Source organism: Camellia sinensis, chromosome 13 (genome assembly GCF_055761805.1).
Source record: "Camellia sinensis isolate YWXY chromosome 13, ASM5576180v1, whole genome shotgun sequence".
Taxonomy (NCBI): Eukaryota; Viridiplantae; Streptophyta; class Magnoliopsida; order Ericales; family Theaceae; genus Camellia; species Camellia sinensis.
The window spans coordinates 138,699,025-138,821,801 of NC_138973.1; the positions used below are offsets into that span (position 1 = coordinate 138,699,025).

The 122,777-nt window shown below is 38.5% G+C and overlaps 2 protein-coding genes across 52 annotated transcripts; one reads left to right on the top strand and one right to left on the bottom strand.

Annotated features, from left to right (window-relative positions):
* The first annotated feature begins 28,524 nt into the window (after nt 1-28,524).
* On the top strand, nt 28,525-51,088 carry LOC114319254 (uncharacterized). Of its 2 annotated transcripts, XM_028266262.2 has the most exons (7): nt 28,525-28,929; nt 33,897-33,961; nt 38,165-38,205; nt 38,350-39,674; nt 41,212-41,301; nt 41,423-41,484; nt 50,781-51,088. In XM_028266262.2, exons 1-7 carry the CDS (start codon nt 28,675-28,677, stop codon nt 50,884-50,886), a joined length of 1,944 nt encoding a protein of 647 aa, XP_028122063.2. In that variant the 5' UTR covers nt 28,525-28,674; the 3' UTR covers nt 50,887-51,088. The 2 variants fall into 2 exon arrangements, with proteins under 2 accessions (XP_028122063.2, XP_028122065.2); XM_028266264.2 differs by lacking the exons at nt 41,212-41,301; nt 41,423-41,484; nt 50,781-51,088 and adding an exon at nt 39,829-40,038 and having other exon boundaries at nt 28,527-28,929.
* A 14,793-nt stretch (nt 51,089-65,881) lies between these two features.
* On the bottom strand, nt 65,882-97,357 carry LOC114319160 (putative aldo-keto reductase 1). Of its 50 annotated transcripts, none has more exons than XR_014349662.1 (12): nt 97,189-97,357; nt 82,499-82,592; nt 81,553-81,705; nt 71,180-71,289; nt 70,039-70,124; nt 69,582-69,638; nt 69,356-69,419; nt 69,017-69,227; nt 68,073-68,187; nt 67,855-67,992; nt 66,237-66,281; nt 65,882-66,158 (listed from the first exon to the last, which is right to left on the bottom strand). XR_014349662.1 is itself a non-coding variant. In XM_082903522.1 (7 exons), the coding sequence occupies exons 1-3, from the start codon at nt 75,765-75,767 to the stop codon at nt 69,141-69,143; spliced, it is 282 nt and encodes a 93-aa protein (XP_082759648.1). In that variant the 5' UTR covers nt 75,768-75,889; the 3' UTR covers nt 65,882-66,158; nt 66,237-66,281; nt 67,855-67,992; nt 68,073-68,187; nt 69,017-69,140. The 50 variants fall into 50 exon arrangements, 2 of the variants coding, with proteins under 2 accessions (XP_082759648.1, XP_082759650.1); XR_014349641.1 differs by lacking the exon at nt 69,356-69,419 and adding an exon at nt 71,465-71,642; XR_014349627.1 differs by lacking the exon at nt 69,356-69,419 and adding an exon at nt 71,465-71,689 and having other exon boundaries at nt 71,090-71,289.
* Between the last annotated feature and the right edge of the window lie 25,420 nt (nt 97,358-122,777).

Sequence of the window (122,777 nt, forward strand, 5' to 3'; positions counted from 1 at the left end):
AAAGTTGAAGAGTATTGCAAAGTGGAAGATGATGCCTTGAGAATAAAAGCCGGACAAATGTCCAACAAAGCGGCCCCCCCTGAACTTGCTCAACCAATAAGTTCCGTGCCACCTCCGAGCCCTGAGCCCTAACAACGCGCTAAACGAGACAAAAGGTGGGACTCTCGTTGATCAAGCGATCAATGCACCCACCGGACGAATGAACAACTGCAAGTCGACAGCAGGCACTCGAGGCGTGCCGACAAAAAGTACACAGAGTTGTCAGAACCAATCACTGCAATAATGACCAAAGTCCAACACCTCCCATTCTTCAAATGGCCGTCAGTGATGGTGGAGCCACCCGACACGCGAAGAAAGGATAGGCGGTGCAAGTATCACAAAGATCACGGCCACGAAACAGAGAGTTGTTATGCGTTAAAGGATCATCTGGAAGAATTGGTGCAAGACGGCCGACTGCAACAGTACGTGAGAAAGGGAAAGCCAATCAAGGCACTAGCCTTGAGGCAGGACTCACCTCCACTTGGTGTGATCCATATAATCTACAGCCTGCTAGCATCCCCAACCGTGCACATAATTCAATCGCATCTAATCCCCCAAAAGCAACGTATTCCGATCGAATGGCCCAGAGAAGCTCTAACAATTACTTTCAATGACTCCGATCTTAGCGACACAACAGCCTCCCACATCGATCCATTGGTCATCAAATTACGCGTAAATCGGTTCACCATTGAACGCATTCTCATAGACCCAAAGAGAACTACAGAGGTTATGTATTACAAAACTTTCATCAAACTCGGCTTCAATGAGTCAGATCTGTCTCCGGCGCCTCACCCATTGTTCGGCCTTAATACGAATCCTGAGCACCCGTTAGGGAAATCATACTACCTGTTCGAGCGGGCTCCAGAACGGTCGAAGTAGAATTCCTAGTCGTAAAGCTCCCTTCGCCGTATAATGTCATCAAGGGGCGAACCTGGTTACATATTATGAAGGCTGCTCCAAGCACTTATCATCAGCTTGTGCGCTTCCCGACAGCCCATGGCTTTGAAGAAATCTGTGGCTCCCCGCAACCGGCACAAGCAGAGATTTTATGAAAACCCTATCACTGACCCGACCTGTGGGCTTTAATACTTGTATATATATCACTTATGCAATGCAAACCATTTTTCTTCGTCGCTCAATTCATTTCTCAACCCCCATTGTAGCGCTCGTTATGGCAACGATTTAAAGCCCCCTTTGGTGCATGACACCTCAGGGCCGATTAAGTCTCCAGATTTGGAGCCCCCTTTGGTGCATAACACCTTAGGGCCGATTAAGCCTTCGGATTTGGAGCGCCCTTCATAGATATCACGATTGGCCACATTAAGTTTCCGAATTCAGAGCCCCCTTTGGTGCATGACACCTTAGGGCCGATTAAGCCTCTAAATTTGGAGCGCCCTTCGTGGATATCACGATTGGCCACATTAAGTCTCCGGATTCAGACCCTCTTTGGTGCATGACACCTTAGGGCCGATTAAGCCTCCGGATTCAGAGTGCCCTTCATGGATATCACGATTGGCCACATTAAGCCTCCGGATTCGGAGCCCCCTTTGGTGCATGACACCTTAGGGCCGATTAAGCCTCCGGATTCAGAGCCCCCTTTGATGCATGACACCTTAGGGCCGATTAAGACTCAGGATTCGGAGCCCCCTTCGGTGCATGATACCTTAGGGCCAATTAAGTCTCCGGATTCAGAGCCCCCTTTGGTGCATCACACCGTAGGGCCGATTAAGCCTCCGGATTCGGAGCGCCCTTCGCGGATATCACGATTGGCCACATTAAGTCTCCGGATTTCGGAGCCCCCTTTGGTGCATCACACCTTAGGGCCGATTAAGCCTCCGGATTTGGAGTGCCCTTCGTAGATATCACGATTGGCCACATTAAGTCTCTGAATTCGGAGCCCCCCCTGGCGGATGACACCTAAGGGCCGATTAAGTCTCCGGATTTGGAGCCCCTTTTGGTGCATGACACCTTAGGGCCGAATAAGCCTCCGGATTCCGAGCGCCCTTCGTGGATATCACGATTGGCCACATTAAGTCTCCGGATTCAGAGCCCCCTTTGGTGCATGACACCTTAGGGTCGATTAAGCCTCCGGATTCGAAGCGCCCTTCTTGGATATCACGATTGGCCACATTAAGTCTCCGGATTCGGAGCCCCCTTCGGTGCATGATACCTTAGGGCCAATTAAGCTTCTGGATTCAGAGTGCCCTTCGTGGATATCACGATTGGCCACATTAAGCCTCCAGATTCGAAGCCCCCTTTGGTGCATGACACCTTAGGGCCGATTAAGCCTCTGGATTCGGTGCCCCTTTGGTGCATGACACCTTAGGGCCTATTAAGACTCCGGATTCGAAGCCCCCTTTGGTGCATGACACCTTAGGGCCGTTTAAGCCTCCGGATTCGGAGTGCCCTTCGTGGATATCACGATTGGCCACATTAAGCCTCCGGATTCGGAGCCCCCTTTGGTGCATGACACCTTAGTGCTGATTAAGACTCCGGATTCGGAGCCCTCTTCGGTGCATGACACCTTAGGGTCGATTAAGTCTCCGAATTTGGAGCACCCTTTGGCGCATGACACCTTAGGGCCGATTAAGCCTCCAGATTCGGAGCGCCCATTGTGGATATCACGATTGGCCACATTAAGACTCCTGATTCGGAGCCCCATTTGGTACATCACACCTTAGGGCCGATTAAGCCTCCGGATTCGGAGCGCCCTTCGTGGATATCACGATTGGCCACATTGAGTCTCCAGATTCGGCGCCCCCCTTGGTGCATGACACCTTAGGGCCGATTAAGTCTCCGGATTCGGAGTCCCATTGGTGGATGACACCTTAGGGCTGATTAAGTCTTCAGATTCAGTGCCCCCCTTAGTGCATGACACCTTAGGGTCGATTAAGCGTCCTGATTCGGAGCGCCCTTCGTGGATATCACGATTGGCCACATTAAGCCTCCGGATTCAGAGCCCCCTTTGGTGCATCACACCTTAGGGCCGATTAACTCTCCAGATTCGGAGCCCCTTTGGTGCATGACACCTTAGGGCCGATTAAGTCTCCGGATTCGGAGCCCCCTTTGGTGCATGACACCTTAGGGCCGAATAAGCCTCCAGAATCGGAGCGCCCTTCGTGGATATCACGATTGGCCACATTAAGTGTCCGGATTCGGAGCCCCCTTTGGTGCATGACACCTTAGGGCCGATTAAGCCTCCGGATTCGGAGCGCCCTTCTTGGATATCACGATTAGCCATATTAAGTCTCCAGATTCGGAGCCCCCTTCGGTGCATGACACCTTAGGGCCGATTAAGTCTCCGGATTCGGAGCCCCTTTGGGGCATGACACCTTAGGGTCGATTAAGCCTCCTGATTTGGAGCGCCCTTCGTGGATATTATGATTGGCCACATTAAGCCTCCGGATTCGGAGCCCTGTTTGGTGCATGACACCTTAGGGCCGATTAAATCTCCAGATTCGGAGCCCCTTTGGTGCATGACACCTTAGGGCCGATTAAGTCTCCGGATTCAAAGCCCCCTTCGGTGCATGACACCTTAGGGCCGATTAAGCCTCCGGATTCAGAGCGCGCTTCCTGGGTATCATGATTGGCCACATTAAGCCTCCAGATTCGGAGCCCCCTTTGGTGCATGACACCTTAGGGCTGATTAATATTCCGAATTCGGAGCGCCCTTCGCGAATATCACGATTGGCCACGATATGATTCCGGATTCGGAGCCCCCTTTGGTGCATGACACCTTAGGGCCGATTAAGACTCCGGATTTGGAGCCCTCTTTGGTGCATGACACCTTAGGGCCGATTAAGCCTTCGGATTCGGACCGCCATTCGTGGATATCACGAATGGCCACATTAAGCCTCCGAATTCGGAGCCCCCTTTGGTGCATGACACCATAGGGCCGATTAAGACTCCGGATTTGGAGCCCCCATTGGTGCATGACACCTTAGGGCCGATTAAGACTCCGGATTTGGAGCCCCCTTTGGTGCATGACACCTTACGGCCAATTAAGACTCCGGATTTGGAGCCCCCTTTGGTGCTTGACACCTTAGAGCTGATTAAGCCTTCGAATTCGGAGCGCCCTTCATGGATATCACGATTGGCCACATTAAGGCTCCAGATTCGGAGCCCCCTTTGGTGCATGACACCTTAGAGCCGATTAAGTCTCCGGATTCGGAGCCCCCATTGGTGCATGACACCTTAGGGCCGATTAAGCCTCCGGATTCGGAGCGCCTTTCGTGGATATCACTATTGGCCTCATTAAGTCTCCCGATTCGGAGCCCCCTTTGGTGCATGACACCTTAGGGCCGATTAAGCCTCCGGATTCGGAGCGCCCTTCATGGATATCACGATTGGCCACATTAAGTCTCCGAATTCGGAGCCCCCTTAGGTGCAAGACACCTTAGGGCCAATTAAGTCTCCAGATTCGGAGCCCCCTTTGGTGCGTGACACATTAGGGATGATTAAGCCTCCGGATTCGGAGTCCCCTTTGGTCCATGACACCTTAGGGCCGATTAAGCCACCAGATTCGAAGCGCCCTTCGTGGATATCACGATTGGCCACATTAAGTCTCCCGATTCGGAGCCCCCTTTGGTGCATCACACCTTAGGGCCGATTAAGCCTCCGGATTCAGAGCGCCCTTCGTGGATATCACAATTGGCCACATTAAGGCTCCGGATTCGGAGCCCCCTTTGGTGCATGACACCTTAGGGCCGATTAAGTCTCCGGATTCGAAGCCCCCTTTGGTGCATGACACCTTAGGGCCGATTACGCCTCCGGATTCGGAGCGCCTTTCGTGGATATCACGATTGGCCACATTAAGTCTCCCGATTCGGAGCCCCCTTTGGTGCATGACACCTTAGGGCCGATTAAGCCTCCGGATTCGAAGCGCCCTTCATGGATATCACGATTGGCCACATTAAGTCTCCAGATTCGGAGCCCCCTTTGGTGCAAGACACCTTAGGGCCGATTAAGTCTCCGGATTCGGAGCCCCCTTTGGTGTATGACACCTTAGGGCCGATTAAGTCTCCGGATTGGGAGCCGCCTTTGGTCCTTACACCTTAGGGCCGATTAAGCCTTTGGATTCGGAGCGCCATTCGTGGATATCACGATTGGCCACATTAAGTCTCCCGATTCGGAGCCCCCTTTGGTGCATCACACCTCAGGGTCGATTAAGCCTCCGGATTCGGGGTGCCCATCGTGGATATCACGATTGGCCACATTAAGTCTCCAGATTCGGAGCCCCCCTTGGTGCATGACACCTTAGGGCCGATTGAGTCTCCGGATTCGGAGCCCCTTTGGGGCATGACACCTTAGGGTCGATTAAGCCTCCTGATTTGGAGCGCTCTTCGTGGATATCACGATTGGCCACATTAAGCCTCCGGATTCGGAGCCCCCTTTGCTGCATGACACCTTAGGGTCGATTAAGTCTCCAGATTCGGAGCCCCTTTGGTGCATAACACCTTAGGGCCGATTAAGTCTCCGGATTCGGAGCCCCCTTTGGTGCATGACACCTTAGGGCTGATTAAGCCTCCGAATTCGGAGCACCCATCGGGGATATCACGATTGGCCATATTAAGCCTCCGGATTCGGAACCCCCTTTGGTGCATGACACCTTAGGGCCTATTAAGACTCCGGATTCGGAGCCCCCTTTGGTGCATGACACCTTAGGGCCGATTAAGCCTCCTGATTCGGAGCGCCCTTTGTGGATATCACGATTTGCCACATTAAGCCTCCGGATTCAGAGCCCTCTTTGGTGCATGACACCTTAGGGCCGATTAAGTCTCCGGATTCGGAGCCCCCTTTGGTGCATGACACCTTAGGGCCGATTAAGCCTCCGGATTCAGACGGCCTTTCGTGGATATCACGATTCGCCACATTAAGTATCCCGATTCAGAGCCCCCTTTGGTGCATGACACCTTAGGGCCGATTAAGCCTCCAGATTCTGAGCGCCCTTCGTGGATATTACGATTCGCCACATTAAGTCTCCGGATTCAGAGCCCCCTTTGCTGCATGACACCTTAAGGCCGATTAAGTCTCCAAATTCGGAGCCCCCTCTGTTGCATGACACCTTAGGGCCGATTAAGTCTCCAGATTGGGAGCCCCCTTTGGTGCATGGCACCTTAGGGCCGATTATGCCTCCGGATTCAGAGCGCCTTTCGTGGATATCACGATTGGCCACATTAAGTCTCCGGATTCGGAGCCCCCTTTGGTGCATGACACCTTAGGGACGATTAAGCCTCCGGATTCGGAGCGCCTTTCATGGATATCACGATTGGCCACATTAAGTCTCCCGATTTGGAGCCCCCTTTGGTGCATGACACCTTAGGGCCGATTAAGCCTCCAGATTCGGAGCGCCCTTCATGGATATCACGATTGGCCACATTAAGTCTCCGGATTCGGAGCCCCCTTTGGTGCATGACACCTTAGGGCCGATTAAGTCTCCGAATTCGGAGCCCCTTTGGTGCATGACACCTTAGTGTCGATTAAGCCTCTGGATTCGGAGCGCCCTTCGGGGATATCACGATTGGCCACATTCAGCCTCTGGATTCGGAGCCCCCTTTGGTGCATGACACCTTAGGGATAATTAAGTCTCTAGATTCGGAGCCCCCTTTGGTGCATGACACCTTAGGGCCGATTAAGCCTCCGGATTCGGAGCGCCCTTCGTTGATATCACGATTGGCCACATTAAGCTTCTGGATTCGGAGCCCCCTTTGGTGCATGACACCTTAGGGCTAGTTAATATTTCGAATTTGGAACGCCCTTAGTGGATATCACGATTTGCCACGTTATGACTTCGGATTCGGAGCCCCCTTTGGTGCATGACACCTCAGTGCCGATTAAGACTCCGGATTCGGAGCCCCCTTTGGTGCATGACACCTTAAGGACGATTAAGTCTCAGGATTCGGAGTCCCCCTTTGGTACATGACACCTTAGGGCCGATTAAGCCTTCGGATTCGGAGCGCCCTTCGTGGATATCAAGATTGACCACATTAAGCCTCCGGATTGGAAGACCCCTTTGGTGCATGACACCTTAGGGCTGATTAATATTCTGAATTCGGAGCGCCCTTCACGGATATCACGATTGGCCACGTTATGACTCCGGATTCGGAGCCCTCTTTGGTACATGACACCTCATTGCCGATTAAGATTCCGGATTTGGAGCCCCTTTTGGTGCATGACACCTTAGGGCCGATTAAGCCTCCGGATTCGGACCGCCCTTCGTGGATATCACGATTGGCCACATTAAGCCTCCGAATTCGGAGCCCCCTTTGGTGCATGACACCTTAGGGCCGATTAAGTCTCCGGATTCGGAGCCCCCATTGGTGCATGACACCTTAGGGCCGATTAAGCCTCCGGATTCGGAATCACTATTGGCCTCATTAAGTCTCCCGATTCGGAGCCCCCTTTGGTGCATGACACCTTAGGGCCGATTAAGAGTCCGGATTCGGAGCGCCCTTCGTGGATATCACGATTGGCCACATTAAGTCTCCAGATTCGGAGCCCCCTTTGCTGCACGACACCTTACGGCCGATCAAGTCTCCAGATTCGGAGCTCTCAAACAGATTTATTGCATTGATTAATCTGGTCAGCCATGTTTTCAATCTAGGCCGCTACTGATCGGCCTGAAATAAGCCGATTGAACTATATTCGAGGGAAACACTATTCATCAGTTTACTCCACATACAAAACGCCGGTTACGGAGCCCCATCGGCACAGGATGTCTTTGGGTCGATTAAGACTCCGAATTTGCAGCGCCTCTAGCGCATAACTCCCTAGGGCAGATCATACCTCCGTATTCGGAGTACCCTTCGGCACAAACAAAACAAAACAAAACAAAACACGCCAACATCTAAAATAAGGTGCTTAATTAAGCATATAAAAAATTCAGAATAAGACGCAAATGTTTGAAATAAAACTTTTTATTTGATCAAACAGTTGTTATACAAACGCAACCCGCATTTGAGCATTACAATATCCATTTTCAACCTCAAAAGCTAAAAAGGAGAAAAGACGCATTGGTAAAGCGGCAGCGCCGAATCAACTCCCGTCACCCGGAAGTCCTCCATAGTTTGCAATGCCTTGAGCCAACTGTGCCCAAGCCCATGACTTGCGCATTGCCAAACTTCCCCTGATACCATTGATAATGTCAAGGCAAAGATTCAGGACAAGGAAGGATAAACCCAACAGTCGTTGCCTTTCCTTTCGGGGTGTGTAGACACCCCATTTTTGACCGTCCTCAAGACTTGGACGTCACTGTTTGAACACTCGATGATCATCTATGTTTGTGTTCGTCTTGAGTTCCCGGAGGTCTCGGCTACGCGCCTTGCCTTAGGATCTCTCGACTCGACTATTTTGTGTTTGGTTTTGCACCAAACACTTGTGTTTTTGCTTCTAAGGGTGGGAAATAGCTTGTTGGCCATCCCCACACCTCACCGGCCATGGCTTAAGGCCACCGGTCTTGTTTTGTTACTACCGGCCATTGGTGATGGCCGATCGGCACCTTTTGTGGCCGGCCGACCACTGTTCATCTGCTTTTGGCAGATATTTTGTGCCAACTGGAACAGTTGGCACCCACTTTGCACACCCTCCATACACGTGTATGGAGGGATTTCCCTCTTGCTTAGCTTGTTTTGTAAGCTTTGCAAGAGTTGGAATTCTATAAGAGGAGGGCTTCTCCTCCCTCCTCAAGGGTTGCAAGAAATTTCAGAGCTCTGAGATTAGGGTTAGGATTGTGTATCTATTCTATCTCTATATCTCCCTCTCTTGTGAGTTGTGCGTGTTTAAGTGAGTTTTTGTCTTACTATTGCACACAAACACATAGTGTTACACCATCCTCTTGGAGCTAAGGCCCTTGTAGGTTGATTTTGGTGTTCTTGGGTGGCTTTGAACTCAAAAGACCAACTGGAGCATTGTTCTTGAAGAGGTCTTCAAGGGTAAGAACTTTACCCCTTTATTCCCCATTTTTGCATAGGCTTTTAGCCATCCTTGCATCTGTTTTTAAGCTTAGCCTATAACTAATAAAAGTTCTTATTTTGAGTGCTTAAAATAGTTGTTTAAGGTTATTTTGGTGTTTGGGGTTGTTTGACCCCTCTTAGGCCTTGTTTGGCCTCATTTTTGTGCATTTTTGGTGAGCTCCGGGACGACCTTGTCTTGGGCTTCCCACCATTGAAATCCAGAGGAATTTCAGTGGTGGGGATGGTGCTTTAAGGTCCTAAGAAGGAGAGGGCCATCCCCTCTCCTTGTTACCTTAAATACTTGCCATTTTAGCCTCATGTGTGAGCACCTTTCTTAAGTTCATGTTGGCCATGTCTTAGATAGTATTTGTGCTTATTTTGCCATGATATAGCACTGTTTTAAGTTGGTTTAGATACACCATGCATGCTTTGCATACTTGTCTTGTAATGCCATGAAATTGCCTTAACATGCTTTGTTCTTTGAGCCTTGTTTTAGCATGATTTTGGCTTAGCTTTGTGAAGCTTTTGGGCATGATTTAGTATACTTAAGGTCTGTTTGGAGTTGTTTTGGCCATCCATGACATGCTTTGTATAGCCACCTTGCATTTTGGTTTGTTAGCCTTGGGTGTGTGACTGTTGACCATGCATTGCTTGGCTTGTTTCAGTGGTTTGGCGCCACTTATGGCATCATTTCAGTTCTTATGGTATGCTTGTATGCTTGCATTGGATGTTCCTTTAAGACCTTAAAGAGTTTGTGTTTCATGCTCCATGAATGTGTCATTGCGTATGCCATCATGTTTAGGCCTCTAGGATGCCATGTCAATGTGTCTTTGGCTTTGTTTTAACATGCTAAAACTCTGATTTTGGTTGTTCAAATCATGCCATGTTTGGTTTTGCTAAGTGTAGTTCAATACCTCTTTGTGAGCCTTAGGCCTTGGACCATGTTGCATGCTATGCTTGTCTTGTTTAGTCGGTTTGGCACCTTTTCTAACATGATTTTCAGAGTTTGATATGCATGCCATTTGTCCATATTTGTTTCCTTTTAGGTGTGCTTAAAAGTCCCCTCTTTATGCTTAAGTGCTGGACCATGTTTGCATGCATGTTTGTATGTAAATTTGCCTTCATTTCCATAGCATTTTGGCTACTTATTTAGACATGGCTGAGGCTTGTCCATATTAGTCTAAGTCCATCGTTTGCATGTTGCTCAAATGTTGTTAAATTGCTTCATGTTTGCATGCTTTGGTTGCATCATGTCTTGCATGCTCTGGTTGCATTATGTCTTGCATGCTCATTTGTTTGAATATTGTCATATGCTTGCATGTTTGCATGCGTGTTTGCATTTTCATGTTGCATACTTAGCTCGCATGCTTAGGTTGCATTGTGTATGCATCCCTTGCCTCTTGATCAATCATGATAGAGGTTGGGGCCCTTTATGTGTTTTGTGCATTTCATTCCATATTTAGTTGCACACTTGGCTTCTTTGGTCATCATGCATGGAAATGCATGATTGGTGGCCCGAGGGTCGAGAGCCACACTCCCTTGAGTTCACAACATGATAGGGAGGGTGGCCGTGCACACATTGCTTTGAAAACACCTTGTCATGTGCTGTCTGTCCTCTGCTGTCAAAACAGGATTCTACAGGAAGATTTGGCCGACCAACTACATACAGTGCCGACCGGCCAAAAATATCTGGCCGATGGCTTCACAACTGGTCGATGACCATTTATCAATGGCCGGTGGATCTTTACCTTGGCTGGTGGCATCTCACAATGCTCAGGGAGCAACTCAGAGGCATCTCCAGGATTTTCACAATCCTCAGAGGTGTAGAACAGTGCAAATAGAGGCAACAGTGGCATGGCAACGGGTTTCCGGGCGGGGCAAATCGAGCATACATCATCCAAGCATTCCGAGGCAGAGCTGCGGCCACCTCCTTTTTGTAAATTAATATGTTAATTAATTAGAAGTTTTGTAATATTTAATTAGCTAGGGTAGTTAATTATTTATTCGGTTTGTATTATTATTCGGACCCTCCGAGCGAGGGCGCAATTGTGCAATAAGTGTGCATGTGTGTGATGTATGTCTTCCAACCCCACATCTTTCTCCCTTTTATTTACTAGCTTATGATGGTTAGTTTAGGGCATGTTTCAATTAGCATACTTATGATAGCATGTTTGCATACATTCATTCGTATTGCACGCACTGGGCTTGGCGCATCATACTAATTGCATAGTATTTCAATTCCAGCTTGAATACGTGTATCGAGTTGTCGCATTTCATATGACATTCTTAGGGTAGCCAAGCCTATCTTGGTTTCATTTTGCATGCATTGCATTAGCCATTGCTAACATGAACTAGGATCATGCATGATTACTAACTAGTTTCTTGTTTTGGCTCGGAGTACACTGTGATTGTTTATGCTTCAGCATCTTGCATGTATGTGAATGTTAACATGACAACATGCTTGTCATGAGGCTAATTGCTTATGTGATATAACTGCCTGAATGCCTGTGGGTGATGGTTGGATTGCTTGAATTGGAACAATTCATTGGAATCCGTGTTTTAGCCTACTCACGAGTAGCAAACTTCAAACCATTTCCAAACAAACGGATATGCAATGCTTTGTTCCAAATTAGGCAATCTAGTCTATACTTGTTTTGCTGTGCGTATCACGTAGTAAAGATTAGATAATTAACCAGAATAAGAGCACATGTGTTTTCAAAAACAAGATATCATGCTTAGTAGTGGCCGATCTTTGATTAGGCGAACGGGGGTGCTCATAGCTGACCTTCCCCAATCGTACCCAAGTTCCCGAGCCGAGGCAACTATGGTGATGACGGACACGTGGCCTTAGGCAAACGAGTCAGGGTTTCCTAAATTCCCCCAAAATGAAATATTTAGATGGCGACTCTGTATCTGGCAAAGCAGTCCATGTTTGGCACTTCTTTCTAAAAATCAGTTTTCCAAAACGATTTGCCGGATTTGGACACTTTGACGATTCATCGGTCTTGCATTGCACTCTGCGAGATTAGATACAGGACCGTGACAATCGAGTCCGAACTGTGGCACAGAGAGCCCGAGGGGCGCGTCCACAGGGTGATCTGCTTCGACGACTTGAAGACTCATGCCAACTTTTGGACGCCCTACCTCTCATACGGATGGGTTCTCTGCCGCGCTCCATTGCAACACCAAGCTCGGCTGAAGTCCGAGCCTCTCTAACTAACATCCCCACTTATCTCACCTCACATAATAAGTGATTGTTTATCTGCGCAAAGCGCCCACTCCTTTTATTTTCAATACTAGCAGTGATCTCGAGGCCGCAATCCCGAGGCGATTTCATTAACGCTAAACTCCATGAGACAAACGTCGGTTGACATTTGCCACGGCCTAGTTATCCAAACGACTTTTTGAAGCACATACACTGGCCAAAAATCTAGGTCCCAAGCCGAGTCAAATTTGCCGCAGCCACTTTACTCACTGGTTTTCGGCTTCCTCTAGTTACAATGGCCTCATTCAGGAATAAACGGCTATCACGTATGGGTCGACCCTGCCTATAAATCGGCGTATCACTAGACACTTAACAGATACTCAGACCGATCAACGTTTATACATTCAGTCAAACATGTATACAATAAAACGAAACACGTAGATGCCGAATACAAACTGCAACGAAATATTTATAATAGAACGTTTTTATTCAATCAAACAAACAATAAATTACATAGTTTTGAACGTGATCTGCGTTCCAACCTTACAATAAGTATACTTATACGACGTCACCCTTATCCTCACTCTTCTCGACTTCAAAAATGGAAAACGAAAAATGTTTACTGTGGTAGAGTGGTAATGCCGAATCAATGCCCGATGCTCGAAGAGTTTCCGTGGCTTGAGATGCCTTGATCCAACCGTGCCTAAATCCACGATTTTCACATCGGCAAACTTCTTCGGCAAGTTTCTCCTTGGTCTTTTTTATTCCAACTTTTCAGCCTTCATGAAAACCTTTCTCATAGGCCCTCCCCTTCGCGGTCTCCATTGCGAACATACTCGCCGTCTCACGATCAGCGGGTGCGGTACTGATGAGCCGACTGGTAACCCTTTCTTCCACGATTGGGTTTCCCTGCCCGACGGGTTGTGCCTGAGCCGCCTTCGCGCGAACCTCCAAACTTCGAATACGTTCCTCCTTCTTCTCCATTTCTCTGCGAGCAGCGCACAGTCGCATGCCAATTTCATAGGCAGTGTAAAGCCCCTTCACCGCCCCGTGAATGCCTTCACGAAATACTTCGTAGTCCTGTCGACCTACCATCGATTGCTGAACCTCAGGAGGAAAAATTTGTCGAGGAAACTTGACCGCTACATTTAGGTCTCGAACGATCGAGTCCACCTCTGTCATGGGTCTATTCCCCACAAATACTGCAAAGCTTAATGGGCACGGATTCGCGTCAGATCCCCTCTTGACTCGAGGTTGAGGAGATCTGCCTTGCGACTGCTTGTCCCACCTGGGTGACCTGCTTCGACGTCGAGGAGACTGACGCCTCACTCGATCCCTGGAACTCCTACTCCCTGTGCGCAAAGGGTCACCACCTCGATTCATGTCTCCACCCAACTCAGCTAGTGTCCTCCCTTCCCCTCTGTTGTTAAAGAAGAATCTATTCGACATTCACACGATACCTTCAAAAGCTGGAGTCAATTGTTTACTGTGCTCATAAAAGTTGTACCTTTAATCATTTATCCTTTACAGAGGCGGCACCCTCGAGGCAATCTCATTAATTGTGTTAATCAATATATTCAGCTTAAGTGCTCCAGCCGGCCCATGAATCGACTTCAAAGCTCCTAAATTCGTCTCATCTGGCACTCGAATGATCATGCACTGCCTGGGGCAAGGGCAGATAGATTTATCAATATATTCGGCTTAAGTGCTCCAGCCGGCCCATGAATCGACTTCAAAACTCCTAAGTTCGTCTCATGCGGCGCCCGAATGATCATGCACTGCCTGGGGCAAGGACAGATAGATTTATCAATATATTCGGCTTAAGTGCTCCAGCCGGCCCATGAATCGACTTCAAAGCTCCTAAATTCGTCTCATCTGGCGCCCGAATGATCATGCACTGCTTGGGGCAAGGGCAGATTAATCAATCTATCTGGATTAAGTGCCCCAGTCGGCCCACGAATCGGTTCACCAACATAATACCCACGAACTATTCGGCATATGAATGATAAGTCAATATTGCCAAGATATTCCATCGTAGAAAGCTCAACAGAGTAATCATTTTATCTAAAGTAGTGAAAGGCAAAAAAATTTCACCAACATAACAACACAAACTGCGCATAAGTAGTAGTGAAACGACAAGGTAATTTTCATTAATAAATTGAGCGCAGACAATAACCAATTTAAACATGAAAACTACTCGGAACCAACAAAAGTCCTTAAAACAAAAACATACATCAAAAGGGAAAGCATTTCATAAAATTCAAATGACTCCCAGATCAATCCTCGGGGTCAGACTCAAGTGGCTCAACGTCTACCTGCTCATAAGGAATTAGCAAGGCCAATGTAACCTCAACGGCATCAAGGGCCTTAAGCCACCCATGTTTGAATCCCCGATTCTCAAACTTGGGACTTCATCTACGTATTCCTCAAAGGCGGCGTCTTTTCCTGCTTCGAATGAGGCAGAAGCCTCAGATTCTGCCTTTTCCTTGGCCGCCTTCAACTCTGCTAACTCAGTCTCCATCTTGTTAAGCTCCTCCTCGGCTAGCCTAAGCGATTCTTTGCTCGCGTTCGCCCTATCTTCGGCATCAGAACAGAGATGATCGGTAGTCTGAGCCCTTTCTACTTCGGCTTCGGCTCGCGCAGTCTCCATTACAGCTCTCATCATCTCAAACTCGGCCCTGCTCTTTTGATCGCCCACTTCTAACTGCAAACGGTCAATCCTCTCAATGGCATCATGTAGGCAGTGGCCCAAGTCGGCAATCCTGCCGACCATCTACAAAACGAGTTGGGATCGTTAGATGTCATAGGCAACCAAAATCAAAACAAGTCAAGTTCACCTACCAAAAGGGCCGACTGCGCAGATAGGGCTACGGCCACCAAATCCGGCACGGCATGAAAGGATGCCTTATCAGCTGGTAGAGAGACTGAAGCCGCCAAGCTCGAGGCTACCACTGGGTCGGTAATGATGGATGCGTCAGAGGAAATCGGCGTGTCTCTGATCTTTGGCTGAACAATGAAAGGAACAAACACGTCCGACTCTTCTAAGCGAGGCCTTTTGTCAACAGGACTATCTTCTGAACCGGCCTCTCCCTCGGTGCTACGCTTCTTGCCCCACTCTTCCGGAATCAACCGTTCTTCAATGACTGGTTGTTCAACCTCTTTCGCCGTTTCAGCCGCAACAATCTGAGCCGGCTCTTCAATAACGGGTTTGAAAGACTCAATCAAGGCAGGTCCAAAACGGGTGGCCTCTGCTTTTTCCGGGCGGCTATTCACTCGACATTTTTCTTTCGAGCCATCTGCATGAGGTTTTCCCCAGCCATACCTTCAAAAAAATCGCCGGGTAGGTCTCCCAAACTTCCAAAAATATCTCCAGAAGAAAACTCTGCCGGACCCAAAGTGGACGGTGAGGTAGGATGACTAAGTCTGGCTGCCTCAAACACCGAGTTTAGGGCCTCGTCAACTTCTTCGGCCTCCTCAGCAAACTCTCTGGCTGGTTCGGCGACTACCTCTACCACCGGCTCCACGTCTTGCCTCGAATCAGAAGCTTCGAGACCAACTTGCCTAAGGCTCTTGAAGTGAGGGAAGATAAGAGTCGCAAGGTGTTGATTGCCGGATAGAATCAGAATGTTGTCAGCGGCCGAAAAAGTAGTATAAGTAGGCTCGTATCGAAGAAGTATGTAGACCGCTCTCCCTTGCTTCTGTACGTTTGGACGGCTGAAGTATCTGAGTGCAATCGCAATCTGCACAAGGACTGCGTCGTCAGTAGAAACCAGAATCTTCTTCAATTTATTGCTTGCAAAGACAAAGGGTTAGACATAGAGAGAAGGCCGAGTAAAAGAAAAGTTCAATAAACGCAAGGAGACACATGACAACCTGGTTCACCCCTCCGTCTGGGAATAGGGTCTAGGCGACCCTCGTCTTCGCCAAATTCCCAGTTCCCTCGGACATTGACCATTACGTCATCCACACACTTACCAGAACTGGCAAGCATGGTGACCAAATGATGGTCTGTACCCTTGGCCCTAAGAAAGTACCGCCCAAGCCGACCGGAAGATTTGGCTAAAGCATAGCAGTGCCGAATGGCCGGAATGCCAAGATCGATCCTGAGGCGCCGGTTCAACTCTACGATCCCCATTACGATTCGAAAAAAGTTCACGTTAGGCTGAGAAGGAATCAGACCACAATGGCGGAGGACGGCCCTAAGGAATGGATGTAGGGGAAAATGGACCCCGCCCTCTGCAATGGATAGGAGAGGAAAGATGATTGAATTTCGATCCTCTCTCTCCATATCCAGAGTATTGTCCGTCATTAGAGATAGATGAACATCGTCGGGGATGGAAAAGTGTCGCCGAAATCCAGAAACACGACCCTCAGAAAGGAGGTTTTTCAAGTGTTTAGCCATTTTCGCGGGGAATCAAGGGTTTGCCAAAATTAAAATAACAAACAGAAAGTAGGATTGCAAAGAAAAGAGAAGAAGACTTACAAGGAGCAAGGGGGACGAGGGTAAACGGAGAAGAGTTGCGGAAAATGCGAGTCAGAGAAGGGATACCCGCTGGCGGTCTAAGAGTCTCGAATACTCGACGAAATGTGCATTCAAAAGGACTAAAATTTCAAATCGCAATAAATGCAAGATGCACAAATGAGGCGGAAAAGTGTAATGATGACCGAAAAGGTGTGCGCATTTTGACATCTGTATTGGGGTACGCGAAGCCGCCTGACCTATTTTAACTTTTCCAATTCATGACCAAACACGCCGCTTAACTACCGTCAATGGGGAGTTCGGGGGGCAATTGTGGGAGCCGAATATATGGCAAAATCAGAAGGTGCGTACCTTAGAAGACTGATATTAATCAGCTGTATCCTACAAGAATGGGACGCCGAATATAATATATGTGTCGAATAAGTGCAGATCCTTAGAGCCGAATAAGAGAAAGGACAATGATTAAAAAGTAGGCCCTGGCCCCGAGGATCAAAAGGAACATGTATAAATATTGGAACAATGGATTGAGAAAGGTATGTAAGAATCACTTCACTTAACTTAGTAAACAAGCTATCTTGAGTGTCTGAACTGACTTGTCCGTCGGAGTGCTAATTCCGGCACCCTCGACCGAAGTGTTTGTATCTTTTCAGGTGACTAGCTGAGGATCACTAGCGTCTCCCAGGATCTGAAGAGTATTTCCAAACCACTTCTCCACAAGTTGCTTCCTTGAAATTGTTCTACAAGGGTGAGTTTCTAACCCTTTAAACCTTTGTTTTTGATTGAGCTTTTGGCCCTATTTTCATGATGATTTAGGCCTAACTTTAAACTATAAAAAGTTCTAGTTTTAAATGTTTAACATGTTTGTTTAAGGCTTTGTTGGTATTGGGGGTGGTCTACCCCCTCTTGTGCCTTGTTTGGCCTTGTTTTGTGCTATCCTTTTAAGCTATTGGGACCACCTCTTTTGGACCTTCTCATCATTGAAACTTAGAGGAATTTTAGTGGTGGAAAGTGTGTTTTGAGGTCCCAAATAGGAGGGGGTCATCCCCTCTCCTTGTATCCTGGATGCTTGCCTTATTGGCCTCATGTTTGAGCTTGGTTTTCTAGCATGTGTTGGCTTGTTGTCAACTTGTTTTTGGTGTCATTTTGACATTGCATACCTCTATTTTAGCTTGGTTGAGTCACCCCATGCATGCTTTATACACTTGTAGTGTAAATTTTCCATACTAGCCTAACATGCTTGTGTTGATAGCTCATCTTTCTAACATGTTTTGGTCTTATCTCAGCAAGTTTTTGGTGTTATTTTAGCATGCCTTAACTCTGTCAAGGATTGGTTTGATAGCCTCTTGCATGCTCCTTGCACTTGTAGTGCAATTCCATTCACTAGCCTAACATGCATCATGCTTTTGACCATCATTCTAGCATGTTTTTGGCTCAACTCTAGCAAGCTTTTGTTCATGTTTTACCATACTTAAGCTCTGTTTTATGTTGTTTTGGTCATGCATGCCTTGCTTTGTATAGCCGTTGTGCATTCTAGCTCACTAGCTTTGAGTTTCCAAGTCACTAGCATGCATTGCTTAGGCTATTTGCATGATTTGGCATCATTTGGTATGTGATTTCAGTGCATGTAGTGTGGTCATGCCCTCACATCTTTCACTCATTCAATGCTTTGGAGGGTTGGTTCTTTATGCTTTAAAAATGAGCCATTGTGTATGCCATCTTGCCTCAGCTCTTTGGGCCACAATTTCAGTGTGTATTTGGTCCTATTTTGCCATGATACAACTCTGATTTTTGTTGGTGAAGTCATCTCATGCTTGGTTTTGGTAGGTGTAGTGTAATCCTCCTCACTGGCCTTGCATATTCCATGCTTCATGCCCTTCATGCTAGCTTGTTTTGGCTATACTCCGTCCATGTTTTAGCCTTGATTTGACATGCTCTAGGACTGTTTTGAGTTGTCTTGACTATGTGGTTCATGTATTGCATAGTTGTAGTGCAATTGGCCTTGATAGTCTTGAGTCTTGAGCACCATAGTATGACATACTTGAGATGTTTGGTTGCCATGGCATCATTTCACATGATATTTCAATGCATATAGTATTGTCACACTTCCATGTTTATCACTTCTTGATCATGTTTGAGAGTTATGCTCTTGTGCCTAGTTGATGGGCCATTGCATGAGCATCATTATCTTTCCTTTCATGCTAGCATTTCGGAGTATTTTGGCCACTGTTTTGGGCATGATTGAGGTCTGTCCATATTCAGTTAAAGTCCATTGAGCATGTTACGTGAATGTTGTTGCATTGCATTGTGTTTGCATGCTTGTTGCATTGCATTATGTTTGCATGCTTGTTGTTTGCATTGTGATCGGCATGTTTGAGTTGCATTGCATGTGTTTGGATTGGACGTCAATCCAAACACGAGAAACGAGGGACGTTTCATACTTGAAGTGATGAAGCGTGCCTCATTTCTCGGTCGCCGACGCTCTTGATCATGCATGATAGAGTTTAAGGCCCTTATTTGTTATTTGTGCATTCATTGACATTGAATTGTGCAAACTTGGCTTCTCGGCCATTGTGCATTGCAATGCTCGGTTGGTGACCCAAGAGTCGAGAACCGCACTCCCTTGAGCTTAAGAAATGATAGGAAGAGTTATAACGCCACAACCCTTCACATGCCATCAATATTGTCCACTTTGGGCCACGCCCGCACGGATTTATTCTTCCCAGTGGGTCACCCATCCTAGAACTACTCCAGCCTAAGCACGCTTGACTAGGGAGTTCTAATAGGGATCTCACTACCCGGGAAAAAGCCTCGATGCTATATAAAGGTCTAGGTTTTTACTTTTATAGCCCAGGAACTCCCCCTCCATTGCCGATGTAGGACACCAGGGCCTTACAATCCACCCCCCATAAGGCTACACGTCCCCATGTAGTAGCCTGCCAGCTCGCAAGCCCGCCCACATACATCGAGAGACGCTAGGGGCCCACACTCGGTACTCCGGAGAGTCGGCTCTGATACCATTAGTAACGCCCCAACCCTTCACATATCATCGATATTGTCCTCTTTGGGCCACGCCCGCACGGATTTATTCTTTCCAGTGGGTCACCCATCCTAGAACTACTCCAGCCTAAGCACGCTTAACTGGGGAGTTCTAATAAGGATTTCACCACCTGGGAAAAGGCCTCGATGTTATATAAGGGTCTAGGTTTTTACTTTTATAGCCCAGGAACTCCCCCTCCATTCTCGATGTGGGACACCCCGACTCTCCAGAGTACCGAGTGTGGGCCCCTGGCATCTCTCGGTGTATGTGGGCGGGCTTGCGAGCTGGTAAGCTACTGCACGGGGACGTGCAGCCTTATGGGGGGTGGATTGTAAGGCCCCAGTATCCCACATCGGGAATGGAGGGGGAGTTCCTAGGCTATAAAAGTGAAAACCTAGACCCTTAAATAGTATCGAGGCCTTTTCCTAGGTGGTGAGATCCCTATTAGAACTCCCCAGTTAAGCGTGCTTAGACTGGAGTAGTTCTATGATGGGTGACCCACTAGGAAGAATAAATCCGTGCGGGCGTGGCCCAAAGCGGACAATATCGATGATATGTGAAGGGTTGAGGCGTTACTAATGGTATCAGAGCCGACTCTCCGGACCTGGCGTCTCTCGGTGTATGTGGGCGGGCTTACGAGCTTGCAGGCTACTGCACGGGGACGTGCAGCCTTATGGGGGGTGGATTGTAAGGCCTCGGTGTCCCACATCGGGAATGGAGGGGGAGTTCCTGGGCTATAAAAGTAAAAACCCAGACCCTTATATAACATCGAGGCCTTTTCCCGGGTGGTGAGATCCCTATTAGAATTCCCCAGTTAAGCGTGCTTAGGCTGGAGTAGTTCTTGGATGGGTGACCCACTGGGAAGAATAAATCCGTGCGGGCGTGGCCCAAAGCGGACAATATCGATGGCATGTGAGATATGCAGATGCCAAACTAATAACCCAACAATCATTTTTCGCCACCAAAATGAGTTGTGTTTCCAAGAATGTATTTATTAAAATTAACAAATAACAAAAGATTAGCAGTCAAATCCACATCTACACAGTTTTAAAATAATAATGTGACTCCAAACATTTTCAGGTATTGGTAACACAATTTGAATCCAAACAACATCAAAAGAAAATATTAATAAATCTTAAAATTTTTAGATATGCCACATCACCCCAACTTGGCAAAGGGTGCAAATGAGTAGAAACATACGTAGTAGTAAAGTCAGCAAATGTATACTTTTGCATCTGAAGTGAACAAATAGATAGAAAAACAAACAAAAAATAATGTTTCGAAAGTCTCATAATTTCATCGAGTCAAACTCAACCAAGTCAAACTCAATCTCATAATTTCAGAAGCTATGAAATTATCCTCTCTCTTTTTCAATAATCAAACAGCCAGAAAAGCCATACAAAAAAGGAAAAAAAAAGTAATGGCAAAAAAAAAAGTCCAAAAACTAGCATATTTGACTATCCAAGCATATTGAAAGTTTATTTGGCAAAGTTGAGAGCTTCATCCACTAAGCAACAAGTTCTAGATGGTAAAGGATAACTCGTTTATATAAAACACATTATCGGGAACATAAATCTCATTATATTTGAGACCCATTATCATACATATATTAAACACATTATATGTGAGACCCATTAGCATACACATATTAAACACATAAACTTAAATCCCATTATATCTCATAAACTTCAATCTCATCCCATTTAGACTATAAATCGATGTAAATTTAACAAATGGTTGGTGTAGAACTTGAAACACTTTTAAGGAGGATGGATCCTTAATTGTTTGGACAAAAAAAATAGCCCCATTATTGACCAAGATGTCTGATTTCACTTTCTATACCGCCACCAAAGTGGATTGTAGGTTAATTTGTAGGTTGCCAAGGGCGTTTTGAGCCAATATGTTGTCGCTTGGCAAATAGATATTAGGTTGCCAAGGGTATTTGCCAAGCAACAACAATAAGTGGATTGTAGGTAATTTTGTGTTGATTTCTTCTATTGTTTTTGGTATTGATTTTTTGTTACTCTAATTTTTTTGGATGCCTTTTGTTTTGCTGTCATGTAAATGTAAATTTTTTGTTGATTTCTTTAATTGTTGCCATGTATATCCCAACTATCTTGGATTCTATTATTTGGACTCTTTGGCTTGCTAGAAATGAATTAATATTCAACCACAAACAACCAGTATGCTATAAAATTGTGGAATTTATCAAAATTAGAACTGCATTTTAGGTGAATAGGTGGGCCAATCTCCATCATTGCAACATTAATGATTTTCTTTACTCCCTGGAACGGTTGAAATCCACTAGAATTAATTTGTAGCTTTGTTTTTGTTGCTTCAGTTCTGTTTTTGTGTTCTTCAAACTATGATTCAATCTCCAACCAGGCTTTCTTATTTTAATAAATTGTATTTGTTGATAAAAAATAAATTAAAAAAAATGCATTGTGTTTGCTTAGTAGGCTCACGTTAGATAGCTTGACGACTTCTTAAGACAGTGATGGATCATTAGACAACTTGAGGACTTCCAAACATTGTGGTAAGAATTTGATTTGTATTCTTAATGAAGTAGTGATTGATCATTGTTATTTAGTGATTATTTGTTTGGTTGGTTGTGTGACTTGACTATACAAATCTAAGAAATTATCATCCATCATGGTTGCTTGCCCTAATTATTCTTTAGATGGCATGACTTAGCTACCATTTCAGTGGCATGACTTAGCTACCATTTCAGGCTCAGTTATAGATGTTAGTGAATAAATTCTCTTAGCAGAAAACCAACAGATCGAAAGAGATACCATTAAAGGTATCACTTCTATGTCCTGACCTCACCACTACCAACCACCTTACCAGCCAGCAAAAAGAGACTCATCTGTCTCACCACTCTGTCTCTTTCTTAATGCAAAAGAGAGGTCATATTTCTTTGTTTAACATCCTCTCTCTAATAGCAAGATATCATGCCTGCATTTTTTATTCCTTGCATTTTTTACTTTCTTTATCTACATTTAATAAATCAACATGTTATCCATCAGTTACAAAGTGCACAAACCAACTGATGCAAATTTTTATTTTATTTTTTAAAAACATTAGAAAAGACAACTGATTGGTTGAAGGAAGGTGAGCTTCCATTAGCAAAGGCAAAGGTGGTGTTGGGTGGAAGGTGAGGAAATGTCGTGATTTTTATGTAAATATTTTCTGAAATTGAATGGCTTTTGAATGGTCTTTTATTTAAAAAATAGTAAAATGGGTTTCTGAAGGGGTTTGTTTCTAAAGCCAATCTTCATGTAATGATTTTGGAATCCCATATTCATTTTGTTTTTCCCACTCTTTATTTAACTACCAGTTTTTCCACTTAATTATGTTTAATTCAGTTTTTCTTTTGGTTTTTTGATTTTTGCCAGCAATGGCCTGAACCACAGCTTGCCTGCGGAAGAGGTGGGTTGCATTTTGCTCTGTCGCTCTTTAATATGTGGGTTGAATTAGAAAATATTTCTATGTTCTATTGTGATATTTAATAAAGCATTTGGTCGTAATCTTTGTTTAAAAAATAGTTTTAATCAACTAATGTTCCAGAGGATGTGGGTTTGTGTACTCAATTCTATATTCGCTTTGTAATAATGCTGCTTTGATTTATATGAATGAACCTTTATAATGAATTTTTCTTGGAGACAGTTTTTCTTCTTTGATGAACCTCTGTATTCTCTTTGTATATTTGCCTTGAATTACACATGTTCCCCTGTAAATTAATCTCAGGTCTCTTCTTTTTTGAGATTTTGTATATATGGAAACAAAAATCATGTCCCACTATAAATTACATATGTTCCGCTTAGGTACTAATCTATTTGCCAAGTGATAACAAATTGGCTCAAAATTTTACTTTCTTTATTTTTTCCCTCAATTTCTCAGCAACCAAACAAGACAGACAAAACCCAATAAAAAAAATAATTTTGATAAAAATACAATCATAACAAAATTTCACTTTTTTCACCTTTTCCCCCACTTTCTCAGCAACCAAACAGGACATAAACACAAGATATAAATATTTCCTGGGTTTTCTACCACTTAGAAACCCTTAGAAACAGGATAGAAATATTGCTTCTACTTTGAAACCCTTAGAAACAGGGATAGAAATATTTCCTAGATTTCTTACCAAACAGGATAGAAATATTTTCAAACCCTTAGAAACACAAACACAAACACATATCAAGGCCGTTATTAGGTTATGAGTAGGGAAAACAAACCTTTATTGGCCAAATATTTGTCTGATTTATTGATTAATCCCCAAAATATTTGATTTCTTGATTAATCCAACGATCCACAAACTAAGATGAGCGAAAACAACAAACTAAGATGAACAAAGAACTAAGCATATATAAATGATTAAAAAATATGACAACAAACTAAGCATCAATGACAACAAACACAAAAATGGAAAAAGGTCCAATGCATATATATAAAATGAAAGATGAGTGTTGAAGGTGGGGGATTGTAGGAGTAAGAGAGTGAGAGTGGGGAGTTTCAAGTAGGGTTGGGAAGAGAGGGAAGAGAGAGGTGTTACTTGAAGGCAAACAATCTTGTTGCTATTGATGACAACTGCTGAAGCAACGAAGAGCCAGGTTAAGATAGAGAAGCAGTGATGATGAATGTGTTTGAATACAACCACTGAAGCAATGAAAAACCGGGTGAAGAGGGAGTAAGAGAGAGAAACAGTGATGAAGACATGGGTTTGAAATGTGGTGGATTGAAATTTTGGGCAATGAAGGAGAGAGAGTATAGACTGATGAAATGGGTTTGAATTTGACATGGCTTCAACTTTGAAGCCTATATCCAATGATCAAGATAAAAAGAGACAACTCTCAAAATAATCTTAGCCTTTCAATCTCATTGCCACCTAAGATAGAAGCCCCATCTAGATTAAAAAACAAAGCTTCATTGTTATATAGATGGTTCATCAATTTTCATCTCTTTTTAACTCATTTTCGTCAAATCTATAAATTATGACCCACTTCAATTTAAAATATCAAATTTAGTAAATAATAATTTGAATCTGAATGCATAAAGATATCCAGTTAAACTAACCTAAAAGAATGAAACTCTCAACAACCAATCAAACAATTCTAAGAAAATACAAAGACTTTTGCTAATGAGATTAATTAAAGCTTGAACAGTATAATAACACAAATTCAAACCAAAGTATGAATTTAAAAATTCAAACAGTATGATACCACAATATGAACTTAAAAATCAATTAATTAAAAAAATTAACTCATTAATTCTATAATTCTGTTAAAAGCCTATTCGTTGAAATATAAAAATGAAATGTGGTTCAGATTTAACTGAGACAAAATGTTAAAAACTATATATATATACAATATAGTTTAAATCATTCATTCTTTCTTGCTCCCCCTACCCCACCCACCCCAATTTGATTATAATAAACCCAAATAATGATAATTGTAAGAAGAAAAAAAAAAACAAAAAAAAAAAACCATACTTATAAATTTCCTACACAACCAACCAAAGAAATAATCACAGAATAACAATGATCAATCATTGCTTAAGTAAGAATACAAATCAAATACTTACTACAATGTTTCAATATGAAAGGTCTTAAGGAAGTTTACAATACTTCAGACACAATGTTTCAATCACAAACTGTAAACATCAATAAAACAATTAAATTGGACAAACCTGTTGTCAATATTATTGAGTAACAAACCTGCTAGAAATTAAAGATTATTGAAACAAAAGATATCCAAAAATTAGAGTAAAGATTTGTGAAGCCCTGAAAAATGTTTTCTCTTTAAAAACAAAAAAAAAAAAGGTTTTAATTATTTGCTTAAAACCCCTCAGTTATGAGAATTATTTCGAATCTTGTTGATTAATATTGTTTTTGTTGTTTTATCAAAACAGGAATATCCTTAATAGTGGCCATTCATATTCCAACTAGTGTCCATTCATAGTCTAACCAGTGTTCATTTGATTCTAGTTAATGTTCATTTAATATCAATTAGTGTTTAGTGTTCATTTAATATCAATTAGTGTTCATTTAAATCTCAAAGTAGTGGTTCATTCATAACCTAACTAGTGGGCTAGGGTCCTTTCATTTTTCAAGTAGTGGTTCCTTCATATCCTAACTAGTAGGCTATAATGACAACCTTTCAATACCAACTACACCAAGGTTGCCTATAAATATCACCAAGCAACACTCTCACACTTCCACATTCGACCTAAGGAGAGGAAAGAGAACAAGAGAGGAATTTTGAGAGGAAGAGGAAGGGAGAAGAGAGCCATCTTGTTCAAAGCTTAGCATGTAAGCCACAACACAACCTTCTCTTTCATTTTTCTTTTTCAAATACATGTTCTTAAGGGTTCTAGACATTGTTTTCAGATGTGTTATTGATGAGTTACCTGTGTTAAAAATGATAAGAGCTGGGCCATGATTCTATCTCTCTTGTAGTTTCCCTCATTTCGGTACAAAACTATCATTTTCATACCAATCTCTCAAACTTTCCAAAGGTGCACCTTCAAGCAAATTTTCTGAGTTTAATTTATGTTAGTTAGCATGTTTTCATCACAAAAGAAATGAAAATTTTCCCGTAATGGGTCCCTCTTCTCACAATTCTTCTTGTTTTGGGTATTATGCCATAGAATCTGTTTTCGTAGCCAACTTTCAAATATTCTAGATAAATGTATAAAATTATTCTGGACCTCTATTTTATGTCAAAATCTTCCTTAAGGAGTTAGCTTTCAAATAAAATTGGCTGCATTGAAAAACATTAAGCGGTTTGCAAGATAATCAAATTTTCGTAACGATCGACGGGTCTGGACAGAATTTGGACAGCGCTGGAATGTTTTCTAAATAACTTAAAATCTAGAAAAGCAAACCCATTTCCGAAAAATGTTCTAGAAACTAGATCAAATTCTCTACGAATCATAGGAAGACCGAGTCCGGTGAAGGATCTAAACTAGCCTTTCATTTTAATCTTTATGTGATATTAAATCTGGAAATATTTGTTATGTATGGATGTTTTATGTCCTGGTATTCATGAAAATGTGTTATGATCATATCTTGGCAAGATATTTTATGTGTTATGTTATGTTATTTATCTTTCTCATCTTAAGGATGCATGTTTATGTGGATGTTATTATCTTGTAAGTTGGACTAACCTTGACTTAAAACTTTTAACTCAACGGGAAACCTAATTGGGAGGGTATTGGATTTTTGAGCACTTGAGTAATGGAAAGATGAGAAAATGTGTTATATGGTTGTTGGGATGCGTCCCTAATTGGAAGTTAAAGTCTTACGCAAATGGTTTTCGGAACCCTTGAACGGAGCGGTTGTATTCGGACCCTAGGTGGTTTGGTGTGAGGAGGGTTTTGGGCAAGGCCCTATTTCACCGTCTCTTTTGAGGCCCTGCGGTTGGCGCTACGCGGTATATAACCGATGGTAGGCATCCGAGGTTAGTTCTGCAACAAAGCAACAAAAGAGGGGGCATACCGAATAATCCAAGTCCGATTCTTGTGGTTGGGAGGACGAAATCTCTTTGAGGGATTTCTAGTTTACTAACATCTAACCTGTAACCCTTTGTTTATCTATTTTGAGTATCATGCTTTACTACTTGTTGTTATATATTGTGATTGTGTATTAGACTGGGAAAAAGGGACGGGGTGTATGTGTGTTTACTGGGCATTCAAAGCTCACGGCGTGTTATGCCAGGTGCCAAAGAGGAACATATAGCTGGAGACGACGAGCCTGAAACCTTCGAAGACATTTGGCTATCTTAGTAAAGTTAAAAGTTTCTCTTTTAATATTTTTGTAAGACTCGTACGAAGATTTAAATTTTCTTTTTGGGATGTAATGTAATGGAACAAGCTTTTGCATTTAAAGATATTTGTGGTTGTTATGTATTTATATTCAATATAATCAGAGGTATGCACCTTATCATTGCTTATGAGACCTTGTGTCAATACTTGTTAGGATCTGTCAAAATTGACCATAGGACTCAACAGTGACTCTCCCTTACCTACAACCAATAGTGTAAAATCGGGGCGTTACAAGATTAATGAAACATTATTGAAACAAAAGATATCCAAAAAAAATTAGAGTAACAAACTTGCTGGAAATATACTTGGTGGACCCAAATGAAGACACCTCCATCCATGATGGGTTAAAGATGGAAATATAAATACTCAAGAAAAATTAAAGCCCAAGTTTCCATTTTCCCCTTTGTTTGCTCAAATATAAATACTCAAATAAAATGGGATTACTCACCTAAATAGTATTTCGACCAGATTCTTCCTTTGTTGAACACCCTTGTACAGATATCAATCTCATCCCCAATTCAGAAACACCCTTGTTTCCCTTTTGCAGTGGCTCCATTCAAGGGGGTTCTAGGGCTACCACTGTTGATGAAGATTGGGATGGCGGAGAGAGGGAGGGAGGAAAAGAGAAGGTGAAGAGAGTAATAAGGGGTTCGGGGTTAGGTCTCCAGAAGGGTTGGGATCCGATAGGAAATTGAAGATGAGCATAGGAATGGGTTCCGAGAGAGAGAGAGTTTAAAATTTGAAATAAAAAAGAGATGAGGGAAGTATAAGAGAGAGCGAGCTGGTGTGTGTTCAAAATGTAAGTTGATTACATTTTAGACCATTAGATTTTGATAGTAATTGATGTCAATCATTGAAATGTCTAAATAGAATTAATAAGAGTAAGGCAATTTTAACCCTTAGATTGAATTAATCAAATGATTAATATTTTGATAAAGGGACAAAGGGACAAAAGGCCTATTAGGCTAAAAAACAGAGCTTCCTTGTTATATAAAATTTTATTTATTTATATTTTTTTTGGTTGTGTATTTGGGCATTCATACAAACCCTAATTTCTAAACCTACGCTTTAAAACCACTGACACTTTGGCCTGAAGCAAAACAAATACTAGAAAAGGTTCTTCTCAGTTGTCATATATATGCTGGAAGAGAAACACTGTGGAAACTCGCACACAAGCCCTAACCAAACCCTTTTAGCTTTCAAGCCTCGGCAGGTATTGCTTGCAGAGCAAAAGGCGAAGGCAACGACGACGATGATGAAGCCCTGCAACAGCAAAACCCTAACCCTAAATCCCGACCAGAAGGCCCTTCTTCTCCATTCCGTTCTTCAGTACCTTGAACACAATAGCTTCTCCAGAGCCCTCAAGCGTTTACTCTCGGAAGCTCAAATCGAGGTCTGTCTCTCGCTCTTTCTAAATCTCTTTCTATATATACATGTATATACGTTTCGATATTTGCTGATTGGTTGGCAATTTTGTTGTTGTCAGTATACTATTTAGTTCTAGTGTGTATATATATATATACACAATATGTACATTAGTATCCAAGTGCCCAGCTACTATTGATTTTACTTTATTTTGTCTCTATTTTAAATTCAACAATGTTACACACCTCAAAAAACACAACCCCACAACCCACACTCAAATTGGTCCAGGAAGGAAAAGAAAAAAAAAAATGATTGGTCCACATGATGTTGGGGCCATGGGGGTCCCCAACTTTGGGGTCCCAAGCATTTTTGTTTTAAATTTGTTTGAGCTGAGAAAGATTAAAATATTGGGTTGGGTCCAAGTTATTCCAAAATGAGGTTGATTGTCTTAGGTTGCATTTGCATGGAACACCTTGCACCAACACTTTCTTAGGTTTTTGGAAATGATGGGATAAAAGGAATAGGAAAGGAGAAAATAATTAAATTTGGCACAAAAAATAAGAATCTTTCCCTGTTTCATCTTTCCAATAGTAACCTGGCAATAGTTTCGTTTGGATTTTATTTTCCTTCCCTAGCTGAATTCCCCATCAAAACAGAGGCTTTAAAATCTTGGAAACATTGTGGAAAAGGAAAGAAAATTAATTTTTTTTTAGGTGATATCCAAGCAGAGATTATAAGAAATTAGGGTTTTGTTTTTATCAGAATTGCAAATTACACTGTTTTCTCAAATGTATTTTACATATTGATTTTGTCAATGACCAAAATATTTTTCTTAATTGCTTCATTAACTTCTAATCTGCTGCCTGGGACCCTGTAATTGGTGTGCCCCATTTAAGAAATTGATGTTACTGTAGGTTTAATTAAATAATGAGAAACAAAAGTTGAGAAAATGATGTAAACAAGTTTGTACCTCAGTGATGAAGGTCTTGAATCCTGAAAGTCATCAACAATATATACAACATTATTGATTGACCATAATGATAAACTATATTGTAGTTAAAGGAATGTCCCTTTATTTCTCTTCAAATTGAAAACAGGTTCCATTTGCAATTATTGTGACATGGAAGTCTATTGCTCTTTTATACTAGATAACCAGATTTAATGATAAGGGGGATTGCAATTATTGTGAATGGCCCTATTTGATGATATACTGTTCCATCCGCAATTATTGTGAATGGCCCTATTTGTTTGGATAGACTGGATAAGAGGGGATTACAATCCAACGGACTGTTAGTCTTGGAATAAATAGTCCTTGACTATTTATGTGTCTTATGTTTGTTTTGTCATGAGATTGTATATGTTTGGAAATGACTATCCTAGCGAATCCCATGTTTGGTTGAGAAATTACGAAGGAGGATAACTACTTAAAAGACCATTTTGTCCTTTCAAATTGTTTACTAAGGCCTCGTTTGGCAAGTGACTTTTTTAATCAAAAAGTCACTAAAAAAAATCAAAAAGCTAACAACCCATACTAAAAAGTCAAAGATTCTCTCTTCTGTCTATTTTTTGCACATCTTTTCGTAAAAAATTAAAAAGTTATCCCAAACATACTAGTTTTTTTTTTGCTCATATTTTAGCCAAATAGCCAAAAAATTACTAAATTAGCCTGTTTCCAAACGAGGCCTAATAGCAATGTTAAATATGACTTATAAATTTTATTTTATTTTATTTTTTGGCTAGGACTTGTAAATAATTAAATAAATAGAACATCGATAAAAACTAAATAAATTTATTTTATTTTTTGGTTGGGACTTGTACATTTTATTTTATTTTCTTAAGTGCAATACATAACAATAAAAAGAACATCAATAAAACTTGCAAGTGTAATTCTAAACTAAATGTGAAACAGAAATCCAAAGTTTCCCAATACCATGGATGCACCAAATGTGAATTTTTTTGAACTCAACAATATTATGCTTGGGCTAATCTAGTAGTGACCCCCACCAATTTAAAATAGTACACATATCAAAAGCAAATGTATTGCATAAACACAACATTCTGTGTGAAAAAGGTTCTGTGAAAAAAAAATGAAAGGAAAAGATATTAAATACATGGGGCCAAAATTGTCTTGTTACCAGCTAATATAGAGGGGGGATCTGTCCACCCAGGGTCTATACTATATCTAATCTAACTAAAGAATATCTAACAGCTGAACTAATCAGTTACAACCACTTGCACCAATACAAGATATGCTCAACTACAACAAGTCATCATGTGTTTTGTAACTCTTGCTTGATAATTTTTGTTTTTTATTTATGACTGGGTGTTCGGGCTAGCTTACGCACACCTCAACTAATCCCGGGACTCAAGTGTTCCCTCCACGTGGATCGGGAAAATCCTGGGCAGATCTCATGGGCGTGGCCCCAAGGAGTTGATAGTATCTAGTGGGAGTTGAAACTGAGACCTAGAGTAAGCACACAAGCAGGCCACAAGCTGCACCCAGGGTTTCTTGCTTGATAATCTCATCAGGCCCTCTCAAGAAAATGGGTTAGGGACGAACCATGAGCTTGTCCTTAAGATAAGGAGGGTCTATCCACCCTAGGACACAATAATCTCACATATGAGGGACTAATTGTCTGATTGGACTATTAGTTCGGCGTTCACTTATTCAATTAAACAACTGATTAATTGATATGTTGGACATAGAGTCTTATCCCTTGAGTGAATCTCACGAAACAAACAAGGCTAAAGAGTCAAAAGAGTCACAAGGAATTGCATAAGCATCAGACAATCGTGGACAATTAATGACTCAACAATCATCGAAGCTTTTCAGGGGCACTATTATTTGTAATCAACTATAACAAATCTTCATGTGTTCTGTAGCTCTTGCTTGATAATCTCATCAGGCCCCCTCAAGAATGGGTGAGGGACGAACTATGAGCTTGTCCGGAAGATGAGGAGGGTTTGTCCACCCTATGACACAATAATTCTAGATATGAGGGACTATAGTTCAGTTGGACTATTAGTGCGGCCTTAACTTTTTCAATCAAACAACAAATTAATTGATATGTTGGACATGGAGTCTTTATCCATGAGTGAATCTCACCAAACAAACAAGGCCAAAGAGTTATAAAGTTATAAGGAATTGCATAAGCATTGGACACTCGTGGACAATTAAAGACTCAACAAATACTGGTGCTTTTTAGGGGCACTGTTAGTTGTAACTTGTAAGGCTCTTAACACTAGCGTGTAGGTTTTAAGGGAGATTTTTTTATCTGCAATGGTGTTATTAAAAGGTGCGTCTAGGCCCAAGGCTCATCAAGGCGCAATCAGTGCGCCTCAAAACATCTCAGGCTATGCGATGTAAAACATTACCCATAAAGGTGCATGAAGCGTGTGCTGTAGGCTTAGGCTTAAGGCAGATGACTATTACAATAACAACTCTTGAGTTCACTTAATCTTATTATTTTAAGGGGATTAAAACCCTTAAACATATATTGCATCCAACCACTTTTTAGCTTTATTGTACATAGACTTTGGTTGGATAGAGCTTTCTCTTTGACCAGACTAACAGTTGCCGTTCTTCTTCTTCTTCTTCTTCTTCTTCTTCTTCTTCACCTCAATCTCCTTCTCTATGCTTTTCTTGTTTATGATTTATGAGTTGGATGTTTGTTTTTATGTGAACCTTGAACTATTTGTCCATGATAAAATATTAGTGTGTTGGTATTTATGTTTTAAAATATTTAATTTTTCATTTTACTTATGTTGAACCTTGAATTATTTGCTTATATTAAACTATCTATGTTTTATTGTCAAGATGACCCTCACTTCAATGAAGTCGCACCTCGCCTTGCTCCTAGGCCCTAGGAAACCTTGGCGCTTTAGTGTGCCTACCGCCTTTAATAACATTGATCTGTGGTTTTCATGCAGATTTGGTTATGCACGTACTAACGAATTCTCTAATGCTGTGTTATATAACCCAGTCATGCTAGCCTAGGCTTGTTTACACTGTTTTAATTAAGTGAAGGTTTGAATTAGGTTGGTCTTTCCACTGTTTTACTTAAGTGAAGGTTTGAATTTGGTTTGTCTTTCCATTCTTTTATCTATTGGAGAGAAGTCTTAAGGTTTGTACAAACCAAGGTTTCTAAAACAAGAAGTACCTTGCGTATGTTAACTTTTATTCACGTTTTGATTGATACTCACTTGAGCAAATTTGGTTAGAAAAACTGATTTCTATTGTAGTTTCAGTTATTGATTACTTGGAAGTAGATTTATAGTTTGAATGTGGTAGGTAAATAAGCAAAGTATATGACACTTTTGTGTACATTTGGTTTGGCTAGAGCCAAATAATACACAACACAATAAAAATACTAGTTTATTGACATTTTCATTTTGGTTTTCTTCATTGGTGAGATATAGGACTTAAATAGAGATCCATATATGACTGATGCTGCAAGCCTGCGACACTACATGATATCCATCCTCACATTTTATAAATTTCTCTCTACAGTGTCCTGCCCCCACATTTCTTCTGTCAAAGTAATTAGAGTTCTTTTGAACTTAAAGTCAATATCCATTGTTTTGTTTTTGGGTAAATAGGTTTGTATTCAATTTGCTATTGATTTTTACGCTTGGGTGTTTTGGAAAATAAAGGCTTATCTAGTTGACTTTTAATCTGTTCGAACTTCACTTTCTGGTTGCATGTTGAATCTGTTAGGCGCTCATGAAAATTTCTGACCATTGAGCATGCATGTATACCTGTTTTTCCATAAAGGCTAGTTTTAAAGATACTTGGGTAGACTTAATAAATAGTTTTAAAAAAAGTCAGTATATACCTAAGAAGGTTAGTAACATCAAGCAATAATACATGATATGCATATCTGTGGTATACAGTTTCTGTCAGCAACACGTTATGATCTCTGATTCGTTATGCTATGCTGTTTCTTTGTAGTTTAACTTGTCTGTCATGCAAATGATCCTGTTCTTTTTCTGCAGAATGACAGCTGGAAGACTTGTTCACTAAATTTGGAAGATATCTATGGCAACTATTTGGAGACATGGTAGGACAAGAAGTACTTTATTCTTGAATTTATTAATAATAAACATAATTCGTCATCACATCTCCATGATTCATGGAGCCTGCCCTGATATGTTGATAGGGTTGTGCATTCTTTAGAATTCTAGTCCAAGTTGCAACTTTTTATGCACATATACACTCCCAGTATGCCTTTGAGATCTTTCTCATCATAGTTGTTATACCGTTCTGTATGGCCCGGGACATTCAGTACCCAATCAAATCACGGTACTCTTAGGATGTAATTTTATTTCGTCCTTTTTTTCTGGTCAGTTCCAAATAATTTTGGTTTTACTGGAAAAATTTGGATGTTATGTTTGGTTTCAATTTCCTAGATTGAATTTTTTTGGAAACTGAGTATTTTGTTTTTCGTGTTTAGTGAATATTTTAAAAATTTTAAGCAATTTTTTTATATTTTTAGATGTACCTTACTTAGATGTATCTAAAAAGTAAAATATTTTTAAAAAATCAATAAATACACAAGAATACGAAAAATGTACTGAATTTTCGTTTTTTTTTTTTTTTTTGTATTTAGTGAATTTTCTAAAGATTTTTTGCACAAATATTATACTTTTCAAGTGTATTTATATTAGGTGTATCTAAAAATTAAAAAAATTGCTTAGAATATTAAACAAATTTAGTTAAAACAAAAAGCACCGAAAACAAAAATTTTCAATTTTCTGAAACGTGAATGATGTAGGACAAGTAGGGATTACTTTCCTACAAGTAGTGAGCCCGGTTTAAGTATATTGGCAGTAGCAACAATAGACTTATAGGGTTGGATTTGGTGGGATTTTGTGACTGCAAAAATATTTAAAAGAATAAGAGTTTAAAGGTTTGTAAAAGGGTAGGGTTTTGGGAATGAAACACAAGTGTTTAGGGGCAGTTGGGCAGTTGACGTGAACAGTAACCTTGCTGGATAGAAGAAGAAGAAGAAGAAGAAGAAGAAGAAAGAAAGAGAAGTGCTTCACCCTCACAAGGAATAGACTAATCACACAAGCACAATCTCAAATTTTCATAATATTAACTCTGCTATTGAATCATTGAGATTACACATATATTTATAGGCTAAACTAATTCTATAAGGACTATTTCTCAAATTTAGAAACTAAAAATATTTAGCAACTACTAATATTCTAGACCAACTATGACTTCAAATTCTACTTTAATCATAATAGGAAACTTTAATGACTTCTAATTCTACTTCAATATCAAAATGGGAAACTTGGACTTTTGACTACTAAGATTATTTTAGACATAATAAAACTCATATTTAATAACCCATTTAATAACTTGACCCAAAATAAAACCCATGGGTGACCCCTACAACCCATGTCTAACAATTATTGGAATTACCATTATACCCATAATTACTAAAACCTACTATAATGACATGAAGATTCAAATTTATTCCAAATCTTTAATTCTTAATGTCTTAAATGTGCTTCATGTGAAATTCCAGATTTGCTCTTTTTCTTCTTTCCATGATTTTCATCATTCTCCCCTCCATTTGAAAAAACTCGACCTCAAGTTTTATAATGTTGAAGTGTAAGGATTATGAAATCTTGCACTTGCGACCATTCAACTTGATTTTTTGGAACGAACGATGAGAAAATCAAAAAGTTCAATGTTGTCATCACTCCATTAACCACATCGAATTTGTCATCGAATTTGTCAGGAATAATAAATTCAATGTGAACTTCATTTTTCTTGTGAAGAGTAGAAAGTTCAGTTGCATTCTCATTGTTCTCTCTGGCTTCCTTAGCTTTAGAACATTGATCATGATGATCTTTCATGCTTTCTTCAGTAAGCAAATTAATTTTTGCCTTCTTGTCTTCAATATCCTCAATATTAGCAGCATGTTCATCTTATTCTTTCATAGTTTCTTCAAAATCTTTAACACTATCATCCTCTTGTTCTTGGATATTAGTCTTCTCTAAAACAGCAGCCAATAACATCTCCATGGAAGCTTTCAATCCATTTAAAGTTGTTTTGATAGTACGCATATCACTCTTTATTGTTGCAACGTCCTCCTTAATTATCGCAAAATCCTCTTTTAACATCGCAGCATCTTCCTTAGTAGCCTTATAATCTTTTGAGGGGGCTTCGAACTTGGAATTCAATTCAGTGTTTGTCACCATCATACTCAATAAAACAACTTTGTCAAAAAAAAAAAAAAAACTAAAAACGGTGGAGACTAAAAGTAGGATCTTGAAGCTCTGATGCCAAACTGATGTAGGACGAGTAGGGATTACTTTCCTACAAGTAGTAAGCCCGGTTTAAGTATATTGACAGCAGCAACAATAGACTTGTAGGGCTGGATTTGGTGGGATTTTGTGACTGCAGAAATATTTAAAAGAATAAGAGTTTTGGGAATAAAAGGGTAGGGTTTTGGGAATAAAACACAAATGTTTAAGGGCAGTTGGGTGGTTGTTCTAAACACTGTGAACAGTGACGTGAACAGTAGCCTTGCTGGATAGAAGAAGAAGAAGAAAAGAGAAAGAAAGCGAAGTGTTTCGCCCTCACAAGGGATAAACCAATCACACAAACACAATCTCAATTTTCATAATATTAATTCTGCTATTGAATCATTGAGATTACACACATATTTATAGGCTAAAGACTCCTAATTCTATAAGAACTATTTCTCAAATTTAGAAACTAAAAATATTTAGCAACTACTAATATTCTAGACCAACTATGACTTCAAATTCTACTTTAATCATAATAGGAAACTTTAATAACTTCTAATTCTACTTTAAAATCAAAATGGGAAACTTGGACTTTTGACCACTAAGATTATTTTAGACATAATAAAACTCATATTTAATAACCCATTTAATAACTTGACCCAAAATAAAACCCATAGGTGACCCCTACAACCCATGTCCAACAATTATTGGAATTACCGTTATACCCATAATTACTAAAACCTACTATAATGACATGAAGATTCAAATTTATTCCAAATCTTTCATTCTTGATGTCTTAAATGTGCTTCATGTGAAATTCCAGATTTACTCTTTTTCTTCTTTCCATGATCTTCATCAGTGAATCATGAAAAACAAAACCAAACAAGCTATTTCTGGTCAGTTCCAGACCGATTGACATTGTCTAATCACCAACTCCTAGGTGAAGCTAGGGGCTACCAGCTGTGTGATATGGGCTATGATGATTGCACCTGACTTGATGTTTTGACAATACTGTCAAAATGAAAAAAAAAAAAGAATTATTGTCCATCAACTGTAGTCTATCCAGGCTACCACTATAAAGTATAGTGTTTCCCATATTTGTTGTATTTTATTTTAAAATTTTTTCCTTGTACTACAGTTGTTCACTGTATGTATATAAGGAAATTTAGATACTCCTCCTTACTATTTGAGTTTCTTAGAGAAAATATAAACGAGTAAATTTATTAACTATTACATATATGAATACATATAAATATGTATAATGATAAATCTGAAACAGTACTCCGAAATGCACCGATACATACCATACCAATAACAAAGATGGTAGGTTGACCGGTACGGTATTCACAACTTTGTCTCTCATTGTTATACTTGTATGTGACAAGAAATATAAATTTAACCATTGGCTTAACATGCATGTTCTGGGCATTTTGAACATGATAGCCATTTATAAGTTGGGGATACTTGGTAGGTTGTTTGTTTTATGTCTGCCATGTAAATGGATGAATAACTATTACTCCATTTTGCATTGCTTTAGTTAATAATACTACTAGAGCACATTTGGTATGATGGAATAGGCGTTGGAATGGAATGCCCATTCCAACTCTATATTTCATTTTCCTCGTTTGGTACACCTTATGTTAGTGGAATAACTATTCCTTCCTCCAAGCTAAGGAATAGGCATTCTATTCCATGGATTTATCCTAAAACAAGTGCCTATTGGTTTCCTCTATTATAGTGCTGTAGTTACTCCTAAATCATTTGGTATCTCCATGAAAAATATAGATTAGAGTTGGGAGGATCCTTGCATATCGTGGGTGCAACACTGTTGAATGATATTGATGGAGATCTCTTCGATTGACACTTTGTTCACTTTGATCTGGTGCTTGAAAAAACTCTTCATTTTGTTGCTCTTCAATTTTTTGTTTGCTTTTGTTAATTGAAACTTTGAATCTCAATTTTCATTCTCATGCTACTTGAGCTTCTGTGCTGTGCAGTACTCGTGCTGGAACAAAATGTGACCCCTACAAGGAGCAAGGTATACTATGCTAATGGAACTTTGTTCAATTTGTAAAATTTCTTCTGTGTGTCTATCTCACTCACACCACCCGTTCTTTTAAAATGCATGCAGTTTTTAGTTCATTTGAATATTAGATCTAATACTACTTCTGTGAAATTACAGAATTGCTGACTAACTGCATTACCAAAAAAGATGGAGACGGTCACTGTTCTGCCTTTGAGCAAACTGTTGGAAGGAAAAAGAAAAAGAAAAGCGATGAGAGTGATAGCAATGCTGCAGCAAATCAATCTGGAACTGATGATAAATTTTCTGAATCTACTAAGAACTCCAGGGAGATACTAGCAAATGACTTGCTCACTGATTCAAATGTAGAGTTTAAAGAGGAGAAGAAAATAAAAAGAGTTTCTAATTCTCTTCATCAAACTGAAGAAGTTGATGTGCAGTCATTGAAGAAGCCCACTGCTGATACAGTCTGTGAACTGCAGACAGATGAATCCACTAAGAAACAGAAGGATAAGAAGAAAAAGAAAAATAAGTCAATTTCTGAATCACTTGATGGTATTGTCGAGGAAATGCAATTAGATTCGTTGCCAGTGGTAAATGAAGAGACATGCACAAATTTGAAACCTTCCTTAGGTGGTGGTAAAATTGATTCTGAAGCAGAAATTAAATCTAAAGATAAAAAGAAGAAAAACAAGCCAACTACCGATTCTCGTGGTGACAATGTTGAGCATTGTGCCTTGGGGGATAAGAAGCGTTTGATTGCTAATAATCTTGGTGGAAATGTAGGACAAGAACAATCAGATTTGTTGCCAATGGCCACTGAAGATAAATCCAAAGATTTAACATCTTCAAAAGGCAGCAATAAAACTGATTCTGAGGCAAAAGGTAAATCTAAAGATAAAAAGAAGAAGAAAAAACAAAGTACGGATTCTCTCGTTGAAAATATGGAGCAATGTAACTCTGCCTTGGAGGATATGCATAACATTTCATTGGAGGAGAAAAAGGTTGGATCTAAAGATAAGAAGAGAAAGAAAGAGGGTTCAATTTCTGAAACATTGTCTGGTGGGGTTCCTGAAGTGCCTAACAAAGATGATCCAATAAAAAATGGGTCAAGAAAGAAATCTGTTCAGGCTTTTGAGGATGCAACTGGCAAGGAAAAAAAGAGCTCCAAAAAAAGGAAAAGATTGGTTTCTGTTGAAAATGAGGGGCAGCTTGTTGAGAAATTAGTAAGCGAGGAGTCAAAACGCAGAAAAACGGAACGTTTGGAAGAAACAAAGTGCTGTGAACAACTTACAAAAGTGAATGCAATAACAGGTGATGATGAGCATGCTGAGAAAAAAAAAGAAGGTGAAAATGGTCATGTTGTTCAAATTGCGTTCCAAAACACATCTATTGAGGCACATGCAAATGGGAACCTTGAGGAGGATGGAGAGAAATCTGCTGCTCAGAAAATCAGAAAAAAGCAACATAATGGTTCGGCAGAGGTATGCTTGCTGTGGTTTCTTATTTTATTTTGTTTTGGTTAACTATAATTTTATTGCCTGATAAGATATAAAATGGAGGTAGTCTTGTTTTTTTAGTTATATCAAGAAATATGTGAAAATTTTCTTGTGCCGCTAATATATGATCACTGGTCAGTAAGGGTATTACAGAGGAAACAAATTAATAATTTAAAAGAAATGAACATGGAGGCCAAATCTTGTAGCACGAGCCATCTATATGTGTGCAAGAATCTTCACGACGTGAGGCTTTTGTCCCATGCATGGATCATTTCTTAATTCATGAGTCAAGTTTGCAAGCAGTGCCTCGATTCATATTCCTTTGATCTTGTATTAGTCAATCTCAAAGGTGAAGTCCTTTTATTCCTTAAAATACAGCTAAACAAAAATTTGTAGAATATTGTAATTTGTAACAATATAGATACATATATTTGCACACACTAGAATCCCTTTTGGTTTGTTTAATCAGGTGTGGCACTTATTTTAGGAGATGCTTTTTTCTATCAATGATTGGTGTGTTAGGTGCTAGTGGACAGGACAGTAAAGGTAGTGTAATTGGTTGTCTTTGTTTATTTTTTCAAATTATAAGTTAGTCCCTGGCCATATTTATCAATTTTTTGTTGGGTGTCGAGAGTTAATTATTTTTTGGTAATTTCTAGATTTGCTTGGCATGGGCTGAAAGTGATGGATTTTGAGTACCATTACAAGTCTCAGTTATGTTTTAGGGTCATTACATATGGTCTCATTGAGCCTAAAATAGTCCTGGTAGCCAAAAGGTCAAAATTCTTATTTACTAGCCCTAGTCCTATTAGTATTAAGATATTTTGAGCAGCTTATGCAAAGTCTTTGATTATTTTATTCATTGGAGTTGGTTTATGAGGTTTGAGATCATGTTTGTGGACTTACTCTAATTATTGCATGGTTGAAGCCCAATAAATTCTTTTTCTTCCATAAAAATCAGCCAAGGCACTGTTCACAAGCTAAAGTTCACAACCCCCGAACCACCCTATTTTCCAAAATGCTATCTCTTGAGCCTTAATGAACCTTCATCTTTTGCCTTACCCTATGGCCTTCAAATTAACACCAAAAACTAATAGATAGTTAGTTGTCAGTAAATTGTCAGTTAATTTTGAAAATTCAGAAGTTAAATAGTTTGGTGCAAAGAAAAATCAAGATTAAAACTCCACTACAACATTGTTTTCCCGCTCTTTCTAAAACTAAGCTACAACTTTTGGAAACCAAATTCACCACAATGCAAATTGTAGGCACAAATTGAATGTCCTTGGCTTTCAAGTCAGCCTAGGATTCTTTAGTCCAATGTTTAACCTTTCCTGTAATTTCCCATGTATTTAATTTTGATGATGCAATCTTTGTTAGTGTCATCATTTATCCAGTGTCTCCACTCCTTTGTAATGGTCTCATTTTTTAGGATTAGAAAATGTGCCCCCAATATTCTTGTTAACTGCCTCCTACAATTTGAAAATTTGTTGTGAAATGTCTTGATGGATGCTGTTTTTTACAGCCAAAGACAGTGAATGCATTTCAAAGGGTAAAAATTGATGAGGTGGAATTTGCTGATGAGAGGCTTCAAAATAATTCTTACTGGGCCAAGGTGATTGTTTTTCCTTGTTATTTATTTATTTATTTTTTTTGATTCTTTGAAATGCCATTCTGGAAGTTTTCTTCATGTCCTATGTTATTAGCAGTTAATCTCCATTTTTAACTTTCTGCAGGATGGTGCGGAGGTTGGATATGGTGCCAAAGCACAGGAAATTCTTGGGCAGGTTAAAGGAAGGTATGTCTTTGAACTTCGTCATGCATTCACAAATTAATACTGAATGACTTTATCGTTTATGCTGTGTTTTAATACTGAATGACTTCTATCTCTTATGATTACCTCTTGTTTTATGTACCACTGTAATGCCCCAATTTCTATGGATCTGGTTAATATTATCTAAATCCGCATTCATCCTTTATTTTGAAACTCATTGAATTTATAAACATGGAAGCCAATGGTTATCCAATACTCATACTGTAACGCCCCAAAAATATAGATACCGAAATACACATCATACTCATTAAACATGCGGAAAACCTAATTAATCCCAATCATTCGATATAAGAAACATTCCCAATACTGTATTCCATTCACAAATATCCATTGAGTCTTACAAATAGCACCACATGCTTTTTAACATTGATTAATCCCGAACATGAATCCATAGCATGTGAACGAAAAGAAACAATATTTAGCCTAGTACAAGTTAATGTCTTAAAAGGCTACAAATTCCAAGGCCTTGCCCGCTTACCACAAAAATAGGACATAAACCTAATACACCATAGCCCAAGGCTGTACAGAAAACAAAATAACAAAACGAGCATTTAGCTCCAAGATCCTCTAAGCTCTCACCTTGGCGGAGGCACACTATCAACACCTGAAAGTTGTTTCCATGTAGGGTGACCATAAAGCCCAGTAGAGCTAATTTTAATGACATGTATGATGTTTAACAATGCCATATGTTGAATGCATATGAATGCCATGACCAAAACATGAGTTTTTTCCTTTTTGAAACAATGCCATGCAAGAGTTCCAAAACCACATTCCGAACACTTTCTTTTGAATTAAAAAACAGGACAGTAAATACAATGCTGTAAATTCCCAGGGCTAGTGTCTACAAGTAGGCTATAAAAGCACTACAAAAATATCACTTTACCGGCTCCTAACTAGAAGGAATTGGTGCCTGACCGCACGGGTTTTCAAATCTTCACCATGGGCCTATAACCAAATTAATTGCCCACAACCACACCCCCTACACGGATTCACTATTTTATTACCACTTTCTCAAAAAGAAATCATTTCCATGATACAATAGATCCATTTCCTAAATCACATGCAATTTCTATCACACAGCAATGCTATCCTCCACCGATAGCCAAAACAGTTATCTCTAATTTGAAGATTAAAGTGTAACAACTATGATATAATCCAACATAATATTAAAATCCGAAATCTCCATGATTTCCCAAAATCTCAACAATCAATATTCAACACTCCTCAAGAGTCTCACGAATCTTAACATTTTAAATTCAATTTCCAAAAATTAATATAATTTTCCCAACAAATTCAACATTTCAAAAAGAGTAATCAATACTCATCATTTCCAAAGGTTTCATAAATATTTCCAACCAAATCCTCTTTTCAATAACTTCTACTCTCCTTAGGTCTCATGAAAAAAATTTGGGTTTTCCCTCAAAGCGCAATTTTCTTCCAAAAACCAAGTCACAAGTTAACTCCAAGAACGTTAATTGGATAATAAGAAAAGCTAGTGAGAGATCCCCCTTTTTAATGCAATAATACATAGTTTTCCTAAAGACTTCAAGCCATCAAATTAATACATAGCGAAGCTAAAACGGAAGAAAATCTCTACCTCAAATCAAAGAGGAATAGGAAGAAAATCCAAAAGTTGACGGTACGGTGATTTGTTCTGATTAGAATGAAGTCCTCGATGAGCCCTACACTTCATCTCAAAGGAGCAAGATGAGAAGACGACTCTAAGTGATTAGATCTGAAGATCTTACGCGAAAAAGGTTATAGTTTAGACAGAGAGATAAGGATCCACGAAGTAGAGAAGAGAGAGAGAGAGAGAGAGAGAGAGAAGAAAAGAGTAAGTGGGGGTCCTATTTATTGTATTAGGTCAATAATAGAATATTTGCCCTAAAGTCAACCAAAGAATAAGTCAAAAACCCAAAGATCATCCCAAACAACCCTATTAAACAAGCTATGTGCTATATAAGTGCAGTTTTTGACTAAAAAAGTAGAGAGAAAAAAGATGTATGTTTGGAATAATTTTTTGATTTTTTACGAAAAAATGTGTAATAAAATATTGTAATAAAATCAAAATGACTATTTTATCCTTGTTGACTTTTTGACTCTTTTAACTCTTTAACTTTTTGACTTTTGGGTAGTTGAATTCAAAGGGCAAAATTATTAGCTTCCCCCAAATAGTATAGACTTTTTGACTTTTTTAGTAATTTTTTGACTTTTGTAAGTAATGCCAAACCAAGCCACGTAGTAGAAAATTTTGTGCTGCTGTCAAGTGTTGATAACTTGTAACATAGGTGAACAAGGCATCAACAAACGTGGTGTCGACACCAGCTAGTCCATGTGTCAACACCAAAAAGCAGTAGTGCCCAACCGACACTTAGGCCACGCAGTGCCGATACCCAGAAGAGGTGGTGTTAACATCAAGAAGCAGAAGAACAAGAGAAGAAAAAAGAAGAGGAAGCAGGTGTTGACCCCAGAAACCTAGTGTTGACACCTAGAGCTAGATTTCTCAGTTCCTAACGAACTTTTCGACAAAACTAAACGTGAGTGAACAACCCTAACAAGTGTAGATTGAATTTTACTCTACCAAATCTATGATACAACACCCAAAGATCCAAATGGCAAAAGAAATGGAAATTAAATACACTTTCCAAAGGTTTAAAGAGCACAAGTGTTAACACCTATGAAGCACGGACACGGACACGGATACGGACACGTGATACGGCAATTTTCAAAAAATGGGGACACAGACACGGCGGGAGATACGGCAAATTTTTTAATTTTTTTTTTATAAATATATTTTTTTTAATACATCAATTATTTTATTTATTTTTTAAATAATGTGTGCTTATTAATTATTTTATTTTATATTATATATGTGTTTTTTTTATTAATATGTATAAATATATAAGATAAAAAATATGTTTTTTTTATTAATACATATATATTGTAAGTATTATATCTTATATATGTTATAAGGATTATATGTTATATATATTATAAGAATATATATATACACTTATACAGATGTAAAAGATAAGACTGACGAAAAGGCGAGAGAGAGAGAGAGAGAGAGAGAGAGAGAGAGAAGGCGAGAGACGTGATCGAGTGAGAGACGTGACTGGATGGAGGTCATCGAAATCGACTGGTTTGAAGGTCATCGTCTTCTCTTCCATTCGAAGGACAAGCCAACCAGGTTTCCTTTCTCTTCTTCTTTACTCTTCTTCTTCTTTTCCGTTTGTGTCTTGATTTGGACACGCGTGTCCAGATTTGGTGGACATGCGTGTCTCTGCCGTGTCTCCGTCGTGTCCCCTGCAAAAAAGTAATTAAATTAAAAGGACACGCCAACTGGCGTGTCCTGTACATATCCCCGGTGTGTCCCCGTGTTCGACACCGCCACGGCATCAAATTTGACGTGTCCATGCTTCATAGGTTAACACACACATTCATAATCAAAACAAATCTCCTATTCATATTCTTCATTTCATCAAATGAGATGTACAGAAGTAATCACATGCATTACACATTCACAACCCTTAAACCTGAATCTATCGCATGCTATATAATTACAAAACTATGTAAATAAGAATGCCCTATCGGTGTACATATCTCAAGGTTGAAACGTTGTTACAAAAAGGTGGGCTTTACCCCAACACATAAGCCAAAGCTATACAATCTAAACAACAAAATGAGCCTTCGTGCTCCACAAATCTCCCTAACCTTCAACAAGGCGGAGGCATTTTACCAGTATCTGAAAATGTTTTTGCTTGAAGGGATGAGCAAAATTGCCCAGTAGAGATAATATTACCAAAGTATATGAGATTATCATGGATATGATCATGAATGCAAATGATGTTATTTCATGCCAGAAGGTTTTCTTTATTCATGAATGCAATGATGTAACTTTCTAAAATATTTCAACTTTCACCAATTCCAACAAAACCAATTATTAAACCGTAAATAATACATGGGAAATTCCTAGACATGTGTTTGCAAGTAGTCTATTTAGAATTATAAAAAAATCCATATTCTTTGGTTATTAATTAGAAGGGCAATTGGACACTTGATTCCGTGTTAGTTTCTAGACTTTCACTGAAGACCTCAGCCAACTTAATTTAATTTACAAACATTTTTTACACATTTCAGAGTTAACTACATTATTTATTTTTAATAATTTAACAAATTTCCAATTGTTACCAAAAGTCCCAAAGACAAATCTCAAAGAACTCGATGATACACATGATATAAGCATGAAATGCTGATGCAATGTATGAATTGAAAATGTTTCATTTTTCCTGGTTCTCAATATTCTACAACAAACATGCAATTCTTTGCCGATTGCTAAAACAGTCATATCTATCAAAGTACTTCACTGAGGCAATACAAGAGTATAACTAAACAATAATTCCAACAATTTAATAATTCTCAAGAATTTCCAACATTTTTAATATTCCCATAATTCTCAATAAATTCAATAATTTCAAAATTCCCAAGAAGTTTTACAATTTCCAAACAAATTCTTCCATTTCTCAATAATTTTCCCAAATTACTACACTTTCCCCAATTTCTCAACAATTAGGTTTTTGAACGAAAATTAGGGCTTGTCAAAATTTAGTACCGAACTTTGAAATTTAAGTTCCATTTGTCAATTTGAGAACTAATTCTCTAAATTTAAAACAAAGGAGCAAGCCCTATTTATACCATATACATACATCAAAAACACCCATTTTTCTCAAATTTCATATCTAACAAAATACCACATAGACATGGTAACTCAGGTCACTGACAAGTATATCGCTTGAGCAACTAAATGTGTGCTCGAGGGAAGAATTGAGGCTTATAGTATCTCAGGTTTTAGAAACTCAGAACTGTGAAGGCCTAAAGACTGCTCGAGTTACCAAAGTTTCGCTTGAGTGAACTAACAGACGTAACTCTCTCGTCCGAACTCTGTTTTGGGCAAATCAAGTGTCTAAAATGAAGCCCCGACAATAAGCTACCCAATGGTTCTAGTATCGTCAAAATTCGAAGTGTGGGGAGAGAAAAGGTTAAGAGAGTGAAGACTCTACAATGAATGAATATCCGAATCAATATTTTTTGATCAGATCTCACTTAGCCACTGCAATGACACCTCAAGCAATGTTCTAATATCAATTAAAAAGGATTTCAACAATAATAGTAAGGAAGTTAATTGCAATTCCATAGATTTAAGAGTACAAAGTGTTACAACCACTTTTATTGAATTTGCTTTGAGGTAACTCCCTTCAGTTTCTTAAAGGGTTGTGATTAGGGTTGTGCCAAATACCCGCTCAAACTGACTGATCCGTTCCAATTTGCTACGATCCATGCAGATTGGGAGAAGTGGCAGTGCAAGTTAGTTGAGGAGTGGTATAAAAAATGTTCAACAGCAAATGAACCAAACTATCTTGCTATATCTCTAATTTAGATGCATTGTCACCAAATCTCTTGCAAAAGTCAAAACACTAATTTGATAACAATATTGGCTTCTTAAGCAACTGTCTTTTACCATGGCTGTTGGCCACCACCAACAACATTGATTAAGCTCACCGCCATCATCCTTTAGGCACCTCCACTACCCCGATCATCCTCTTGGTGCCACTACCAACCAACTCTCTCTCTCTCTCTCTCTCTCTCTCTCTCTCTCTCTCTCTCTCTCTCTCGTGTGCATGTGCATGCCCACACACATACATCTACCCTTTGTCAACCTTCACTACCGACATCCTCCATACCAGCTCACCCCCCACAACTCCATCACTCAATTGCCAACCTGCCAATGTAAAACTGTTGAAAATTTCAACCAAATTGGCGGTTTCAAGTTACCATGGTTTGGTGGTGGGTGGCCAACACCCCCACTTGCCAATAGTGGTTCAGTCAGAAAAACATTCTCAAATAGCACCATATCAGATTGACTTGTAAGCAAATTGTCAAGAAATCTTTTTGATTTAAAGGAAAGAGTATAGGGTAGTTGACTCATGTTTTTTGGAAGTTAGTTTGTTGTTTTTCTCTTTTATTCATGTTTTTTTATATTTTAAGAGCCAAGGTTATTTTAATAATTTTGGGCATTGACTTAATATGGGTCTATGGGTCCTTTTTGGGTCAAGTTATGCTATTGGTTGTATGTGGTTTTTGTTATGTCCTAAATGTTTTTGGTTTGTCAAAATGTCAGTATTCTATTTTCAAGTCCCTAGTGTAATAGGGGTTAATTTGAGCCCATCTAATTGATTAAGCTCAATTGGAGCCCAGTTAGAAAGTCCAAAATTATTGGGCTTGGAGATATCATTATCGAATGGGCCGAATTGCTCTAATCTCGAAAGGGTTTATATCCACAAACCTAGAGACCTATTTGAGCTCGGACTCAAAAGGGTTTTGAGCAAACCTAGAGATCCGAGCATTTGGCGGTTGAGGTGGCACGACCTAAGAGGTCCATGAGACTCAGCGATATTCGCAGCAGGGTGTTCTCATGAACTACCCCTGACCCTTTGAGATGCGTGGTGGCTAAGAACAATGGTTCGCCGAGAGGTTGATATCATCTTTCGGATTTTTCTCATCATCGAAAAGGTCACTTCCTCGGACAAAGTAGTTAGAGAAAATATTTCCTATGTGCCTTGCATATGGGCTCCATCCTACATGAAGTGCTTATAAATAGTATTCACCCATATCTTTACAATGATGAAAATTTTTGAGAGATTATTTTTTGGAGAGAACTAATCTTCATTCTCCATTATTTCCTTGAGAGTAAAAGTAGAAGATCTATAGGAGAACCTTGCCATTATTCTTTCTCTAACTACTTTGCCTTCTTCTTTACCCAATCTCTCATCTCCATTATTTCTTTCCTATGGTGTTCCTAGTTGCAACTATTGAAGAATCGTAGGCCTCGTTTGGGAACAGGCTAATTTAGTAACTTTTTAGCTAATTGGCTAAAAAGGTAGGTAAAAAAAATTTGTATGTTTGGGATGACTTTTTGACTGATTACGAAAAGCTGTGCAAAAAGTAGAGAGAAGCCGTAATTGTTGACTTTTTGGTATGACTAATTGGCTAATTGGTTAATTTAGTAACTTTTTGGCTAATTGGCTAAAAAGGTGGGATGACTTTTTGACTGATTACGAAAAGCTGTGCAAAAAGTAGAGAGAAGCCGTAATTGTTGACTTTTTGGTATGACTAATTGGCTAATTGGTTAATTTAGTAACTTTTTGGCTAATTAGCTAAAAAGGTAGCATCCCAAACGAGGCCTAAGGCCTCGTTTGGGAACATGTTTTTTTAGTAATTTTTTGGCTAAAATATACTGTAAAAAAAACTAATATGTTTGGGATGACTTCTTAATTTTTTATGAAAAGATTTGCAAAAAGTAGAGAGAAAATAGAATCTTTAACTTTTTGGTATATGCTGGCTTTTTGATTTTTTTAGTGACTTTTTGACTTTTTGGCTAAAATCACCACTTGCCAAACGAGGCCTAAGTCTCTCTCATCATTTCTAAAGAATTTGAATTTTTCGGCGATATTCGAATTTTCTGGCTAGCCTTCAAAGTTTCCGGCGACATTCAAATTTTTCGGTAACGTTCATGCACCCTCTCATACATTTTGGTGACTCTGCTGGGGAGGTGGGTTGGTTAATGGTAAGCAACAAGATCTGCAACGCATTCTCTGGCGAAAATGGAAGAAGTTAATCAACATGAAGGTTTTTTCAATGGTAATGACAAAACTCAAGCCCAAGCTACTTTCATAGGTGCTATTCAAGGGTTTCAAGGCACACAAATACTCGCTACTCTTTTACCAAACCCAAATGGGTTCTCAAATGTCGAAAATGATGTGCAATTGATTGGAAATGGTATTCATCAAACCCAAATGGATTTCCAAATCCTCGAAATGGTGAGCACTGGTGTTTTCCCAAACCTAAATGGATTTCTAAATGCCCAAGTTGGTGTTTAAATGGCTTCCTATGGTTTTTCAAATGGTGGAAATAGACAAACCTGCTTTGTTGCTCCATCACCATTACAAACCCACTTTTTTGTTTCATCACGATTGCACATGTTGGATCCAAATGGACAAAGTCTTCCAAGCACTTTTATGCTTCCATGGCTATATACACTTACCATAGCTCTACCATTTATGACATACACACCACTTTTTCTCTCTATACTTGCTCTCTCTACCACTTTCTCTCTCTAGATTGCTTGTTTTAATCTTTCATATGACCACCATTTCTCTCCATCTCTCCACGAGTCTAGTTTGATTATCAACAAATTCTAGCCTCTCCTTTCCATTTCTAAAGGAATTCATATTTTCCGATGGATGTTCCTGAGAAAGTCATTGTATCACATTGTTCGAGGATGTTCCTAAGAAAGTCATTGTATCACATTGTTCGAGGATGTTCCTGAGAAAGTCATTTCCGTGGATATTTCTCCCAAGGAAGTCATCTCCGAGGATATTGCTCTCGAGGATGATGTTCCCGAGGAAGTCACCTCTGAGGATATTGCTCCCAAAGATGGTTGTTCTCGAGAAAGTCACTTCCAAGGATATTGCTTCCGAAATAGTCTTGTCCAAGAAAACTATATATGAAGTCACGCTCGTTTAAGAGCTAGATAAAAGGACTCTTTCCTCCTTACTCGATCCGGACATCAAGCCTCCGTACCCGGTGGAAATGTTAAGTTACCTATATCCAGAAGAGGGTGTGGGAAAATACTAGGGACTATTTGTTTCACGATTATAATTTTCTACTGTTAGTGAACTGTTTTTCACTCACGTGTAGACGTATATATTTTGTCAAATTACGTAAATTTTGTGTTCTTATTTTTTTGTAACCATTTTATTTTATTTGCTTCCATTGCTTGGGTGGGTTTATTCCCTATACACGCAAATAGCTTGATAATACATTGTTGTACTTATTTCCTAACAACTTAAGCTTTTAGGATTATTGGTGATCTAACAGTGGGAATTACACATTTGGTGGGTTTCTGTAGTTTTCAGCTTGAATAATTGTCTTTGGTTTTGGGTGATGCAGAAGTAGATCAAGGGAATTGATGCAGATTTATTATTTATTATTTTTGGGTGGATAGGTGAAACATTGAAGAAAATTATTCATGTGTTTCTTGGACTTCGATTGTTGACAGCTTTAGTATTGGTAGAATTATTTAAAAAGAAGGAATAGAGCAGCTTTTCTCTGTTACATTGAGCTGATGCTAAACTTTCTAGTTATCACAGATTTTCTTTGGTATATGATAGTTGGAGCTTATAATCTTTCTCTTGTTTCAGGGATTTTCGTCATGAAAAAACAAAGAAGAAGCGTGGTAGTTATAGAGGAGGGCAGATTGATCTACAAGCCCACTCAATAAAGTTCAATTATTCTGATGATGATTGAGAGGCTTCTGATTGTGAGTGAAAAGTTCTTGCCCTTGGTTTGTGGTTTTCTTATGATTCTAAACTATTTCATCGATTCTTGTGGGTCATTGATGCTGCAATTCTTGCATTAGTGTTCCATAAACCAAATTTTGAGTTGATTATTAAGATTTACATGTAGTATGATACTTTTATCTTAATTATTCAGAATTTTGAACTTAAAATCTTCAACTTTGCCTATCACTTCAATTCTGTCTCATTGGCAAGCAAATGGAATGGATGGATTGGGTTGGGTTGGTAGTTTTAGTTTGTACCTACCATTTGCTTCAATTTGCAATACTCAATTCACTTCTTCCTAAATTAACACATGCGCATTAATTCACCTCACATTTTAGCTAATCACCATTGAATCATTCATCCACTTCCTAAATTAACAAATGCTAGACACAAAATTGGATTTCACTTTTATCACCTTAACAAACACATTAACACAATTTTTAACCATCCCAATGTGGATGTTGGCAGCTAGTGGTAACTGCTAATTTCATATCAATGCTGTATTTGATTGCTGGGGGATAAAATGAAATTAATAAGGTTTTTGGCAACATTTACAGTTTACTGTAAACTGTTTATAACCTTTTGAAAACGAAAATAGAAATCAAATGAGTTTTTGTTTGCAATTTTTAAAAATTCTATATATATAAACAGAATAGTAAATATAAATGCTACCAAACAGGCCTTAAGTTTTGAGTTTTTAAAAATTCCAATCCTTGGCAAACCAAGCAGGGTGCTTGGGACTGTTTTGTTCTGTTCTTATTTTTCAGAAAATACAAATTATGTGAAGCGAACTACTTTAGAAATTTGTTTTTGGAACATTTTTTGTTTTTGCAACATTTTTTAAAAAACAGCGTACTTTGTAAACACTTAATTTTTTTATTTTTTGGCACAAAAAGTGAAAACAAAGTGAAAATGGTGTGCTCAAAATTTGTATTGTTTTGTTTGTGAGAACATGGAAAAAGGGGAAATAAAAACAAACAAAAACACTGGCCAAGAAAAGGGTTGAGCAAAAAAAAGGTTGAAAATCGCGAATCAGTCCAATTTAATTAAAAATAATTTGGTTTGGTTTTATCAATGCACGTAGGGGTTATCAATGGGATGAGTTGGGCTTATTCAATCCACAATTCTTGCGTCTAAATCTCATATTTTATGGGCGGATTCGGATTACAAACCTTTGTCCAAAGTCTTAACTCATCTTTTTTATGGGATGGGACGAGTCAAGCGAGTTGGAATGGACTATGAGCCAAGTTGGGTAATATCAGATGTTTTGTGCGCTAGTTATTTGAGGACCCCTAAATGTACGGTTCGAATGTGGTTATTACAATAGGTAAATTGTACTTTACGGTTCGATTTATGATATTTACGAATTCAATTTGAAACCAGACTATTTATATGTATGTATATATAATTTGTATGTATGATCAGCTTTTATTTCTTTCAACCGTATTTTTGTATATTGGTAGAACTATTTCTAAATAATTGTCTACAATTCATAGGTTGTGAATAATATTTTGTAATCTTGTACCTAAAAAATAATAATAATAATAATAATAATAATAATAATATTTTGTGATTATATTGTGAACAATGACAAAATTTCTAAAAATTGCAATTCAAACCAAATCGAACCAAATCACATTTTAATGGTTCGATCTGAGTTGGTTATCAAATTTTCATGGTATAATTTGATTTTGTTTCAAATTTAATGAACCGTAAATAATAATTTGGTGCCTTGCGTACTCCTAAATTAAATCAATTCAAGCCATACTCAGTCCCAAGGACATTTGGATTCTCAGGCCTTGGACAACAGTGTTTTGCTGAATTCCGCTTCTTAATGTCAACAAAAAGGGGCAATTTCTTTTACGATTGAATTTAAGATTTGAGAATAAAAAATAAAAAATAAAAAAATCATATTACAATAATTTTTGGTAAGTGTGAATAGTTTTAAAAGGTATGAATATTCAACACCAACTTCCATAGTTTTCAAAAATTCAAACTATTTTGTTAATTGAAAGTATTAGTCCCAACTAAGAGGCCATTTGGATTCTCAGGCATTTTTTTTCTTTTTATTTTGAATGAGAGAATGCCAAACAGCTTACAAGAAGTCTAAAGACAAAACATCTCTAAGCCAACCAATGGGCAGCACGATTTCTTGGTGACCAACTAAAGGAAATATGGCACCTGGATCTAGCAGTCCGAATATCATGAAAAATGGCCTGACAATCCCAAGGAGGAACCAGTTCGGACACACCAAGTTCAATCACATATTTATTATCATTTTCCACATGGACATGCCTAACATTGAGCGTTTGAGAAAAGGCACACGCCAGTTCAACCGCTCGAGCTTCACCTTGCAAAGTTGAAGACACATGGACAACAGAAGTAGCACCATCCACCAGATTTCCTTGCCAGTCTCTGAGAATAACAGTTAGAGAAGCCAAAGCACCATTTTGTGAGAAATTAGCAATCACAATTTAGCTTAAAATGGCCTTGAACAAGTGGTATCCATCTACAATAGGAGGAATATTGACAGGTACTACCACGACCCCAACCCACCCCAAACAGGATGGAGAGGTGATCGGCTAGTAGTCTGAGACTACCAAAAGCCTGCCTGAACAAAAATCAAATTAAGTTGGTCTCTTAAGTTAATTGGGGAAAATCTTGTCTTAAGTTGTGGAAGATATTAATTACTTTGGTTGAGTACATTAAATTCATTAAGACATCCGTTCAAAGTAGTACTTAACTATATGACATGAAACATACATCATTCTTAATTATACATTCTTAAAAGAAAGATACAACATATACAAGATATATACAAAAACTCCTCAGAGCTATCCTCTTCAAAATGCTTCTCTTGCACCTACATATATATATATATATATATATATAAGGTGAGAGGTGAGCCATTACCCAGTAAATAATATTAACGTAAAGTGGTAAATGAATAAATTTCAAAAATTTGCAAAAGATCCATTCCAGTTCATTACTTCAAAAGCATTCGAATAATTCATACGAATAGCTTATAATCAAAAGCATGATAACATGGTACATCCATTAAAATAAACCACCCGACCATACATGGTTGTCAACAAGAGATCTTAATAATTTCCATAGCACATAAATAAACGTCCTCCAATGGCTAAGACACTAAAGGATGCTATTACTGGATTCACAAAAATATGGAATATTCATTCATTCGGAAACAAAATAAGAATTTCACAAAATCATAACATATCATCAATATTTTGAAAAGTAATTTTCAGACATAACTTTACAATAATATTACTCACAAATGACTCATTGAACAAAAGATTTCCTCCTTCGAGTGCTTGACCTACACAAAGCATAAGCAAGTTATTGAAAACATATAGACTAGCAAGCTTCTAAATTCATTTCAAGTGTTCTAACTTAGCTTAATGTTTCTTAATCTTTTCTTAAATTATCCAAGACTTATCTAAGCCTAGTTCAGGTCAAAATCAAGTGTCAAACAAGTGTCGAATGCATACCTAGAAGCATCTTAGGTGATTAAGGCTTGAAGAATGTCAAAGTATGTTGAAAACGTACGTTGAAGGGTAAGTATTCTACAATAATTTCATATGCTATGCATTAAAAATATCATATTTAGATGTTTAAGGTTTAAGGAGGTAAGAATAAATGAAAGAAAACTAAGTTGGGAGAGGAATTAGCATGAAATGATTAGAAAGAAAGTGAGTAACCTTCACTAATTTAGACATATCTCTTTGTAAACTTAGAATTTGGATGTGAAACCACCACCATTGGAAATTAGACGTTCGGGGCTTAAATTTATACTCAAGAATCACCTAAAACCGAGTTCGGATGAGAGAGATATGCCCATTTGAAGTTGAGTTGAAATAAGGGTTTCACATGTGCGGGAAATCTGAGTACAGGTGCAGGAAGAGTTCTGCATGTGCGGGAAATTTAAGGGCATGTGTGGTTATTTCAGTAGAAAAAAATTAGTTTCTAGAGGGGTTGGCCGCACGTGCGGGAAATTCAAGATATGTGCGGGAATGGCTGTTTTTGTTCCGTATGAAATTCTTCCTTTGTTCTTGCTTTCCTCTTCTCATTTTTATGACTTGGGACTTTGAAAACTTACTAAATAACACATAAAACTTGTAGAAAAACATGTGATTATTATTCTTTTCAAAACTATAACATCAAAACATGATTTAACTTTAAGAGTCAAGGATCAAACATGAGTTTTATCAAGAAATTCACGAACTCTATTTCTCATTCAAACCCTTTCTTGCCTATCCTCCCAAAACATGAATTTATTTGTAAAACTCGTGGATTTCACTTGAAAATATGCAAGAAGAGCATCAAAATTAAGGTCAAAATAGTAAAAATCTAGGCTACCTAGCTTATTTTCCAACTTATTCATCTTTTCTTCTTCCTTTTTTCTTCTTCCATAACTTCATTATTAACCCAAATTGATCCTTACTTCTTCTCAATCTTGAGTGATGGAGGGATTACTACAAGAAGTAGGGCTTAAAACTTACCTTAGGATGATCAAAGATGGATTTTTTTTTTTTTGGTTGTTTTGACAAGGTTCTTCAAGCCCTCTTCTTTTCTCTCTTTCTTTCTCTTCTCTTCTCATTCTTTCTCCTTTCTTCCAGTTGATTTCTGTCATCACCCGAACCCGCCCCCATGGGTTAAGGACATAACCGGCCAGTAATCATGCGATTACCTATGGCCTCAAACCAAAACAAATGTATTTTAACAGAGTTAATGGGGGCCAAACAGAAGCAGTTCAAAACTTTGTCCATAGAGCTGTGCTTACATGGCACATCCAGACAACCAAACTTATATACATTAATAACTCACAACAGAAATACAGTAGCATAAGTTCTATACAAACAGGATAATCCAAAAGCTAAGTCAACCGACGAAAACTATATACAGACATATGCAAAGTCCTCGCTAACATGACAAAAATAATATAGCATAGCAGAAAGGCGAAGACGAGTCTCGTGCGTGAGACACTAGGGCTGACTCTCCAAAACTCGGTTGTTCCACACAGAGTTCACTGGGGCTGGGTCTGGACCTCTCTTGGCTCACTTACAACACATGAATGAGCGTGAGCGATAGCCCAGTGAATAATATCAAATAAGAAGATACAAACGATGTGTAGAACAACATACTCCGAACGACCTTGGGCCCAATTCACATTTACATTTAACATTTATATACACAATTTAAGTCAAGTGACTGTGGTTTCAAACAAACTGGCCTTTGGCCCATTTATCTTTCATTCCTGTCAAAACGGCCTCTGGCCCACTCATTCATCTCAAAACGGTCCCTGGCCCATCCATTCATGTCAAAACGGCCTTTGGCCCATCTATGCATGTCAAAACGGCCTTCGACCCATCCATTCATGTCAAAACGGCCTTTGGCCCATCCATTCATGTCAAAACGGCCTCTGGCCCATTCATTCTTTCTTGTCAAAACGGCCTCTGGCCCATTCATTCATGTCAGACATTTGTCCACAATTCAACTAGCAAATCATGAGGCATAAGGCTTATAAGAAAATAAGCAATTGGACAAATGACAAGCTTCTAAATATCGATATTACTCATAGTGATCGGTTGGTTGATTCGCCCTGGAGCTTGACCCTACACAATCCATGAACACAAAAGGGTCACCAACAATTCAATCCGTTATTAAATTCACATTTTCCTCTTTAAGCTTTATTCTTATCTCTTTAACTCAATTACAATGCTCAATGCATGCCTAAGAGTACTTAGAAGTGAATGAGGACGGAGAACGAAACTCAGAATGCATAAACAAAATTTCAGAAAACAGGGTCCCCGCACGAGCGGACCCATGAGGCCTGCAAAAGTACTAGTTGTGTCATTTTTACGCTCGAGCGTGCATTCTGGCGCTCGAGCGGAAGTCCATCCTACATAGCTCCCCACTCGAGCATGGACTTCCCCGCTCGAGCGGACATCATGGTCTGCAGAAAATACTGGGAGCACGAAATTCACGCTCGAGCGGCGGTTTCCCCGCTTGAGCGAACATCAAATTTCTGGGTTTTCCAGAATGGCTTCTTGAGTTCAATTTCGACATTTCAACCATATTTCTTGCATATTATGGCTCCAATTTCACACATACATATACCCACATGATACCAACGCCAAATCATAACACAATGAAGCTCCATTTCTTGAATTACTAACATGCATGCCTCAATTTAACCCAAACTCATCACCAATACATCAAATTCAAACATGCAAAGCTCATACCTCCATGATCTACTCTTGCATGTGAGAAATATTCATTCATATCAACTTAATTGGTGAAAAGATGATCAAATACATGGATTTCAACAAGATTCAACATGGATTATACACATTGTGTTCAAATATGGAAATTCATAGCAATTTCCTACATGCATGCATCTATGGACTTCAAATACAACCAAAACCAACCCATTTCATCATGATCAATTCATTTCATGTTCATTAACATCATACAACTTTGAATTCACAAAGTTACAACTAATATTCATAAATTCACTCACCTAGGAGCTTCAAACACCCAAGTTCTAGCCAATTCTTGAGTTCAATCTTCAAATTCCCAAGCTTGAGCCAAAAATTCACAAGTCTCTCACTTTCTCTATCTCAATGCACCAAAATCAGATTTTGAGCTCAAGTGTAGGAATAAGTGCATAGCCTTTCTACATAAGTTCCCACTAGTCACAATTTAATAATAATAAATAATTGGGCACTAATTTACTAATTTAATCAACTTAATCTGGTCCGAATCAATTTCCAATTAAATTTCACCGTAGGCTCTAAAAATCACGCTAATCACAATGGCGTAATCAATTTCGGGTTCTGTGGCCGATAAGGCCTTCAATTTAATTCCCAAAGCAAATAATCAAACTGATATTCCTACGATGAACAGATAAAAATTCAAAACCACATATTTTCACATAATGGCACACGAAATCATATTAAACACATAATCATACTCCTATTAAGGACCAATTAACATATCACAGAACAGGGGTATCACAGTCTTCCCCCCTTTAGGAAGTTTGGTCCCTCAAACTTATTTTACCTTCGTCGGGAAACAAATGTGGATATCGCAGGCGCATTTCATCCTCCTTTTCCCACGTGGCGTCCGTCCCATAGTGTTCTTTCCACTCTATTTTCACCATTGGGATGGACTTGCTTCTCAATTGTTTCACTTGCCGATCAACAATTTGTTCCGGCCATTCAGCATATTCCATATTTTCATCTATAGCTACCCGGTGATAATCAATCACATGAAACAGGTCTCGGAGGTAACCCCTCAACATCGACACGTGAAACACATTATGAATTTGTTCAAATCCCGGTGGCAGAGCAACTCTATAGGCAACTGGACCAAGCCTTTCCAAAATCTGAGACAGCCCAATGTAACGGGGCGACAACTTGCCCTTCTTTCCAAACCTGACTTGGCCTTTCATCGGAGAAACACGGATGAACACATGGTCACCAACCTCATACTCAAGAGGTCTTCTCCGAATATCTGCATAATTCTTTTGCCGGTCCTGAGCTGTTTTGAGCCTTTGTCAAATAGTCTTGATTTTCTCAGAAGTGTCTTGCACAATTTCAGGCCCAAGTAAAGCCTTATCCCCGACTTCTGTCCAACAATTTGGTGATCTACACCTTCTACCATACAAAGCCTCGTATGGTGCCATACCAATGCTGGAGTGGAAGCTGTTATTATAAGCAAATTCTGCAAGTGGCAAGTAGTCTTCCCAACTCCCCTGGAAATCCAAAGCATACATCCGAAGCATATCTTCCAAAGTCTGTATTGTTCGTTCTGATTGCCCATCTGTCTGTGGATGGAATGCAGTACTGAACCTTAGTTCGATTCCCATAGCTTCCTGCAAACTTTTTCACAATCTAGATACAAATTTCGGATCTTTATCTGACACAATAGACACCGGAACTCCATGTAAACGGACAATCTCATCAACATAAATAGTAGCCAATCTATAAGCATTAAATATAGTCTTGACAGGCAAAAAATGTGCAGATTTAGTCAGTCTATCAACTACAACCCAAATAGAATCCATACCTCGAGAAGTCCGAGGTAGGCCAACAACGAAATCCATAGTCACATGTTCCCACTTCCATTCAGGAATAGGGAGAGGTTGAAGTAGACCGCCTAGTTTCTGATGTTCAGCCTTAACTTGCTGACATTGAAAACACTTGGACACATATTCTGCAATCTCTTTCTTCATTTTAGGCCACCAATAGGTCTGTTTCAAATCCCGATACATTTTATTATTACCCGGATGCATGGCAAATACAGATCTGTGGACTTCACCTAAAACCCTCTTCTTTAGTTCCGGAATGTTTGGGACACACATTCAGTTTCAAAATTTCAACACTTCATTTTCAATACTGAACTCTGCCTTGCGGACTTGTCTCAAATTCATCAATCACTTTCTTGAGGAATTCATCCACTTTCTGTTTCTGTTTAATTTCTTCAAGGATTTTCGGTTCAGTTGAGATAGCGGCTATCAATCTGCCCTGTTCACACATCACCACTTCAATTTTAGACTTCTCAAAATCTTGCAAGATTTCTTTCTGTTTAGTAAGCAAACAAGCCATACTCCCCGTTGATTTTCTGCTCAAGGCATCAGCAACCGTATTAGCTTTCCCGGGGTGGTACTGAATCTCTAGATCATAATCCTTTATCGGTTCGAGCCATCTCCTCTGTCGCATATTTAACTCCTTCTGCGTAAAGAAGTACTTCAGATTTTTGTGATCCGTGTAGCCTTCACACTTTGCCCCATACAGATAATGCCGCCAGATTTTCAAAGCAAAAACCACTGCAGCCAATTCTAAGTCATGTGTTGGATAATTCTTCTCGTGTGGCCTCAACTGTCGGGAGACGTAAGCAATAACCTTTCCATTCTGCATTAACACACAACCCAAACCTTTATAAGACGCATCACTGAAAATTACAAAATTCTCCGTACCTGAAGGTAGTGTCAAAATTGGTGCAGTGGTCAGTCTCGTTTTTAGTTCATGAAAGGCAGTTTCTCTTTCGTCATTCCATTCAAATGATTGTCTTTTGGGTGTCAACTGGGTAAGAGGTACAGCTATCTTCAAAATTTTTTTCACAAACCTCCTGTAATACCCGGCTAAGCCCATGAAGCTGCGGACTTCTGTCACGTTTGTCGATGTAGGCCAATTCACAATTGCCTTTATTTTCTGTGGGTCCACTGAAATTCCTTCCTTGTTGATCACATGCCCTAAAAAGACAACTTCATCCAACCAAAATTCACATTTCTTTAGTTTAGCAAACAGTTTCTTCTCCCTAAGAATTTGTAGAACAGTTCTCAAATGATGTTCATGTTCAAGTTTGTTCTTGGAGTATATCAGAATGTCATCAATAAAGACTACAACAAATTCGTCAAGGTAGGTCTTAAAAATACGGTTCATTAGGTCCATAAATGCTGCTGGAGCATTAGTCACTCCAAATGGCATAACAAGAAACTCAAAATGTCCATACCTCATTCTGAATGCGGTTTTCTCGACATCCTCTGCCTTAACTTTCAGCTGATGATACCCGGACCTCAAATCAATCTTAGAAAACACCTACGATCCCTACAACTGGTCAAATAAGTCATCAATACGGGGTAGGGGATATTTGTTCTTTATTGTTACCTTGTTCAATTCCCGATAGTCGATGCACAAACGCAAAGTTCCATCTTTCTTTTTCACAAATAATATTGGTGCACCCCAAGGCGAAGTGCTAGGTCGAATAAACCCCTTGTCAAGCAGGTCCTGCAACTGTTCTTTCAATTCTTTCATTTCGGCAGTAGCCATTCTGTAGGGAGTTTTAGAGATGGGCTGGGTGCCTGGCACAATTTCAATGGTAAACTATATCTCCCTATCTACCAATTCCCCTGGTAATTCATTTGGAAATACATCTGGAAATTCTTTAACAATAGGGATATCATTCAATTCAACATTCACAAACTGTTCAGACAACACATAGCACAAATAACCCTGACACCCTTTCCTAATCAGTTTACATGCTTTCATTGCAGATATCAAATAAGGTGGAGGCACTACCCCATTACCCACAAACACAATCTCTTTCTGTTCTGGTGGTTTAAACACAACCCGTTTTGTCACACAATCAATGGTGGCACAATACTTGGTCAACGAATCCATGCCCAAAATTACATCAAAATGTCTAAAATTCAAGGGCAACAAATCCATATATAGGATAGCATCCTCAACACGCATATCACAAAACCGGTATATAGATTCACACAATACGGATTCCCAGATGGAGCAGACACACATAGCAGATATGGCAATAATTCTAAGGGTCTATTCAGTCTAGATGCAAATGCATGTGTCACAAAAGAGTGTGTGGATCCGGAGTCAATTAACACAAAAGCATCCTGATTACATATAGAAATAGTACCTGAGACAACTGCGTTGGCATTCCGTGTATCGCCCGGAACAAGCGCAAAAACTCTCCCCTGTCTCACGATATCCCCGGTGGTAGCAGGTCTCAAAGTATTTCCCGGTTCGGGATCAATGCAGTTGAGCTAGCAGCTAGTTTCCCACTGTTCTGATTACAATCTCGGGCCATATGCCCTTGTTTCCCACACTTGAAACAGGCTCCTGACACACGGTAACAGACTCCACGATGCCTTCTGTTACAAATATTGCACATGGGAGCTGTGTCTCGGGAAGAATTTGAAGTATTTGAGGAGCCCGTATTTTGCTTCTTCGAAAATTTCTCCTTTGAAAAGAAGCCTTGTCTTTTATTGCCTTTCCATTCTATCGTTGGCTTAGCCTGTCTGGCTATGTTAGCCTTTGATATGATAGCCCTGTCTAGCACCCCAATGTAGGTTTCCAGCTTCAAGACATTCACCCTCTCCAAAATGTCACTTCGAAGCCCACCTTCAAAATGCCTTGCTTTCTTGTAGTCGGTATCAATCACATGAGGTGCAAACCTAGCCAATTCAGTAAATTTGGCCTCATACTCGGCTACAGTCATAGTGTATTGCCTCAGTTCCATGAACTCTGCTACTTTCCTATCCCAAACACATTGTGGGAAGTAATTGTCGTAGAAAATTTCCAAAAATTTCACCAAGTCAACATCCTTGTGATTTTCCCCCATTAACATCCACCATCTTCTTGTCTCGTCTTCTAGCATAAAAGTGGCTAGAAGCACTTTCTGGGTCTCCGAGCAAGGAAACACTTCAAACAATTTCTCAATGTCGAGAACCAATGCCTCGGCTTTCAATGGATCTAATCCACCATGGAACTGTGGTGATTTCATTTTCTTGAATTCTTTGGTGAGAGCTACTATCTGATCATCATTCTAATTATCTGGCACGGGTGGTGCCGGAGGTGGTGGGTGTGGTTGCTGCCACTGTTGCTGCCACTGTTGCTGCCACTCCTGTTGCTGTCTCAAAGCTTCTGCCATTTCCTGTATCAGTCTTTCCATTCTATCTATTCTGGCAGTAGAGGATTCCTCTATCTAATCACCTCTTGTTCTCACCATCTGATTAAATTTGCATTATACTTTACACAAAGAGGCACAAGTATGCATATACTAGAAAGCATACATATTCAAACAATTTCAATGCAAGCAATTCTTAACTTATAGCACATAATCATTCATATCAAAACAGTTAAGCATATTCTCGATGCTTCCGAATTCATATTTATCACATGAATACATCCTAGATCTTTTCTAGACGCTTATTGCTCTTTTGGACAAGTGTGTGAGTTATTAACTCGTGCTCTGATACCACTCTGTCATGACCCGAACCCGCCCCCGTGGGTTAAGGACATAACCGGCCAGTAATCATACGATTACCTACGGCCTCAAACCAAAACAAATGTATTTTAACAGAGTTAATTGGGGCCAAACGGAAGCAGTTCAAAACTTTGTCCATAGAGCTGTGCTTGCATGGCACATCCAGACAACCAAACATATATACATTAATAACTCACAACAAAAATACAGTAGCATAAGTTCTATACAAACAGAATCATCCAAAAGCTAAGTCAACCCATGAAAACTATATACAGACATATGCAAAGTCCTCGCCAACATGACAAAAATAATATAGCATAGCAGAAAGGCGAAGACGAGTCTCGTGCGTGAGACACTAGGGCTGACTCTCCAAAACTCTGTTGTTCCACACAGACTTCATTGGGGTTGGGTCTGGACCTCTCTTGGCTCACCTACAACACATGAATGAGCGTGAGCGATAGCCCAGTGAATAATATCAAATAAGAAGATACAAACGATATGTAAAACAACATACTCCGAACGGCCTTGGGCCCAATTCACATTTACATTTAACATTTATATACACAATTTAAGTACTGTGGTTTCAAACATCCTAGCCTTTGGCCCATTTATCTTTCATTCCTGTCAAAACGGCCTCTGGCCCACTCATTCATGTCAAAATGGCCCCTGGCCCATCCATTCATGTCAAAACGGCCTTCAGCCCATCCATTCATGTCAAAACGGCCTTCAGCCCATCCATTCATGTCAAATCGGCCTCTGGCCCATTCATTCTTTCTTGTCAAAACAACCTCTAGCCTATTCATTCTTTCTTGTCAAAACGACCTCTGGCTCACTCATTCATGTCAGACATTTGTCCACAATTCAACTAGCAAATCATGAGGCATAAGGCTTATAAGAAAATAAGCAATTGGACAAATGACAAACTTCCAAATATCGATATTACTCACAGTGATCGGTTGGTTGATTCGCCCTGGAGCCTGACCCTACACAGTCCATGAACACAAAAGGTCACCAACAATTTAATCCGTTCTTAAATTCATATTTTCCTCTTTAAGCTTTATTCTTATCTCTTTAACTCAATTACAATGCTCAATGCATGCCTAAGAGTACTTAGAAGTGAATGAGGACGGAGAACGAAACTCAGAATGCATAAACAAAATTTCAGAAAACAGGGTCCCCGCTCGAGCGTGGACTTCCCCGCTCGAGCGGACCCATAAGGCCTGCAAAAGTACTGGTTGTGTCATTTTTACGCTAGAGCGTGCATTCTGGCGCTCGAGCGGAAGTCCATTCTACATAGCTCTCCGCTCAAGCGTGGACTTTCCCGATCGAGCAGACATCATGGTTTACAGAAAATACTGGGAGCACGAAATTCACGCTCGAGCGGCGGTTTCCCCGCTCGAGCGGACATCAAATTTCTGGGTTTTCCAGAATGGCTTCTTGAGTTCAATTTCGACATTTCAACCATATTTCTTGCATATTATGGCTCCAATTTCACACATACATATACCCACATGATACCAACGCCAAATCATAACACAATGAAGCTCCATTTCTTGAATTACTAACATGCATGCCTCAATTTAACCCAAACTCATCACCAATACATCAAATTCAAACATGCAAAGCTCATACCTCCATGATCTACTCTTGCATGTGAGAAATATTCATTCATATCAACTTAATTGGTGAAGAGATGATCAAATACATGGATTTCAACAAGATTCAACATGGATTATACACATTGTGTTCAAATATGGAAATTCATAGCAATTTCCTACATGCATGCATCTGTTGACTTCAAATACAACCAAAACCAACCCATTTCATCATGATCAATTCATTTCATGTTCATTAACATCATACAACTTTGAATTCACAAAGTTACAACTAATATTCATAAATTCACTCACCTAGGAGCTTCAAACACTCAAGTTCTAGCCAATTCTTGAGTTCAATCTTCAAATTCCCAAGCTTGAGCCAAAAATTCACAAGTCTCTCCCTTTCTCTCTCTATAGTCGACTCTTTCTCTCTCTCAATGCACCAAAATTAGATTTTGAGCTCAAGTGTAGGAATAAGTGCATAGTGCCTTTCTACATAAGTTCCCACTAGTCACAATTTAATAATAATAAATAATTGGGCACTAATTTACCAATTTAATCAACTTAATCTGGTCCGAATTAATTTCCAATTAAATTTCACCGTAGGCTATAAAAATCACGCTAATCACAATGGCGTAATCAATTTCGGATTCTGTGACCGATAAGGCCTTCAATTTAATTCCCAAAATAGATAATCAAACAGATATTCCTACAGTGAACAGATAAAAATTCAAAACCACATATTTTCACATAATGGCGCACGAAATCATATTAAATACATAATCATACTCATATTAAGGACCAATTAACATATCACGGAACAGGGGTATCACAATTTCACTCCAGCAGATTTTTCTCCGCTTGTTTCGCTTTACAAGGCAAGCTAGGACAAGAGTAGAGTTGAGACAAAAGGAAGGTGTATGCATAACCTACTTGTTTGCTTCACCAAATTCTTTAATCTCATCATTGCTTTAATTAATCAATCTTAATTATAATTTTTCAAGGTTAAACTTAATCGTGCTTAACTTAATTGATCTTCATTAAGGCTCACTAATCTTACTTAATTAACACTAATCCTAATTAGCAAAATAACATGACAAGTACATTAGCTTTAAGGCCTTTAAGCTCCTCAATTAGTGCATAGGCACATGCTAGCATTCACAAATTTTAAACTTAAGGTGTTCCCTAACTCTTAGTACACTACAGGAAATACAGTTTTCAATGGCGTTTTTAAAACACCGCTAAATATGTGAAAAACGCCGCTAAAATTTTTGATGGCGTTTTTATTATACGTCGAAGATACGGCCGTCGTTATATGTTTGCGACGTTTAAAAAATGTCGTTGTAGACCTTATTGCGACGTTTTAAAAACGTCATGCTACAATCACCGGCGGTGATTCCTTCCGGCGAGATGACGTCATACACATCCTAAAAAACGCCGCTAAAATCATTTTTCTTCTTTTTTTTGGTTTGTTTTGTTTTGTTTTCTTTTGCAGGAATGCAACCTAATGAAATTTTAACCATTCAGCAATAATATTTTATTTGCTACTAGTTAGAATTCTCCAAAATATATTCAAACCCTGTTTCAAAAAATATATACATTCAACCAAACACATCAAAATTGAAATTACAAAAATCACAACCAAATTCATATACTCTATCATCATCTCAAATTTAAAATACTAAGAAAAGAATAAATGTAACCAAAAAAAAAAAAAAAGGTACAAATATGATTGATACACAACACTTCGAAGCATCAATTTCGAACTTCTTTAACTTTGGAAAAAAGTTTCCCAATTTTTCCCGAGTTCATATAAGTTGCATTCCTGCCAAAAAAAAAAGAAGACAACATTTCACACAACTGAAATGTAGAAAATATTAGAGATGAATCACAATCAAATCACCTTGTCTAGCCAAATTGCAACATATGATTTTAATCCATAAGTTACCTGCAGAAATTTCCCAAGAAATACAAAACACAATACTTTAAAAGAAATTACACAAATAAATTAAAAACTCCTCTCTATTTTTGAGTCATGAGTTCTATATATTTTTCTGCACATTTACCCTATGTAGCTAAACCCTATATAAATTTCAAAACTTGATTATATATGTAGATGCCAAGATACAGATTTCAACTAATCAAGTTCATAAAAGCCATTTAGAGCAATCCACAGCCATAACCCGATGTAGAACAAAACCCTATATGGAAGAAGATCTCTTTTACAAATCAAGTGCGCAAAAATAAGATTACCAAAATGAAAATCAAATGAGAAGTACTCGAGATTAAAGGAGACATATCAAAGGGCTAAAATTCTAGTCTTCATTTGACCAGACTGAATGTGTACAGATACATAACTATTTCTTAACTGTTTAGGCAGGGCTTTAGATCAACATATAAATAAATAAAAAATAAATGAAGAAGGCAGTTATATTACACAAATACATACATACATACATACATATATATATGTGTGTGTGTGTGCGCACGCGCGTGCGCGTGCGTGTGCGTGTGAGCGGGCGTGTAATTTCTAGCAACATAATAGCACCAACAATCTCATTAGTTTATGATGCAAATAGCAAAATATTCATGGATTCCTCTCTAATTGGTCTCAAGTATCTCTTCAGAAAGAAAAGACAAATACAGACAAATAGCCAACCATTGCTTTAGCAATTAATGGGCCTATTGAGTACATTTAAACAAAAACATGAAGATGGAAAGACATTCCAAAACAGGGGACCAATGTCCTGTGTTCAGCCGAAAATCATCCAATGCATCTGCATGGGGGTTCAGTTTTTATGTCGTTGGGTCATGTTTTGGGAATTTTGACAAGAAAACTGACTCGAAAGGGTTTAATTTGGTTGATCCACCTGAGTTGAACACTGTTGGGGACCCTAAGAATGGATGGGCTGTTAACCACAAAAGAGGATGACATTCCAAATACCTAGTGAAGAGCTGTTAACCACAACTTTTTAGTATAGAAATGGCAGCATGGAAAGGACTTCCAACTCCAGCTAAAGAATAATTATCATGGTTAAAATGTTTAGCAATAATTCACAATTGATTATATCCTCCTTTTGAACAGAGATTTACCTCTAGTTGAAATACAAGAAAAAGAAATGAATACTTACATTAGCAAGCAAAAGTATAGTTATTAGAATATTTTCAGAAGTTAAAAACGAAAAGAAAAGTTGGTCCTCTAAGTTTGACCATCTCCCAAGAGTCAAGTGAAAGTCCAGCAGGAGATGTACATGACAGCATGGGGTCCCTTTAAATGTAAAGTTTCCTCTTAGAAAGTATGCACCTCACAACTACCAAACAGCATTGAAATGAGTTTTTGAAAGGCATATTAGAAATCAATGAAGCAAGATAACAGAATACAGCTCACATATGTTAAGGAAGAACATAAATATTAAAATGTCCACACAACATGAATCACTTTAGACACTGTAAATTATACAAAAACCTACTACACAATCAATAAATATATAGATTGCTGGCAGCAGAAGAAAACTGCTTACTTGCGTACGTAAAATATGCTTGTCCACCTCAATTTGTTTCTCACCCATTCCTTTCACCCTGCCTCCGGCTTGACACTCAAGGTGACTCCACATTTTTGTAAGTTGAGGTAACTGATATTCCATTTGTGCTAATGCAACCTAAGAAAACTTCAGTCTTGTCAGTGTAAATGGACAACATAAATTCAGAAAACTATCTCACAGAAAAATGATAAATTTGCCTGTAAAGCTGCTTCATGTGTTGCTGCCCTCTGGTTGAATATATCCAGGATGAGAGCAGTGCGGTCACGAACTCTAACATCTCCTCCAAAAGCCTTTTCTAAATTACGTAATTGCCTGCAAATTAGCATTATAAACATCCCTTTGTAGCTGATAAAATCAAGACATGAACAAAAACTGAGAACATTCATAAGATGCAAAAGGTAGCACAAACTGAGAAAACAAGAGAAACTTGTATATGGTGTGTGGGTTGTGTCCAACAAATATGATGATAAAAAAATCAGTAAGGATGACAGATTCTATTCCAACTACAGAAGCCAGAAACATAAGAAAAAAAAGGAGCATAAGACAGGCCATGGCAACAAGAAAATAACTAATCGCCTGTAATTTAATAGAGAATGCCACTAGATAGGACCATAGGAAGAAAATTAGCAATCACCAAGTAACTGGGGGCATAAGGTCTTATTGAGTGGAAACAAGCATAACCTTCCACCATAAAAGGCTCTCTAGGCCAGAAGTACTCAAATGCCATCACGACAGCCCTTCCCCTCTTTGGAAAAAGGGAGGGCGAAAAGGGGGGAAAATAAATAAATAAAAAGCTGTAGGAACCTACTAACCAACTTATTATTGACACAGGAAGGAATCAATATATATCAAGCTCATACTTCACCATATTTAATTTCACTTGCAAAAATGCTACAAATGCATTTCCTGAATAGATTGGCCAATGGATGTCCTAAAATTGAATATGCATTGGCAATTAAGCATGTTATGATAAAAAATTATTCAGTTCCCCGTATTGCTTCTCTTTAAACATCAATAATTACTACATGTGCATTCAAACAAATGTCGTATGAAAATTTCAAATCCATATGTTGACAAGGGAATCAAATTAAAATATATGAAATTTTGAATCAAACACTGACAATAAAAGGCATTGGCATACCAGATGATTGCGACACTGGGACCACATAAGCTCCAAATGCTCTATCACCTTTCATGGGGATATCAGACTTTTTAAACTTGACAGCAAATTGAGGCTTGGCTTTCGGGCCACCACTATTACTCAATCAGATAAATCTCAAGAGTGTTTCTTCAAGAACTCCGAGTGATCCCACATTTAGCTCAATCATATCAAATCCCAATTGTTTACACTCCTAAAACAACAAAAATAAGAGAGACTATTATTGCGAAGAATTGCAAAACTTGTTTTCTTTTCTTGTTGATAAATGAAAAGTGCTTTAATACACTTTTGCAGAGAAAAATAACAAATTTTCTTTCACACCTCTATGTATTCTTTGAAAGCAGATGGACCTTTATGAAGCAAATGTTCAGCCCAATCGCCAATACTGACATATACATTGTGTTTTTACAAATGGAATCAAATTCCCAGTTCTGTTATTTATTTTTTTTAGAATTACAAATCATCTCCATGTTTTTACAATCACCTCTCACTTCTTCCAAATATTCACAACTCACAGGAAAGGAAAAGAAAAGACAAGAAAAAAAACCTAGTGGGAGGTACTGCCCAAATGATTCCCTGTTGCACACCTTTGTAGAATCACATCCTTCACCAAGTTGTTGTAGCAAAATATTCCACAACATCATCCCAAAAAACATCAATTAGAACACATCAATTGTCTTGTTAATAAAACAATTAAAAACTACAATTATTCATTAATTTCCAACACCAAATCACATCATGTCTTAATAGATTTAGAAAAGTGAGAAATTAAAAACTAGTGAACAAATTCATTATTATAAACAATGAGTCAAAATCCAGGTGCAGAATTATTTTTAATGTATTCCAAGTTTTGTTCTGCTCCAAGAAAGCATGGTGGACTATCAAAATTGCAATAAAAAACATGTCCTTATGTAATAACCTTTCCCACCAATATTTCATTTGCATGGTCAACACCGTAAATATCGGAGGTATCAAAGAATGTGATCCCTCTACTATATGCGTACTTTATTATTGCAATGCCATCCTCTTCAGAGACAGGAGAATTGTAGATTCCAGAAAGCCCCATGCAGCCATTTCCTAGTTTTGATACCTGCAAGAAGAAAGGTTCAATGAAATGGATTGAGTAATAAACACATTCACAACTCCCATTACACGAACCTATCCCTGATCACTAGGTCAAGGGTGTGTGACTGGTTTTTCCCCCCTTCCCTAGTAAAAGAAACTAGGGAAGGGACCTTCTAAATACATGGCCAAATTTACTCTGTAAACCCACATTTTCTATAAGATACAAGAGTCATTCCACAAGGTATAAGAATTATAATGCATACACTGAGTGCATAAAAAATTTAACATGAAACTATAATAGTTCTTTAAGGTATCTGAAAACAAAAAATGAAAAATAAATAAAAGAAAAACCAAAACCTTTTATGTTGATGGCAATGTTTTTTAAGTTATAAGATTTTTGAAGGTACAAATTATCAATATTTCAAAGGTGCAAACAAACTTAATTGGTAAAGCCTCAGCCCTCTTCCTTTCTTATTGACAACCCAAGCACTCTCTACAGGTCCGTCCACCTCTGCATAAGCCTCCCTTGGTATCTAGCACCTCCACTGCCGCCCTCTCCCACCATTCTTAGCCCCTCCACCATCACCACACTCCCCACAACCCCCATGTCGCTCTCCTGCTACTCCCAGCCCCTCCCAACCCCACTCGACAAGCCCCTCCCTCCAAATCCTAGCTACCACTGCAACAACCCAACTCCACCCCTCTCCGTTACAACCCGACAGCCCCTACTCCTGCTGTTTCCAAATGTGCTTGGTACAAGTGGCACCTAGTGAACAAATGCACAAGTAATCAATAACAGGACCACCCATGTGTAGCAGCTTGAAAAAGAAGAAAACTCAGAGCACATACCAAGATGTAAGTTTATCAATTTACATGGGAACTACACCGAAATGATTATTAGGAGAGTTAGAAAGCAAGAAATGCCAAAATGAGATTCCAAAAAAAGGCAAAATAATGGACTAGAGAGAGACAAAGCAGATCTGAAATTACCATGTTAGCAAATCAGAGAGAGAGAGAGAGAGAACAGATCTGATCGAAGAGAGCAGATCTGCATCTCTTCATCATTGAGCTTCTACTCACTGTTTCTAACGATCAACATCCAACGCCACCTGCTTGTCCTGCATGATCAGAGACACTAACACCGCACTCGAAACCCTAGATAAATCGATTCACCATTGCTGCTGCTCAATCTGATGAAAGAGAAAGAGTAAAGGAACAAAATCGAAAGGAGAAAACATAAAACAAAAGCAAAAAAAGCTGGAAATCAACTGAATCGAGAGAAAACAATTCCAAATCGTTAGTTTTAGCCATGAAATTTTATAGATCTTGTGTGAATGTAGCAAATCTATATCAGCAAACCCTAACCTTGAGCCCTAGATCGATTTAGATCATAGGGATTCGGACAATCAGGAAGATATACACTCAAATCACAAGTAGAACAAGATTTTTCAGATCAAACAACCGTAGAATTGATGGAGATCGAAGATCCGATGCCTCTGAAGATCCAACGCCTCGATTTCTCTCTCTTCCTGAAGTCACGCCTCTGAAGATCCAATAGCGTTGAGTTGAGCCACTGTTTTAAAGAAATAACTGGCGCACAAAACGAGATGATTTAGTTTAATTTTTTTTGAATTTGAAAAATCTGGGCAGATTTCACGAGGTTTTTGAAAAACGTCATTAAAAAAAACGTCATCTTTTTTCTTGTAGTGGTAATCTTCAAATATTTCTCTTTCTAAGTTTGTTTTATCAAGGGATATCTTTCACTTCTAAGTTTCTTACCAATTGAACTCATCTTCTAAGATTTCATCTTATCACTTCGTATCAAGGTAATTAAATTAAAGTGGGTATTCAGTTATGTCATGTAAAACTACTTTTGATGTGATTCACACTTACTATGTTCAAGAGGTGGTTAGTTCTTATGTCTTAATAATTTATAGTCAAATTCAATGCTCAGAACTTCCTAATTACTCATTTCCAAACTTTATCTTAAATATTTGTGTAATGAGACAGTTAATTTGACTTAGGGTATTCAAGGATGGATAATAATATAGTTATAGCACATGCTGTTCTTTGGGGTATCACAGGTACATATTGCTGGTCTAGGTGAGGCTGATTAACGGCTACAATCTCTCTCTAATAGGCATTCGCTTGGTGCAAGGCCAGCAGAGGATTTAACAGGTTGTGGTTAAATACCTAGTCATTTCTTGACTTCCAAATGCACCACCCAACCACTGCCACTATCCCAACCAGATTCAAACAATCACCTTTATTCGAGCACTGATCCATAATGGAGACAGTCCATTTAGCAGCTGAGTTGCAATTCTGCAGATCAACCTCTAGGCCCAACTCACTTCCAAACCAAACTGATAAGAGTCCATGGGCATTGGAAAAGAATGTGTTCAATTGATTCGACAGGGTTCCCACATGCTAGACACTGGCTTGATAGTGCACACCTCCTTTTGAATAGATTCTCCTTTGTGGCCAACTTGTTTCGATACACCCTCCATCAAAAGTGACGCACCATGGGAGGTATTTTGAGAGACCAAATTAGTTTCCACAATTTCTCAGGTGGAGAAAAGGAAAAGGAGGCCACTGAAAGTTCATGGTAGCCACTACGCACCTCGTAGGTTCCTTTCGATGTGTAATGCCAAATTAGAGAATTCGCTTTCTCTTCACAACAAGAAGTTGGAATAGGCAGAATGTTGGCCTCATCAGCAGCACTCACAATGCCACTAAGCTTGTTTCTGTTCCAGCTTTTGTTACTGTGGGAGATGACATCTTTAACCAAAGAGATTCAACAATTCCTAGGTCTAGGGCTCTGAATTTTAAAATTTGGGTTGCTAGGGACCCACCCATCCTCCCAAAAGTTGATGGATGCCCCATTACCCACCTGCGAACGAGTGCCTTTTCTGAGTAAATCTCTGCCTTGAAGTAAGCTTGCCCAAGCCCATGATGCCTTCCACCCCTTAACTGCATGCATAAAATCAGTCTGGGGAAAATAGACTCCTTTCAAGATCTTGGAGCAGTAGGAATTAGGAGATTTCAGGATTCTCCAAGCTTGTCGAGCCAAGAGTGCTAAGTTAAAAGCCTTGAACTCACGGAAACCCATTCTCCTCTGAGCCTTGGCAACCGAAAGACTAGCCCACTTGATCCAATTAATGTCCCTATACTCAGGATCCCCTCCCCACCAAAAGGTGTTAATGTACGGATTGAATTGGTCACAGAATTTTTTGGCGAAAGCAAAACAAGCCATGGCATACGCGGGGATCGCTTGAGAGTTTCACGCCCCACTTGAGATAACAGATGTTGCTTCCAACCTTGCATCTTCTGGACTACTCGTTCAATCAAATATCCATAAGCCTCTATCTTCGATCTTCCCTAAAAGGAGGGCACTCGTAAGTATTTTGCTTCGTTCACCATCGGGGAGATACCGCATACAGAACACCGAACAAACTTCATGTTGGACATGCTAAGGAGTATTGGCTGAAAAGGTGATGCTTGATTTGTCATAACTGCTCAATTGACCAGAAGCATGGCAATACTCATCCAAGCACTCCTTCTTCAACTTATGGTAATGGGATACATTAGCACTAGAGAATAAGAGAACATCGTCGGCGAAGAAAAGATGGGATAAAATAGGACAACCCTTCTCGAGCCTGATACCATCTGACTGATAACCGTAGATGCAATCGTGAAAGAACATCAGCCACCAAAGTGAAGAGGTAACGTGAGAGTGGGTTTCCCTGACGAAGTCGCCTTTGAGGGATAAAAGCAGCTCAATAGAGAATGAAACAGTACTGACAGTCTCCATAATACACTTGATCTACACTGAATTGAAATCCATTTTGAAGAGGAGAGCTTGTAAAAAATCCCACTGCATCTCTGATCATACGCTTTGTTGAAATCTAATTTGATTGCCATCTCATGGACTGCTCCTTTCTTCTTCAATTTTAAATGCTGCATGGAAGGCTTCTTGGGCCACCAAAATGTTGTCTTGGATCCGCCAACCCAGCACAAAAGCTGATTGTTGTGGAGAAATTACTAGTTTCAGGACCGGTTTTAACCTATTTGCCATCACCTTAGTAATAATTTTGAGAATGAAGTTACACAAACTAATGCGGCAAAATTGTGAGAGCTTATCTACGTTAGGTACTTTGGGATTCTCAGGCCTTGGACAATGGTGTTTTGTTGAATTCCATTTCTTAATGTGAACAAAAAGGGACAATTTCTTTTTACAATTGAATTTAAGATTTGAGAAAAAGAAAAGAAAAGAAAAAAAAAAATCATATTACAATAATTTTTAAAAAGTGTGAATATTTTTAAGAGGTATGAATATTCAACACTAACTTTCGTATATTTCAAAAATTCAAACTATTTTGTTAATTGAAAGTATATGTAGAGACCTTAATTTTTAGTAATTATATTTTAAATCTTAAGTTTTCGATTATTTCATTTTAGCTCCTGATTTCTTCGAACTTTGCAATTAAGCCCAACGAAACCCGATTATTTTTTCTGGCATTTATTTAATTACAAATAAATATTTGTGTACTATTGTATAATTTATTTCAATTTAAACCCTAGATTTTATATAATTTTCAATTAATGCATTTTCTTTTTTCTTCTTCCTCGTTTTATTATTTTTCTTTTACGATTTGTTGTTGTCAAGCCCCTAACTACTAAAAATCAAACATTTTGTGTCACGACTCAAGCCTGCCCTTAAAAGTTTGGATCATGACCGGTTAGTAACCTCTTGATTACTTACGGCCTTAGACAAATTACAATTTTTTTTTTTATAATAGCAGGGCCTAAGCGGAAGCAAATAAAATAAAAGAACGTCCATTGAATAGTACTTATATGCCAGGATTTTAAACATTACATATACAGAAAGTTCACATACACAGTTCATACATGCAAGTACGAGTCATGCAAGTATTTACTAGGAGGTAGCAACCTAACAGTCACCAAGGACTTCACAAAAATGTAGCATCAAAGGAAATCCCCAAAAGACAAAAGGCTCCAACAAGACAAAAGGCTCCAACTTTGGAGACTTAACAAAACAGGCCCATCACAAGGCTCCTAAAGTTGACCTAGGGCTGACCTCTGAGCTGATCACCTACATAATATATAAATACGGAGTAAGTAAGGCTTAGCGAGTAATAATAATATAAGGAGGTTCATGTGAATGACCACATGTTTTGGAGAATATAGATATAAATCATATACATGTCTTATTCATAATCATATTCCAGAACGGCCTTGGGCCCACGTAAAACAGAACAGCCTTGGGCCCAACATAATATGGAATGGCCTTAGGCCCAACATAATACAGAACGGCCGTAGGCCCAACATAATACATAACGGCCTCAGGCGCAACATGTCAACAGCAAGGTTGTTAAGATTGCGATCCGGATCGTAGGATCGTACGATCCTACGACTCATTATACACTATTCGATCCGGATCGTACATCAGATCGACCCCAGAGCAGGATCGTGGTGGGATCGACAGGATCGGTAGGATCGCATTTGGATCGCGACTCCATGCGATCCAGATTTGAAGCATTTTTTGGACAACTTAAAAGCCAAATCGGGACCTAAAGTGAGAGAAGAGAAGCAAAGCAGATTAGGGCAAACGAAGAAGACTGACCTGGGGAAAGAGAGATTCAAGCATTCAACATCAAACGAAGCTGCTTCCTCTTCCTCAGGTACGCTGCTTCCTCTTCTTCTTCTTCTTCTTCTTCTTCTTCTCCCTCTCTCTTCTTCACTGCGATGCGACTCCACTCCATGTGTCTGCTGCTCTGTTTTTTTTTCTTCGAATTCGAAGACTCTTCTTTCTTTCTTCACTGATCTCTCCTTTCTTCACTGAATCTCCTTCGGTGATTTTTTTTTTTTTTTTGGCTCTCATTTATTTATTTATTTATTTTTGGTTCTGATTTATTTATTTATTTATTTTTGGTTCTGTAAATTACCTCTTAATTATTTATTTTTGTTTTGTAAAAAAAATACTAAAAACAACTGAAAAATCATTCTTCATCAATAAAGAAATTTTATTATGTGAATCAACATCTTGATATGATTTGAGCACCTTATTGTTATAAAGCTCTTTAGATGACCAAGTCATTATCTTATTTATTTATTTATTTATTTCTTTATTGAATCACCTCTTATTTATTTTTTTCCTTCACTAAATCACATTCATTTTGGGGCATTAGTCTTCCACATGCCAACATGCTAAAATATTATTAAATTAAAATTATATTAACATGTTAGGAATTACGATAAATAATTAAGAATTTAGGATGAATTGTGATATTAAATATATTTAAATTAAAATTAGATTAAAAAGTTAGAAATTACAACAAATAAGCAAATATTTAGGATTAATTTTGATCTAAATTATAATTAAATAAAAATTAAAATAAAAAGTTAAGAATTACAATAAATAATTAAAATTTTATAATTAATTGTGATTAATTGAATTAATATTAGATATTATAAATTATGTATAGGAGAGAAGAGAGATAAATAAAATAACAAAAAAAAAAATATAGAATTGAAAGTATTACAGTCATTTGACCTTTATAATTTTTTAGTTTTTTGATAAGTCATTTTACCTTTATAATTAACATTGTATTTTGATTTAAAAACATATAAAAAATTTCTAACTATATTTAAATAATAAGGATGAAATATTGTGACCTCAAATCATATTGTGACCTTTATTTAGTTTGTTTTGTTTTCATTAAGAAACAATGACAATGGTGTGCAAGTGTTGGTATTTGGTTTTATTATGTTTTTTACTTCTTTTTTTGAAAAAAAATGTTTGAATGCTGCATTGAATTGCTATATTTCTTTTTGGGGGGGCTTATTCTATATATATTTTGATAGTATTATTTAGTCATATAAAAATTATTGCATTTTTTTATCATTTTAGTAGGATCTTGCGATCCTCGATCTGATCCTACGATCCGATCCGACAGACCCCCAAAACGATCCTGCGTAGGATCCCGATCTTAACAACCTTGGTCAACAGCTGTTCATTATAAGGTAGATGAAACATCAACATGTCTCCATTTCCCTCGGCCTTAGGGCCATTAGTCATAAACAATCCATATCAGACATAACGGCCTCGGGTCCATCATACATATAGAAACAGAACGATCTCGGGTTCATGTCATATGTCATTGTAATACAATGCTCCATCATTTCAATCAAAACACAAGTTATATAAAGTATGTGAATGCACATGAAAACATGTGAAAATCATGCAAACAGATGCCCAAAGTTAGAAAAACAGAGCGAAAATGAAAACCAGAACTGCCCTGAAAACTGCACGTGCGGCTATCACTTCCACACATGCAGAACCTCACCGCACGTGTAATTAAAGCAGAAGCAAAAGTGAAGCAGGGGAAAATGTCCCGCACGTGTGGAATAGGTTTAAAACCAGTCCGAAAATCTGCTTTGAACTTGGAACTCACCCTTTTGCAAAATTAACTTCATTTTCATGCAACTCAAAGCCCAAATCTCTTCAAAACAGGTTGAATTTAACATACCAAACCTTAAACAAAAATCACAACTTTAAATCAAAACTCAATTTCACACTTGAAAGATCAATTTAAGAGTTAGGGCACAAAAATCATAAAACATACACTTTGAGAGTTCCAAGCTCACTTTCATGGAAAATCCCTTTTGAAATCTTAAAGAATCATAGGAATCATGCAAGGAATCAAGTTATGAACATGAATTTCATGATATAATGCCATAAATTCAAAGAGTCAACATCTTCTTGCTTTATATAACAAAACACATGCATGTGATCATATATAATCCTTAAACACCTTCTTTTGCACTTAATCTTCAAGGTTTATGAGGTAAAACCTTACCTAAAGTCTTCATAGCTACTTAATCCTGCATAATCTTGATGTATTCTAGCTTGATCTTGAGCCTCTTCTTCCATATTTTCCTTTCTCTCTCTATTTCTCTCTCTCTAGAATGAGAGTTCACTCTCCCTCTCTAGGATAACTCTTCAGAATTTTCCCCTCACAAAATGGGAGGATATGAGTTCAAAAGGTGACTTATATCACATATATATATATATATATATGTGTGTGTGTGTGTGTGTGTGTGTGTATAGCTAGGACACTTGCCAAACACGCCTTAACGAATCAGACCGAATCAATTTTCAATTAAATTTTCCAAATGGTTCTAAATATTTCCATTAGCATATCTATGTACTCAATTTCGGTTTTTGAACCCATTAAAAAAAAATGAATTTTATTTACCAAAAAAAAAGTCATCAATTTCAGTTTCAAAGTCGTAAACTCAACAAATAATTCCTCAATTCAAATTGATATAATTAAAATAAAGCACATTAACCCATAATTAAATAAAGATAAATTTCTGATACGTATTTTAGGGCCGTTACATTTTGCGACGGTCTCAAACGTTGCAAAAAGTCCACATTACATCACAAAAGACTTTTTACGATAGAGTAGCGATGGAAAATGGGGGGTGGCACAAGGGGGTGTGACAAAAAGTATTTGTGACGGGTCGCTTTCTTGTAGTGACGACAAATCAATGTTTTTTGCGACAGTTTAACCTGACACAAAAAAGCGAGAAAAACATCACTTTTAGCGACGGTTTAGGATGCCATCACCAAAAAAAATTTTGGAGACGGTAGTTGACGTCGCTAACAGTATTATTAGCGGCGGTCTAAAACATGGCAAAAAAATAGAATTAAATCAATAATGTATTCACAACAGTTTAAACCATCGCTAAAGAATTGAACTAATATGTATATGCGACAAGTTAACCAGTCACTAATAAAATGTAAGGAAATGATGATTACATTAGCAACGTTTATTACTGTCGAAAAAAAAAATCATAAAATAATATATATTATTAATTCAATCTCTGTACAAATTATTAATATTTTCTAAAATAAAATACATCCACATCCACCTCCACATCCACACACATCCACATTCACATTCACAAAATTATATATATGAACAATAATATATATGTACCCTGCAACAATACAGTGTCAACCACACATTCTTTACAAAAATATAGAAAACATCCTCTAACAATACTAATAATTTTTATAATTCAAGAACTCAAATTTGTATCTAAAACAAAACAAAAGTATCGACAGTACAAATAAAAAAACTTATATATTATAATTTGTTTTAGTATCAATAGTAAACTCTAATATCGATATACGGAGATATCATCAAGTACACAAAAGGGTAGAATCTACAAAAAGAAAAAAATATATTTACAATATAATAAATTTCAAACTTACAAAAAATGAAAAAAAAAATGATATTTATTTCAATAAATAAATAAGATTGTAACATATACATGAATTAAGTGCTACACGATGTATCTTCCAACAATTTCTCCAATTGTTCTTAGACCTTGGATGGTGTTTCCAAACGAGCGTTCGGTTTTTTCACTTTTGTCAAGTTTTGTAACATATACATGAATCGAGCAACACATAATGTATCTTCCATAATGTGTGTCAAGTTTTGTTAACATCCGACACCGTTTGACCATTTTAGTGTGTCAACAGGTTCGGAAAAGAGTTTCTAAAAGACAAGTTTTCACAAACGGGAATTAGGCTCGAGATTCAAAATTGGGAATCGGTTTCGAGTCTTGTCTTTTCCTACAAGTCATTTGTGCCTAATTAGTCGTGTGTGTCTAGTTTCGTTGACATCCAACGCCGTTTGAGTATTTAGTGAGTCAACCGGTTCATAAAAAAAGTTTCTAATGGACAAGTTTTCACAAATGAAAATTAGGGTCTAGATTCAAAATAAGGAATTGGTTTCGAGTCTCATCTTTTCCTAGAAGTAATTTGTGCTTAGTTAGTCAAGTATGTCAAGTTTTGTTTACATGCGACGCCATTTGAGCCTTTTAGTGAGTCAACCGGTTCGAAAAAAGAGTTTCTAAAGGACAAGTTTTTACAAAAAGAAATTAGGCTCTAAATTCAAAACTGGGAATCGATTTCGAGTCCAGTTTTTTCCTACAAGTAATTTGTGCCTAGTTAGTCAAGTGTGTCAAGTTTCGTTGACATCTGACGCCGTTTGAGCATTTTAGTGAGTCAACCGGTTCGGAAAAAGAGTTTTTAAAGGACAAGTTTTCACAAACGAAAATTAGGCTCTAGATTCAAAGTCGGGAATCGATTTTGAGTCCTGTCTTTTCTTACAAGTCATTTGTACATAGTTAGTCGTATGTATCAAGTTTTGTTTACATGCGACACTGTTTGAGCATTTTAGTGACTCAACCGGTTTGGAAAAAGAGTTTTTAAAGGACAAATTTTCACAAACAGAAATTAAGCTCTAAATTCAAAACCGAAAATCAGTTTCGAGTCCAGTATTTTCCTAGAAGTAATTTGTGCCTAGTTAGTCAAGTGTCTCAAGTTTCATTTACATCCGACACCATTTGACCATTTTAGTGTGTCAACCAGTTTGAAAAAGAGTTTCTAAAGGATAACTTTTCACAAACAGCAATTAGGCTCCATATTCAAAATCGAGAATTGATTTCGAGTTCCGTCTTTTCCTACAAGTCATTTGTGCCTAGTTAGTCATGTGTCAAGTTTTATTGACATCCGACGCCGTTTGAGCATTTTAGTGAGTCAACCGGTTCGGAAAAAGAGTTTCTAAAAAACAAATATTCACAAACGAAAATTAGGCTCTAGATTCAGAACTAGGAATCGTTTTCGAGTTTTGTCTTTCTTACAAGTCATTTGTGCCTAGTTAGTCATGAGTGTCAAGTGTCGTTGACATCTGTTTCCGTTTGACTATTTTAGTGTATCAACCAATTCGGAAAAAGAGTTTCTAAGGGATAAGTTTTCACAAATGGGAATTAGGCTCTAGATTCAAAAACGGGAATCGGTTTCAAGTCCTATCTTTTCCTACAAGTCATTTGTGCCTCGTTAGTCGTGTGTGTCAAGTTTCGTTGACATCTGACGCCGCTTGAGCATTTTAGTGTGTCAACTAGTTCTCACTATTTCGTTGTAATTGGTAATGTCAGACAAACTTATAAGATCAATATCACAATGTGTGAATATCAATTATTAAGATTGGTTAAACAAACTAGTGCCATATTATACCATAAAATCAATATATTTAAATACGAACCCATTATTGAAAATATTTTTGAAATCCAGTGTCTGTTAACAACAATTAAATTATGTACAGATAAGAAACACTTCATAATATTGAATTCCCAAATTGGGTTTCTATAATCTATTTTGAATTACATTTTAAGTTATGTTCCAATTAAAGTATTGGGGTTTCTATTACACACTGATTCAGACCATTTGCATATTATTCCAGAATCGCATATACATACATAATTTCTAGCAACATTGCAACGCCATAGAAATGGGTTTGCCAGAGAAATACTAATTTGTCAAACCTAGTAAAGGAAGAATGATGAAGAGAGAATACCCTTTTAGTTTGGCATTTGAAGGGTTTGAGATTGAATTGATGGATAAATTGAGCCGAGGAACTAACCAGAAAGGCATCAACCAACAATCTATGAAAATGATTTGCTTCTGATTAAATCTCATTTACAAGCCACTACATAGCATTCAACTCCACCTGCAATTTAGAATCCAAAATTTTAATAAGAACAAAAATATTTTTAAAAAATTATAAAAATAGAAATGTAATATATACACATTTATTATACATTCCCTAGAATACTAACTCCTATAACAAAATTGAAAAAGAAAACAGAGTTAATGGCTAGTAGAAAGCTCTCAATTCCCATACCATAATGAGTATAGAAAGCAAAATTTTACAAAAAATTAAATTCAAAGATGGTAAATAAGATAAACAGCCTTGAATGTGATCAAAGCAAAAATTAGAAAAAAGAAAAAACCAAAATGGCACTGAGAAGAATTGGAGATTGGTCAGCATCATAAATACCCTGTAAAACCATAAAAAATATGCTTTAGTACAAGTATCCATCAATTGAAAAAGAAATATATATATATATATATATATATAATGCTTCTAAGCCATTCAATTACAATGCCTATGGAAGAAGGCAATAAATAAATTAGATGGGCATTTGTCAATCGATATGATAATCCTACAATATGTGAAAAGAAGATAGTGAGAATGCTCAATTTTATTTACAAATTCAAAGTATAGCATTAGAAAAATATAGCATACTCATTGGCCATCATTGTGAAAAATATAGCATTAGAAAACCAAAATGCAGAACTCCTCAATGCACTAATTTTCACAAGAGTAATAACATGAAAGTGATACAGCATGTCATGTAAGAATGCAAAATATATCCAGTATTACCCAGATTGCACCAAAATTCAAGTCTCAAGAAGGCAAACCAATCGTTTATTGTACATAGAAATAAGTACATAAGTACCAGATCATTACTAGCAAGGTTGCTGCCATTGTAGGGAGCAAACCTCCAAGCTAGTGTCACCGCCAGCTTTGCTGATGATGTGAGATCTTCAGATCTGCCTCCAAAACACAGTCAAAAGAATAAAGCCTCCTGCAAAACTCCATCAAATTTTGGGACCCAAAAAAAAAACAAATTTGTGCTTACCAATTTGTCCATAAATCAACACCAATTGAATTAAAATCACTTCAAAACAAACAAACCTCAATACATTCCTTACGAGAATGTGAATCAATCCAAACACACATGCATAGCTTCAGATCAAATCTAAATTACAAACATACCAAGAATGTCAAAAGCAACTGAACTATAAACCACTTCAAAACAACTCCTTACTGGATTCATCTATACTTATTATGATAATTAAACGTCATTAAAACCCCAACTAGAAGTGCAATGTAGTGCCTTGATTGAATTTATGCAATAAAAACAAAAACCCAATAAATTCCAAAGAGATTCAACAGAATTCCTCAGAATTAGCTTAGCAAAACAGTAGACCAACATGTATTGATATCAAAACTCCATTTCTACTCAAATTCAATAGAACTTACAAGGCTACAAATGAGAAATTGAACTAGCAAAGGCAAAAGCAGTAGTGATCGACATCAGAATCAATGAGAAAGCATAACATTTTAGATACTCAAGGAGAATAGGATCTGAAGAGAAAACAAAAGAAATGTATGAATTTGTTTAATTAACTCTTGAGACAATCGAAGACAAAGAAGGAAGTTGATAGACCGCGTGAAAACAATCTGTAATATATGTAGAGAAAGAGTAAAGAGAGAGAGAGAGAGATTGGGGAGATCGAAGACCTACTTCCTAATAAATGTAGAGAAAAAGCAGAGAGAGAGAATGTGTGTGAGTAGACAATCACTCGGGCCCTGTCTGTTTCGGGATATGAGTTTGGGATTGAATTAATAGTCTAATAAAATTATTAATTTGATATTTGATTAAATAATTAAAGTACGGATTAATTATTTTAAACTTGATTATTAATTAAAATAGGATATATAATTCAACATATTCATAATCTTAAAGACTATTAATCATGGAAATGCTAATCTAGTCCAACCAAACAAATATAGCCTCAATGTAAAGCAATTTAAGATGGGGGAATAATTAGTAGAATGTACAAAAAGGCATTTGCATTACACTGAAATGAAAAAAAAGATTCATTTCCTAAAATCCCAGGCAATAGTGAAAATGAGCCGCAATGGCAGAAAGCTCAGGATTAGGTTGGTTTGTTAGCAGACCTTGTTCTATCTGTACTTACTATGCTGATGTAAACAAAGCATCCCTTCGCTTTCCTTCCCTTCCCACCACAATCAGTTTGACATAGGTGAGAAATCATCTTCATCCTTTATGCTAGACTTATTTATTTTGATAATTTATTTAATTATATTTTAATTTATTTGAAAGAAAAAAATAGAATTTAAAATTTATTTTGATGATTATATTTTAATTTATTTAAAAAAAAAATAGAATCAAAATTTATTTTGTCTCATTATTTCTCACCTAAACCTTTATCCTAAATGTTGTTAGAATATATTTAATATTTGATTAAATCAGGAGTTCAAACAGTCCAAAACAGAGGTTCAAACAGCTCAGCATAACAGCAGTTCAAAAAGTTCAAAAGGTTTAAGTGGAAGATATTCAAATTTGTAATAATGGAGTAAAAGATATTCAAATTGGTAATGATGGAAGTACAACGGCTAAAAACGGCTATAAATTCAAATGACTACAACGGCTATAAATGGCTATAAATTCAAATGAATACAACGGCTATAAACGGCTATAATTTTCATTATATATACCAAAGCTTCTAATGTAAACAAGTTACAAAAAACCTGAAAATATTTTTTGATCTATAATCACTCACATCTATTCTAAAAAATTATGCACTGAGCCTTATAGCTTTAAACCCGTCTTTCTTGTGTGAGGTTTACAGAAAAACCAAAGCCTTATTTTATATATCTATCTTTGAGAGATATTTATTGTAAGCTTTCTTTGAAATCAAAAATACCATTTCATCTTATAAAAGTGTTGCAAACACTGTGTTCTTGAAATCTTGAGAGTGATTGTGAATCATCTAACATTTGTAAGGGTTTAGGCTTGTGAAATCTGTGTAAAGTCCGTGAAAGATTGCTCCATTTGTAAAGAAGTTGCTAGCACCCTTATGAAGCTAGAAGATAGTGGAAAATCTCAAGTGAAACTTGTAGAGTGGACGTAGGCCGAGTTAAAGCCGAACCACTATAAATTTGTTTGTCTCTCTCTCCCTTATCTCTTTATTTTATTTTAAATTGCCATAGCTATATTTCACATTTTTACTATGCTAAAATCATTAACTGACATAGTTGTTAAGACACTTGTTTTAATTATTTTTATTTCATTAATTATATTTATCTGTTGTGCTAATCATAATTTTTATTAGGGTATTATTAATTTTAATTGTAAAAACCTAATTCACCCCCCCTCTTAGATTGTCTTTTGAGTAACACTTTAGACGGTACAATGATTTTGCCATAACCCTAATGTCCAAAACAGAAGGGCTCAAACATAATCCTAAACCCTGGGCACGAAAGAGAAGACTGAAATATTAAGGAGAGGATATGAGAAGATAGGAGGGTTACCTCGACGCTGAAGGTTCACCCATGTCATTGATGTTGCCACTGCGAGCGAGAGAGAGAGAGAGAGGCGCGAAAGTGGAAACTTAGAGGATAAAGTTTTTGCGACGGTTTGAAAGGCCATCGCAAATTAACAAAAAGGAAAAAATATAAAATCCTTTGCAATGGTTTCGGTTATCCGTCTCTAATAATAGTATTTATCCAGTGCCTTTTTTGGTGATAATCGCTTACCGTTGCAAAAAATGATTTCGCGATGAATTTTTTTACTGTTGCAAAAGCTTGTTTTTGTGACAATTTTTAAACCATTGCAAAAAGTTCCATGTCTAAAGCCCTCTTTTCTAGTAGAAAGGCCTCAACTTTAGAATTTTATAACAAATTTCTTAGTTCCTCGTTTATTCATGAATTAAACCTTAGTTTTTGATTATTGTCATTCTTGCTCGATTATTCACTTTTAATTATAAAGCGAAGTAGCATAATCTGAATTATCTTTCCTATTACTATTATAATTAATTCTATACTTGAAATATTTATTTTAATTTATAAAATTTAGTCAACAACCTCACGCTTAATTAATATTGCACATTAGCTTCAAATTCATTACTTTATATATAAAAAGGTACACCTCAATATAATAATCTTTTTCCACAAATATCTACAATATTTTAAGGCGTAAATGTACAAGAAAAAAAAAAAGGAGAGAAAAACCTCAAAAATCCCTTGCACATGGCCGACCATCTCATATGAATATATTATAGTGTACTTTTGTAAACACATTACATAAATCATGGAAAAGTCTGTCCTAAAGACCAAGAATCAAAGAGTTATGCTTGTACCTCTAGTTCCAAACAAACTAACCCCAATTAAATCATGTCTTAAACCGTATTTAAACATCTTCACCAACCTCTATTTCATTACCTTTCAACTAAATCCAAATCTATTCCATTCCATTCCAACCAAGGGTACTTTAGACTTTTCACCACAATTTTCTTATATATAGAACCACTCCCTTAGCACATTTTGCACACTTAAGCATACACACACACATTTTGTCTAGAAGGAGAGAGAAGAGAGCAAGGTATGAGCTTGGGAGCAAGCATGAAGAAAGAAAAAGAGAGAAATTCTTGTCCAAACTTACCAATCTGGCAAACAAGTAAGCCATCACACACTCTATTATTTTCTTTTCTCTTCTAAATACATGGTATTATGTGCTTATAATATAGTTTTCATATGTTTATGTATAGGGTTCTTGTGTTTAAATAGGAGAGATTGAGTTTTGTTGATCACCTTACTTGTGTTCATTCTTTGTTGAAGCAAAATCACAATTTTGTATCCTTTTAGTGCATCATTATTAAAGGCACACCTTCAAACTAAAAGTTTGAGTTTTTAATATATTATTTGGCATGTTTTTATCATATGAGAAGTGTAAAACTACCCATGATTATAACTCTTATTTTAAGTTTTGAGCACAAAAAATTAGTATTTTCAGTCCATTTTCAAAAATTCTAGAAAAATGCAAAAAAAATCTCCTTGAGCTCATTTTTTAATCAAAATCTTTCTTAAAGTGTTAAATTTCAAATAAAATTGGTTTAGTCGAAATGACTAAGTAGTTGAGAGCAAAATCGATTTTTGTAATAGCCGAAGAATCTAGACAGAGCTGGAGCATTTCATCAAAAACTAAAAATTTGGAAAGGCTATCCCACTTCCAAATTAATTTGAAAACTAGAAAAAATTCTCTACAAACCCTAAAGAGGCCAAGTCTTTGGGACCATTAAAGATACCTTTTTGATAGTTATTTCCAAAGTGATTCAAATTTGGAAATTTGTTGCAATTATTGTTTTCATGCTCTTAGTTGATTGAATGTGCCTTTTACTAATTGATCAAGCTTTGGTTTATCACCTTTGTGTGATTGTTGTTGTAATTCTTTAAATTTATGTCATGAAATGTTTATACTTGTGCAATATTTGTTATTTCAATAGCTTGTTCTAACCCAAGCATAATATACTTAATACACAGGGAAACTTAAAAGGGGTGGTGCTGGGTTTTCGATCACTGAGATAATTTTTATGAGATAATATCATGCTAACTTCAATTATTGATTAATGGGATGTGTTCCCTATTTGAGGAATAAGTCTTGCAAAAGTGATTTGTTTTGGTACCCTTGAATGGATCGGTTGTATTCAGACCTTAGGTGGTTATTGATATTTGGTGTTATAAGGTTGGGTAGGTTTTCGGTGTTGACCCATGTTTTACTGTCTCTTTTGAGGTCCTCGGTTGGCGCTACACGGTAGATAACCGTTGTGGTTGGGAGGATGAAATCTCTTTGGGAGATTTCTAGTTTACTAACACTTCACATTGTAATCCCTTGAACTATTGACTTGGCTTTTATACTTCAATGTTTATGTTATTTGTGATTTTGTATTGGATTGGAAAAGAGGGATGGGGTGTGTATGAGCTTACTAGGCATTCCAACCTCATGCATTTCATGCCAGGTGTTGAAGAATTTTACTGATGATTGTGCTGCATACATGTTTAGAAGAAATTAGAACTTAATTTTGTTTAAGTCCATCTTGTAATCATATCTTTGGAATGTAATATTGATGGAACTATTTATTTTGTAACTAAGGCATAACTTTTATAACTAGAACAAGGCATGATGACGGTGACCCAATATGTGGCTAAGTTGAAGAAGTTAGCCCAACATACAACCCAATACGTAGCAGACAACGAAGAGAAAGCGCAAAAATTTGAATGTGTGTAGACACCCCATTTTTGACTGTCCTCAAGACTTGGACGTCATCATTTGAACACTTGATGATCATCCATACTCGTGTTCGTTTTGAGTTCTCGGAGGTCTCGGTCGCGCACCTTGCCTCAAGATCTCTCAACTTGTCTATTTTTTGCTTGGTTGTGGACCAAACACTTCTGTTTTTGCTTCTGAGGGAAGAGGGTGGCTTGTTGGCCATCCCCTCAACCCATCGGCCAAAGCTTGAAGCCATCGACCAAAAGTGTTAGCCGATCAGCACATTATTTGGTCGATCGGCACTTATGTTGGTCGATCGGCCATATTTTCTGGCCGAACCCTGTTCATCTACTTTATGCAGATATTTTATGCCAGCTGTCACAGCTAACATGCACAACTCCCTCCCTCCATACACGTGTATGGAGGGATTTGCCCCTTGACTTAGCTTCTCCTAGAAGCTTTGAATTTGGAATTCTATAAGAAGGGAGCTCCTCCTCTCTTCTCAGAGGTTTTGAAAATCTAAGATATAAGATATATATATCTCTCTCTATATATTTGACCTCTCTCTCTTGTTTAGTGCTTGTTCTTGCTCTAAAGTGTAGTATTGTCTTACTATTGCACACAAACATCTACTAGAACACCATCTTTGGTTGCTGAGGTGCTAAGGAGTTGGTGTTAGAGTTCTTAAGGTGGTTTTGATTAGAGAAAGGTGCTGGAGCCTTGTTCTTGAAGGTGTTCTTCAAGGGTGAGCATTCTTGCTTTAGATACCCCATTTTGGCTTAAGCTTTTAGCCCATTTTGCTTATTGTTTTAAGCTTAACTATAAACTACAATAAGTTCTATTTTTGCATACTTTAGATCTTTGATTAAGGTCATTTTTATGTTTGGGGTTGTTTACCCCCTCTTAAGCCTTGTTTGGCCTTGTTCTTGTGCTTTATTTTTAAGCTTTGAGATCACTTTGTTTTGGCCTTCTCACAACTAAAATCCAGAAGGATTTCAGTGGTGGGGATGGTGTTTTAAGGTCTCAAAAAGGAGAGGGTCATCCCCTCTCCTTGTTGGCTTGTATGCTGGTATAAATGGCTTATATTGTAGCATGTTTGCTTAGCATGTTTTAGCTCTATTTCAGCAAGTATTTGGTGTTATTTTATCATGCTTTACCTCTATTTTGAGTTGGTTTAGTTGGCTTTTACATGCTTCATGTACTTGTCTTGCAATCTTCTCATTTGCCTTAACATGCATCTTGTGATTAGACTATCATTCTTGCATATTTTGGCTCAACTCCATGAAGCTTTTTGTCATGATTTACCATGTTTAAGCTCTGTTTGGTGTTGTTTTGATCATATATGTCATGCTTTATATAGCTACCATGCAATCTAGCTTGTTAGCTTTGAGTGTCCAAGTCACTAGCATGCTTTACTTGGGCCATTTTAGTGATTTGGCATCACTTGTTATGTTGTTTCAGTCCATATAGTATGCTCATATACTTGCACTTATCACTCATTTAATGCTTTAAAGAGTTGATGTTCTATGCCTCATGAATGGGTCATTGTGTGTGCCATCATGCTTAGGCCTTTGGGATGCCATCTAAGTGGGTTTTCGGGCTCACTTTGACATGCCATAACTCTGTTTTTCATTGCTTAAGTCATGCCATGTTTGGTTTTAATAAGTGTAGTGTAACACCCCTTTTATAGCCTTGCATGCCTCATGCTTTTGGACTTGTATTCTAGCTTGTGTTGGCTAGTTTCGAGCATGTTTTTGGTCTTGTATTGACCTGCCTTAGGACTATTTTGAGTGCCCTTGGCCCTTTGGGGCTTGCTTCATGTGGCCATGGTTTGAGTCCTTTAGCTAGCCTTAAGCTTTGGACTTCCTTGTACGCTTTACTTACTTCGTTTGGTTGATTTGGCATCATTCCTCACATATTTTCAGAGCTTAGTACATTGCCACATTCTCATGTTGTCACACCTTGCTCATGCTTGAGAGTTGTGTCTTATTGCCTAGCTTATGGGCCAATTAGCATACTTGTTTGTTTTGCATTTTGGTACCATCATTTTAGCACTATTGGCCACTGATTTTGGGCATGGCTGAGGTCTATCCATCTTTAGTTTAAGTCCATTTTACCATGTTGTCTTATGCTTGTCTCATTTTGTATGTTGTTGCATACTTTTTCACATTTACATGCCTTGCATGTTTGCATGTTCATGTTGCATATTACCATGTTGTTCAAAGTTATTACTTTACATCATGCTTATATGTTTGTCACGTACTTGGTCCATTACATGTTATTACATGCTTACTAATTGACATGTTGTTGCATGCTCAACCACCTTGCATACTTGTTAGATTACATGTCATTGCATGCTTGTTGTTGGTATTGTTGTTGCATATCTATTACATTGTATGCATGCATGTTTGTATGCTTGGATTTCATGTTGTTGTATATTTACTAGTTTGCATGTTGTCACATGCTTGATAGGGTTGCGTTGCATTGTGTGTGCATTGCCTTGCCTCTTGATCACACATGTTAGAGGTTAAGGTCCCCTTGTGTGTTTTTGTGCATTTCATTTGATATTGAATTGCACACTTGGCTCCTTTAGCCATCATGCATTGAAATGCGTGATTGATGGTCCGAGGGTCGAGAACTACACACCTTCGAGTCTTAAACATGATAAGGGGTGTAGTTGTGCAGACATTGTCTTGTAAATCTATTGCCATGCTATGTTTGTCCTCTGCTACAGCAACAGGAGCTTTTCACAAGAAGAAATGGTCGATCGACCATATTCAGTGCCGATCGGCAGAAAACATTTGGCCGAGAGCCTTATTTTTGGTCGATGACCAATTTTCCATGGCTGATAGCCCTATATTTTGGCCGATGGTCTCTCAGCATGCCCACAAGGTGGTTCAGAAGTGTCACAGAAGTTGGCACAGTTTTCAGAGGTACAAAGCAGTGCAAACAGAGGCAACATGAAGCATGGCGATGGATTTCTGAGCAAAGCCGTCCGAGCATGCATTCATCCCTCGTCTCGAGGCCATTTCAGTGTTTTAATAACTTAGAATAGTTATTTATTTCGATTTGGTTGTGAAATTAATTAATTAGCTTATTAGTTAGTTAATTAGATGATTTGTATTATTCTTTTGGTCCCTCCGTCGAGAGGGCGCAATCATGTAATAAGCGTGCGTGTGTGTGATGCATGTCTTCCAACCCCGATTTCTTTCTCCCTTTTACTTAACCGCTTACGATGGTTAGTTTTAGGGCATATTTTGTTTAGCATACTTTATGCTTTGCATGCGTGCATCCATTCATCTGTTTTGCATACATCAGGCTCGACGCATCATATTAACTGCATTGTGTTTCAATTCCTACTTGAATACATGCATCGAGTTGTCAAATCTCATATGCCATCTTAGAATAGCCGAGCCTATTTCTAGTTACATTTTGTATGTGTTGCATTAGCCATCTTAACATGAGCTAGGATCATGCATTTGATTACTAACTAGTTTTTGTTTTGGCTCGGAATATACTGTAAGTTTCTATGCTTTAGCATCTTGTATGTGTGTGAATGTTAACATGACAACATGCTTGCCATGAGGCTAATTGCTTATGTGATATAACTGCCTGAATGCCTGTGGGTGAAGGTTGGATTACTTGAATTGGAACGATTCAATGAAATTCGTGTTTTAGCCTACTTGCGAGTAGTAAACTTCAAATCATTTCCAAACAAACGGATATGTGATGCTTTGTTCCAAATTATGCGATCTAGTCTATACTGGTATACTGTGCGCATCACATAATAAGATTAGCTAATTAACCGGAATAAGAACACATGTGTTTTCAAAAACAAGATATCATGCTTAGTACATGCCGATCTTTGATCGGGCGAGCGGGGGTGCTCATAGATGACCTTCCCCAATCGTAACCAAGTTCCCGAGCCGAGGCAACTTTGGTGATGACGGACACGTGGCCTTAAGCAACGAGTCAGGGTTTCCTAAATTTCCCCAAATAAATATTTAGGTAGCGACTCTGTATCTGGCAAAGCAGTCCATGTTTGGCACTTCTTTCTTAAAAATCAGTTTTCCAAAACGATTTGCCAGTTTTGGACTCTTTGGTGATTTATCGGTCTCGCATTGCATTTTGCAGGATTAGATTCAGAACCGTGACATTTGAGTCCAAACTGTAGTAGCAAAGCCTAAGGGCGCGTCTACAATGGGATCTAGACCCTACAATCAAAGGAAGAGTTTTGCCCTTACAACTTTCCATTTTTGTGGATGTGGTGGACATGGCACTAGGCATAGAATAGGAGGTGGTAGATACTAGACAGATTTGGAGCCTGAAAAATGAGAACCAATCCAATGCGGGGATGGAAAGAAATAGTTGAAAGCAAGCAGCACATAAGTCGTATATAAGAGAACCTCAACAATCCTAACCCCAGCAGCTACAACAACATATAAATGATGGTTTTCAAGCACAACCAGCTTGGTTGATCCAGTGTTATCATTGTCAACAGATGGGACACAAGAGATTCGAATGTCCTCAACTGACCAGAAATCAAGAAAAACGTTCTGGTGCAAATATGCATGCTATCAACAGGCAACGACCATAGGTAACTAAGCTGAGAATTGTTGGGAAACAAAATTTCAAGGCAGAGAACAATCGAAGGTCTAGAACAGTTAATAGGCCAATCGGCAAAGTATTTGCGCTACGAGATAGAGGAAACAAAGATCTCACCACACAGAAAACGAGCAATACACCACATACGGACTCGAGGAATCACAGTATGAGCCATAGGTAACCTAGGAAAAATGTAACTAGGATAATAGTTAGAATTCCTTTAGAATGACTTTTTGTAATCCGAATATAGATGTGTAAATCGTTTTTATGAATCCAATCTCGGTGTCTTGGAAGTCGTATTTCACAATTTTCGAGTACATGCTTTATTCATCACCTTCCTTTGTATTTACAGGGTGTGTTAGCTAATTAGAATTTGTATGCAAACCCTTAGGAATTGTTTGTGCATTGAATTTCAATCCCCGAGGCATAAATAGGTCTAACTCCAGAATCATCTTGGACATAGATTAATCATCCATACACCAAGTCGTGATTGATGGCTACCAGAAGAATGAGATGACTTATGCATCCAATAAGACTTTTATTGTTTAAGGGGATAGACCAACTCCCATGATTCAAACAGATTGACAAATGCAATGACTTTAGCACCGGAGGATCAATAAGATTAATTCTTAACAAGTATGTGGACCACTACATCAGGAATTGGCAACACAAGCCTTTAGCGACATCATTACCTATCCCACGAGCAGTTTAGAATTTTCCTGAACCAAAGAAGATTGACGCACCCCTCTTATGTCATTAATTGGAAAGAAATTCATTTCTAAATGCTACTATTATGACGAGACCAGTGGTGGCTTTGGACAAAAAGGAAAATAACGTAAGAGAGAAAGATGATCCAGATGATTAAAGTACGTTGGCAAATTCTATTTGGAAGCATGATGACGCAATACCGACAAAATATACGTAACTTTTTAAGGCTTGAGGAAATGGCTTAAATTTCAAGGACGAAATTTGTTTAAGAGAGATATGTTGTGAGGCCCCTAACTTTTGTAAACCCTATTAAGGCCTCAACTTTAGAATTTTTATAATAAAGTTCTTAGTTCCTCGTTTATTCGCGAATTAAACCCTAGTTTCCAGTTATCGCTGTTCTCGCTCAATTATTCACTTTTAATTCTAAAGCGAAGTAGTATAATCCGAATTATCTTTACTATCGCTATTTTAATTAATTCTATACTTGAAATGGTATTTTAATTTGTAAATTTAGTCAATGCCCTCACACTTAACTAATATTGCACATTAGCCTCAAATTCATTACTTTATATATAAGAAGGTACACCTTAATATAATAATCTTTTTCCACAAATAACTACAATATTTTAAGGTGTATTTGTAAATAAATAAATAAATAAAAAGAAAAGAAAAGAAAAAGAAAGAAAAACCTCAAAAATCCCTTGCACATGGCTGGCCATCTCATATGAATATATTGTAGTGTACCTTTGCAAACACATTACATGAATCATGGAAAAATTTATCCTAAAGACCAAGAATCAAAGAGTTATGCATGTACCTCTAGTTCCAAACAAACTAACCCTAATTAAATCATGCCTTAAACCCTATGTAAACATCTTAACCAACCTTTATTCTATTACCTTTAACTAAATCCAAATCTATTCCATTCCATTCCAACCAAAGGCACTTTAGACTTTTCATCACAATTTTTCTATAAATAGAACCACTCACTTAGCACATTTTGCGCACTTTAGCATACACACACAGACATACACATATTTCGGCTAGTTGGAAAGAAAGGAGAGCAAGGTGTGAGCTTGGGAGAAATGAGGAACAAAGAAAAAGGGAGAAAACTTTGTCCAAACTTAGCAATCTAGCAAACAAGTAAGCCACCACCACTCTGTTATTTTCTTTTCTCTTCTAAATACATGATATTATGTGCTTAGATTATAATTTTCATATGTTTATGTATAGGGTTCTTGTGTTTAAATAGGAGACATTGTGTGACAACCTCATCACATATTATACCTTTAATCCTTTAATTTTGCATGCGCTTTTGTGCTTAGAGTAAATCTGAATGCTAATTATGTGTTTAATATGATTCTTGCATTCATATATGTTAGCTGCAGGAATATCTATTGTGATTTCTGTTATAATCTGAAATTGAAGGCCTTAATGGCATCAAAAACCGGAATTGATTAATTTATTGTGAATTTAATTTTTATAACCTAACGAGAAGTTTGATTAAAATTTACTAAATTAATTAGATTAAACTAATTAAAATTAAGTGTAATTAGTTAATCTTAAATCTTAATTAACACCTTAATCTAATCCTCATGTATATATATGTTGTAATTAAGAGTTTGAACCCCTTAATCATAAATTGAACTCAAAATTCTGAGAAGACGAAGAATTCTAGAGAGAGAGTGAAAGCAAGTTAGAGAGAGAGGCAAGAAAACTTGAAATTCTTGGCTAGAGACTTGGAGGTTGAGAAGAAAGACTCAAGATTTTATTACAAGCTTAATTCAAGACCTTAGGTAAGTGTCTAACTCCTAATTTATGAATCTAAGCCATAAATATGTGAATTCAAGAGGTTAATGTGATTAAATGTAAGAATTGAGCTAGAATTGTTAGAATTGAAGTCTATTTATACATGCATGCATGATTTGAAAAGTTCTATTATTTTTTAACATAATTTTATTATCTAAGCTTGAATTGAAAGTTATTTCACACATGCATCTTTAATTTATAAAGTTTTAAAGTTAGATTTCATGTTTTTGAAGTCTTGGAAAAGAATTTGAAGTCTATTGATACATGCATGAGAATTCGAGCTTCATTTTGAAGAATTCTTGACGTTTTGAGCTAAGGGTTTGAAGTTGAGTACATGATTATGTTTTTGAAAGAGTTTCTAAGTGTTCTTTTAAGTTGTGAATAAGCAATGCAAGTTCATGATTTGAAACTATGTGTTTTGAAGCTCAACTCTGTTATGGAAATTTCAGAATTCGGCCTCACCACCTGAGAGAACAATTTGTCGCTCGAGCACACATCTCATGCATCCAATAGTTTTGCAGAGTTTTGTTGTTGGCCCGAGTGACCAAGTTGACGCTCAAGCTACCTCAGTTCATTTTGCACATTGGCTTGAGCTATCATCGAGTATAGATTTGGACTGCCCCGTACTTTTGTAGACCATGTGGTTCGCTCGAGCGACCAATGTTGCGCTCGAGTGAAGTGTCTTGTTTCAACATATTTTGAAAAGTCATGTTTTACCCATTTTGGTATCTCATCCCTTTCTAAACATTCTTAGGCATTAATTGAGCCTCCTAAATGAATCTATGAGTTAGAATGGGACTTAAAAGAATTGAATAAGTTAAAGAACGATCTGGTTAAGCAATATGATTCAATGCGTGTATGTTTATGAATTATGTAGGATCATCTGCAATGATGTGTCAACAACCGAATCACTGTGAGTAATATCTTAGTAAAGACATTTTCTTATTTATTCTATTTTCTGAATATCCTAATGTGGTAAGTTTTTTGAACCTATGATTTTGCAAGTGTGAATGAGTGTTTATCTGTCTGATCAACATGATATTTGTAAATGTGATTGATAAGAAACGAATATGTATGATTGACCTAAGGTCATTCCATATATTTGAAATGGACCTAAGGTCATTTTGCATATCTAACAAGATGTACCTAAGGTCGTTCCTAATATTTGATAAGTCTGAATATATGTTATGAGTTAACCAAATGGTTATTATACAGCTGTAAATGATTGGACCCGAGGTCGTTCTGTTAAGATACGATTTGTTCTATTTTGTACATCTGTTAAACGTTGGACCCGAGGTCGTTTTTCTATCTGTTGGGCCTAAGGTCATGCTATTATGACACAAAATTATTACGATGAGTATGATTTTACTTAAACATTAGAACTCATTCATATACCCCTTTATTCTGATGTTATTCACTGGGCCTTCGCTTACTCCATTATACATATGTATGTAGGTGAGTAGCGGGATGTTCAGCCCTAGTGAACCTGTGGAGGAATACCGAGTTTTTGTGGAGTCAGCCAAGGGTGCCTCATGCATAAGGGTGTGCATGGTGCGGGTCGGTGTGGTTTAGGAGAAAAATAGAAATCGTATGGCAAGTCATCAATTGATAAAAGTGTCATTAGAAATTGCCCTTTTTTTTTTACCAAAAACCGGTGGTTTGGTTGGCAAATAATGACGGATTTGCCTTGGTGGTTGAGGCAGATTGGCAGTTTATAAAAAATATAATTCCCTCATCCATGGTCTATTACAAAATAAAAAATTTACAATGATGATGAAAGTGACATAAATAAATTATTATTTTTATATCAATATGGGTAATATAAATTATTTGTCTAACAGTAATTGAGATGAGAGTAACATAAATTCTAAAGCTAATCCACATAAATTTATCAAAGTAACATAAACTCTAACTCTGAATCCCAAATTAAAATAAATAAATAAAAATTATCAATATGATTTTTAAATAAAAAAATTAAAGAAAAAGGCACGGAGAGATAAAGGGCATAAAAGATAAATTATTTATTTGAGAGAGAGAAAGAAAGAGCAGAGAAAGAGATAGAGAGCACAGAGTTGATTAATAGAGAGAGCGAGAGGAGTTTAGTAGTGTAGAAGAGAATGACAACAGAGAGAGAGAGAGAGAGAGAGAAAAAACAAAAAGACACGTACCGATCGGCGATCGACAAGTGAAGAGCAGAGACAACACGTGGAGAACAGCGACGGCGAGTGAAGACCAGCGATGGTGAGTGAATCGGTGGTGATAGCAAGGCTATGGTAGCGCTGATCACAAGGTAAGGAAAATGAACAAGACTAAAGACCTCAAACTAGCAGCAATGATGAACGAGATGAGATGTTTGGGTTTTTATTAGGTTTAATTTAGAAATTATTGTTTGTGTGTGAGTATATCTACATTTGGTATGATACATGTAATCTAATGGTTGAAATGTTATTGTTGTTGGATCATGTGTATATAGCAGAATTTGAGAAATTATCTATCTGGCGGGTTTGGTCGTTTTCGTAGGCGGGTTGGCATTTTCCAACTGCCACCCGCGCCGATCCACCACTGCTGGGACTCTAACTCACCCAATCTGCCTGCCAGAGTTGAAAAGATGCGTGGTTCGGTGCGATTTTGGCGGTATTGTGCGGAACCCTACTCACACACGAGGCTTTTGTCTTTTGATTTTTTTTTGTTCCTTCGTTTTCTTTTGTTGGCCATGTATGGCCATGGATGTATTTAAGTTTTGAGTTTGTATGAAAATGGCCTCGTGAATGGTCTTAGTTTTGTAATAGCTTTTGTATATAAATGGATGTGAGTTATTAACTAAACGAGATGCCTTTGATATGCCATATATACACAGCTTATTGGACAAAATTTGCTAGTCTGCTTCCACTTCTGGCCCCCTTATTATTAAATATGATTTGATTTCCATCTGAGGCCGTAGATAATCTCATGCTTACTAACTGATTATGATCCAAACCTCTAGGGACGGGTTTGGGTCATGACAGATTGAGTTTTGTTGATCACCTTACTTGTGTTCATTCTTTATTGAAGCAAAATCACAAATTTCTATCCTTTTAGTGCATCATTTTTTAAGGCACACCTTCAAACTAAAATATGAGTTTTTAATACATTATTTGGCATGATTTTATCATATGAGAAGTGTAAAATTACCCATGGTTGCCTCTTTTCCTTATAACTCTTTTTATTTTAAGTTTTGAGCACAAAAGATCGGTTTTTTCAGTCCATTTTCAAAAATTCTAGAAAAATGTAAAAAAATCTCCTTGAGCTCATTTTTAAATCAAAATATTCCTTAAAGTTTTAACTTTCAAATAAAATTTGTTTTAGAGGAAATGAACGAGTAGTTGAGTACAAAATCAATTTTCGTAACAGCCAACAAATCAGAACAGTGCTTGAGCATTTCATCACAAACTAAAAATCTAGAAAGGCTATTCCACTTCCGTAAATTAATTTGAAAAATAGACAAAATTTTCTACAAACCCTAAAGAGATCAAGTCTTTGGGACCATTAAAAATACCTTTTTGATAGTTATTTCCAAAGTGATTCAAATTTGGAAATTTGTTACAATTATTGTTTTCATGCTCTTAGTTGATTGAATGTGCCCTTTATTAATTGATCAAGCTTTGATTTATCATCTATGTATGATTGCTGTTGTAATTCTTTAAATTTATGTCATAAAATGTTTATCCTTATGTATTATTTGTTATTTCAATAGCTTGTTCTAACCCAAGCATAATATACTTAATACAAAGGGAAACTTAAAAGGGGTGGTGCTAGGTTTTCGATCACTGAGATAATTTTTATGAGATAATATCATGCTAACTTCAACTATTGATTGGTGGGATGTGTTCCCTATTCGAGGAATAAGTCTTACAATAGTAGTTTGTTTTGGTACCCTTGAATGGATCGGCTGTATTCAGACCCTAGGTGGTTATTGATATTTGGTGTTATAAGGTTGGGTAGGTTTTCGATGTTGACCCATGTTTTACCATCTCTTTTGAGTTCCTTGGTTGGATTCGGGGTAAGGTCTGCAAAATAGCAAAATAAGGGATACAGAATAATCCGAATCCAATTCTTGTGGTTGAGAAGATGAAATCTCTTTGAGGGATTTCTAGTTTACTAACACTTAACATTGTAATCCTTGGAACTATTGACTTGGCTTTTATGCTTCAATGTTTATGTTATTTGTGATTTTGTATAGGATTGGGAAAAATGGAAGGGGTGTGCATGAGTTTACTGGGCATTCCAAGCACATAGTGTTTCATGCCAGGTGTTGAATTTACCCAGACGATTATGCTGCAAAAATTTTCGAGGACATGTGGCTATCTTACAAGAAATTAGAACTTATTTTTCTTTAAGTGCATCTTGTAATCATATTTTCGGAATGTAATATTGATGGAACTATTTATTTTGTAACTAAGGCATAACTTTTGTTTGGTATATGATCTTGTGTAGACATATCTGTGGGATGTCCCAAACGGGGGGTTCCGAGTGCGCCTGACAGTTGGAACCCTCTATGTAACACCCCAAAGAATGCCACTTACTATAACTATATGATTATCCATCCTTGAATACTCTAAGTCAAATTAACTTCTCATTATACAAAATACTTAAGGTAAAGCTTAGAAATGAGTAGTTAGAAAGTTTTGAACATGTGAATTTCACTATGAACTGTTAAGACTTAGGAACTAGTCACCTCTTGAACATAACAAGCAAGTGTGTATCACATCAATAGCATTTTTACATGACATGATCGAATACTTAGCTTAATTTAATTACCTTACAATACTCTAGAGATAGAAATATGAATTGATGAGATGAAACCTTAGAAGATGAGTTCACTTGGCAAGAAACTTAGAAGTGAAAGACATGCCTTAATAAAACAAACTTTTGAAGAGAAATACTTGAAGATTACTAAGAATTAGAGGACACCTTAAGTTTAAAAATTATGAATGCCAGGATGTGCCCATGCATTAATTGAGGAGCTTAAAGGCCTTAAACTAATGTACTTGTCATTTTGATGCTAAGTGTCATTTTGCTAATCAAGATTAGTGCTAATTAAGTAAGATCAGTGAGCCTTAATCAAGATTAATTAAGTTAAGGAAGATTAAGTTTAAACTTGATTAATTAGAGACTAACCTCGATTAATTTTAACTAAGATTGATTAATTAAACTAATGATGGAGATTAAGGAATTGATGAAGCAAACACATAGATGATGCAACACACGCCTTCCCTTTTTGTCTCAATTAGCCTTTTGTCTTAGTTGTCATATAAGATGAAATCAAAGATTAGAAAATCTGCTGGAGAAAGAAAGAGCTAGAAGAAAGGAGAAGAAAAGAAAAAGAACAAGAAGAAATGAGAAAGAAGAGAGTTTGAGGAAATCAACCTAGAACACCACTTTGATCATCCAAAAGGTAAGTTTGAACGCTAAATCTTGTAATAATCCTATCTACCATCTAAGATTGAAAAGAAGTCAAGATTTAATTGAGTAAATAAAGAAGAAATGAGGGAAATAATGGAAAAGAGATGAATGAGGTTGAAAAACAAGCTAGGTGATTGGAATCCTTGATATTTTGATCATGATTGTGATGTTCTTGTTGCATAGGAATCCTTTATGTTTTCATGAAGATTTCAAGAGTTTTGTAAGTTTGAATTCATGCTTTGAAAGAATAAAAAGAAAGGTTTGGAAAATAAAATAGGTTTGAAGATTTGTTGTGAAAATCATTTTTAATTTGGTTTGAACCTTGAAATATTGCATACAAATGTTTTTCAATGGATTTTCTATCATTAATTTATATTTTGAGACTTGAAATATCATGATTTAAAGCTTTAGGTAGAAGAGAATGGAAGAAAATACCAAGAACACACACTAACCCATTTTGCTTGCTTGAAACCATTCATGCAGCCAGAATTTCGCGCGAAGGGATTGAAATTACACTGTCGATGGTAGTCACTGCCTCAATCCACATGAGTGGATTTTCTAGGCTTAACAAATCCGCTCGAGTTAAATTTCCAGCACATTCACCATATTTCATCCTTTTAGCTTGTTTTGAAGCACCAGACCTCATTATACTCTTTTGAGACCTAAAATAGGATTGAATAAGGCTTATAAGCTATAAAAGCTATGTTTGGGTGACTACTCAAGCGATCATTTGGTCACTTGAGCGTAGATTTGTAGCTCCAAGTATCTCGCAGGTCTACTGTAGAGACCACCCAAGCGAAGGAAAGGAGTATTTCTACTGTAGCTTTGCAAAACTTCTGAGACCTTGCGTTTACCGTTCGAGCGATGGGTAGTTCGCTCGAGCGGTCCCTCTGTATTTTGGCACTTCCCTCGAGCGAACTCGAGTGAAGGAAAGTTTGCTCGAGTGGTGTAGACGTGCCCAAATGTCACGGCTCCGCGCGCAAGGGCCCGAAATCGTTTTGTTCATTCGCTACTACAGTCCGGACTCAATGTCACGGTTCTGAATCTAATCTCGCAGAGTGCAATGCAAGATTGATAAATCACCAAAGAGTCCAAATCCGGCAAATCATTTTTGGAAAACTGATTTTAAGAAAGAAGTGCCAAACATGGACTTCTTTGCCAGATACAGAGTCGCCACCTAAATATTTTATTTTGGGAAATTTAGGAAACCCTGATTCGTGCCTAAGGTCACGTGTCCGTCATCACCAAAGTTGCCTCGACTCGGGAACTTGGGTATGAGAGGGGAAGGTCATGCAATGAGCACTCCCGCTCGCCCGATCAAAGATCGGCATTTACTAACATGATATATTGTTTTTTGAAAACACATGCGTTCTTATTCCGGTTTATTAGCTAACCTTCCTACGTAATGCGCACAGCATACAAGTATAGACTAGATCGTCTAAATTGGAACAAAACATCTCATGTTTGTTTGTTTAAAAATGGTTTGAAGGTGCTACTTGCAAGTAGGCTAAGACGTGGATTTGCCACCCTCAAGTGGGCTTAAGAAAACATGATTTTGCCACTTCAAGTGGGCTTAAAACTCATATTTTGATAGATTGTTCCAATTCAAGCAATCTAACTTTCACCCACAGGCATTCATGCAGTTATATCACTTAAGTAGTTAGTCTCATGGCAAGCATGCTATACATAGAAACACTCACACTCATGCAAGATGCTAAAGCATAAACACTTACAGTGTACTCCGAGCCAAAACAGAGAACTAGTTAGAAATCATGCATGATCCTAATTCATGTTAAGATGCCTAATGCAACATATGCAAAAATGCGACTAAGATAGGCTCGACTATTCTAAGATGTCATGTGAAATGCAACAATTGATACATGTATTCAAATTGGAATTTAAATACGATGCAGTTTGTATGATGCCCCGAGCTCGGTGCATACAACACAGATGAATGATGCACGCATGCATAGCATAAGGATGCTAATTGAAATATGTCCTAAAACTAACCATCAAAAGCTGATAAGTAAAAAGGAGAAAGACGTGGGGTTGGAAGACATTCACACACTCATGCACACTTATTACAAAATTTGCCCTCTCGATGGAGGGTCCGAATGAATAATACAAGCTAGCTACTCTAAGCTATTCTAACTAATCTAATAATCTAATTAGACTAATTATTACATAATCAAATTGAATATTAGCTAAGCTAAGCTAATTAAGAATTTACAACGATGAATTAATTTAGCTAACAGATTAACTAATTAATTACAAATTAACTAACTATACAAAGCCGTTAAAACGGCCTCGAGAAGAGGGGCATATGCATGCTCGATCGACTTCGCTCGGAAATCCGTTGCCATGCCTCATGTTGCCTCTGTTTGCACTGTTCTGCACCTCTGAAAATTATGCCAACTTCTGTGATGCTTCTGACCTACCTTATGGACACTCTGAGAGATCATCGGCCAATGGATAATGGTCATCGGCCAATTTGGAGACTATCGGCCAAATATTGTTAGCCGATCGGCACACTATATAGCCGATCGGCCATCTCTTCCTGCAAACTGCTCCTTTTGCTGCAACAGAGCACAAACAAAGTCTTGTCAATGTATTTGCAAGAAAATGTTGTGCAACTACACTCCTATCATGTCCAAGGCTCAAAGGTGTGTAGTGCTCAGCTCTCGAGCCATCAATCACGCATTACGATGCATGATGGCCAAAGAGGCCGAGTTGCACAAATCAATATGGATGAAATGCACAAAAACACGTAAATGCCTTAACCTCTATCATGCATGATCAAGAGGGTCGGTGACCGAGAATTGAGGCACGTTTCATCACTTCAAGTATGAAATGTCCATCGTTCCTCGTGTTTGGCTTAGCACCCAAATCAAACACAATGCTATGCACACAACATCGAAATGTAATGCAATACAACATGAGCATGCCAAATGTAATGCAATGCAAGCATAACTTAACAAAGCTAATGACATGCAAACAATGTAATGCAACACAAGCATGCAAGCACCATGTAATACAACCTAAACATGTAAACAACATGCAAGAATCATGCAATGCGACAAGCATGCGACAACATGCACGACAACAAGCATGCAACAATATGCAAGATGGAGTTAAACTAAAATGGACAGACCTCAATCATGCCCAAATCAGTGGCCAAAATGCTATGGAAATGAAGTACGAAAGCACCTACAAACATGCATACAGTTTGGTTCACAAACAAGGCATGAAGATAACAACTCTCAAGCAAGAGCAATGAATGAAAAGCATGGATGTGTGACAACACTATAGGTCCTGAAATCATGTATGAAATGGTGCCAAACCACTCAAACAAGTCAAGCATAGCATGAAAGAAAGCTCAAAGCTTGAAACTAGCAAAGGACTTACACCATGGCCACGCAAAGCAAGCCTCAAAGGGCCAAGGGCAACCAAAATAGTCCCAAGGCACGTCAAGATAAGACCAAAAAACATGCTTGGACCTAGCCAACACAAGCTAGAACAAAAGACCAAAAGCATGAAGCATGCAAGGCTAATAAGGGGTATTACACTACACCTATCAAAACCAAACATGAGATGACTTAACCAATGAAAATCAGAGTTATGGCATGTCAAAATAAGCCCCAAAAACCACTGAGATGGCATCCCAAAAGCTTAAGCAATAAGACATGCTTAATGGCTCATGTTCAAGGCTTAAAACACAAACCTCCCAATGCATGGAAAAGATGACAAATGTGAGTGCATGACCACACTATATGGACTGAAATCACATATGAAGTGATGCCAAATCATGAAAATGGTCTAAGCAATGCATGTTAGTGACTTGGACACTCAAAGCTAACAAGCTAGAATGCACTATGGCTATACAAAGCATGGCATGCATGACCAAAACAACATAAATCAGAGCTTAAGCATGGTAAAACAAGGCTAAAAGCTTCTTGGAGTTGAGCCAAAATATGCAAGAATGATGGTCTAAACACAAGATGCATGTTAAGGCAATAGAGAGGATTGCACTGCAAGTGCATGGTGCATGCAAGAGGCTATCAAACCAACCTTACACAGAGGTATAACATGCTGAAATAAGGCCTAATACATGCTAAGATGGAACCAAAACAAGCTTAACAAACATGTTACTTTTATGAGCCATCAATGCAAGCATACAAGACACAAGGAGAGGGGATGATCCTCTCCTATTTGGGACCTCAAAACCACCTTTCCACCACTGAAAATCGTTTGAGTTTCAGTGATGAGAAGGCCAAAACAAGGTGGTCCGAATAGCTCAAAAAGGAAGGCACAAAACAAGGCCTAAGAGGGGGTAGACTACCCCCAACACAAAAGTGACTTTAAACAAACATTACAAGCTTGAAAAATCAAAACTTTTTATAGTAGAAAGTTAAGCTTAAATCAGCATGAAAATAGGTCCAAAAGCTTAAGCCAAAATAAAGGTTTAAAAGCTAGTTGACTCACCCTTGAACAACACCTTCAATAACACAACTCCAGCACTCTTTTCTGACCAAAACCAGTCCAAAAACACTAAAACCAACTTCAAGAAGCCTCAACAACAAAAGGATGGTGTTCTAGTAGGTGCTTTAGTGTAAGAGTGTGAAGAATTTACACTTTTGAGCATAAACAAGAGCAAATGTGGAGAGAGAGGTAAAATATAGAGAGAGAGTGATATATGTTTTGTATATCAACTTTTCAAAACTTCTAGAAAGGGAGAGGTGTCTCTCTTCTTATAGAAATTCAATTCTCAAGCTTGTTGAACAAGCTTGAGTCTTGATTCAATCCCTCCGTACACATGTATGGAGGATGAGAATTGTGCTCACCAGCTGTTACAGCTGGCACAAAAATATCTGCAAAAGTAGGTGGAAAGGTCTCGGCCAAGAAATATGGCCGATCGGCCACCACTTATGGCCGATGGCAAGAAAACAAGGCCCATGGCACAAGGCCTTAGCCGATGGGTTGTAGGGATGGCCAACAAGCCACCATTTTCCCTCAGAAGCAAAAACCACAAGTCCTTGGTCCACAACCAAGCACAAAACAAACAAGTTGAGAGATCCTAAGGCAAGGCGCACAGCCGAGACCTTCAGGAACTCAAAACGAACACAAGCATGGATGATTATCGAGTGTTCAAACGATGACATCCAAGTCTTGAGGACGGTCAAAAATGGGGTGTCTACAGTTGCCCCTCTTTGACAGAACTCGAAAGTCATAAGATGACGGGAATGAATGTCAAAGCCCAGAGATGACCCGTTTTTGATAAGGCCGAAGACTTAGACAAGCATACAAGATAACAAAGAGATGCGCCCGTAGGTAGGGGCAAGATGCAAATGACATGCACAATGCCGAATATAACTTATGATCATGCAAAGAGAGCTGTAATGAAGCATTTATGCAAAATAAATACAACAGTTTAAGCAAGCGCATAAGAAAGGATAGTCCGACACATTCCAATAGAAAGGATGTAAGAAAATTATGCAATTCTCACTGCGTCTCACGCGGAGAAGATTAAAAGCGACTACCGAGGACACCCGGAGTCTCAAACACAACATCTCTCAACGTATCACACGCAAAAGAGGAAAGGACTGTGCAAGAAAGCACAGTCATCCAAACGTGTGTCAAACACGAGAGGAGAGAGATACGTCCAAACGTATGCCAAATGCGAGTGGAGAAGGGTTGTGCAAGAACGTCCAAACGCGGCACGCGAGTGGAGAAAGGTTGCGATGAAACTGAGACAGGACTTTTCTTAAATGAACCGTAAATACAATATCGTCCAGTTTCACCAACTTCAAATGAACCGTACATATAATATCGTGCCTGCAAAAGAAAGAAATTCAACAGGTACAATATAGTAGAAACACATGTTCAACATTAGATCAAGAAATCAGTTCAATATGAGATAAACACATGCATATACAATGCGAGTGAGAAGGTGCATAGTAATGCAAGTAAAACATGCGTGACAACGCAAGCGAGGGGTGCATAACAATGCAACTGAAACAAGCATGATAATGCAAATAAAACATGCATGACAACGCAAGTAAGGGGATGCATGACAATGTAACATAAGTGTGCGTGATAACGCGGATAAAAAGGTGCATAACAATGCAAGAAAGGCATGCGCGACAACGCGAGCCATGGGGTGCATAAACACATGTAAGTAAAGCATGCGCGACAACGCAAGCAATGTGCATAACAATGCGAGAACGGGTGCATAAGCACATGTAAGTAAAGCATGCGCGACAACGCAAGCAATGTGCATAACAATGCGAGAGAGGCATGCGCGACAACGCAAGCCATGGGGTGCATAAACACATATAAGTAAAGCATGCACGACAATGCAAGCAATGTGCATAACAATGCGAGAGAGGCATGCGCGACAACGCAAGCAGTGAGGTGCGTAAACACATGTAAGTAAAGCATGCACGACAACGCAAGCAATGTGCATAACAATGCGAGAGAGGCATGCGTGACAACGCAAGCCATGGGGTGCATAAACACATGTAAGTAAAGCATGCGCGACAATGCAAGCAATGTGCATAACAATACGGGAGAGGCATGTATTCAATGTAAGCATGGGGTGCATAAACACATATAAGTAAAACATGCGCGACAATGCAAACAATGTGCATAACAATGCGAAAGAGGCATGTATTCAACGTAAGCATGGTAAAGGCAAATTATTTGTGATGTTGAGATGCAACTTCAAAACAAGACGAGGCATGCTCAATGCAAGAGCGAACAGACGTATAACAAGCGCACTTATTACAAGCATGACAAGACATTGTAATGCGACATATTCAAAGCAATTTTCGAATCTCGCAATTACAAAAGGATACGAAAAAGGATACACCTTGCGTGTATCAAGTGCCGCACACGGAAGACACGGTTTGGGGCCACCACGAAGGCCGCTTAAGCTTCAAAAGTGTATTTTCTTGCACTTTCTTGAAAAATGAGGGTACCAAATCAACAGAACTGACCCAAAAAAAGACATTGGAGGTGCATCGACCACAAGGGGGAGTCATCGGCTATCCATCAGCCATCAAAAGAGCTTATTGGCCAATAATTTAGCCGATCGGCTAACAATTTGGCCAATCGTCCAAAAGTGGCAGATTTGTCCATTTGCTTCGGGTCTTTAAATATAGGGTTCCAAACCCTATTTCCTCACTTCCTCTTAGTCGAAAATCATTGCTCTCTCTCTAGGTCATTTTTCGCCCTTAGATCCGAGCTTTTCTCCCGTTTTCGAGCCTCCCACAACGTCCGATTCGCGAAACCTTCGTTGTTTTACACACTTTGAACCGATTAGAAAATGATTTCAGTGTCCCTTTCTCGATTTCCACCACTTGGGGATTGTTTTTCCCGAGTTTACCTTGCTTTCTGTGCCCTCTTCCGAGCCTTGTCATTTTTCTCCATTTTTTCACCCCTTGGGGTTGACTTTCGGTTGACTTTTTGTATTTTTACCCATTTTCCATACCCTCGACCACTTTTACGCCCTTTTCGAGATGGCAGACGATATTCCATGGGGTGGAACTCCCTCAGAGATGGATACAGATTCTGAGGTCGAGCTCCTGCCGCTCAGTGTTCGACCTTTTGACCCAGCAACATACCGGCCTGCAATACACATACTGCCTCCCGATAGCATCCGCCAGTTCAGGAGCTACGTGCAAGGCGTGCCATTGGAGCTCCTGCTACGCGAGTCAGAGTCGCATCTATCCTTCGGTGCTGCTGAGGTATACTCCTCCTCTCTTACTTTCTGTAATGTAGATCGTATATCTTTGATAGTCGATACTTTTCTTTAACTGATCATCACAAGCATACCTGTAGATCACATGCTTAGTTCACGCTGAGCACCATCATATACGATATCTGTGTAAACTCGAACACATGCACACACACTGCATTTTCATCAATTCTAAATGCATTCAAACACTGTATTTCTGACACTGCTTCGCATCTATTTGTCTTTGAACATAAGGAGATTTCCATGCCTTCCGGGGGTATGGGAATACCATTGCCCGAGGTTGGTACATGGAGTTGCCCGATGCGGTTCACCATATCGTCGATCAGGCCGGCTTCAGCATTTTCTACATGGGACTCTCGCGCCTCACTGCGAGTAGGCCCCTTCTAGGCACGCTAGTGGAGATGTGGTGGGACACCACCGATTCCTTCCACCTTTCTGCTACAGGGGAGGTGACGATGACTCCCTTCGACTTCTCCATACTCACCGGCATCGGAGTAGGAGGTGATCCGATTCCCTTCGACATCGATATGGGTGAGTGGGATGCTGCCCAGATCTACTTGTTTGGTGCTCAGCCACCTCTCTCCCGGCTAGGGTTCGTGACATATTCTTGGTTTGAGGACCAGTTTCGGATACAGGCGCCTACGACCCGTGAGGAGGTGGAGCAGTACGCTCGAGGATTCATCATATTCTTGCTGGGCGCCACCTTATTCGCCGACCAGGCGAACACTGTTGCCCTATATCTGCTGAGCGCATTGGTGGACGTGACCAAGATCCGTCGCTATGATTGGGGTGACGCAGACCTAGCCACGCTCTACGGATACATGAGCTCCTCCTCTCGCCACAGCGGACATCTGCTGGAAGGCTACTGGTGAGTTTGGGAGGTACATTTTTCCTTTTTGTTTTACAGTTTTGCCTTACACTATCTGTACACCACACACACTGCACCCACGCAATCTGCTTTACACTGGCTGTACACTGCACAATACACTGCACACCATTCTCTGGTTTTCGCTTTATCTGCATATTGCTTTACTGATAAGCATACTCATTGTTGCCCTTTTACATTTTGTAGTTGTGGCTGTATGCCTACTTTCCGAGGCTTGCTCCAGAGCCGGAGGTAGAGATGCCCCTTACTGTCCCATATTCTTACCGATTCAATGTGAGGTACGAGCGGAGGCCGTGGGAGTCTTTCCTGTTCTTCCGTAGATACTTCGACACCATTACCACCGCAGAGGTATTTCAAACATTACAGTTTATTTAAGCTTCGCTTTACATTGTACTTTCAATAGTAGATAACAAACTGTATATCCTATCATTTGCAGATCACCTAGCAATCCTGGGCTGCGTTACCGGATGTAGTGAGAGATCAGTATACGGGTGCTCGGGAGACTGCTCGGTTCAAGGTTTTGCTGGAGGGTCCGGTCTGCCGGGCTTGGTACTTGGGAGAGCGCTTCGTGCAGCAGACCCTCGGCTTACCAGAGCAGATAGTTCCGAGGTCGCCTCTAACCCATATGAGACATACAGAGGTACACCCTGGAGGAGATGATCGATTTCACTATCGACTGGGACTCTAACTTCTTCAGAGATGAGGGCGACTACACCGTCTTCATCGAGACTTACCTGATGCGACCCTTGGCCAGTGCTCGCCGAGTCAAGAGGGAGAGCCCTGCAACACCAGTAGCAAGAGCAGGAGTACCGAGGGTGACTCAGGCCCGTGACCGGAGTGGGTCCCGGAGGGGACGCAGAGTTGAGTGGCCAGACCTGCCCACCACTATGACATGCCGAGGACAGGGTGGGGAGACTTATCAGATACCCATCGCTCCTCCTCCGGCTGATCATGAGCTTGTCGGGGTTCGTGGTTCGACCCCAGTATGTGCTATACTTTGCATTCTGTACAGTCATTTCATTTTATTTGATATCCCGCAGAATACTAAATACTTTAACACTTTTGCAGGCTTCGATTGAGTATACTGGACAGGCCTTGGAGCTGACGGCCTCAGTGATGGGGATGCTGCAGAGGAGCATGGACCTGCTCAGCATTTACAGTATCTCGGTAAGTTCCTTCAAACTCAGTCCCAAAACTTTACACATTCTGTTCCATACTAATCTGATACATCAAATTATCAATACGTCACTTGATGCGCTGCACTCACATACTACTCACGGCACTGATACACTGTAACTCACATACTGCTCACGGTATTCACGCACTGTACTCATACACTGTATTCGATACTCATACACTGCTCACAACATTCATACACTGTACTCATACACTGTATTCGGTATTCACACTCAACTTTGCATAGCATAACTGATGCGTTTGCTAATTGTTCCTTTTAGGCCCCATTTCAGATACCAGCAGCAGGGGGTGCTCCAGCAGGACCATCTGTACCTGCCCGAGGAGTGGGGAGAGCAGGGCGAGGGATCTCGTTATGTAGCCGCAGCAGAGCTGGGCGTACTCACTCTGGGAGTAGCTCGTGAGCGCCTATTCTAGATGACGACGAGTCTGATGCAGAGGCAGAGTCGTCTCAGGATGAGGCTGGGGATGGCTCAGGCTCAGATTCTGACAGCGGAGCTGACGGTAGCGATCCTGGACCTTCGTCTAGGAAGAAGACGAGGAGGGACTCCCGCACTTGAGGCGACTGGCGCCGATCCAGACATTTTACTGCCTTTCTTTTTTTTGCTTTATTTTTCTTTTTACTAGTAGTTTTGCACATTGTACTGCCTCAAGCAGGTTTTATTTTTCTTCAAAACTATGTACTTTTTGTAAAAGAAAATATGATAGAATGAACAACTCTTTTTGTTGAAAAAGTGTTACATTTGTACATCGCATCGCATCACATTACATAACAATGTAACTGAGATTGAACTTGTTTTGAAAACTAAACACTCGAATTGTATTAATCAGGTAGTGAACCAACTAACAACAAAACAACTCAATAAGCAAAACAAAGAACTTGACATGCTAACCAAATATAAATACAACTTGATAAGCAAAACAAAGACTAATAAACACAAAATAAACTTGATAAACAAAAGTACAACAACTCAATAAACAAATTGAACTAACACAGGCCCGACTTCGCAAAATCATCACCGGAAGGCATTTGAAGTGGAACCAGTCACAAGTTCTCAACATCTCCAACACGTAAACAGCTCAGAGAACAAAAAGAAGGGCCATCGGCCAAATTGAGAGGCCATCGGCCACAAGAAATGGCCATTGGCCATCATTACTAGCCGATCGGCCAAAAAAGATGGTTGGTTGGCACTCTTTTTGGCCGATCGGCCAAAAATGGCAAGAACCTCCAGAATGCTGCCACCTGTCTTCCACTCAACACCTTATTTTCTACAAAAGCCCCAGCTTCGTAGTTTCTCCATTTCAGCTCAGTTTTTGCACCAAATGGAAGCATTTCTTGTCCAAAATCTCACAAATTGGATTGCCAACTTGGATGGCTCGGAAAAGCTGAATTTTCGGGGCTTTGGCATAAATGCACTATTCACATTGAGTCGCACCCCGCTGCGTTTTCCGTTCCTTCATGCCGCGGCAAGGTTTTGGAATCTGGTAACACAAGTCTTTAACTTTGGCGGACAAGAGATGTGTCCCACTTTCGAGGATTTCCAAGCTTTAATGGAATCCGAGCACGATGAAGTAATCTTGCCTCAATTCCGCTTCGGCTATGTCCAAGCCTTAGGACGAATGTGTGGGCTTACTTTGCATGACTCTCGGTCATTGATTCACGACGGAGAGCTGGACATTCCGAGCTTGATTCGTCGGTTTTCTGATGCCGGTGACCGCGGCGATCATCATTGGCAGGGTTATCGTCGACATGCATTTTGCTTGTGCATGTTGTCTCATTTCTTGCTAGCCCTAGGCTCTAGTGGGTTTAGCGCCCATTTGATTGAGGTTACTGAGGGCTTAAAAGAGGGCAAGAGCTGCATAGCCATGACACTAGCTGAGACATTGATGGGTTTGGACGCTTTTCATCGCCGGAAGACAGCTAGATTCGCGGGGAGTCCACTACTACTGCAGGTAATGTTTCCCACCCTATCTCACATATATTTCTCACATCACTCGGCCCTCAGGCTCGATTTTTCTCTCAAAAACCCTTTTTTCACTTTTCTCTCAACGTACACCTCTCTATTCTTTAATCTCTCATTTTTCATCCCTTCCTAGATATGGTTAATGGATAAGTTGAAGGTTGTGGACTCATGCCCATCACATTCGGCCCGAGGTTAGATGACATTCACACACTCACGCACACTTATTACAAAATTTTCCCTCTCGATAGAGGGCTTGAATGAATAATACAAGCTAGCTACACCAAGCTATTCTAACTAATCTAATAATCTAATTAGACTAATTATTACATAATCAAATTGAATATTAGCTTAGCTAAGATAAGCTAATTAAGAATTTACAACGATGAATTAAATTAGCTAACACATTAACTAATTAATTACAAATTAACTAACTATACAAAGCAATTAAAACGGCCTCGAGAAGAGTGGCATATACATGCTCGATCGACTTCGCTCGGAAATCCGTTGCCATGCCTCATGTGTTCCTCTGTTTGCACTGTTCTGCACCTCTGAAAATTATGCCAACTTCTGTGATGCTTCTGACCTACCTCATGGACACTCTGAGAGGTCATCGGCCAAGAGGGGTGGCCATCGGCCAATGGATCATGGTCATCGGCCAATTTGGAGACTATCGGCCAAATATTGTTAGTCGATTGGCACACTATATAGCCGATCGGCCATCTTTTCCTGCAAACTGCTCCTTTTGCTGCAACAGAGCACAAACAGAGGCATGGCAATGTATTTGCAAGAAAATGTTGTGCAACTACACCCCTTATCATGTCTAAGGCTCAAAGGTGTGTAGTGCTCAGCTCTCGAGCCATCAATCACGCATTACGATGCATGATGGCCAAAGAGGCCGAGTTGCACAAATCAATATAGATGAAATGCACAAAAACACATAAATGCCTTAACCTCTATCATGTATGATCAAGAGGGTCGGTGACCGAGAATTGAGGCACATTTCATCACTTCAAGTATGAAACGTCCATCGTTCCTCGTGTTTGGCTTAACACCCAAACCACAATGCAATGCACACAACATGAAAATGAAATAGAATGCAACATGAGCATACCAAATGCAATGCAATGCAAGCATATCTTAACAAAGCTAATGACATGCAAACAATGTAATGTAACATGAGCATGCAAGCACCATGTAATACAACCTAAACATGTAAACAACATGTAAGAATCATGCAATGCGACAAGCATGCGACAACATGTAATGAGACAAGCATGCGACAATATGCAAGATGAACTTAAACTAAAATGGACATACCTCAATCATGCCCAAATCAGTGGCCAAAATGCTATGGAAATGAAGTACGAAAGCACATACAAACATGTATACACTTTGGTTCACAAACAAGGCATGGAGATACAACTCTCAAGCAAGAGCAATGAATGAAAAGCATGGATGTGTGATAACACTGTAGGCCTTGAAATCATGTATGGAATGGTGCCAAACCACTCAAACAAGTCAAGTATAGCATGCAAGAAAGCTCAAAGCTTGAAACTAGCAAATAGACTTAAACCATGGCCACGCAAAGCAAGCCCCAAAGGGTTGAGGGCAACCAAAATAGTCCCAAGGCAAGTCAAGATAAGACCAAAAAACATGCTTGGACCTAGCCAACACAAGCTAGAACAAAAGACCAAAAGCATGAAGCATGCAAGGCTAATAAGGGGTATTACACTACACCTATCAAAACCAAACATGAGATGACTTAACCAATGAAAATCAGAGTTATGGCATGTCAAAATAAGCCCCAAAAACCACTGAGATGGCATCCCAAAAGCTTAAGCAATAAGACATGCTTAATGGCTCATGTTCAAGGCTTAAAACACAAACCTCCCAATGCATGGAAAAGATGACAAATGTGAGTGCATGACCACACTATATGGACTGAAATCACATATGAAGTGATGCCAAATCATGAAAATGGTCTAAGCAATGCATGTTAGTGACTTGGACACTCAAAGCTAACAAGCTAGAATGCACTATGGCTATACAAAGCATGGCATGCATGACCAAAACAACATAAATCAGAGCTTAAGCATGGTAAAACAAGGCTAAAAGCTTCTTGGAGTTGAGCCAAAATATGCAAGAATGATGGTCTAAACACAAGATGCATGTTAAGGCAATAGAGAGGATTGCACTGCAAGTGCATGGTGCATGCAAGAGGCTATCAAACCAACCTTACACAGAGGTATAACATGCTGAAATAAGGCCTAATACATGCTAAGATGGAACCAAAACAAGCTTAACAAACATGTTACTTTTATGAGCCATCAATGCAAGCATACAAGACACAAGGAGAGGGGATGATCCTCTCCTATTTGGGACCTCAAAACCACCTTTCCACCACTGAAAATCGTTTGAGTTTCAGTGATGAGAAGGCCAAAACAAGGTGGTCCGAATAGCTCAAAAAGGAAGGCACAAAACAAGGCCTAAGAGGGGGTAGACTACCCCCAACACAAAAGTGACTTTAAACAAACATTACAAGCTTGAAAAATCAAAACTTTTTATAGTAGAAAGTTAAGCTTAAATCAGCATGAAAATAGGTCCAAAAGCTTAAGCCAAAATAAAGGTTTAAAAGCTAGTTGACTCACCCTTGAACAACACCTTCAATAACACAACTCCAGCACTCTTTTCTGACCAAAACCAGTCCAAAAACACTAAAACCAACTTCAAGAAGCCTCAACAACAAAAGGATGGTGTTCTAGTAGGTGCTTTAGTGTAAGAGTGTGAAGAATTTACACTTTTGAGCACAAACAAGAGCAAATGTGGAGAGAGAGGTAAAATATAGAGAGAGAGTGATATATGTTTTGTATATCAACTTTTCAAAACTTCTAGAAAGGGAGAGGGGTCTCCCTTCTTATAGAAATTCAATTCTCAAGCTTGTTGAACAAGCTTGAGTCTTGATTCAATCCCTCCGTACACGTGTATGGAGGATGAGAATTGTGCTCACTAGCTGTCACAACTGGAACAAAAATATCTGCAAAAGCAGGTGGAAAGGTCTCGGCCAAGAAATATGGCCGATTAACCAAAAAGAGTGCCAATCGACCAAAAAGAGTGCCAATCGGCCACCACTTATGACCGATTGCAAGAAAACAAGGCCAATGGCACAAGGCCTTAGCTGATGGGTTGTAAGGATGGCCAACAAGCCACCTCTTCCCTCAGAAGCAAAAACCACAAGTCCTTGGTCCACAACCAAGCACAAAACAAACAAGTTGAGAGATCCTAAGGCAAGGCACGCAGTCGAGACCTTCGGGAACTCAAAACGAACACGAGCATGGATGATCATCGAGTGTTCAAACGATAACGTCCAAGTCTTGAGAACGGTCAAAAATGGGGTGTCTACAAGCGGTCTGTTTAGGACAATAGTTTGAAGTTTCGATCTGGACACATCTTGGTTTCACTTTTTCATGCCCCTTCTCTCTCTAAACCCCTTTTTTGAAAACCATAACTCCTAAGCACTATATTTCATCTACTTTTACCTAGAATCCATCATTGCTCATTCATTAAAGTTGTCCATCTTATCAATAGTTACATTTTGGACGGATTGGATCTTGTTAACATAAGGATTCATCTTTGGGTCTTCATCTCTCCTTTCACAATTTTGAGGCAGGAATACCTTTACGCATGTATATTTCTATTTTGGTGAATCTTAGAGTGTATTGAACCATTGAGATGGATGCAATATATATACTTTATATAGATGATGTGTTTATGTGAGATTGATGATGGATAGTAGAATCCATGATAAAATAGTAAGTAGATATACTTGAATCAAGAAAAATAAATGGTTAAATGGAAAAGCCCCAAATTCTTATATGAACCCTAAGGAATTGCTCATGAATTTGATGAAATGGATAATTGATAAGTAAAGTTTAAGAATCTAGGTAGTTATTGGTGTTGTGTGAAGATCATCAATGTTTTGGAATGTGATTGAGGTGCCCACTTGCCTGGTTTGTGTGAGGACGACAAATGTGGGGTTGTGTTTGAGGTGCCCACTTGCCTGGTCCGCGTGAGGTCGGCGAATGTGGGGATGTTGTGAGGCGTCCATTGGCCGATTCATGTAAGGATGACAAAAATGAAAAGGTTTGAGGTGTCCACATGCCATTTGTGTGAGGATGGAAAAAGTGTGGAGGTTAATTGTAAATTGTAATTTGTAAAAAAAGTTTAAAATACAAATGAACTCTTGGGTATATATATATGTAGGCCATGCATATTTAAATCAAATGTTTATATATTTGGTTAAAGTTATTCTCTACTAAGCAACATTGCTCATTCCTATTTTACTAGCATTTCAGGAAATGAAGAGCTCCAAACCCGTTTATGAAGATAAAGAAGAAAACTGACTTTCCTTTCTTTTGCTTTAAAAATGTAATCTTCTTTTTGTAAACTTGATATTGTAATGAAACGTTGGACCTCTTTTTTTTTTTTTCATTTTATTTGAAGTTTTGGTAATTTTAATTAAAATGCCTAGAGGTACTTAGCAACTAGCAAGGTAATGTGATTGTTTTGTAATCTCCTCTAGCTCACTGAACAGGGATATGTACTTGTAATTGTTTTGTGAACAAAGATCTGCAATTCAATGAAAAGAGAAATATTTGAATGGAATTGTGTTGAATGTAAATGTGAAGATTGTACATTTTTATTGTTCTGTGTAAACAATTTTGGTGGAGTGTTACAAATTGGTATCAGAGCTAACCGAGTTGAATACCTGGAGCTCGTGGGAAGTGACTTCATTATATTGGGTTGTCATGCTAGGATGGGGGAGCTGACGGCCTTGATTGATTATGGGTTTATGTGAAAAGATGTGTATGGGGTCAATCCTCTAGGATATGACTTGTGTTCACTACATTCATCTAAGTCCCTTTGGAAAGGCATCTGATCAATGTTTTTTCCACTAAGAAATCCTTGAATGTCTTGAAATGAGTTGATATCTTGGGAGAGGGATCTGTATGTGTTCTGCTTGTTTACATGTTTATTTGTTGAGAAAGAGATTAAGTAAGGTTTGAGAAGGAAGCGATGAACTAGCATAGGAATTATGAGTAAATCTTGTCCACATCTACTTTTATATAAGATGTCTAGACGTGGTAGGGGTCGTGGCAGGCCTCGTCAAGGTGGTCGTGATATCCTAGCTCAACCAGAGATCCCTCCTCAAGAAAAAGGAGTGGGTCAAAACAATGTGGTCATTCTACTGGCCAAAGACGCTATGGGAGTGCTGGCTCGAGAGATGGCGGAGCCCTTAGGGAATCAATGGATATTCTTAAAGTTGAGCAAGCCGCTAGAACTATTGAATGGGAGACTAGAGTTTCATTCTTAAAGAAAGAATTTTTTCGCTCAAATCCTACCGAATTCCTTGGGGGCGCTGAACCATTAAAGGTGAATGAATGGCTTGAGCAAATCACTAAATCCTTTGAGATCTTAGACTTTCGGGATGGTGAACTCTGAGTGGCGCTTGTTAGCTACCAATTGAAAGGGGATGCAGTCCAATGGTGGAAGTATGCCAAGGGTTGAATTGAGTATAATTAGGAGGCGTTTTCTCATGCCTTTCAAGAATAGTACCCCCTTCCACTACGAGGGAACGCTTATGGAGGGATTTTGAGGAACTTGATTAATCCGACTCCATAGTAGCGGAGTTTGAAGCTACTTTTACAAGCCTGTCTCATTTTGCACCCAACTTGGTGGCTATTGAAGAACGTAGATGTCTAGAGTTTGAGAAAAGGCTAAGGCTAGGAATCTTAATGAAAGTGATGGAAAATATGATCCGAGACTATGACCGATTGGTGGAGTCTGCGACACATGTTGAGATCATGCTAGAAGGTGAGGAAAAGAAACGACGGCTTAAGAGACAAGGGTTTATTGAATCTCGACAGGGTTCTATGGCATCTAAGAAGTCGAAGAGTTCTACATCTTCTTATCAGTACCGGCTGCATCATTAAATCCCATGCCAGGAAAGAATACGGATAGTATGGGGCAAAGTGTAAAATCACTTGTTATCGGTGTGGTAAGCGGGGACACAAGTCCGTTACATGTCCACAAAGGGGTAATCAACCGTGACAACCTTCTACTCGTTCTCAGAACTTGGCTTTGGGTGGAAGTCAATTGCCGATTTGTTATCAATGTGGCCAATTGGGTCATATGAAGAAATTTTGTCCCTAGCTTATCGAACGGCTAGTGTTTAAAGGTTTTAGGCCAAATAGAGCCAAAGGAAGACTTATCAGCCAGTTCAGTCTGGGCAAGCATCTCGAGCTGTACATGGAGCTACCTCTGCATAGTCTGTGTAGCATGTCTATCATCAGAGAGGTAAGTAGAGTGAACAGAGGCCCCAAGGGAGAGTTTATGCAATTACTGCATCCAAGCAGCCGACTGGGCCAATGGTGATGTGAGGTACATTTCTTGTATATAATACTTGAGCACATGTGTTGATAAATATGGGGGCATCTCATTCATTTATAACATCTTCATTTGCATTCATGTTAAGGTTAGAGGCTGAACCATTAAAATCTTCTCTTGTGGCAGAATTGCTAGTTGGGGGTAAGATAATGTTGAACCACGGGTGCCGTAGGTGTGTGATTGAAGTTGCTGACCGTCGACGTCCTTTTAGTTTGGTATTGTTAGAGATGGCGGGTTTTGATGTCATTCTCGGTATGGATTGATTGTCCTTTTATCATGTTGTGATAGATTGTTATCGGGGAAGAATTACCATGTGTACTGCTGGGGGCGACTATATTTATTTATGGGGAATAGAATTGATAAACTTTTAACGCTGCTATATGATTCTCAGAGTCGAGGCAAATTCACTTCCCTTATTGCTACCTTGATGAATGATGGGAACAGTGAAGTACGTAGGATATTCTCTAGGGTGGTTTGCGAGTATTCAGATATTTTTCTAGAGGACCTAACCGAACTACCACCTCATCGTGAGGTTGAGTTTTCTATAGACTTGGTGCCAGGTACAGCACCCATTTCCATGTCACCCTATTGATTTGATCCAGCAGAGTTGCTTGTTTTGAAGGAACAATTATAAGAGTTGTTAGACAAGGGTTTTATATGTCCTAGTACCTCATCATGGGAAGCACCGGCGCTCTTGGCGAAGAAGAAGGATGGTTCCTTGCAGCTATGTATTGATTATCGTAAGCTGAATAGAGTTATGGTTAAGAATAAGTACCCGTTGCCTAGAATAGATGATCTTTTTGACCAACTCAAGGGCTCTCAATGCTTTTCAAAGATAGATCTAAGATTGGGCTATCACCAGTTATGTGTAAAAGAAGAGGACATTCCGAAAATGGCCTTTTGCATGCGTTATGACCACGATGAATCCCTTGTAATGCCATTTGGTTTAACCAAAACTCCTGCCACCTTTATAGATTTCATGAATCGGGTTTTCTGAGAGTATCTTGACAAATTTGTGGCAGTTTTTGTGGATGTTATTGTTATGTATTCACCTTCCGAGGAAGAACATGAGGTGCACCTTCGCATTGTGTTGCAATTACTTAAGGAGCATATATTATATGCTAAGTATGAGAAGTGTGAATTCTGGCTCTCTGAAGTGAAGTTCATAGGTCATATTGTTTCTAAGGATGGGGTTACCGTAGATTCTTCAAAGGTTGAGGCAATACAAAATTGGGCGCAACCTAGGAACGCATTTGAAATCCGTAGTGTCTTGGGTCTTGCCGGTTACTATAGGCGATTCATGAAAGACTTCTCTGCATTAGCTTCTCTGTTGACTAGGCTAACGAGAAAATGTGTGAAGTTTGTCTGGAATGAACAATGTGAGAAATTCTTCTCAGAGCTGAAAACTAGATTAACCACTACACCATTCTTAGTCATTCCAGAAAGAGGTTTAGGTTACACTGTGTACTGTGATGTCTCTAGAGAAGGTTTGGGATGTGTTTTGATGCAGGGGGTAAGGTAGTGGCCTATGGTTCATGCCAACTGAAGACCCACAAGAGGAATTATCTGACTCATGATTTAGAATTAGCCTTAGTTATTTTTTTCCCTAAAATTGTGGATACATTATTTGTATGGGGAGGGGGGGATATTTGAGATGTTCTCAGATCACAAAAGCCTTAAATACTTATTCTTCCAAAAGAATTTGAATTTATGTTAAAGAAGGCGGATGGAATTTTTGGAAGACTATGATTTTGAATTACACTACCATCCTAGAAAAGCCAATGTGGTAGCTGATGCCTTGAGTAAAAAATCCGTGAGTACCCTTGCCAATGGGAAATGTTAAGTGATTTGAGTGAATTTAATTTGCATCTTAGCGAATCTTCTGAACATGCTGCCTTGTTTTCTGTCATTGCATAACCGACACTTGTAACTCGGGTTATAGAGGCACAACAGGGTGACTTGGAAGTTGAAGCAATCAAGGAAAAGATTACACAAGAGAATGAGGAAAATGGTTTGAAGGGTAGACTCCGATTCTAATATTCGGTATCTAGACCGTCTTTTTGTACCCGCGTCTTGTGGAGAAAAAGTACTTCGAGAGAATTCCACCACTCCCGTCTTGTAGTACATCCAGGGGGTACAAAAATGTACAATGATCTTGGCCAACAATTTTGATGGAGGGGTATGAAGTGGGATGTAGCATCTTTTGTGTCCAAATGTCTAACTTGTTAGCAAGTTAAGGCAGAACACCAACGACCCGCCGGGTTATTACAACCCTGTCTATCGTAGAATGGAAGTGGGAACATATCACTATAGACTTTGTTTCGGGCCTCCCTAGAACACAACGAGGTAATGATGCAGTTTGGGTGGTAGTAGATCGATTAACTAAGTCAGCTCATTTTCTTGCTATGTGTATAGGGGACTCGGTCGATTATTTGGCAGAACTTTATGTTAAAGAGATTGTTCAGCTTCATGGAGTTCCTGTGAGTATTGTCTTGGATCGAGACCCTTGTTTCACTGCACGTTTGTGACAAAGCCTACAAACTGTTATGGGCACACAACTAATTTTGCCTAGTCTCTCCTCATTCTTATTTTGCTACGAATTTAAATTAAAAATATTGGTTCATCTTTTCAACATAACACAGTAAAGTCCTTTTTATTGAGGCTAAAAGAACCTTAACACAATCATATGATAAAATTAGCATTTATTATTTGTAAAGACCTTTCAAATCCTTATTGATACGCTCTAATTACATTTCTAATCTTCGAAGTGTCAAAAATAGCCAACAATCATATAAACACGTAACCTCATGATAGTGTGCTAGACATAATAAGAAGCAAACAGGCATGCGATGCAATAGAAAACGGGAAAGACTCACCTAGTACTCTTTTGCACCATGCCATGATCATTAATGCTGTGTTTGGTTGGGAGATTTGAGGAGGGATTTGGAAAGGGAAAGGGAAAAGGTGTGTGAAACTAGGTGAAATATAGGCATGTTTTATTCACATTTCACCTACCTTTTCCATTTCCCTTTCCAAATCCCTCTCTAAATCCCCCAACCAAACACAGCATAAGGGTTAGAAATCTATGCATGATCATAAATGTAAGCCTCAATGATATGCAAAGAAAATAATAAGAAAACTCACCGGATACTCCAACTAAGGCCAAGTTTGGGAAGACTAAATAAGTGCACTTTTTGTCTTTTTAGACTAAAAAGTTGAGGTTGAAAATATGAATGTTTGGGTTAACTTTTTGACTTTTTATAGAAAAATGTGTAATAAAAAATTGTAAAAATTAGTTTGTAGGAGAAAATTAGAATTGGGAATTGTGCAGCCGTAATTGTTGACTTTTGGTGAATAGTGATGACTTTTTAACTTTTTGAGTAACTTTTTGGTTTTTTGGCTTTTTTTAAACTACCCAAACTTGGCCTAAGTGCAACAAAATAACTAGTTAGAAAAGATGTATGATCGTAGATATGATAATCTACAAAATGCAAACATGCATACAAAGTGAATTCTACGAGCTCGATTGCTACTAAAGATGACATATGAATCATCGAGAAAAGCACACCACATAGCAATTATCTACTAAAATATGATAAGCGCATGTATGATCCTAATCTAATCATGTGAATGTCATGATGACAACTCAATAATTAAAACCAAATAGGTAAGCTTAAAATGAGAGAGAGTAAGGATAGAGAGAAAAGAAATCCTAACACATAATAAGGTCAAGTTTGGCAAGTCCAGAATAAATCAAAAAGTCAAAAAGTTACTCAAAAAGTTAACACTATTCATCAAAAGTCAACAATTACGGCTGCACAACTCTCAATTCTAATTTTCTCTTACAAACCAATTTTTACAATTTTTTATTACACATTTTTCCATAAAAAGTCAAAAAGTTAACCCAAACATTTATATTTTCTTTCTCAATTTTTTAGTTTAAAAAGACAAAAAGTGCACTTATTTAGGACACCCCAAACAACTCCTAAGTATATCAACTATCATAATTAAAGGAAGAACTCCTATCATTATTGTAGAGGGAAACAAAATTTCACAATGTTTATTGTACCA

Bases quoted from the DNA above. Each gene is read 5' to 3' on its own strand.
- LOC114319254 (XM_028266262.2), top strand. From the start codon at position 28,675: ATGCTGGAAGAGAAACACTGTGGAAACTCGCACACAAGCCCTAACCAA. The intron at 39,675-41,211 runs GTATGCTTGCTG...TGTTTTTTACAG, and splicing joins AACATAATGGTTCGGCAGAG to CCAAAGACAGTGAATGCATT. The intron at 41,485-50,780 runs GTATGTCTTTGA...CTCTTGTTTCAG, and splicing joins CTTGGGCAGGTTAAAGGAAG to GGATTTTCGTCATGAAAAAA.
- LOC114319160 (XM_082903524.1), bottom strand. From the start codon at position 75,767: ATGCTTGAATCTCTCTTTCCCCAG. The intron at 70,125-75,743 runs GTCAGTCTTCTT...TTCTTCTTGCAG, and splicing joins TTGAATCTCTCTTTCCCCAG to GTATCAAAACTAGGAAATGG. The intron at 69,228-69,953 runs GTTATTACATAA...TTGTTGTTTTAG, and splicing joins ATGAAATATTGGTGGGAAAG to GAGTGTAAACAATTGGGATT.